The sequence below is a fragment of the Periophthalmus magnuspinnatus genome, chromosome 14 (assembly GCF_009829125.3).
Source record: "Periophthalmus magnuspinnatus isolate fPerMag1 chromosome 14, fPerMag1.2.pri, whole genome shotgun sequence".
Lineage (NCBI taxonomy): Eukaryota > Metazoa > Chordata > Actinopteri > Gobiiformes > Gobiidae > Periophthalmus > Periophthalmus magnuspinnatus.
This window is the reverse complement of record NC_047139.1, coordinates 32161570-32305748: the sequence shown is the minus strand read 5'-3', so window position 1 is coordinate 32305748 and position 144179 is coordinate 32161570. Positions and strand designations below refer to the sequence as shown.

The 144179-nt window shown below is 40.3% G+C and overlaps 5 protein-coding genes and 10 non-coding genes across 17 annotated transcripts; 3 read left to right on the top strand and 12 right to left on the bottom strand.

Annotated features, from left to right (window-relative positions):
* The first annotated feature begins 4754 nt into the window (after nucleotides 1-4754).
* On the top strand, nucleotides 4755-7433 carry nsrp1 (nuclear speckle splicing regulatory protein 1). 2 transcript variants are annotated; one of them, XM_033979011.2, is made up of 7 exons: nucleotides 4755-4801; nucleotides 5233-5323; nucleotides 5399-5455; nucleotides 5523-5651; nucleotides 5812-6019; nucleotides 6283-6385; nucleotides 6518-7433. In XM_033979011.2, exons 1-7 carry the CDS (start codon nucleotides 4782-4784, stop codon nucleotides 7431-7433), a joined length of 1524 nt encoding a protein of 507 aa, XP_033834902.1. In that variant the 5' UTR covers nucleotides 4755-4781. The 2 variants fall into 2 exon arrangements, with proteins under 2 accessions (XP_033834902.1, XP_055082719.1); XM_055226744.1 differs by lacking the exon at nucleotides 4755-4801 and adding an exon at nucleotides 4822-4868.
* Nucleotides 7434-11717: 4284 nt separating this feature from the next.
* Nucleotides 11718-11789, bottom strand: LOC117382042 (small nucleolar RNA SNORD49). Its single transcript, XR_004542276.1, has one exon. It is a non-coding gene; the product is annotated as a small nucleolar RNA SNORD49 (small nucleolar RNA).
* A 294-nt stretch (nucleotides 11790-12083) lies between these two features.
* On the bottom strand, nucleotides 12084-12157 carry LOC117382045 (small nucleolar RNA SNORD65). Its single transcript, XR_004542279.1, has one exon. It is a non-coding gene; the product is annotated as a small nucleolar RNA SNORD65 (small nucleolar RNA).
* Nucleotides 12158-12312: 155 nt separating this feature from the next.
* Nucleotides 12313-12384, bottom strand: LOC117382053 (small nucleolar RNA SNORD49). Its single transcript, XR_004542286.1, has one exon. It is a non-coding gene; the product is annotated as a small nucleolar RNA SNORD49 (small nucleolar RNA).
* A 1579-nt stretch (nucleotides 12385-13963) lies between these two features.
* LOC117382047 (small nucleolar RNA SNORD65) lies at nucleotides 13964-14037 on the bottom strand. Its single transcript, XR_004542281.1, has one exon. It is a non-coding gene; the product is annotated as a small nucleolar RNA SNORD65 (small nucleolar RNA).
* Nucleotides 14038-14192: 155 nt separating this feature from the next.
* Nucleotides 14193-14264, bottom strand: LOC117382052 (small nucleolar RNA SNORD49). The gene has a single exon (XR_004542285.1). It is a non-coding gene; the product is annotated as a small nucleolar RNA SNORD49 (small nucleolar RNA).
* A 286-nt stretch (nucleotides 14265-14550) lies between these two features.
* LOC117382048 (small nucleolar RNA SNORD65) lies at nucleotides 14551-14624 on the bottom strand. The gene has a single exon (XR_004542282.1). It is a non-coding gene; the product is annotated as a small nucleolar RNA SNORD65 (small nucleolar RNA).
* A 155-nt stretch (nucleotides 14625-14779) lies between these two features.
* LOC117382051 (small nucleolar RNA SNORD49) lies at nucleotides 14780-14851 on the bottom strand. Its single transcript, XR_004542284.1, has one exon. It is a non-coding gene; the product is annotated as a small nucleolar RNA SNORD49 (small nucleolar RNA).
* Nucleotides 14852-15137: 286 nt separating this feature from the next.
* LOC117382046 (small nucleolar RNA SNORD65) lies at nucleotides 15138-15211 on the bottom strand. The gene has a single exon (XR_004542280.1). It is a non-coding gene; the product is annotated as a small nucleolar RNA SNORD65 (small nucleolar RNA).
* Nucleotides 15212-15375: 164 nt separating this feature from the next.
* On the bottom strand, nucleotides 15376-15449 carry LOC117382049 (small nucleolar RNA SNORD65). The gene has a single exon (XR_004542283.1). It is a non-coding gene; the product is annotated as a small nucleolar RNA SNORD65 (small nucleolar RNA).
* Nucleotides 15450-15606: 157 nt separating this feature from the next.
* On the bottom strand, nucleotides 15607-15682 carry LOC117382043 (small nucleolar RNA SNORD49). Its single transcript, XR_004542277.1, has one exon. It is a non-coding gene; the product is annotated as a small nucleolar RNA SNORD49 (small nucleolar RNA).
* A 750-nt stretch (nucleotides 15683-16432) lies between these two features.
* Nucleotides 16433-22457, top strand: rab34b (RAB34, member RAS oncogene family b). 2 transcript variants are annotated; one of them, XM_055226493.1, is made up of 11 exons: nucleotides 16433-16504; nucleotides 16914-16999; nucleotides 17086-17177; nucleotides 17338-17403; nucleotides 17777-17878; nucleotides 18412-18476; nucleotides 18546-18597; nucleotides 18679-18760; nucleotides 21524-21614; nucleotides 21700-21807; nucleotides 22066-22457. In XM_055226493.1, exons 2-11 carry the CDS (start codon nucleotides 16952-16954, stop codon nucleotides 22113-22115), a joined length of 756 nt encoding a protein of 251 aa, XP_055082468.1. In that variant the 5' UTR covers nucleotides 16433-16504; nucleotides 16914-16951; the 3' UTR covers nucleotides 22116-22457. The 2 variants fall into 2 exon arrangements, with proteins under 2 accessions (XP_055082468.1, XP_033833744.1); XM_033977853.2 differs by having other exon boundaries at nucleotides 22057-22457.
* A 707-nt stretch (nucleotides 22458-23164) lies between these two features.
* supt6h (SPT6 homolog, histone chaperone and transcription elongation factor) lies at nucleotides 23165-56035 on the bottom strand. Its single transcript, XM_033979068.2, has 37 exons — nucleotides 55903-56035; nucleotides 55264-55364; nucleotides 55031-55195; nucleotides 54584-54657; nucleotides 54279-54459; nucleotides 53971-54052; nucleotides 53600-53855; nucleotides 53435-53536; nucleotides 53235-53348; nucleotides 52707-52796; nucleotides 52473-52615; nucleotides 52216-52361; nucleotides 52030-52137; nucleotides 47239-47519; nucleotides 46617-46771; nucleotides 43529-43724; nucleotides 42664-42803; nucleotides 40805-40922; nucleotides 40515-40591; nucleotides 40304-40439; nucleotides 40100-40237; nucleotides 36797-36964; nucleotides 34839-34966; nucleotides 34561-34768; nucleotides 33924-34071; nucleotides 33699-33841; nucleotides 33160-33300; nucleotides 31300-31495; nucleotides 28582-28727; nucleotides 28409-28501; nucleotides 28211-28324; nucleotides 25926-26050; nucleotides 25736-25848; nucleotides 25589-25666; nucleotides 25080-25255; nucleotides 24513-24766; nucleotides 23165-24359 (listed from the first exon to the last, which is right to left on the bottom strand). Exons 2-37 carry the CDS (start codon nucleotides 55358-55360, stop codon nucleotides 24170-24172), a joined length of 5220 nt encoding a protein of 1739 aa, XP_033834959.1. The 5' UTR covers nucleotides 55361-55364; nucleotides 55903-56035; the 3' UTR covers nucleotides 23165-24169.
* A 4627-nt stretch (nucleotides 56036-60662) lies between these two features.
* On the top strand, nucleotides 60663-68358 carry sdf2 (stromal cell-derived factor 2). Its single transcript, XM_033978370.2, has 3 exons — nucleotides 60663-60900; nucleotides 62035-62231; nucleotides 67113-68358. The coding sequence occupies exons 1-3, from the start codon at nucleotides 60717-60719 to the stop codon at nucleotides 67404-67406; spliced, it is 675 nt and encodes a 224-aa protein (XP_033834261.1). The 5' UTR covers nucleotides 60663-60716; the 3' UTR covers nucleotides 67407-68358.
* Nucleotides 68359-75103: 6745 nt separating this feature from the next.
* caln2 (calneuron 2) lies at nucleotides 75104-138754 on the bottom strand. Its single transcript, XM_033979008.2, has 6 exons — nucleotides 138703-138754; nucleotides 121930-122054; nucleotides 106543-106686; nucleotides 103777-103889; nucleotides 91515-91668; nucleotides 75104-75231 (listed from the first exon to the last, which is right to left on the bottom strand). Exons 2-6 carry the CDS (start codon nucleotides 122045-122047, stop codon nucleotides 75104-75106), a joined length of 657 nt encoding a protein of 218 aa, XP_033834899.1. The 5' UTR covers nucleotides 122048-122054; nucleotides 138703-138754.
* Nucleotides 138755-144179: the final 5425 nt, after the last annotated feature.

Here is a 144179-nt window from a genome sequence, read left to right as displayed (position 1 = left end):
CATTATTATTTCTTCTTCTTATTATTATTTTGCTCGCGACTTTGAATTCACTTTTGACCCCCTGAACGTTAACGTATGTCAATTTTATTGGACCCAAAATTCAAGAAAATTAATTATTTTGATGTTCAAAAAAATTTATGTTTCAAAATGACTCAATAGCGCCACCTCAAAATTTGAAATACATTGTGGCAATGAGAGACCTTTTTCATCGTAGACAAATGAAATTTGGTACAACCATAGAACATGTCAAGATAAGTAAAAAATTATATTATGACCCCACCCTAAACCCTACAGGAAGTCGGCCAATGTGGGCGGAACCCCATTTTTAAAATTTTTTTACCTCTCACATTTGAATTTTTTACGCCTCGGATTTTCATTCAAGAAACATGTAAATTTGTCAAAATGAACTAGACCCATGTGGGATTATAAGCAACTCTTTTGGAATTTTCTAAGTTATAAAATGTGGGTGTGGCCAGCCTGCAAAGAAAAAAGACTTTTTTTTAAGGTTTTAAATGCGTGTAACTCACACAGTTAGTGTCCTATGTCCCGGCAGGAATATACTTTTTTATTCAAATTGTTGATCTGAACACATAGATATACAATTTACACAGGTCAGACAATAAATTGCTCCACAGCGCCCCCTTGAACTTTTGAATTGGACCAAAAAAATTACTTTGACATAAACATTTGAAATTTGGCATGGATATCCCTATTGCTATACTGAACAAAAAAGTCAATCAAACCATACCTCTATTTTCAAAGGTGTTGCCATGGCAATGTCTGACATTTCTCATTGAAATACATGGGTTTTGGATAACTGGGATGAAAAATTATTACTTTGTCATAGACCATGGAAATTTGGTACACATATTCCTCTCATCATACTGAACAAAAAAGTCAATGAGAACATACCTCTATTTTCAACTATGTTGCCGTGGTAACATAATAAATGTGTCATTGAAATGAATGGGGTTCAGTGTACTGGACTTTGTTGTAGACTAAATAGATGCTCTACACTCACCAAACTATGGCCTAAAATTCAAGATTGGCAATAAAAAATGTGTATTTTGATGTTCAAAAAAATTAATGTTTCAAAATGACTCAATAGCGCCACCTCAAAATTTGAGGTGAATTACGGCAATGAGAGACCTTTTTCATCATAGACAAATGAAATTTGGTACAACCATAAAACATGTCAAGACAAGTAAAAAATTATATTATGACCCCACCCTAAACCCTACAAGAAGTCGGCCATTGTGGGCAGAACTCCATTTTTCCAAAATTTTACCTCTCACATTTGAATTTTTCGTGCCTTGGATTTTCTTTCAAGAAACTTACAAATTGGTAAAAATGAACTAGACCCATGAGGGATTATAGGGACCTCTCTTGGATTTTCCTAAATCATAAGATGTGGGTGTGGCCAGCCTGCAAAGAAAAAAGATGCAATTCACATATTTCAAATATTACATTGCTCCACAGCGCCCCCTTGAAGTTTTAAATGGCACGTAAAAAAATTACTTTGTCACAAACATTTGAAATTTGGCATGGACATTGCTATTGCCATATTGAACAAAAAAGTCAATCAAACCATATCTCTATTTTCAAAGGTGTTGCCATGGCAACGTCTGACATTTCTCATTGAATTACATGGGTTTTGGTCAACAAGGATGAAAAATTATTACCTTGTCATAGACCATTGAAATTTGGTACACATATTCCTCTCATCATACTGAACAAAAAAGCCAATGAGAACATACCTCTATTTTCAACTATGTTACCGTGGTAACATAATAAATGTGTCATTGAAATGAATGGGGTTCAGAGTACTGGACTTTGTTGTAGACTAAGTAGATGCCCTACACTCACCAAACTATGGCCTAAAATTCAAGATTGGCAAAACAAGTTGTATTTTCATGTGGAAAAAAATTAACGTATCAAAATGACTCAATAGCGCCACCTCAAAATTTGAAATACATTACGGCAATGAGAGACCTTTTTCATTGTAGACAAATGAAATTTGGTACAACCATAGAACATGTCAAGACAAGTAAAAAATTATATTATGACCCCACCCTAAACCCTACAGGAAGTCGGCCATTGTGGGCAGAACCCCATTTTTCCAAAATTTTACCTCTCACATTTGGATTTTTTTTGCGCCTTGGATTTTCATTCAAGAAACTTGCAAATTGGTCAAAATGAACTAGACACATGTGGGATTATAGGGAACTGTCTTGGATTTTTCTACATCATAAAATGTGGGTGTGGCCACCAATCAAAGAAAAAAGCAATATTTTGACGTGTTAAAGTGAGCATAACTCACAGATGCAGTATCCTATTTCCCGGCATTAATATACATTTTGTTCAAAATCTTGATCTGAGTGAATAGATATGCAATTTACACATATCAAATATTACATTGCTCCACAGCGCCCCCTTGAAAATTTTAAATGGCATGTAAAAAAATTACTTTGTCACAAACATTTGAAATTTGGCATGAACATCCCTATTCCTATACTGAACAAAAAAGTCAATAACACCATACCTCTATTTTGAAAGGTGTTGCCATGGCAACGTCTGACATTTCTCATTGAAATACATGGGCTGTGGTTAACTGGGATGAAAAATAATTACTTTGTCATAGACCATTGAAATTTGGTACACATATTCCGCTCATCATACTGAACAAAAAAGCCAATGAAGACATACCTCTATTTCCAACCGTTCAGGCGTGACAATGTCATAAATGGTCTCATTGGAATGAATGGAGTAGTATTACTCAGTCGCTGATTTTGGGGGGAGGGGCGATGTAAGCGGGAACGAAAGGCAGGATCTTCACTGTGGCATGTACCCCGCGGTCGCAAGGGGTGGCGAGGGCCTTTATCACTGCTTGCAGTTTTAATTATTATTATTATTATTATTTTATTTTTTTTTTTTCTTGCAAAATAAATAGTTTATTTGACAGTCTATTCACTTTTTGTTCAATTGATTTTCCTTGGATAAATATTTTTGGTCTACCTCCATGCTTGTCTAGGAGTCTCTCGTCTTCACCTGCACAGGTTTACCCTGCATCTGTCAGGAGTGAACAAACATGTTCAGGGACTCTCTGATATGTCTGAACCTCCAACTATTTCAGCTTCTTCACTTCACTCCTCCTATTCCTCAGGGTGACCTGTCAATCACATTTCTGCTACTCAGCCTCCTTTCATTAACATTGGTTTATTTGAATCAGGAAAGAGTGAATTCTCTCATTAACAAGCCATTTCTCAATTAATAGTCTTGGGCTATAAAACATCTGTGAAGGTTTGCTGTCATGAAAAATAACTGTATGAGTTCCTGAAGATGAGTTACTCCAAATGAAAATATTTTGTATATAATTAATTACATTTATTTACAATAATACATGATAAACACATATAAATACATTTGTGTTTGTTTTTTTATTTGCTGTTTCTGTTTGTTACCTAGGTCTGTAGTTCAATAGAACTGCAGTTTCCTAACAAAAGGATTTTGTGGACTGGTGTCAGCAGAACCACCTCATCATCAATGCAGAGAAGACCAAGGAGATGGTGGTGGACTTCCGCAGACGCCACTCTACTGCCCCCTCAGTGAACATCCAGGGAAGGGACATTGAGAGAGTGGACTCATACAAGTACCTGGGTCTTCATCTGAACAACAAACTGGACTGGACTCACAACACAGATGCACTGTACAGGAAGGGCCAGAGCAGGCTCTATCTCCTGAGGAGACTCAGGTTTTTGGAGTGAGAGGGCCACTCCTGAAGACCTTCTATGACTCTGTGGTGGCATCAGCCATCCTGTACGGTGTGGTCTGCTGGAACAGCAGCATCACAGAGAGGGAGAGGAAGAAGCTGGACAAGGTCATCAAGAAGTCCAGCTCCATCCTGGGCTGTCCTCTGGACTCAGTGCAGAAGGTGGGGGACAGGAGGGTCCTGGCTAAGGTCATTTCTATGCTGGGCTATGAGTCTCACCCCCTGCAGGACGCTCTGTCTGCCCTGGAGAGCAGCTTCAGTGACTGATTCACTCTCGCTGTGTGAAGGAGAGGTTTCGCAGGTCTTTCCTTCCTGCTGCTGTCAGACTGTACAATGAACACTGTTAACACTGAACATGTGCCATTCAACCATACCCATGTGGGCTTTACGGAGATGTTATATTAGAGTCTATTTTTAGTTTATTTTTAAGTCTATTTTTTTTTTTATTATTATTTTAAGCTATTTATCTATTATCTTGTTTTATTGCATGTACCATTTTCCTTCTGTTCTTTAACTGTGCAGTGCAATACTGGAATTTCCCCACTGTGGGACTAATAAAGGCATATCTTATCTTATCTTAAAAATGGTCACTTTAACTCAAACCATTTTTCTTTAGCTAAGATCTTTTCCTCGCTATCTTCAAAGTATGTAGTTAGTTTTTTTTAATAGCTTATATTCTAAAGTATACTTTGTTTCTGGCACACAAATGTGTCTGTGCTCTAAAATAAGGATTGACTGAAGCTAGACAACATCCATTACTGTGGAACCATGGACTGCACAATCTCTGTGGAACACAAATAGCGCCATCTATTGTCTGATATTATACCATGCATTATTATTTACTAGTTTAGAATTACCAAGTCCAAGTTAGTTTTCCGTTTTTATAAGCCTACTCAGTGGCGTTTCTTTAGTTGTGAACACTATCATATCCTAACCATATCCATCAATAAAATGAAAATTTTATGTGCCGAATCTGCTGTAGTAAGCGGTCTGAGCACATTGAAAAAGCAAGATGGCGGCTCCCTCAAAGCAGTAAGTGGCTACCTACTGGCGTGTTTTCACAAGGATAAGCTCATAAATCGATGCATTACTTATATATGTATGTGTATATATGGTGGTGCATGATGTGTAAAAGTTCTGATAGTTTAGTCAGCCACCAAAGTTCAATTCTTACGTAAAAACTACGCTGTAACGTTAGTTTGCATGTTAGCGATGTGCTGTCGCAACAAAACATCCACTTTTTTCGTTTTAATGTATTGATTCACAAGTCTCTGGGAAAGTGTGTAGTTTCCCTTAAATGTCCTGGAATAATGTGAAATCTTACGGATTTATGTCAAATGTCTATAAAAATAATAGCATACCCAATTAATTCATTCTTCGTTACCATTTTCGACAATGACGAAACGCAATAAAAACAGAGAAAACGAATCCAAAATAATATAAGGAATGTAATTGTGTCTCAGGTATGGGCTTATCCTGCCTCAAAAGAAAGGACTGACGAAAACAGCAACACTTCCCAGACCTTCAGTGTTTGGAGATGACTCTGATGATGAGGTAGGTGTCATGGGTAAAAAGCTAACTTCAGGGGTTTGAAAATGTTTTATTTACTCTTGTGTTGGTTATTTTCAGACATCAGTTGGTGAAACATTACAGAAAGAAGCAGTCAAGAAGAAAATTATGAAGCAGGTTGTTGAACTATGTGTATATTTAATTGAAATAGATTTGATTTAATGCTGTCTTTCTGGTTCTGAAGACGCGGTTGGAGATGCAGAAGGCCCTAGATCAGGACAGTACAGTATATGATTACGATGCAGTGTATGATGACCTTCAAAAACAAAGACAAGAAAATAACAAGAAAATACTCGGAGGAACAGATAAAAGAGTAAGACATTTTTGTTACAGCTTTTTCCACTATCACATCAACATGCTTTTCTCACACTATTGTTCCTTTAGCCCAGTAACCTAAAATCCTACACACTTGACACTTCATCTGACTTTTGACATTTAACATATTGTCTGTTTTTCTTTTGCCTCTGTTGCAGCCAAAATATATCCACCAGTTGATGAAAGCAGTGGAAGAACGAAAAAAAGAACAAGAACGGAGAGAAGAGAGGAAGATCCAGAAGGAACGTGAGGCAGAGGGGGAGCAGTTTGCTGATAAAGAAGCATATGTCACCTCAGCATACAAACAGAAACTTCAGGAGAGGAAAGAGGAGGAGGAGAGAGAGAAAAGAGAGGCAGCTCTAGAAGGTAGGAGTAAACTTAATTACTAATGTTTATTTTGTGTGTCAGTGTAATTGGTAGGGACATCAACCTTTAATTCCAATGTCGTGTATTGTATCACATGCGTTGTCTGTTTATTATTAAAGTTTGGAGTTTTCACCCAGTTATAGAAATACAAAATTTTGTATATTTGTAAAATATAAAAATATTGTAATTTCGCTAGTAGTTTTTAATTTTGTGAAAATGCTATTATGACACCTATCTCTCTCGTAATTCCCATGGTTATACAGCAGCATTAGATGTTAAGAAGCAGCAGGACCTCAGTGGTTTCTACAGACACCTTTTAAATCAAACTGTCGGAGAGGAGACTGTCTCGGATCATTCAACAGAAAAGTAAGCCTACATTTTTGTAACTTATCTAATCTTTACTCATTTTTATTACAGGAAAAACATAAAACTCACAATCTATACTCCCAGGGATCTGCTGGAAGTAAGCTTTATATAATGTCTTATTTTTGTTTACAGAAATGGAAGTTCTAAAACTGCAAAAGACACAAAATGGACATTGCCTGTCCGATCGCCTTCGCCCAAAGATAAAAACGATAGTGACAGCGAAGAGATTCAAGAGCAGAAATTTGGGTTTAACAAGCCACATTCAAAACGCCAGTACAGACAAAGGTCTCCTTCATCAGGCAGCGGAGACGACTGGAACCAAGACAAGGACGTCAGGCGAAAGAAGAGTTACCGAGATCAAGATAAAGGCAGAGAGAGGGATAGGCATCGGGAGAAGGAGAGGCAAGAGAGGCACAGAGACAGGGAACGAGACAGGCATGGAGGACGCGGTGATGAATTCGATAGACGAAAAGACAGAGAGAGGAGAAGAGAGAAGGACAGAGAGAGAGATTGGGAGCGAGAAAAAGAAAGTGAAAGGGATAAAGAAAGAGACAGAGGGCGAGAGAGAGAGCGTGATAGGGAGAGAGATAGGGAGAAAGAGAGAGACAGGGGGCGAGAGAGGGAAGATAAGCACACCAAAAGAGAAATAAGTCCAAAAACTCGAGAACACCATAAGAACGAAGAGAACGAAAAGAAATGGCATTTGGACAACAAGCAAAGAGACAAAGATCAGGACAATAAAAAGGACAAGAATGACTCAGAAAATGAAACGTCTGCTAAAACTGAACCAAAAAAGAGACGAGACATAGAACCAAAAATTCCCCAAAAGAGTCAACAAACAAAACCAAAAAGCCCATTAAGGAGTCAAGAAACAATGGAAAAGCGTAAAGAACGGGATGAAAGAAAAGAGGGTGATGAAGTGGAAAAGGAAAGTAAGTTTGCTAAACGCAGCACAGATCAGAGTGTGGGGTCAGCAAGAGAGCGGTATCTGGCGAGACAAATGGCACGGGCCAGTTGTAAGAGCTACATCGAAAATGAGGAAGACTAAAACAACCTTGTTTAACATCATACATGAGTAAACTGACCTTACATTACAAAATGACCCCTGACAGATTATCAGGGTATCTGGAAGTGGGATATTGTATTAGACAATAAGTAAATAGTTGGCTTTGAAGTAGAATGAGTGTTCTTAGGTCCACAGTGCTCCATATTTATCAAAAATGGTCCAAGGAGAAAAAAAATAATGAACTGATGACTGTAAAGACTAGTACAACTATACTGTAGTGCAAGTTAGGCGATTATATTTTCCAATACAGAACTGGGCTATGGACTGTAAAATGAAAACCTAAAATTACAGAAAAATAAAATTTCAAGTTTCGAACTTCTCCAAGAATCCGTTGGGGAAAAAATCTGTTTGGATGCAGTTGATTTGCAGTTAAATTTTGTAAATATGTATAAAATGTATTTTATGTATTAAAAAAAACATGTGGCAAATAAATCAAAACATAATATGGTATGTATTTTGTTACATTCCCAGAAATAAACAATTGGCAGCATCATCATCATTTAAACTATTTTTAAAGCATTCTTTTAAAGTTTGGTTGAAGTCAAACACACATCACAAATAGGGCATGAAGTTGGTCATGTGATGTATAATAACTATAAGATAATTTATGCAGAGTTTAGAGATTCTGAGCCTCACTAAACTTGGATTATTTTATACATTATAAGTTAGACATAAGGCTACCGTATAACCCATTTCTTTTTGTGTGGAGTTGCAACTGAAAAAGATTGAGAACACTGGTTGAGTTCCATAATCGGACAGTTATCATTTAGAGTACTGTAGAAACAATGACCAGTGTGAGGCAAAAAGTTTGTTTTTGTCAGATATGATTTTTGTTATGTGTTTTACCTTTCCCATGATTCAAAGATGGTGGTTTAAAAAGTGTTTTATTGATGTACGACAATTCATCTCACAACAATCCCAGAAGAATCAAAAACAGGTCTCGGCTATTTATGGAAGACAATACATTTTCAAATCTTCCCGGTGCCCTGGTGATTGATCATATTCAGAAAAATACAGCACTGTCAAACCACAAAAAAAACAAAACAAAAAAACCCCAAAACAAATGTAAGTGCATGAATGAGTGAGTTCTCAACACAGACTTTTCAAGTGCTTACTTCATCGATGGTCATTATGAGAGAGCCCTCTGAGGCACAGCTGGTGAAGAAACCTGAAACAAGACACTTTATCGCTATTCAGCAGTTTCTGAGTTAAGAATCTGGATTTTAGACTAATTGGGAATTTGGAACATCATACAATCTCCTGAACAAAGATCTCAATATGAATGTTAACTCAAATTTGTAACAAACTTATGATCGATGTGTATCATTAGTCAAAAAGCTGCAAATCTATTGAGGATCCACCAATGCTGAAACGAAATATCGCCATATGTCTCCATCCATCGCTGAAGTGCACACCTTGTTCACATAATCATTGACAAGTTATGACTTTTGTGGTAATAAATGTAACAAGCAGTTTTGATATGGTCACCTGCCGCTTGAGTCGCTTTGTCAACTTCAGCCTTGCTCAGAACTCCATTGTGATTAGTGTCAGCATCCAAAAAGATTTGCTGTCAAAAGTATTTCATCAGTGAATTTATTAAAGCTTATTTTTCAACAACAACCTCCCCCACTTGACTTTTATTTATTAGTGTATTGTCCAGAATTACCTTGCATTTTGTCAACTTTTCCCATTTTGAGAATTCTTCAAAGTTCATCATCCTCATTCTATGGTCAGTCTTTTCAAGAAATTGGGTTAAACTATAAAATGATAAATAAAACAGCAGACTATAAAGAGTATAAACGTAGTGTTGGATACACTCATAAGAATTACGACGTTCATGCAGGTGTCACGGCTGAAGCTTTCCCACATTCCTTAAAAAAGTTATTTTAAGTAGTCTTTTTTTTTTTCCATGTCTCTCTCTCATATTATAAACTTGCCTTTGGAAAAGTGGTCATTCAGGGGCCTCTGGAGTTTTCTGGCATTGAGCTCTCCTCTCTGTCCACAGCAAAACAAATACAACATTCTCAGAACTGTTACAGCCCAAAAGGATTTTATAATAAAAAGTGGACAAACCCAGTCAGCGTATTGGTAAAATATTTCACTCCCATCAGTGATTTTATCCACAATGGAAATCTGAGGAAATAATTAGATTTTTATTTTTCACACCACCTTTAATCTGTTCACAGCTATTCAGTCAAATTCTAGTCATCAGACGCCTCAGGAGGGGGAAGCAGTGCTTCACCAACACTGTTTACAGTGCGGGCGGAGAGCTGCTGACCTCGACTGGGGATGTTGTCGGGTGGTGGAAGGAATACTTTGAGGATCTCGCAATCCCCCCCGTCATGTTTTCTGAGGAGGAAGCAGAGACTGGGGACCCGGAGGCGGACTCGTCCATCACCCTGGCTGAAGTCACTGAGGTGGTTAGCAAGCTCCTCGGTGGACGAGATCTGTCCCGAGTACCTCAAGTCTCTGGATGTTGTGGGACTGTCTTGGCTGACACGTCTCTGCAACATCGTGTGGTGGTCGGGGACAGTACCTGTGGATTGGCAGACCGGGGTGGTGGTCCCTCTGTATAAGAAGGGGGACCGGAGGGTGTGTTCCAATTACAGGGGAATCACACTCCTCAGCCTTCCTGGTAAGGTCTATTCCAGGATACTGGAGAGGAGAATCCGACCGATAGTCGAACCTCGGATTCAGGAGCAGTGTGGTTTTCGTCCCGGTCGTGGAACACGGTACCAGCTCTATACTCTCCATCTGGTCCTTGAGGGTTCATGGGAGTTTGCCCAACCAGTCCACATGTGTTTTGTGGATCTGGAGAAGACCGTGTCCCTTGTGGTGTCCTTTAGGGGGTGCTCTGGGAGTATGGGGTCTGGGGCCCTTTGCTAAGGGGCTGTCCGGTCCCTGTATGACCGGAGCAGGAGCTGTGTTCGCATTGCCGGCAGTAAGTCAGACCTGCTCCCGGTGCATTTTGGACTCCGCCAGGGCTGCCCTTTGTCACCGGTTCTGTTCATTATATTTATGGACAGAATTTCTAGGCACAGCCAGGGGCTGGAGGGGGTCTGGTTCGGGAACCACAGGATTTCATCTCTGCTGTTTGCAGACGATGTTGTCCTGATGGCTTCTTTGAGCCAGGACCTGCAGCAGGCACTGGGGCGGTTTGCAGCCGAGTGTGAAGCGGCTGGGATGAGAATCGGCTCCTCCGAATCCGAGGCCATGTTTCTCGACCAGAAAAAGGTGGCTTGCCCTCTCCGGGTGAGTGATGTGTCTGCCTCAAGTGGAGGAGTTCAAGTATCTCGGGGTCTTGTTCACAAGTGAGGGATGAATGGACCATGAAATTAACGGGCGGATTGGAGCAGCGTCTGCGGTGATGCGGTCAAAGTATTGCACTGTTGTGAAGGAGCCGAGTTGAAAGGCAAAGCTCTAGATTTACCAGTCAATCTACATTCCTACCCTCATCTATGGTAATAAGCATTGGGTAATGACTGAAAGGACAAGATCACAGATACAAGCAGTCGAAATGGGCTTCCTCCGCAGGGTGAGGATCTCAGTCACATAGGAGGAGTAGAGCTGCTGCTCCTCCAAGTTGAGGATTCAGCTGAGGTGGCTCGGGCATCTGTTCAGGATGCCTAGGGTCTTCCGGGCATGTCCCACCGGGAGGCCCCAGGAAATGCTGGAGGGACCATGTCTCTCAGCTGGCCTGGGAAAGCCTTTGGGTCCCACCAGAGGAGCTGGAGGAAGGGTGAGGGAAGTCTGTGAGTCCCTGCTTAGATTATTGCCCCTGCAGCCCCAGATAAGCGAAAGAAAATGGATGGATGGGAGGGGTTTAATGTGCACTTAACCATTGCTCCTTTTATTCCATAGCAAATCTTTGAAATAAATTTTGCATTAAAAACTCAGACAAAAGCACAGATCACATTAAAGTTTTATTTAGTGTTATATTCACTCCAATTCTTACCTCATTTTACCAGCTGCACATTTCTCATGAAAACCTAGAGAACAGAAATCAAATTGACAAATCATTTCATTAAAACAAGATTGTGTGATAGCCAATGTTTCAGAAAACCGAGTATCACCACTGAACTATCAGCTTTCTCAGTTTAGGTCTCCTCAACATTTACAGATTTTACAGAGAAGTTACAATAGTCTATACCTGAAGCAAAGTAGTACTGTGAGCCAAATCCACACACATTGGACCTGTGGAACAGACTGCAGTTTAAAAGCATGAGAATAGATTTCTAAGTGTAAAGTTTAGATGAGAAAGGCTCAGAACAGCGGATTAGAAACCTCGTCAGTTATCGCATCAGACAGCACTTCCTATTCCTGAGTTTCATCATTGACAGACACTAAAACTGCTACATTTAATGGTCAAATATAATTTAGCAAAGCATTCAAGTGGTACAAAATGCAAGTTGGTATGCAATGTCGGGACAAAAGGCCAGAAGATTATAGATTTTAAAACAATTCTCAATCAGTAGTTGGCAATTCAAAATTATGGCCAATGGTGCACATCTTACCAGCTTATGGAACAGGCAAGTGTCACCTGTGCAACTTCAGCCTCAAGATCTGCAAAGAGAAAGGGGTTTCAGATTTATAGTGAAAAGCATTTATCAAGTGCATGTTGCAGTGTCTGGAGTTCAGGAAACCAAAAGTCAACACTGAACCATCTGACGGTAATTCCAGCTTTTTCAGTTTAGGTTTCATCACAACATTTACAGATTTTACAAAGAAGTTACAATAGTCTATACCTGAAGCAAAGTAGTACTCGGACCCAAATCCACACACATTGGACCTGTAGGACAGACTGCAGTTTAGAGGCATGAGAATAGATTTCCAAGTGTCAAGTTTAGATGAGAAAGGCTCAGAACAGCGGATTAGAAACCTCGTCAGTTATCGCATCAGACGGCACTTCCTATTCCTGAGTTTCATCATTGACAGACACTAAAACTGCTACATTTAATGGTCAAATATAATTTAGCAAAGCATTCAAGTGGTACAAAATGCAAGTTGGTATGCAATGTCGGGACAAAAGGCCAGAAAATTACACTGGGTTACAAAAAAAAAAAAAAAAAAAAAAAAAAAACATTTTTGAAAGTTCTGTTTTTTCAACTGAATTAGGACCATTTAGCACCGCTGAATCCAAAAATGATATCCATTTTTCTCAGTCAGGTCAGGTTTTTATGCTAATTTGATTTTGAAAAATCCAATCTTCTGACTAAATTGATTACAATTTTGTGGCATTATCAGTGGATTTTCTTTAATATTTCTCATCCAAAAAATGTTTTAGGAGATTAAAAAAAATAGTTTAACAGAATGTATTAATTAAATGTTACATTATGTTAATTGATAAAGGTAAGTACATGTAAATTGGAACGTTACGTTATCATTTTGCAAAATTCAGGACATGAACTTCTGTTTTTATGAACCCCTTGAATGCTCAGCAGCAGGGATGTCTCTTCAGAGTCCAACAGTAATCAGCCATCATGACTGCATCCCAGCGTCCCCGATACCTGGTCTCCATCTCTTTTATGTCCTGATGGAATCTCTCCACCTGCTCATCACTCAGTGATCCCAGATTCTCAGGAAACCTGAACATTTAGCTCCTTTTGGGAAAAAGGATGTGGAGCATCATCATTAAAACCACACTGGAGGAAATCTTTGTCACTGATGTCAGGAACTTCTACAAAAACAGGTACTGGAATTTCATCACAGTGAGCTACAGGACGACATGCTGATGCACGGTCAGGATACTTGAGGCTGCTTCGGTTCTTTCTGTTGATCCCAGTCACATCAATAGCCCAGAAGTAGCTATTGATGTCGGCTCCCTCCAAACTTCAGACAACTCTTCTTGCCTTTAGTCCACTGACGCAGATACTCGGTGCATGACTTGCATGCCATGTGTAGCGCCCAAGCTTCATCTTGGTCACCAAGTTTAATACCAAAATAAGCATGGTAAGCACGCTTTATTAAACTTGTGACTTGATTCCTGTTAGGAACATTGGTGTATTCACCGCAGATATAGCAGAATATGTCAGGCTTATTTTTGCAAGATCTTCTAGTCAAAGCCATTTCATTCACTTGTAATATAAAAAAAACAAAACAATTAGTCATAAGTTGGCACATGCAAAATCTTCAGAATTTGTTTAGAGCGAGAAATATAACAGAATCATATGATGTGAAAATACTCATACATGCAAACAAAATATGTAGCTTAGTTCAGAACGTTGACCTGATTGAGAAAAACCAATGTGATTTTTGGATTCAGCACATCAAAATTATCCTAAATCAGCTAAAAAAAATCTTAGACAATAAATTTTGTGTTGACCAGTGTTATAGATTTTAAAACAATTCTCATAATCAGTAGTTGGCAATTCAAAATTATGGCCAATGGTGCACATCTTACCAGCTGATTGAACAGGCAAGTGTCACCTGTGCAACCTCAAGATCTGCAAAGAGAAAGGGGTTTCAGATTTACAGTGAAAAGCATTTATCAAGTTCATGTTGCAGTGTCTGGAGTTCAGGAAACCAAAAGTCAACACTGAACCATCTGACGGTAATTCCAGCTTTTTCAGTTTAGGTCTCATCACAACATTTACAGATTTTACAGAGAAGTTACAAGAGTCTATACCTGAAGCAAAGTAGTACTCGGACCCAAATCCACACACATTGGACCTGTAAGACAGACTGCAGTTTAGAGGCATGAGAATAGATTTCCAAGTGTCAAGTTTAGATGAGAAAGGCTCAGAACAGCGGATTAGAAACCTCGTCAGTTATCGCATCAGACGGCACTTCCTATTCCTGAGTTTCATCATTGACAGACACAAACTGCTACATTTAATGGTCAAATATAATTTAGCAAAGGATTCAAGTGGTACAAAATGCAAGTTGGTATGCAATGTCAGGACAAAACGCCAGAAGATTATAGATTTTAAAACAATTCTCAATCAGTAGTTGGCAATTCAAAATTATGGCCAATGGTGCACATCTTACCAGCTGATTGAACAGGCAAGTGTCACCTGTGCAACCTCAAGATCTGCAAAGAGAAAGGGGTTTCAGATTTACAGTGAAAAGCATTTATCAAGTACATGTTGCAGTGTCTGGAGTTCAGGAAACCGAAAGTCAGCACTGAACCATCTGACGGTAATTCCAGCTTTTTCAGTTTAGGTCTCATCACAACATTTACAGATTTTACAGAGAAGTTACAAGAGTCTATACCTGAAGCAAAGTAGTACTCGGACCCAAATCCACACACATTGGACCTGTAAGACAGACTGCAGTTTAGAGGCATGAGAATAGATTTCCAAGTGTCAAGTTTAGATGAGAAAGGCTCAGAACAGCGGATTAGAAACCTCGTCAGTTATCGCATCAGACGGCACTTCCTATTCCTGAGTTTCATCATTGACAGACACAAACTGCTACATTTAATGGTCAAATATAATTTAGCAAAGCATTCAAGTGGTACAAAATGCAAGTTGGTATGCAATGTCAGGACAAAAGGCCAGAAGATTATAGATTTTAAAACAATTCTCAATCAGTAGTTGGCAATTCAAAATTATGGCCAATGGTGCACATCTTACCAGCTGATTGAACAGGCAAGTGTCACCTGTGCAACCTCAAGATCTGCAAAGAGAAAGGGGTTTCAGATTTACAGTGAAAAGCATTTATCAAGTACATGTTGCAGTGTCTGGAGTTCAGGAAACCGAAAGTCAGCACTGAACCATCTGACGGTAATTCCAGCTTTTTCAGTTTAGATCTCATCACAACATGCATGTTATGTTAACATACAGAAATACGACAGTGTATACCTGAATTAAAGTATTTGTAGTTGGCTTGGCTTTTACCATCATTCAGCTTCAAGAAGACCTGCAAAGATATATTTTCTTTCAGATAAACAGTACAATCCATTTGACAAAATATGTTTTACGGAGTTCAGAAAAACAAAAATCACCACTGAACCATCTAATGGTAATTCCATTTTATTCAGATTGGATTTCATCATTACTGCAAAACCCTACCACCCTAAACCCACGAACAGATTTCAAACCTTACCCCTTTTAACTTCACAATCTTTGGTCATCACTGTTATACCTGCGGAAAGCAGAAGCATACGTTGAGCAACTTAATCATTTATTCTGCCAACTTTGAGTTATCTTGAGCAGCTCAGAGCAGTGAGGAAAAACATCGTCACTTATCGCATAAGACGGCACTTCCTATTCACGGTTTTTATCATAGGCACTCATACTGACTGAAAACTGGTGTTAGGTATTGACCAGAAATAAGGTCTTGGGTAAATTTGAGCTTAGATTTATCCATGATTGTTAAAGTGAGAAAAAAAGAGAATTCTGTAGTTAGTAAAATAAAGAAAATACTTGATTAGCAGGAATTTATGTGTTGAATCCAATGTAAATAATGTAAACGCAAAGTTTTACAGCACTTACGCTACCACTCGTTCAACCAAAGGAGTCGGAAAGCGAAAAGAAAAACAACGTGGTCGGTGTAGTTTTTATACTGAAGTCGCGGACTGATGGCGTCACCATTCGGCGCCAGCAAGAAAATTTTATATATATATATATATATATATATATATATATATATATATATATATATATATATATATATATATATATATATATATATATATATATATATATATATATATATATATATAAGATCGATATTTGTTTGTAATATCATATGAATCTGAACGTTGTATATTTTAATTAAAAAAGCAAGATAAAGGCAAGAAAACAGAATATATTAAAATAACATCAAACAAGCTAACAGCAGAATAATTGCTTTACAAAAGTCGGAAATTGAACAACACGTTCGTACGTTCATTTTGATTTGTAATTAGTTGTAGGGATTAAAAGCGTCCAGCAGATAGCGCTGTTTAACTTCTACAAGAGGAATGTCAGAGGTGTGTCGTCTGGGCCATGGCTGGATCAGTGGTTTGAGCTCTGCTGGTCTCACAACTTTCTGGTTAAGGTTTATGCGCGGAGCCACAGAGATGACATCTGCAAAGCGCAACAATCTCTAGTTTTACCAACATTTACAAGGTAAACATAATTGTGAGTTGTCCTCTTGTTTTATTTATTCTCACATAATTTAATTTGACCTAGTTAGAATAATCAGTGTTATTAAGTGGTGCTTAACTGTTACTAATTTTGCGCTCACTCAGACTCTTTCTCGACATTAATGTCCATTATTGCAGTGGATATCAGCAAAGCAAAATATTAGTATTGTAAATTGTAACTTCTTTTGATCTTACCTATATTTGTGTTAATAGCCTGCTAACCAGACTACTACATACTATAGGGCATAGTTAATATTTTGCATAAATGTTTGTCATCATACAATCGCTACTCTTTATTTGCATTATTTATTTATTTCAATATAACAGCTGTGAAGTACACATTTTAAACACTCTTAAGTCCAAAGAATACTATTTTTGTTTTTCTCCTGCAGTCTATGTGTCCTAATTAGGAACTGTGTGCACCATCACCATGTTACCTCCAGTGAAGAAGAACCGTGTCATCACACAGCTCCCAAAGGTACAAGTATTATAATAATAATAATAATAGTAATTATTTATTGATTTATTTGAATTTTCTATGGTGAAACTTTCCCTCCCTCTCAGTGTTTCAGTCGTTCTGCGGCACTGCACACCAAAGACAGTTTCCATCCTCAGGTCAGAGCTGTGTGTCAGGTGCAGAAACCTGGCTCTATCAGGTGAGCATTGACTGAGTATTGACTGATCGATTGATTCATGGTGTGTTATTGTTATAAAGTCATAATCAGGCTCAGGAATCATAATAGTGTTTTTGCTAGCTCATCCATTGTACTGGTATATGTTGAGTTTAATTCCTACAAAAACACTTTACTTTTACAGTTTTAACATTGCCAAGGTCATAGTTGTGGGAGATGTAGCAGTCGGTAAAACATGCTTGATCAGCAGGTAAGAGGACATTCGTCTCAATTAACTCACCTGATTATGAAGATATATGTCTGCCCATGCTATTCTATTTTCAGTCGACTAATGGTCTTAAAATGGTCTCAACCTGACAGAAGTGAAAGTACAAATATTTACTACAGATGGGAAGAGAGTTATCAAAAACTGTACCCAAGCAATTGATTATAATCTCAAAAAATGAAAAAAAAAAAAAAAAAGAAAAGTCAGTCAACTAGACCCAAACTTTATAATAAATATGTTTTGTGTCTTCTAAGGAGGCTTCTTCAGTTCACTCCTCTTCAAAATGTTCTGCAAAGTTTGCAATAATATTGATACTGGTAGCATTGTTATATCAATATGTTTTTCTGTTTGCTTTGAGGTTTTGTAAAGGTGAGTTTGATAAAAACTACAAAGCGACCATTGGAGTGGATTTTGAGATGGAGAGATTTGAGGTGCTGGGAGTCCCCTTCAGTTTACAGCTGTGAGTAGCTGGATTGATTGGATTTTAATTTTAATCTGTTCTAAATGTGATTACAGACTCATAAATATAACCTTTTATCTCTTCTCTGGGTTTCTCTCATGCATTAGATCATTGCTGCATTAGTCATGCAGCAATGATCACATGCTGTTCTAAAATGTAGCTGGATAGCTGCTGTCTTCAAAATTAGCTTATTAAACTTCTGAAATATTCAGCTGAATTTTTATTAGACTTTTATTTTCTATACATTGTTTTTCAATCTTCCCATCTGTTAGATGTTAACTGTGGTTCCAGTATCTTTTTTATATTGTCATGTTGCATATTCAATCAGAGCTGGCATGGTTTAGTCATTGTTTTATGGCTTTTGACCAAACGTCTATAGTATGTTTTCGGTTGATGGAGGAAACTAGAGTACTTAAAGGAAATCCACCAGACATATGAAGAACATGCAAACTCCACATACGTATAACTGAATAAATACAGCCCAATACTGAGTTTTATTCTTACAATGGACTTTGATTTTAATGTGGCTGCAGATGGGACACAGCCGGGCAAGAGAGATTCAAGTGCATTGCTTCAACGTATTACAGAGGAGCGCAAGGTGAAACGCTTTCTATTAAATGTATTACAAATAAAATAGATGTAGCTTAACTAATGTGTGCTTTCACAGCCATTATAGTGGTTTTTGACTTGAGCAGCACTACCTCTTTAGCACATGCCAGGTAAGAAGGATAACTTCATTACATTATGGCAGGTACATTAAAAAGATATTAGGTTAAGATTAAAACTGAGTTTGTGAGCAGGCAGTGGCTGGAGGACTCCATGAGGGAAAATGACCCGTCTAGTGTTTTACTGTTCCTTGTTGGCACCAAGAAGGACCTCAGCGTAAGAGATACTTTACTGTACTATTTACAATTCAATTTATATTTTTACATTTCAGTATGGCTTCCACAATATTGTGACACATTATATTTAGGCCCGAGCCTGGGACAACGTCCCGGCAAGGGAGCATGGAAAATGGTAAACATGCCCCAACATGCCAGTGAAAAATTAAATCAGAACTCCATGAGCTCTAATTGTTACCAAAGAGAAAAAATAACGGAAGACGACTCGCTAGCGCACCCTCCAACTTTCATTTTCATAGGGCCAATGGGAGCCCAACAAGGAAAAAAGTCACCATAAAAATCTGAAACTTACATCATAAAATAGAACATGTCAGGAAATGACAAAAATGATATTATGGGCCCACCCTAAAACGTACAGGAAGTAAGCCATATTGGATCAAACATCTCCTCAAACTGTTTTCATCACAAACACTCCAAATTTGGTCAAATACCACTAAATAAATGTGTGATTAAAGATTATCAATTACATTTTGAATATGACTTTGGGTGTGGTCATAGTGAATTTTCAACAAAATTGCAATTTTTGGAATATTTCAAAAACATATTTCTCTTTCACAGATTTTTTGTTGGGAAAAAGCCAATACAGCGTTTATGCACATTTTATGCAAACTGAACGTGATGATAGCAAATCATATCACTATCTCACAAAATGGCTCTCTAGCTCCCTCTTTAAATTTCATTTCCAAAAATTCATAGAAGACAATCGATTTGTCGTGGACTTGTGAAAAAATTCACAGGGGCCTCACTTCTGATGGGGCACAATGTGAGAAAGTCACATGGCTGTAGCTGTTGTGATTTAGGAGCAAAATAATGGGTGGTAAAAAATGTTCCATTATTATTATTATTAGGCCTGAGCCTGGGACAACGTCCCGGCGAAGGACTGATTAAAACTGTGTCCGGAGCATGGGAAATGGCAAAAATCAAGTAGTAAACACGCCCCAACATGCCAGTGAGCGGTATCAAAAATTAGAACTCGACAAGAAAAAATAAGGTAAGACCACTCGGTAGCACCACCTCAAACTTTCATTTTCACTGGGCCAATGGGAGCTTGACCCGGCAAAGAGTCAACATAATAATCTGAAATTTGCATTAAAAAATAGAACATGTAAGGATATGACAAAAATGATATTATGGCCCCGCCCTAAAGTGTACAGGAAGTCGTCCATATTGGATCAAACCCGGAAATGACAAAAGCGTACACCCTTGCATTTACGACATCTCCTCACACAGTTTTCATCACAAACACTGCAAATTTGGCCAAAACCCACTAAACCCATGTGTAATTAAAGATTATCAATTACATTTTGAATGTATGAACAAAATGGCAATTTTTGGAATATTTAAAAAAATATTTCTCTTTCACACATTTTTTGTTGGGAAAACGCTAATACAGCGTTTATGCACATTTGTGAGCTGAACGCAATGATATGCAAATCAAGGCACTCTCTCACAAAATGGCTCTCTAGCGCCCTCCTCAAATTTCATTTTCAAAAATTCGTAGAAGACAATCTATTTGTCGTGGACTTATGAAAAAATTCACAGGGGCCTTATTTGTGATGGGGCACAATGTGAGAACATCACATGACTGTAGCTGTTTAGGAGAAAAATAAAATGAAATTAAATAAAATGCGTTTCCATTATTATTATTATTCTTTATTATTTTTGGTGGCTGCTTTGAAGCCATTTTTGACCTGAACGTTAACGAAAGGTCATTTTTATTGGACCCAAAATTCAAGGTTGGTGAAAAATGTATTATTTTGATGTTCAAAAAAATTAACATATCAAAATATCTCAATAGCGCCGCCTCAAAAATCAAAATACATTACGGCAATGAGAGACTTTTTTCATTGTAGACAAATGGAAATTAGTACAAACATAGAACATGTCAAGACAAGTAAAAAATTATATTATGACCCCACCCTAAACCCTACAGCAAGTTGGCCATTGTGGGCGGAACTCCATTTTTTTATATATATATTAAAAAAAAAAAAAATTTTCATGCAGTGGATTTTCATCCAACAAACTTGCAAATTGGTCCAAATGAACCACACCCATGTGGGATTTTAGGCTCCTCTTTTGAATTTTTCTAAATCATAAAATGTGGGTGAGGGCAACATACAAACAAAAATTACCTTTTTTGAAGTATTACATTGCGTGTAACTCAAACTTGCAGTGTCCTATTGCCCATTAATATACATTTTTCTCTCAATTATGATCTGAATGTAATGATATACAATTTACATAGCTGAGACATACCTCTATTTCCAACCGTGCAGGCGTGACAATGTCAGAAATAGTCTCATCGAATGAATGGAGTAGTATTACATAGACCCTGATTTTGGGGAGAGGGGCGATCTAAGTGGGAACGAAAGGCAGGATCTTCGTGGTGGCATGTTCCCCATGGTCACAAGGGGTGGCAAGGGCCTTTATCACTTCTTGCAGTCTTAATTATTCATTATATTTATTATAGTAGATTTATATTAATTTCATGGCTGGCATAGCATAGGCTGGAAAATCAATCAATCCATGTATTTAAAGAGCAGAGTGCTTTACAGGTGTTCGAACATATCACCTTATGTAAACCAAAACACAAAAAAATAAGGACCTCATATAGTGAAAATTGTGTTGTTTTAACCCTTTAAACCTTAGCTAGGTTAATGCATGTACTGCTAACCATCTATAAAAAAACAAAAAAAAAAAACAAGTCAGTGTTTTACCCTATTGTTTATTCTGTCTGTGCCAGTCTCCGGATCAGCTGGAAAAGATTGAGAGAGAAGCCATCAGACTCTCAGAGGAAATCAAGGCGGAGTACTGGGCCGTGTCTGCCAAGTCTGGTGAGACGTCAAATCACATTTACTTTTATGGCCTTCTATAGCCCTGTTCACTGTCCATGTGTTTGAATTCAAATGCCTTTTTCAGGAGACGGAGTGAGGGATTTGTTCTTCAGAGTGGCTTCTTTGACATTTGAGGCCAATGTTTTGTCCGAACTCGAGAAAAATGGGTCAAAGCCCTATGGAGATATTATCAGTAAGTATTTTACATTTTGAAACACTTCCATTATGACAAATAGCTGTCTTTGGGTTAAGAAATCTGTGTTAGGGGGTGGTTGGCTTCCATGTCCTGGTTCAGGAGAGTTGTAGCTTCAGAATTTGTGTGAAAGAGGCATGAATGAACAGTTCAGTTCTAAGTAAAAGCCACTTATAATACCAAAGTATTTTTTATTAGAATTATATAATTTTAAAATATGCACAGCTCATTTTGGCTATATTTTGACAGGAATCACAGACAACATAGACAACTCAGACAACCCCAAGAGGAAATCAAATTGTTGCTGATGAAGGGTTGTGGAGGTCTCTAAAATCTCATGAGAAAAGTACTACAGACTCACTATTCTGCGCTTGAGAGGAATGTAGTTTGTCCATGTCTGACATCAGCTCATAAACATGCAACAAAAACAAGATGCTCCACCAATGTGTCCTCTTTGGAATCTGTGTCAACTGACAAGGCCCTCAACAACCACTGCTCTGTGCTGCACTACAGCTGTGATTTTCAAACTTTCACGCCAAGTTTTATCCCAGTAATGCGAGCCTCAGTGTGCAGTCTTTAGTGGTACAAGCGCACTGTTAAGTATAGGAGAAATAAAGTGGGACAATTTTTTTTTTACTGTACATGGTTAACGCCACAATTAAACTAAATTAAATCATGGCTTGTCTATCTCCAAATTAAACTTAATTTTAGTATATAGCATGACTAAATCACTTAACCACCAGCACTAACTGAGTTGCAAACTGGATGTTATATGCATAAAATGAGAATAAAGTCAATGTATGACCCATATTTAAATAAGACAATCTCAATAGTATCTCAGCATAGCGCAAAGAAGAACATAGCAAAGCAGTTTGTTACCATGTAACATTGTGATATGGACCAGACTACACACAAGACTTCTTTTACCTCAAAAATCACATTAAAATTGTACATATTTGGTGCCTGTTAGTCTGTCATGGTTAGAACTTCCTACCCCATGCAAAATGTGTTATCTTTGCTTTTCTCGTATCTCCTCTGCTTTTCTGCTGCTGCTAATGTGACGCGTACGCCTGCTCTCATGACCAGTTATACCCACAATGCATTTCTCTCCTCAGACATAGCCCCTCGCATGATCCTGAGGAAGCGAGGGCTGTGTTTTTATATATATATATATATATATATATATATATATATATATATATATATATATATATATATATATATATATATATATATATATATATATATATATATATATATATATATATATATATATATATATATATATATATATATATATATATATATAATCAAATCAAATATAAATAATGAGATACATGATGACAAGAGTCAAGAATTTACTTAGGAACACTTTATTAAAGGATCACAGATAGTAATAGGTCGCCAATAGCACCACCACCAGGTCACTGGAGCTGCTGACAAACCAGTCACAGTCTGGATGAAAAAATTGCAACATCTTTATATGGCCAGAAATCAAAAAGGTTTATTCCAACACCTTCATTAAGACAGGAGGAATCATGATGAACTGAACACAGCTAAATGAGACACCTCTGCTGTACACCACAGCAAATAAAGGATGCATTTGTGAAACCACATCCAGCGACAGTGTTTAAAGAGCTGAAACACCTTAAGGTTTTTATTATCTGTCAGTAGTTTTTGAGACCAACACCTTTGTGTTTTAACCTGAAAAAAGGCAGGAACAACCTGTTACTGTTGAAATACTGGACTGTTATCATGTTGCTCAAACCCAGTTAACATGGATAAAATTAGATTAATATTTGATTTTCTCAGATTTTGTGAAATAAAATATTTAAAAACACAAATGCTTGTAAAACATACATTTATTTAAAACAATTTAGCTCTAGTGTGGAACACACTCATGTCCACAGATAAAGGATGCATTAGTCTATCTACAGGAGCCAGAGTTGACCTCTTCTAGTGCAGCTGTGTTAATTCAACGACCACTGGCTTATGGTCAGAGCTGAATTTACAGGTTCAGGCTGAATCTTTTTAAGTTTTGCAATCGACCCATGCATCTCCTCCATGTATGTGAATGTGGTGCAGTGTGTTAAACAGATGTGAGGAGCGCAGGCTCAAGTTCAATTGAAAAATACCGTGTTTATTCGTTCGGACGCAATCCATACAAAACTCAGTTTCCTGACCAGTTTGGCAAAGCACTGTGTTGGCATCTGCTCCCAAACTCACCAACTCCAAAATAAAATGGTAAGATGTAATGTGTCTCTGTCACAAACTCATTCTTGAATGAACTAAAACTAAATAAAGAGACTCAACAGCGGTCAGTGTCTGCAAGGTCCATTTCCTTAAAATAACCCCCGGTGTCCTATCGGTCCATCTCGTCCAGCAGAGGCGTGGCATCTCCGGCCAAAGACATTGGGGTGCTCTCAATCATGGGGCTGGGCGAGGGCCGCGGCGTCATCCTCTGCGCCTTCTTTCGACCCTCCGCTTCTTTCTCTTTGAGCCACTGCTCGGCCACTTTACCCCAGTCCACGGCTGCAGAATTGCTGCTTGACCTGCAGGGAGAACACATGACAAAACTTTTTTTTTATTCACACCACTAAAAATGTACCTAACCTATACCTTCTGTTATTAAAGAATCTATACATAGAAATGACAAATTATAGAAAGCTAGAGACTGTTGCTTTTACACTTAGATGTGAACATACTTTGGCTGCTGCTGTGGAGTACGCCCCCTGGAGGAGGTGGAAGAGGATGGTGTGCTGGAGGAGTGTCCATGATGACCGCTGTGGTGTCCGTGGTGACTGTGGTGCGTCATGTGACCTCCATGATGATGCGAGGACTGTGGGGTGGAGCTGGAGTACTGGGGCGTTCCCATGATCTGCTGCTGACTGGGTGTGGTGTACGAGTAACTGGGTGTCATCATCGGCGTCGCCATTGGCTGCTGCGGTGTGGCAAACACCTGCACCAAGGAGTTTGGATTACAGTTATTCTACAACTATTTTGATCAGAGAAGCCTCTTCAATTTTACCCTCTAAATAGATATAAAGATTTCTCAGAAGGAAAAACGAAGTGTAAGCACCTAAATGTATCCAATAGGCAATATCTGCATTTGTGACACAGTAAATAGTGGAAAGTATTTTTAATACCAAAAGAACAGAAATCAATTAAGAGTAGAGTAAATGTAGTTGCTTTCCAGAATACAGCACCTACTACACACAAGCTTGTTACTAGTAAAAGTGAAAGGCTGTATTTATAAATGTGTCTGTGCTCACATGGTACGCGGATGAGCTGCCCCCTCCTCCAGTGCTGCCTCCGTAGCCATACTGACTAGATCCCCACTGAGCAGGAGTGGAGTTTGGGTTTTGGGTTTGACCCGTTACAGCAGCGATAGCATTGAACATCTGGGATGTCATGTTGCGAGGCAGAGCATTGACTGCTCTTGTCAAGTCTACAGGGAGAAATGTTTTAATAGTATTAGTAAGTGTTACACAGGAAGACACAGTAATATAGAAATATTTCTTTTAAAAAAATTATATATATATATATATATATATATATATATATATATATATATATATATATATATTTTCTCAATTCAATACGAAGAAGAGCCTAATGTGAATGTGCATTCATTTGACAAGTGCATATTTTGAAAGGGTTATTTCTACCAAATACACAATAACAAGATATTTAAAGGCTTAATTTAGCATTTTAAGTTTACAAGAAATGTAAAATCTATAATATAATCAGTTTTAGCTGAACTTTTGTCAACGGGACAAACCTGCTATGTTGATATTAGCGGGGGTTGTGGTCAGAGAAGCAGGGGTCCTGGTTCGACTGCTGTTACTTGGCGTTATGCCTTAAAAATGACAGATGTTTAGTTTTTATGCTCAAACACAGTGTAGACAATTAACTTTTACAAAAATACCTGGCACAGGCTCCTGATAGTGGTCCTTAAACCATCGGAAAAGCCCATTCACAGAGGGGAATATCTGTGAACGGTAGCGGAAGCCATCTGGTGTGATGGTCACATACTCAATTCTGTTCAAACATTTAAACAATAGTTAATAATGTTAAACTTTGTACCAGGCCAAATAACATGGTTCTTGTTTTTGTACCTTGGTTTTCCTCGTGGCTGGTACCCCAATAAAAACTTTCCAGGCAAATCTTTACAAGCCGAAACAAAGTAAGGAATGAAAGTAGGCTTCTCCCTCTTTGACTTCACCAAAATTTCCTCCATTTTCTGTCAATAACAAAAAAAGGTATTGTGTAACCTGAGCACTATCCTCTGTTTCCTCCCATTTTCCCTCAACAGCATTGACTACTCAGTTCACCTAGAGTTCGTCCATTGCTATTCACATGTAGGGATGGGACGATATTAAATTTTTGACTCACGATTACTGTGGCCAAAATAATCGCAATTAATGATATTATCATGATAATTATTAACCTGTTAACGTTCCAACGGCCCGGGCCTACTTTACAACTTTACAGCAATGTACATACACTTCTGCGTCACCCACACAAACACATCAAATGAAAGCTGCGGCGCTCGTCTTTCTGGATATGCAAACCATTTTCACCTGCAATCACCACAGTGCTGACAGGAAAGACGTTTTTACAGAAAAGTCACAAAGTGTGAATTTGGACTTGACTTACCTTTGAGCGCTCTGGTTCTGTCAAACATCAACATATTCACACAAAGTTGGTCTCATTTGTTCCATAAAGGTCCAGAGAATATAATCCAGTCAAGAAATTATGTGCACAAAATAAGATTCTCCATGTCCAATCTGCTGCAGGAAAGTACTCCAAATATGAAATCTGCTCCGTCACTTCTTTGCATTTCTTTTGTCGATTTCAGGCATAATAAACTTCTGACAGCGCCAACTTTGTTCGGTGCTAAACACACGTGTTAGCTTGTGATTGACACTAGTATTGGCCAATAAGGTGGGGGTTGTGGGTTACTGAGGCCACAGACAGCGAATCAGTGCTACAGATGACTGAAAGTTTATGCCCCACTCCTCCCCTTGTAGAATCAACCAATTACATCACACATTTAGTGACGTTTTCCCCTTACAGCCAATGAACAGCGGGACAGAATGATGTACCACATGCCATGGTTTTCCGTAAACAGACGTACCTGAAAGAAAATGTGTACTCCTCAATGCCATGCTGCCGAAATGGACCAGTTCTTGTCACGCCGGAAGTGACGCAAGTGCCCGTCGACGAACACTTAGAACGATGCATTTAAGGCACTTTGACGAATTGGGAAACGGCCGAAGCCGAGTGGATGCAGAAATCTGTTCATAATGGTGCATTTTACACACTGTTGTTTTGTGTTTTAAACATGACGAAACGGACAAACCAAAGGGAGGACGTGATCGAGGACACTGTGGATGTTTGTACAAGTTAAACTAGAGGCATCTCGGACCCCGAGCGGTACATGGCAAAGAGTAAAGATCCCACAGTGGACTCAGGAGTAAAGGACCTTATGTTTTGATGGATTGGATGCTGTTCTCGATCGGTAAGCGTGGTTTATTCTGCTAATGACTTAATTGTAGGTAAAATATACCGTGTATAATTGTTAGCATTGCTTCTGTGCACATTGTGTGCATTCGGACCACGCACTCTGGCACATTTGTATTCAGCTGTATGAATTAGACTTAATTTGTCTATTGTTTAAAAGGTGTTGTTTTATTCTGCAGTTTGCATTATTGTAGGTAAAAATATAAGATGTACACACATTAGCATCTCATCTGTGCGCACGGGTGAGCCTCTGGCACGTTCCTGTGGAGAGTTACGGATCAGACTTTGTTTATTGTTGATATCTGGCAGAATATGGTTCAGACAGAGATAAGCACAGAAGCTAGTGTCATTGTTATGACAGAGTGGGCAAACACCAGAACTAACATCTAAACATTGTATTGGAACTGGAAATATGAGGCAGTGTGGTGCCATGAAGGCAATTATAATCGTGCGCGATGATCACGATTATTAAAAAATGCCACGAACGATTAATTGCAGACCTTTTTTATCGCGATTAACGATATTATCGTATATCGTCCCATTCCTATTCACATGTTGTTCCCTGTCTTAGATGCCTGGCCGCTGAAAGCCTGGTGATGGCTGGGCCCTAGATGCCTCTCCTGTACCCTGATTCTGTTCCGTGGACCTGAATTAAAGCTGTCAGTCTTTCATATTTTTAACTAATACATTTATTTGAAAGGAAACCTATTCAGTTCTGATTTCTAGGCAGGCAAAACATGAGGGCCAGAGAACAACTTGAATATATTTGTTAACCCTAACATGTATGACTGAAACAAAACAGCTCTAGGAATGTGTTGATAAAGTAATATGATTAAACGATAAAATAATATATTTTTTTAAACAGATTTTGATATACCTCTTTACTGCCGCCATTGCAGTCTTGAAAGTATTTATGCCCCAACAGATCCCGAGCGAAGGACGCCATTGGCTGAATGTAACGAGCTGTGATTTCATCCAGGTCTTCAAACTCCTATAAAAAAATACAATAACAAAAGTGGACATTTACTAATTTGTAGCACTTCTTATCGCTATATAATGACATGGGAAATCTTACTTCATTATTGATCCACAGTGTGTGCCCTAAACTGAATGCATTTTCTTTGCCCTCTTCTCTCACATCCACATGCTGGTAGATGTTGTCAGCCACCTGTACAATGCAAAATTTGTTGTAATATACATTTAAGTAGTATTTGTGCCCATTTTCTCTTGTTACTAATGTCCTCATACCTTCCAGGTGACCGTGAGGTGGTTTTCGCCTTTACTGCTTGGTCTAATGATCAGATCTCCCTGGTCCAAAGTCTCCATCATCTTCTCTGCCTGACTGAAGCTGATGTTGTGGAAGTTGGGGTGGGCAATCACACGCTTTATATAGGCTTTAGAAACAGAAATAACAAATATGCAATATATAAATATGTAAATTATATAAAACATTGTATTCAAATTGCAATGCTATGAATGTTACTTTTGATTTCATCAAATTAATGTAACCTGTAATTAATTTGGAGGAATACATCCAGGACATCACTGCATTATATAATTATGTATAATAAATTTGTTGTGTGAGGGAAAATGGTCTGGATATGACACCCATGCCTCATGGTTCTGCTCACCTGTCTTCTTCTGACAGGTGACAGAATCACTCTCTACCCTCTTGGACTGCCGCATCCCGCACTCCCCCTCAATCTGCCTACTAGGAGACACATCCCATGTTACCCTAGACCCAACTGAAACTAAACTGCTCCTAGTAGCACTAACCATAGCCAAGAAAACAATACTTATCAACTGGAAATCGAAAGACAAAATTACCCTCAACCAATGGAAAAATCTACTTCTAGAACACATCTCCATAGAACAATCATTTACAATTACTGACACAACAGATCCCCTCTAACTGGTATAACTGGTATACTGGTATACCCTCTTACACTTTTTACAAAACAACTAAACTCACTTAACTACAGATTCTTGTTCACCTCATTATAACTATTATTATGTATTTAGTTTCCCTTCTGTTATACATTTACTTTCTCTCATGTTTTCTGTGTTAAAAGTGGCTCCTAAATTATGATTGCTGTTATTATTATGAACACATATATTTATGTATTTTATATACGAGGGTCATTCAATAAATAAGGTGAATTTTTCGGTATAAGGACTTTTAATACAGTTAGAAGCTTACTTTTTTGTTCGTTTGTTTGTTTGACTTGTTTTTCACATGGATTTAATTTCTTTTGCAGATAAAAAAAAATAAATGAGAGTTTTGGCGATTAACAAAGAATGCCGACCAAGAAGCATGCTCCAGGATTGAACAGCGTTCAGTTATCAAGTTTTTGGTTGCTAAAGGGTGCAAACCCATATTCATAGGAGAATGTCAACTGTGTATAGTGCCACATGTTTCAGCCAAAAAAAATGTCTACAGGTGGACTAAATTGTTTAAAGGACGGAGCAGTGTTGAGGATGAAGGCAGGGAGGCTACAGAAGTGAGGTCTCCTGAGGTGATCGAACATTACACAGTTGACATTCTCCTATGAATTTCAAGGGGTTTGCACTTCAGCAACCAAAAACTTGATAACCAACCGCTGTTCCATCCTGGAGCATGCTTCTTGGTCGGCCATCTTTGTTAATTGCTAAAACTCTCAAAGTTTTTTTTTTTAATCTGCAAAAGAAATTAAATCCATGTGAAAAACAAGTAAAACAAACAAAAAAGTAAGCTTCTAACTGTATTAAAAGTCCTTATACCGAAAAATTCACCTTATTGAATGTCCCTCGTGTATGTATGTGTGTATATATATATATATATATATATATATATATATATATATATATAAAATTTTGTTATTTCTTTTGTCTGTTTGTTGTTTTGTATATTTTTATAACTCTGACTAGATGACTCTTCATTTATGCATAATTAACTATTAATAATATATTATGGTATACACTCTCGCCATAATTATTAGTATTTCAAGCAGTTTGAACCGCTGCTGTCATTATGATCAGCTGCTGTCATTATGATCAGTTTATCAAACACATACCAGGACACCCATACTATTTTTTCTACTTCTTTTACTTTTTCTTTTATTATAATTATTATTATTATTACTATCATACATTTTCACCATTAATATTGTTGTTGTTAATCTGATTTTCAAAAAATAATTAAATATGAAAAAAAAAAATACTATATTTATAACTAAACAACAAAATAACAATTCAGCAAAGTTAAATAGACGGGGAAGGCCACAAGCCAGATTTGAAATACATCCCCCAGCAGATAGCAGACCCGCTCCTGACCAGGTCAGAGGGTTGCTCCGAAGGGGCGGATGGTGCGCCTACTCGGCTAACAGCCTCCTCAGGGTCGGGCAACAGCTGAGCTGAACAACTTGCCTTCACCGACCACAACACCTAATTCACTTTTAGTATTATTATTACTATTAATGTTATGAAAGTTTGTTTTTTTTTTTCTTCCCATCTATATTCTTTATACCTTCCTTTCTCACGAATGACTAGTACTACCACTCTCCTATCCCATCTTACCCCCAAAGAAATCACAGACATGTCACACACACAGGCACACACAGGCGCACACACAGGCACACACACACACACACACCCCGACACACACGCACACTCAGACACACACACCACAGACTTGTCAAATTCAATTTTAAATAGCTGTTACGTTCACAAACCATGTTATGTCATGGTATGTCTCGGTATGTCTTATCCACTTGTCACTAATGTATATGTACGGTCACCATGTATGTATGTGTTGCATTAAATAAATTTAAAAAAAGTAAATGGTCTGGACATAATTGAAGACAGCTATTGCACCGCATAGAATTAAATAAAATTGTTATTATGTTTTTGTAATGCAACAGTACTCTTACTTGCAACACTCTCTCAAACGTAACTATATTTTCCTACATTCTGAGGCCCAGTGCTTACGTGTTCTCTGCTGCTTCTTTTTAAGCTCCTCCTCTTGTTTCTGGTCCTCCGTTTCTGTGTCGAAGTCGTAGTAGGTGTCTTTGGGAAGTTTCCACTCATTGGCCCGATCCATTAAGTCCGAGGTGCGGCACGTGAGGTCAACACTGAATTTTTCGATGTCAATTTTCATTATGCGACAGTGGACCGTCATGCCAACCTATGGGAAGAACATCACTATATCTTTAGTACAGGCTATAACACAATAAAATATGGGACAAACCAGTGAAAGGCACTGCAAACTTGTCTACCGTAAATTTCGGATTATAAGCCACTACTTTTTTTCCACGCTTTGAGCCCTGCGGCTTTTACAGCAGTGCGGCTTATATATGGAATTTTACTGGATAACGGCCCCGGGGGGGCGCTCTCTAGCTGTAAACGTAAAAGTGAGACAGACGTGGGGAAAGATTCTGCTCTGAAGAATTCACTAGTTTTGATTTTGAACGATCATTTTGCGCATCATGAAATGGATATGATGCCGTTTTTAAGATAAAGAAACAGAAAGGAAACAGAGCAGGGGTCGGCCTTTAACACGCAAAGAGCCATTTGGACCCACTTTCCACGTAAAATAAAACACTGGGAGCCGCAAATACTTTTTGACATCTAAAATGAAGATAACACTGTGTATAATAATAATAATGTAACAGAATAATGTAGGTTTTACTTTCACGGACAAGCCTTCTACACGTGGCAGATAAATATGGCAAAAACAACTTAAGTGCATTAAAAAATACAACTCACCAAACCGCTGCATCATGCATCGCACTGATTATGTGATTATGTCTACTCTGCTCCGCAGTTTCTTTAAAAAAACAACAACAAAAAAACTCGTAGCGTATCATTTTATCCCAGGTGCTTATTCTCCATGTGCCAAAGCAGTTTTGAAGGTTTCATTGCCTTATTTGCTTTTCCCGTATGTTACGTAGAGCGGACTGTGCGCGTGAGTCACCTGCAGCGACAAACCCAGATTTTAATTTCTGTTAAATTTATCTTTCTTTTTCTTGGAGGTCGTAGTCTCCTCTTCTGGCTCCTCAGTTGTCCATTTCCCCTTTGTTAAAAAGATCTCCAAAGACTTTTGTTTTGGCTCATTTTCACTCGCTTTTGGCTCTACTTTTGTGCGTCGTGTCTGATGTGTTATACGTGATACGTCACCGCGGAGACAAGAGCAGATAATAAACTTGCTACTACATCAAATAGATTTCTGTGGCGATTTCCAGCAGGATTTTCATGATACATCTACGGACGAGCTTATTAGTGTGTCATTAGGGACGGGCGAAAGTTGCTCCTGACCCCTGTGCGCACAGCGTCTGAAAATCAGGGCTCTTTACGCAGGACTGTGAGCTGTGTCTGTGTTAGTTCCCAAGCCACGCAGAGCCGCAGTATAAGGCTGAAAGAGGCGCATACGGCTCCGGAGCCGCGGGTTGCCGACCCCTGAAATAGAGCCACTGCACGTAAGCTCGACATCAATGAATCCAACTTGGTCAATGTAAACAGACGACAAAAGTTTTCAGAGGAAATAAAAGCAGATTTTCCGTGTTGGTGCAGCTTTATTTTCTAAACCTGCAGATGTGTTCATCCCGTGTTGATGTCGTGTTGGTGCCAATTTTCAGGCACAGTTTAAAAAAAAGCGTGTCGGTGCACCGTCTTTCTGTGTAAATGTCTCATGTTACAATATGAAAACCTGCGGCTTACATTCAGGTGCGGCTTATATATGTACAAAATTGATTTTCTCTTCAAATTTAGCTGGTGCGGCTTATATCAAGGTGCGCTCTGTAGTCCGAAATTTACGGTAATTTTAATAATGGATTTCAACAGTTTACCAACCTTGACTCTCTCCTCTGGATGCTTTACTACTTTATCACTGAGAAACTTGGTGGGTATAAATCCCTGGACGCCATTATCAAGCCTGGATCGAACTCCTATGGCTTGGCCTGGGCAGGAGCCACTGTCAAAGTGGTTCCAAACCTAGACCAAACAAGACAAGGGAAGTTATTAATAATAGAGCTGTAGTGACTTGCTTTTCCTGTTTGAGAAACTCAATCAGGAAAAAAGGAAGTAGGTAGTTTTAAGTATTACCCATGACTGTCATAAATCTCACAAACTTATTGGCACATAGCTAGAATTCATACTTATGACTTTTGTGTGAAGCCAACACAGCGGTGTACACAAACTTTCTTATGGGTTTTCCTTTGTTAAAATGCTTTGTAAATGAAAGCAGTGTGGTCTGGTTTAATTGTAGAATATTGCTTTTACAAATTAAACATAATTTACTGTTTTACAAGAAACATTAAACTAAAAGGTGGATGGAAGATGATAGCTTTCTGTGATGACTCCTGAGAGGAAAACAATCAGAACCATTTTACCTCGCTGAGCTCTGGGAAGTTGTCCTGTTGGCAGAAAGGACACTGCCACAGACTGGTTGCATCATTACGAATGGCCTGGTCATAGCTCTCACCCTGAGGTCGTCTATGAGCTATACCTGTCACTATACTGGTGATCAGTTTACCTGAAAGAACAATGTACAGAAAAGCCCACATTCATTTAAATACAATAGTTTTCGCATAGGCTGGTGGGGTTGTTTTTTTTACCTATGTAGAACGTTTCTGGGGTCTCTTTGGTGAGCATGTTGAAGACCTCTTCTGTGTTTGGGACCCTGTATGGGACTCGTAGGTCTTTGTAACGACAGCTCAGCTCAGCACGTATGTCATACAGTGTGATTCCCTTGTTTCCATAACCCTAAACAGAAAACAAGAGTATTATTTTACAACAAACAATTAGTAGGAAAAATTCAAATCTGACAACTGGACAAAAAGTTGTAGGAATAAAGACTTTTCACTGCTCATCTAAGCTGCTTCTTCAGTTCTGTCCAGATTACTGGTGGACACTACTTTATATCTATCTGGATGAGCAGTGAAATGTCTTTTGTCCAGTTGACAGATTTGAAGCTTCCTTTTACCATCTTGGTTGCTTGGCATTTTCGTGGGCAGTAACATCGTATTCAAGTCCCATTTTCAGACTTTTTCGGAAGAAGTAATTCATAACATTTTTATTTAGTTTTCTAAATTACATTTAAAATAACATATAAAATTATATAAACTATACATTAGCTTTTTTTGTTCTTGACAGCACCATATTGTGTGTCATATTCTGTATTCTCTATTATAGATCGCTACCACAAATTCCATCATAATTTTTTAAACACCAAAAAAAATAAAAAATACTGACCTGTCTCTCCAACTCTTCAGCAAAAGCATCCAGGTCCAGATCCTTGAGGCGCTCTGGGTTTTCCAGAATCTCCTCCAAAGCTCCAGCGGGATTAGCATCTTCAGCTGACTCATCATACTCCAGGGCATCAACCGCCATTTTACGAGCCCATTCATACGTCTCAGGGTGCACACGGGACCCATCCAGCACCTCTATGTAGGAGTCAGTGCTGTTGGGATTATGTAACAAGTTAAACATTGAGCTAACTGAGCGTGTAGCATATTTTTATCTTAACTTACCTGTCTCCCAATGATGCAGTGTCAATTTTTATAAAACCAGCACAATTGATAAATACTTTGGGTCCCATGTGACACATTGTAACAAGCTGAGTTCTGTTTTCAAGGCGAGTGTTGTTTTGCTTTAAAATCTAAGACGAAACATAAATATTGGGAGTCAATTGAATAAATCAGTTTTACACCATATTAAAAAAGTAAAAACAAATTTCTTCTGTTTCTAACACAACTGTGGTTTACATAAACCACAAATCGCTATGGCAACGGTCCTACTTCCCCCCTTTATGAAGTTAGAATATTTAGTTTCAAATTGTTAATCGCTATGGCAATGGACCTATTTCCCCCCCTTTAAGAAATTAGAATATTTAGTTTCAAATTGTTAATTGCTATGGCAACGGTCCTATTTTTCCCCTTTAAAATGTTAGAATATTTAGTTTCAAATTGTTAATCGCTATGGCAACGGACCTATTTTCCCCCTTTAAGAAGTTAGAATATTTAGTTTCAAATTGTTAATCGCTATGGCAACGGACCTATTTTCCCCCTTTAAGAAGTTAGAATATTTAGTTTCAAATTGTTAATCGCTATGGCAACGGTCCTATTTTTCCTCTTTAAAATTTTAGAATATTTAGTTTCAAATTGTTAATCGCTATGGCAATGGACCTATTTCCCCCCCTTTAAGAAATTAGAATATTTAGTTTCAAATTGTTAATCGCTATGGCAACGGTCCTATTTTCCCCCTTTAAGAAGTTAGAATATTTAGCTTCCTGTTATACGCAATTTTAGGGCTTTTCCCCTTTCAAAAGTTATAAAATGTTATTTCAAATTTTTAATCGCTATGGCAACGGTCCTATTTTCCCCCCTTTAAGAAGTTAGAATATTTAGTTTCAAATTGGTAATCGCTATGGCAACGGTCCTATTTTTCCCCTTTAAAATGTTAGAATATTTAGTTTCAAATTGTTAATCGCTATGGCAACGGTCCTATTTTTCCCCTTTAAAATGTTAGAATATTTAGTTTAAAATTGTTAATCGCGATGGCAACGGTCCTATTTTTCCCCTTTAAAATGTTAGAACATTTAGTTTCAAATTTTTAATCGCGATGGCAACGGTCCTATTTTTCCCCCTTTAAGACATTACGATATTTAGTTTCAAATTGTTAATCGCTATGGCAACGGTCCTATTTTCCCCCATTTAAGAAGTTAAAATATTTAGTTTCAAATTGTTAATCGCTATGGCAACGGTCCTATTTTTCCCCTTTAAAATGTTAGAATATTTAGTTTCAAATTGTTAATCGCTATGGCAACGGTCCTATTTTTCCCCTTTAAAATGTTAGAATATTTAGTTTAAAATTGTTAATCGCGATGGCAACGGTCCTATTTTTCCCCTTTAAAATGTTAGAACATTTAGTTTCAAATTTTTAATCGCGATGGCAACGGTCCTATTTTTCCCCCTTTAAGACATTACGATATTTAGTTTCAAATTGTTAATCGCTATGGCAACGGTCCTATTTTCCCCCATTTAAGAAGTTAAAATATTTAGTTTCAAATTGTTAATCGCTATGGCAACGGTCCTATTTTTCCCCTTTAAAATGTTAGAATATTTAGTTTCAAATTGTTAATCGCTATGGCAACGGTCCTATTTTCCCCCTTTAAAAAAATAGAATATTTAGTTTCAAATTGTTAATCGCTATGGCAACGGTCCTATTTTTTCCGATTTAAGAAGTTAGAATATTTAGTTTCAAATTGTTAATCGCTATGGCAACGGTCCTATTTTCCCCCTTTAAAAAAATAGAATATTTAGTTTCATAAACCAGTTTTTATTGTCTCTAAACCAAGACAAAACAGGTGTCTATGTTGAAGAAACAAGCCATTGGATTTGAAACTGAGACAAAAAAAATGCATCACTTTAAGAATTTTGTATTATCAGCACTACATATAAATAAATAGATTAGTGCTATCTTTATTTACCTTAAGTAGATGGGAGCCCTTCCGTGGCCCCAACCCACAGACATACTGCACCAGGCTCTGAGTGTGAGGGTGTGCAATGGCCCTGTTCACATCCACGCCCACCTCATTGGCTCGGTTTATGAACTCACAATAGAGCGCATTGAGCAAGTCCTCCTTCACCACATGCTCCTGAGAAAGATATTTCAAGGTATTTTAAATCACTGTAGCTTAACTTATATATATCGTATTGTGTGTATATATATATATATATATATATATATATATATATATATATATATATATATATGAATGAATGAGAAACTGCACCACTGCTAATGGATGGGACTCACCCTGAATGGCTAAGTGAAGGGTGTATGATCCAGAAGGATTCCTCAAAGGGTACAGTCATTACAGTCATTATCAGCCAATAACCTGTTTCTCTACAACATGGAACTCGTGTCAGGCATTATCGCGGCTAAGATCAGTGGGCACATCAATTCATGAGCAGAGCGCAGACGGCCATCGGCAAAGATGTCAGGGAAGCCAAACACCAGCTCCTGTAAGACCGAACAGTTGCCCGAGATTGCAGAACCCGCAAGACTTGTGGCCATCAAATGTGGCATATACCAAGGAGATGCACTGTACCTACTGCTGTTCTGCAGAGGTCTGAACCCTCTCAGCCAAATCATCAACAACACTGGCTATGGAAACTGACTCAGGAATGGGGCCACCATTAGCAACCTCCTCTACATTGATGACATGAAGCTGTACGCTAAGAATGAGAGAGACATCGACTCACTGATCCACACTGCCAGGATCTACAGCACAGACATTGGAATGTCATTCAGGCTTGAGAAGTGTAGCCGGAATGTGACAAAGAGAGGGAAGGTAGTCCACACAGAAGGGGTCTCCCTCCCAGAAGAAACAATAGCAGACATTGAGGACAGTTATAACTACCTTGGTATCCCACAAGCAAATGGCAACTTGAAGAGGAAATAAGGAAAGCACCCATGGCCAAATACCTCAGATGAGTAAGGCAAATCCTAAGGAGTCAGCTCAAGAACAAGATCCAGGCAATAAACAGCTATGCCCTGCCAGCAATCAGATACCCAGCAAGAATCATAAGCTGGCCAAAGGAGGAGCTACAGGCCACAGATGTTATAACCCGAAAGTTCCTGACCGTAGCTCCTGACCATGCATGGCAGGTTCCATCCGAAATCCAGCACCCTGAGACTGTACATGAGCCGTAAGGAAGGAGGCCAAGGACTAGTGAGTGTGAGAGCCACAGTCCAGGATGAATCATCCAAGATCCATAAGTGCATCAAGAACAAGGCCCCAACAGATGATGTGCTCATCAAATGTCTCAGACAGTGGAGTGCAGAGAAAGAGGTGCAGGAGGTACTAAGGAAAAGCCCATGCATGGGATGTACCACCAGAACATAACTGAAGTGGCTGATATCAAGAAATCCTACCAATAGCCTGAGAAACCTGGACTGAAAGACAGCACAGAGGCACTCAGCCTAGCTGCAGAGGAGCAGGCCTGAGCACCAGAGTGACAGAGGCCCAGATCTACCACACCAGACAAGACCCAAGGTGTAGGTTGTGCAAAGAGGCCTCTGAGACAACCCAGCACATAACTACAGGGTGTAAGATGCTTGCAGGGAAAGCATACATGGAGCGGCATAACCAAGTGGTGGGCATAGTGTACAGAAACAGCTGTGCAGAGTACGGCCTGGAAACCCCAAGATGAAGGTGGGAAACAGCTCCAAAGGTAGTGGAGAATGATCGAGCCAAGATCCTGTGGGACTTCCAGATACAGACTGACATAATGGTGACGGCGAACCAACCTGAGAGCAGACCAGACCAGAGCAAAGCCGTTATGGTGGACACTGCAGTACCAAGTGATGGAACATGGAACATCAGGAAAAAGGAACATGAGAAACTAGAGAAATACCAGGCCTGGAAGGTGAAAATGCCCGTGGTCATCGGAGCACTCTGGACAGTGATATATATATATATATATATATATATATACACACACACACATACATACACACATATACAGTGTTTCCCCACTATATCGCGGTTCACTCTTCGTGGTCTCGCTGATTTTTTTGTGTGCAATTTTGCATGCTTTTTTTTTTTTTTACAGTGTATGGAGGTGCATTGTGTTCTGCGTCCTGATTGGCTAAGGGACATGCCGTGTCTCCTGTACAGCTCAGAATGCGTTCAGCCAAATTTACATAAATTTACTAGCAGTGTGACTCTGAGGTGTCAAGAACGCATTGGAAGACTCTAGTTGGACACTTTTGCATGCCTCAATGGACACTCACATCTTGACGCGTGTCCAAAGCTCAGTTGCGGTCTGCAAGTGTGACTTTAATGTATTTATTACATAAAACCCATCAACGGAGGTGAACAGCTCTGAGGAGGCGTGTCTGGGTCTGTGACTAGCCTTTAAACTACCTGATGCGCCCAGCATAATTAAATTGTCTCTAGTTTATGGCTGATGTCTTTCTATTTGTTGTGGATAATGACGTCGCTTTGTCACTGGAGCATAGTCTCTGATTGGTTGACACTGCGCATTAAAAGGCAAAAAGTTCAGCTTTTTCAGCTTTTGGACGCGCAAACAAAAAGTCTGACGCCTGAACGCTCAAGACGCAGCGCAACCAAGACGCACGTCCATGAGAGACTTTGCATGTGAACTCAACATAAAGAAGGAGGAAAATAACAAGGAAAACAGCAGCAATAAGTTTTAACAAGGATGCATAAAAGGTTGTAATCATCGTGCAGATCGAGTCTGCTATAGCTTTGTGGATCAGTGATTGCAGGAAAAAGAACATTACGAGACAGCGGAGCGGAGCCACATAATAATTTCTTGTGTGTGCAACCTCGTAGGTTGATCATTAAAATTAAATTTGTTACAGTATTTCTAAAAGCTGTCATTTTTATTTACAGTACAGTATAGTACTGTATTCTATAATACTGGGCTTATTTTTAAAATCTACAAAGGTTTGAACTTTGAGAGTGTTTAAACAAGAGAGAAATGTGAGAAAATGTTAATGCATGTCTGAGAAACGTGTATGAAGTGTGTAGAGAGGGGTTTTACAGCCTTAAAAAATATATATATATATATATATATATATATATATATATATATATATATATATATATATATATATATATATATATATATATATATATATATATATATATATATATATATATATATAATGTAAAAAAAAAATAATTATATATATATATATATGAGATATAGCCTTAGGTCAATATTTTAAAAAATCTAAATACTTAGCCTGCTCCAACCTGATAGGGGTGCAGTTTAAGGCAGAGAATATCTTCATCAGTGCTGCAGACTTGAGCGTACTCCACCAGAGGATCCTGGATCTTTCTGGCGATGGACACAGCTTGACGCAGTAATGGAGGGTAATCTCTGAAGTCGGTCTATGATGAAGATAGTCAGACACATCCAGATTGAGAATAAGTTTGTATTTTTGTAGACTATTTTACCTCTGATTTCTTGCTGTTCATGTAAAGTGTGGCAAGCTCATTGTCCACCAGCTCCACTCCAACAGCAGGCAGAGACGACTCCTGCTCCAGCTCACTGATGGCTCTTTTAATGTCCTCCATAATCATTTGAGCATCTCTGCAAACAAATTACAGTTAAATATTCATAAAATAAATAATAATAAATAAAATGTAACTAAATGCAGAAATGCACCTGTTTTCTCCTGCTACAGCTACCACATGAGGCTTCTTGCTTGATAAAAATCTTTTTAAATTTTCCATGTCATTGGCCTAAAGTTAAAATTAAGAAGACAAGAGTAGGGAGTAATTAAGAAATACTAATCTTTACATTTTAGACCAAACCCATATTTCAATTCATCGCAAACTATCAAGTACAAATCGAGCCGAGCATTTTTTCAAGTGAACATTATGTTGTAAATACATGAAAACACAAAGACATAAAAGCTAAATATGAAGCTGAATTTATTAGCTCAGATTACGCACCTTCTTTTCTCTCTCATCATCTCTAAAGGCATTTCTCCTCTTCATGAAGTAGGGCAACCGCAGGAAGTCCACCACTTCTCCCTCACCGTTAACAAGTGCACAAAATACTGGTGTGTCTCTGCCATTGTACATAAAGAAATATGATCAATAAAAAATAAAGAAGTAAGCCAAAGTAAAGACCAACTAATATATCAGTTGACCGATACTGAGACATATCAGCTATTGGCCAAAATCAAGCAGACATGAACCGATACTCCATGTGGGCATATTCCCTTGTTATAAAGCAATATAATCCAATTTACAGACAGATGCATGTTGTGGCACCACATCAGTATTTATCTGCAGAGTAGTTTGTGTACGTGTGTGACACCGTATTGCGCCTGAATGCAGCCCCAGAGTCACATGATCCTGTTTACACCAGTTCTGTCCGACCATTTGCTCTGAGGCAGAATTTTGAGCGCTGGCTTTAAATGCTCTAATCTGAACTGAAAGTTAACTTCAGTGCATATGAGGCCAGCAACAAAAATATATATATTTTTTTTTAATCAAAGTACCAGTGTGGAGAAAAGACAAGACTGTCACCAAAGACAGAGGACACACTCATGGCTGCGGTCAACATGCTAGATTATATAATGCTGTTTTGAGCCATGATTAAAAGCAATCTTATTTGTTAAGACTTGGGATCTGACAGGTAGCCTAATGTGTCCATTCTGTAAGTACCATAATTTTTGTCCAGGCCTGCTTCATGAGTTAATTTTTTAAGTAATTCTGTTGAAGCATGGTTGAAAAGCAATGTCTGACTTTCACTGGTTAAATTTCATAGATTATTTATTATTACTTTTGTCAGATTCAGGTTATTTCTGTGACCATTGTGAGTTTTTCTTTTTCATTAACCGAAGGGTACCAACAATTTTGTGTGTATATTCTCCATATACTTACATATGTAGCCTAAACAGACCAGTACTGCAAACTGGGGCCCAGTGAAAAAGGTAACAGTCTAACCACCCATTTGTTTCATGTAATAAAAAGTTATGCTCAAAATTCTGTGGCTATAGAGGTTATGCACTGACATAATTGTATTTGAAAAATGTCCCTCAACATTCCAACTGAGAGGCACTGAGTGGCAGAACTATGAGTGCCCTTTATCTCTCCCTAACAATTGCTGTCGTCAACACACAAACCCATAAAAAACATGTTATTTAAGTAGAGAAAGGCGCAGTTCAAGTTCAGTCTATATCACTGATAAATGTGACTATCTGGCATCTACAGTGCCCCTGTTGTTTAAGTGTTAACTGGTTTTCTACTATTATTAGACCTGCCACGATAATTATTATATTGACTTATCGTTCAATATATGAAAACTGGAAAAATGTATGTTAAAACATCATTACTCACCACTGACACTCACAATGCTGCCATTGCGGTCATTAAAAACATTCAGAATGTTGTGATGTCATCTACATAACCTCTATTATTGAAACTGCAGTTACATTTGTTGCATGAAAAGTGTGAATTTGAACATTGAATTTCATAAAAAACACTCAAGTATGTGTCTTCAAAAATGTGGTCTGGGAGAATATTTTTCCGGGACATTTTGAACAAAATCTAATAGAGCCAGAGTTTTATGATCAGTATATTATTTATTATTTTTTTATTTATTATTACTTATTATAATATTTACAGTGAATTATGACACCATTACATATAACGGCTATTATATCGGCTATTGGCAACAGCAAAAGCTCCTTATAACGATTGTATCGTTCTTAAAAATAAATAAATAAATAAATAAATGTATTAAAATCCATATTGGTCAGGCCCTAAACCAAAATACTGCAGTAAAAAACAAATACACATACCTGCTTGGTGCATAGGCTACTCCCATCACCCTAATGCCTTTGCCCTGGCTCTCATCCATGAGATCATCATCTTCCTCAATTTGTTGATCTGGCCTGTAGGGGGCAACCTTCAGCCAGTTGTACAACCGTCTACAGCAAGACTGCAGATAAAACCTAATCAGTACTTGTTTGTCATAGTAGTAGTCTGAATACAAGTTTGAGTCAAGTTCTAGGCCTAGAAATGTGGAACACATTGTTTAATCCTATTCCTTATCCTGTTTATCCTGTTTTAGCATGAGGATACTATTAGCCTAATATTACTCAAAAGGCCTACCTAATTTTGCTGCAGTCTACTTAAAAAATAATAATTAAAAAATAAAGTTTAAAATGACAATTTAATACATGTTAATTTCAATTTTTAAATTAGATTAGAAAAAAATGGTAATCAGCTCATTTTAGATGTTGAGCGCTGTGTAGCTCCTTGAGTTGTTAAATGTATCCTACATAAATGGAAAATTTAACTGAATAAAGTATGATGGCCCTAGTCTAGTCCAAGTTCAAATCCAGTACGTACTATATTATATATTGTAACTGAAGGGAATGTTTGTTTTTGTTTTTTTTAATTAAAGTATTGAAAGTAATTGAGTGTTAAGCACAGCTAATGGGGATATGTATGTATGTACATATGTATGTATGTATGCATGAATGAATGAATGAATAAAGTCTAGACCAAGTCTCATATTTATCATGTACAATACATCACTTGATTGGCTTACTGGATATATTTTGGTTCATGTTTAGTTTAGCGAGCACAGTTCTAAAGTAATACTGGTTTCTTATGTCTACACAATAATAAACTCATTCATATTATGCAGAATATTCTTACCCTGATGATGCTTTCTTTGGCCTCAGCGATGAGCTTGGCCTTAAGCTCTTTGGACATCTGAGGATAGAGGAACTGGTTGAGTGCCCTCTCTATGGCCATGGTGCGCTGCCTGTTCCACTCCTGAACCTGGTGACTGAACTCGTCCCTGTAGTAAAACTGTTTGATCTCATCAAAGTATGTCTGGTCCCCGGCAAACCTGCGTCAAAGAAGAAACCAAAAGTATTCAGATGTCAACATCCATCCATTTTCTTCCGCTTATCCGGGGCCGGGTCGCGGGGGCAGCAGTCTAAGCAGGGACTCCCAGACTTCCCTCACCCCGGACACGTCCTCCAGCTCCTGGGACCCCAAGGTGTTCCCAGGCCAGCCAAGAGCCATAGTCCCTCCAGCGTGTCCTGGGTCTTCCCCGGGGCCTCCTCCCGGTGGGACATGCCCAGAACACCTCCCTAGGGAGGCGTCCAGGAGGCATCCTAAGCAGATGTCCGAGCCACCTCAACTGGTTCCTCTCAACGTGTAGGAGCAGCGGCTCTACTCCGAGCTCCTCCCATGACAGCCCCACAACATCCAGAGACTTGAGGTACTCAGGACGGATCTCGTCCACCCCCGGAGCCTTGCCACCGAGGAGCTTGCCAACCACCTCAGTGACTTCAGCCAGGGTGATGGACGAGTCCGCCTCCGGGTCCCCAGTTTCTGCTTCCTCCTCGGAAGACGTGACAGTGGGATTGAGGAGATCCTCAAAGTATTCCTTCCACCGCCCGACAACATCCCCAGTCGAGGTCAGCAGCTCTCCACCCACACTGTAAACAGTGTTGGTGAAGCACTCCTTCCCCCTCCTGAGGCGTCGGACAGTTTGCCAGAATCTCTTTGAGGCCGTCCAATAGTCGTCCTCCATGGCCTCCCCGAATTCCTCCCAACCCCGAGTTTTTGCCTCTGTGACTGCCCGAGCCGCGGCACGCTTGGCCCGCCGGTACTCATCAGCTGCCTCAGGAGTCCCACGAGCCAACAAGGCTCGATAGGACTCCTTCTTCAGCTTGACGGCATCCCTTACTTCCGGTCTCCACCATCGGGTTCGGGGATTGCCACCGTGACAAGCACCGCAGACCTTACGACCACAACTACGAGCAGCTGCATCGACAATAGAGGTGGAGAACATGGCCCACTCGGAGTCCATGTCTCCAGCCTCCCCCGGGATCAGGAAGAAGTTCTCCCGGAGGTGTGAGTTGAAGACCCGTCTGACAGAGGGCTCCGCCAGACGTTCCCAGCAGACCCTCACGATGCGCTTGGGCCTGCCAGGTCTGTCCGGCTTCCTCCTCCGCCAGCGGATCCAACTCACCACCAGGTGGTGATCCGTTGACAGCTCAGCCCCTCTCTTCACCCGAGTGTCCAAGACACGCGGTTGGAGGTCAGATGACACGACAACAAAGTCGATCATCGACCTCCGACCTAGAGTGTCCTGGTGCCCCGTGCACCGATGGACACCCTTGTGCTCGAACATGGTGTTTGTTATGGATACACTGTGACTAGCACAGAAGTCCAATAACAGAACACCACTCGGGTCCAGATCGGGGAGGCCATTCCTCCCAATCACGCCCCTCCAAGTGTCACTGTCATTACCCACATGGGCATTGAAGTCCCCCAGGAGAACAACTGAGTCTCTGGTTGGTGCACTGTCTAGTACCCCTCCCAGGGACTCCAAGAAGGCCGGGTACTCCGCACTACTGTTTGGCCCGTAGGCCAACACAACAGTGAGAGACCTGTCCCTGACCCGAAGGCGCAGGGACGCGACCCTCTCGTTCACCGGGGTGAACTCCAACACGTGGCGGCTGAGCTGTGGAACAATGAGCAAGCCCACACCAGCTCGCCGCCGCTCCCCGCGGGCAACGCCAGAGAAATGGAGAGTCCAACCCCTCTCAAGGAGTTGGATTCCAGAGCCCAAGCTGTGCGTGCAGGTGAGGCCGACTATATCTAGCCGGTAACGCTCAACCTCCCGCACAAGCTCAGGCTCCTTCCTCCCCAGCGAGGTGACATTCCATGTCCCCAGAGCTAGTCTCCATGTCCGGAGATCCGGTCGTCGAGGTCCCCGCCTTCGACTGACGCCCAGATCTCTCCGCACCCGCCCCTCATGGCTCCTCTTGCATGTGGTGGGTCCACGGGAGGAAGATGTCAACATGGTATATAAAAAATAAAAATTAAAAATATGAATAACCAATTAAATTATCACACCGGGGCTACCCTACTTACGGTATTTGTTGTAACATCAAAGCTTAGACAAGCAATAACATACCGCTGTACTTGCAAGCTATTGATGATCAAATCACTACAGCATATCAAGTGAAATTAGGGTAGTCACAGCGGGAAGCCTGAACTCAATTGAAATAAACCTCACAAAATAAAATACATGTATGTGTATTTTAGCCATCTATATATGCCCCATGTTCATACAGCCCGGATCTTCAGTGTTGTGTTTATCATTACTCAAGATCTAAAAAAAAAACAGGTCAAAGTGAAAGTTGTACCATGTCTGTGGTCCTTATAACGCCCTTTTAAAAATTGTGTGATAAACAACAACTTCCATATAAAATAGCATGGAGGCTAGGGGGGGCACCTCATGAAAAAAAATCTAATTATTCCATTTTCAATCCAAAAGTTTAGGTTGAGTTGATATTTCATGATATTCCATTATATCCTATTATATAATGTCTTTGTTACAATAGGCTGAGTTTATAAGGGAAGTCAATGGTGCACATCTGGCTCATAGCTTTAACTGCAACTTAACCTATTTTTAAAACTGTAAAAATAAAGTTTGCAAAAATGTACAAAAACAATCTCCAAAGGTTGAGAAACTCTGAGTTTAAACTATCATGTCTTTGTCCTTCGTCCTTGTCCATGTCTTTGATTTAGACTACACTGTTCTAGCATTGGGATGTTTGTCTTTAGCAGAAAGGAAGTTAACATTTAGCCTTTTTTCTTTTTCCATTTTAGTAGACAAGCAATATATTTTCTCTTAACTCTAGCAGTGTCTTACCCTTTTTTCTTTTTCCATTTTAGTAGACAAGCAATATATTTTCTCTTAACTCTAGCAGTGTCTTACCCTTTGACTCCAATGAGGTCAATGCAGATGTTGATGGTGAGCAGCCCCTCATCCTCTGCCAAACACATTTTCAGAAACTGATCTCCATTCAGCTCTTTCACTGGTTTGTTTTTCAGGTATTTGAAAGAGTATGCGAAATGGGCTTCATCTACTTCCTGCAAAAAGATGGTAAACATGAAAGACTAATCACTAAATTGTCACAAAATTAGGTAAATTGCCCTGTCAATATGAACTTGACCAATATAGTGTGTAATCATCTAAAAATATGAAATGAGCTGTTGCTTTAATAGTTTGTATCGAGAGTTTAAAAGACTATTGTGTGAGAAAAGAAAAAGTGGTTGTTGGAGGATCATAAAGAAAGACTGTTTCCCCAGAGATACTATCGTTGAGTGCCAAAAACTGGTAGAAATCTGATAGAAATAACATTTGACGGACTGAACTAAACCGTGGGCTAAATGTGTAAGTAAAATCTGAATTTATGATTACAATATCATGTGTATTTAAAAACTGATCCATGATTTTTCATGTGAGTACGAAATGCAGAGCAAAAGGTGGCAATGTAAGGGTGCATATAATGCTACATGTGTATTTACAGCAGTATTAATTTGGTTAGTGTCTTTACCTTTTTTCCTTTCTTGGTGGGTTTAATGTTGATCTTGGCTCTCTCTTGGAAGGTTTGTCGCAGCACGTGTCTCACCAAGGGCTCTCGGGCGATCTGCATAGCTACCATGTAGCGGGTCCCTTCTAGCACGGCCTCTGGGTTTGAAAACTGGCTGCACACATAGTCTTTGGCCAACTCCACCGGCTCCGCAGGAAACTGCTCCGTCTCATGGCGCTGGTAACTGTCACGGAGATTTTCACCAAACTGCTCGGGGGTAAGACCAAACTTCTTTGCCAACCCATCTAAAGGAAAAATAGCAAAGGCTTATTATGTATTTGCTTACAGGTAAAGCAAGAAATTTCAATTGTGCTGTGTTGTGTTTTATTGGATTTAAATGCCTCTAGAATGTAGTATAACAGGAAAATGAAACACAGATGTGATTGTTACACACTGTTTTTTACACCGTGAGGCCCTCGTAGTCAAGACTTTACCAGCAGACCTAGTTCCTGTGTTGGATGATGTTGTGCGCATCGTAAACTTTGTAAAGTCGCGACCCGTGAAAAGTCGCATATTTGCGTCTTTGTGTGAGGAAATGGGAGCGGAGCTTAAAGCCTTGCTGTTTCATACAGAGGTCCGGTGGTTGTCGCGTGGCAAGGTCTTGGCCCGTGTCTATGAGCTGTGGGAGGAACTTAAAGTGTTTCTGACAAATGAGAGGTCCAATTACACAAACCTGCTTGCAAGTGATGAGTGGTGTGCAAGACTGGCATACCTCGCAGATATTTTTCTTTATCTGAATGAACTGAATACACAAATGCAAGGCCGAAATGAAAACCTGCTTACAAGTACAGATGAAATAAATGGATTCCGTTCAAAGGTAAAACTCTGGCAAAAACATGTGGAAAGTGGTAATCTTGAAATGTTTACACTCACCAAGCAATGGCAAGATGTTAACACTGCTGTATTGTGTGAGAAAATAGTTAAACATTTAAAAACTTTTGAGGAGAAGATGTCATTTTTTTCTTCAGCCTCCACTGAATGCCTTGACTGGGTTAGGGGCCCATATAGCTTAGCATCAGTTAGTGGAAAGGACATGACTTTACAGGTGCAAGAGGAACAAACTGAACTGATACAAAACAGTGGTTTAAAGCTAAGCTTTGCTGATTTACCTTTCAACAGTTTTTGGTTAGCTACTGCCAAGGAGTTCCCCATTCTGGCAAACAAAGCTATTTTGACATTGCTTCCATTTTCCACAACATATCTGTGTGAGGTGAGATTTTCAAGCCTGACTGCTATAAAAACTAAAAACAGAGAGAGACTGAGAGCTGTTGAGCAAGAGCTTCATGTGTCTTTTTTCAATTCCTGCCAAGATATCAGCTCTGTGTTCATCCAAACAGGCCCAGGTTTCACACTGAGTGAGTAGAAATATTTTACTTTATTATAAAATGCTTTTTTCTTTGTGTTTATTTGATTCCTGTTCAAAACACTTTGATGAGAATGACTTTATATTGTAAATATAGGCTACAGAGTTTCATTTTTTAACATTTTCTGCTGATGGTGTGCCTCGTGATTTTTTCAATGAAAAAAATGTGCCTTGGCTCAAAAAAGGTTGAAATACACTGGGTTAGACTACTGTTACTGCCTGCTCATTGGCCTCAAAAAACAAGTGTTAAGACAGCTACAGTACATCCAGAACGCTGCTGCCCAGGTCTTTACTAGAACCTGGAAATATGAGCACATAAGTCCTGTGCTCAGGTCTCTACACTGGCTTCCTGTGGCTCAGAGAATAGACTTTATGGCAGCTCTGCTTGTGTACAAGTCTCTCCATAGTCTAGCACCAAAGTTCATCTCCCGCATGTTCGAGCCATATGAACCATCACACACGCTGAGGACTGGCCTCCTGCTGGTGCCCAGAGTCAGGCCTAAACATGAGGAATCAGTGTTTCATTTTTATGCAGCTAAAACCTGGAACTTTCTTCCTGAAGATGTGAGAGCGATCTCTACTTTGACCGTGTTTAAATCCAGGCTCAAAATGGTTCTGTTTAGCTGTGCATTAGGGATGGGATGATATACGATAATATCGGTAATTGCGATTAAAAAAGGTCTGCAATTAATCGTTCGTGGCATTTTTTAATTTTTAATTTTTTTTATTTATTTAACCATTATTTAACTAGGAAAGTCCTGCTGACATTAAAAATCTTTTTTTTCAAGGGAGTCCTGGCCAAGCGGCAGCAGCAAATAAAAAATACAGTTACATAATTAAAAATATACAAGATAAGAGCAAAAGACAAACAGATTATGAAAAACAAGTGCATGTTGTGGAGTCAGCCTCGAGACCTCTCAGTTTAGATTTTAAATCATTCAAGGAAATCAACTCTGTCAAGTTCCAGTCTTTCTGCAACATGTTCCATGCATAAGGTGCACAGTGGACAAAAGCCTTTTTGCCCAGTTCAGTGCGAGCAAATGGAACAGAGAGCAACACATGATCTTGTGAACGAAGAGAACAACAATTAGCAAGAAAGTGTACCAATGACGACTCCTTCGAATGGCCAGGGCAGGCCATCCCACTCGAGAATACAACTCACAGTGATGTGTCATTGCTTTACAGTTAGTAATGAACCTTAGAGAAACATGATAAACAGTGTCAACCATTCGAAGACATTGAGCTGAAAACAGATTTCCATAATCCAACACAGAAGAAAGTCACAGCGACAAGTTGCTTCTTTACTTCAAATGAAAAACACAGCTTGTTTCGAAAATAAAAACCCAATTTTAGTCAAGTCAAGAATCCACATGTGGTTTGAAAGTGAGGGAGTCATCAATCAATACACCAAGGTATTTATACTCATAAACCACCTCTATGTTGTTTCCTTCAAGAGTGGACACTGTGGGGATTGTATGAGGCATCTTCTTACAATTAGAAAACAACATAAGCTTGGTTTTATCAGCATTGAGAACTAATTTTAGTTGAAGTAAAATTGCTGAACAGCAACAAAGGCTTTCTGCAAGGATTCAATGGCCTGATCAAGAGTTGATCCACAGCAGTAAATAACTGTGTCATCAGCATAAAAATGTATATTAGCATCAGATACATTTAGTCCCAAATTACTGATATAAATAATGAATAGGAGGGGACGTAATATAGAACCCTGTGGCACCCCCTTGTGGACAGTAGCCAGTTCAGAACATAGACCTTCATATTTAATGCACTGGGTTCTATTACTCAGATAATTAGAGAACCAGTCAACTGCTTGCTCATCAAGCTCCGTCTGTTTAGAGAAAACCATGGCATGTCATACATCAATGTGTTCTGCTGCTCATTGGCTGTAAGGGGAAAACGTCACTAAACGTGTCTAAAGTAACTGGTGGATTCTACAAGAGGGAGAGTTGGGCGTAAACGTTCAGTCACCTGTAGCACTGATTGGCTGTCTGGGGCTCCACTAACCCACAACCTCCACCTTATTGGCCAACAATGGTGTCAATCACAAGCTAACACGGTTGTTTAGCACTGGGGAAGAAAGTTGAAATGTAAAAAAGTGACTGAGCAGATTTCATGTTTAGAATACTTTCCTGCAGCAGATTGGACATGGAGGATCTAGCTTATTTTGTGGACATAATTTCTTGACTGGATTATATTCTCTGGACCTGTACAGAACGAATGAGATCAACTTTGTGTGAATATGTTGATGTTTGACAGAACCAGAGCCCTCAAAGGTAAGTGAAGTCCGTATCCAAATTTTTGACTTTTCTTTAAAAACAGCTTTCCTGTCAGCACTGTGGTGATTGCAGGTGAAAATTGTTTGCATATTCGTAAAGACGAGCGCCGTAGCTTTCACTGGATGTGTAGATTGTTTGTCTGGGTGACGCAAAAGTATATGTATATTGCTGTAGAGTTGTAAAGTAGGGGAACGTCAACAAGTTAATAATTATCGTGATAATATCGTTAATCGGAATTATTTTGGCCACAATAATCGTGAGTCTAAATTTTAATATTGTCCCATCCCTACTGTGCATATGACTGAAATGTTTTTTCCCCCCCACTCTTCTCTTTGAATGTTCATTTTATGATTAATATTTGTGATTATTTATTTTTTGATTTTTTTGTATTGTGATTTTAATGTCTTTCTTATTTTGCAAAGCACTTTGAATTACTTTGTGTACAAATTGTACTATAGCAAACTATGAAGTTTAAATCTGTCAACTGGACAAATCATTGTAGAAGTGAAGACATTTTCACTCCTACAACGATTTGCCCAGTCGTTTGCTATGGATCAGACCTGGACGACTGAGGGTCTACACAGACGAATTGTACTATATAAATAAACTTGCCTTCCCCATGCCATTTACTCAACCGAAGTTTGGAGTGATTCGTGCATGTTTAATAGCTTACTGTCAAGATGCCATTTTGCCAATCAACCCCGGTTTTCACCGCCACCCACTGCTCTGTACTTACTTTGCTCCAATTGTGTTTTCTTTATTCTGTAATCATTTTGGTACAAATAAAAAAAACAACAACTGCATCTCGCTAGCATAATGTGCAGCTATCTACAGAAGGGGCCAACAACTTCATGGGTCTTTGTTGTAATGATGTCAGTTCCCATTGGGCGTCACAGTTTTCTACCACGGAAGTAAGCGGACGTGTTTCTTTTATCAAGTCATTTTAGATGAACGTTGCGACTTAAAATGTTCAATTTATAACATAATGACCCAAGTGTGTCAAAATATTATAACTGTGTAGCAGACACAAGCACAATAGGTCTGCTTTAAATAAAAATCTTTTCAACTTGTAGTGTTTTCCTTCAAATTTTTACTCACCCAGTCCTACACTCTGACAGATGCTGTACATGTCGCGACGAGAGGCCTGTTTCAGATCTGGGCCTTTCTGGTCCTCTTCCTCTTCGACCTCCAGCTCCTCTTCCTCACCTACAGCCCACAACAAATTCTTACCACTGAATTTACAAAATACTTAACACTATTGAAAGTGTACTGGGATTAGCTTACCATCCTCATTCACTTCTTTGATCTTTTTGAGTTTCTTCTTGTTGGCTTTGGCTGCGTTCTGCATTTTAGGGATGTCACGACCGTAATAAAGCAGAAAGTGGTTGTACACATCACCCAGCTCTTCAAGCATTTGGACATTTTTTAACCTGGAAATAATATTTTAATTTGTATAAGAAGTCAATAGTAATAGTGAAACTGTTAAAATATTGATTCTAAAGTAATAATCTTTATGGAAGTTTGATTTTGAGCTCAGTTACCTTTCCATGTCAGCTGTGTCCAGTGGTCGGATACCATCGGCCAAAGGTTTGTCAGGGTCAGCAGAGATCTGCTCAAACTGAAACGACTGCATCTTCTGAAACAGACGAGTCAAGTTCTGCTTCCGGGTCTTCAGCTGAGTCCACTGGAGGGTTCAGAAAGAGATTTTAGGTCATATACAAAGTAGTAAAAAAATTAATAAATTTAAAAGTAATGTTAAAACTAAACAGGTCAACCTTTTCATCCCATTGCCACACTTTCCAGAGGTCATTGATGTTCAACTCAGGCTCCACATACTCTTTTCTGTAAAATGCTATGAATGGAACCTGGGACAGTGGAGAGAGAGCTATAAGTGTTTCTATGTTAAAAAATAAATAAATAAATAAATTGTAGGCAAATAATAAATTACATTGTAGTGTCTCTGGATTATGTTCATGCTTAAAACTTTATATAAGATTTCAAACATCTTCTAAAACAGCATATATGTATATACACTTTACATGTTATGTTAGAGTCTATTTTTAGTTTATTTTGAAGTCTATTTTTTAAATTATTTTGAGCTATTTATCTATTATCTTGTTTTATTGCATGTACCATTTTCCTTCTGTTCTTTAACTGTGCGCTGCAATACTGGAATTTCCCCACTGTGGGACTAATAAAGGCATATCTTATCTTATGTATATTCCTTTGAAAAAAGAATATTGTGGTGCTTGTTATAGCATGAAGTAATCCAAGTGAATCTCAAACTGTATTTAATATATTACCTCAAATTGCTGATTCCTCATAAAGTTGAGGGCCTCTTTGATCTTAGCGATTGTGCTGGGGCCTTTTCTGCTGAAGTTTGTGGTGGTCCCTCTGTCAAGATAATCTGTGCTTTCCTATTTGGAAGACAAGAGATACATAAATTCAAGAGGCACACAGAGAGAAACATACTATTGTTATGCACATGTATCTAAGGCTGCACCTGCATAGAGATAGTGAGGGTTGAAAAGCCATGTCTGAATATCCACTCTGCCTCCTCTTCTAACTCTTCATCTTCAGCAGATTTAACAGGGATTGCCCTTAACTAAAGAGAAGTGAACATTTTTAATGCGAGAGCACATTTCCACCAAAAACAAGCTGTCCTTACCTGAAAGCGCTCAGGCATGTCTGTGGTCCGGATCTCATTGTCCTGGTCGGTCATGTGGCTACTCTCCAGTTCACTTGGCTCGTAGATTTCAAAGATGCTCTTTCGTCCTAATCTCCTCTTGGTCTGTTTCTTTGGACGGTCCCAGCTCTCTTCATCCTGATCCTCCTCCTCTTCCTCACCCTGATCGTAGGCATCAACGTCAAAATCAGCAAAATCAAAATCTCCGCCAAAAATCTCCTGAGCCTCCTGTAGAGCACTGTGGAAAGAGTTACAGTTATTATCTTACCATTTGTTTAAACAAATAATTATTTTTCAAAATAAGACCAACTCAGGTAATACTGCAAAAACATATATTGTGTGTGAACACTTACGCGTCTGTGTATCCAGAGAACTTCTTTCCCCTTTTCTTTGTGATGGGTTGGCCATCATCATCCACAATGAAGTCATCAATATCTAAATGACACACCAACCAAGTAAATTTTATCCAAGTTCACATTTAAATAATATTACCAAGAATATAAACAATCTTTTAAAATATGTATTCAAATGTAATATTTAAATATAGATACCTAAAAAACTGGTATGATTTAAGATGGTTAAACAAGTTAAAACCATTCTTTCATCAACAGTGATTTTGGTCAATGAATCCTTATTTATCCAAAAACAGCACAGCACTCACCTGACTCTTCATCCTCTGGGCCCTCTTCATCCTCAGCCTGTGGCAGTGGCTCCTCGATGGTGTCTCCCTCCTCGAGGTCAGCGTCTCCATCTCCATCACCGTGAAAGATCTCATCCGCAATCAGGTCCTTCTCATCTTCCTCATCATCATCCATCATTTTCACGCGGTCATATTTCTTCTTCTGTAACACGCAACATATATACAATTAACACAATACTTTACATTAATTCACTTGTATGTATTTATAGAGGATTCTAATACTAAGTAGCCTTTAACACATTTCTACAAAAGAGAGTCTTCTTTACCCTCCGTTTGACTTTAACTCCCAAGTTTTCCTCGATGAGGTCAAGGTCATCATCATCCAGGTAGTCATCATAAGCTGCCAAAAGGGGCAATTTTAAATCACTTATTTGCACTTATGTCTTACTTTTCCTTGGGATCATTCCAGGTCATTTACAAGTTATCACTTACAAGCCAATTTCCTAAATTTCATTCACTTCTATCATATCTTTTAGCAGTGAAATCATGAACTCATGTTTTAGTGTGTTAATTTAATTTTAATTTCTGCAAGGTACATTAGAATTAAATGTAATAATAAATCATTTAAAATATGGCTGAGCACTAATAGAAAAAAAAGCCACACCATACATTCAAAGCAGCCAAAAAAAACTAACTTTAAGAAAAATACTCAGACAAAATATAACCAAGAATAGTTGAAAATAGTTGTAAATAATTACAAAAAACTAACTCACCTCGCTTTTTCCGTCGATGCATGACCTCATCTTCAGAGTCACTGCCTCCTCCACTTGCACTGCGCTCAGCTTCTTCATCCTCCTCTTCATCTCCATCATCAATGAGTCCTCTAAGGTTCCCCTGTTCATCCTGGTCCTCAGTATTCTCCTCCTCCTCTTCATCGTCTGTTTAAACCGACTCATCATAAGTATGCTGCCAATGTATTGTCTATGAAAATACTTTGACGTCTTACCATCTTCAGCGAATCTTTGAGTTTTCTTTGGCTTCAAATCTTTCTCTTCAAACTCTTCCTCTGACTCCTCAGCCTCGCTTTCAATAAAGTCAGACATGTTTCTATAAAAGAAATAAGTCATTAGTAAACAAAATATTTTCATCGACTGCTTTTTTTGTTATTCCAAGGATGACTTTGAAAGTCATTTTCCTCTATTTTCAACAGTCATTAATATGAACGTTTGGGGCGTATAAATGCATAATACAGATCAATGAGACCCTTGGATGTAAAACCAAGTGGGAAGTTATACATTAATCTTAAATTGAACTGAGTCTTTTTGTGCTTCAGATCTGAAGCTGACTCACACGACTGTGTTCAAAGGGCTTTTGGAATTCAACAAAGCCAGTGTCTTAGCTATACTACAAGTAACGCGTTTGAACACGTATCTCTCTCATCATATCAAATATTAATCGTTTACGACGGTCAAATGACGACTGATGATCAGACAGTAGGCCTTCGCTCGCTGTAATTTTCATGCCCGTTAGCCGAACTAGCATAACCAGCAATGACAACAACGGAAAACATGAAGATTTACGTCGCTACTGGATCTTTGGTTGTTCTTCTAAAACACACAAAGGATCACAGATACATTAGACTTACACGTCTTACAGTGGTCGTATTTCCAGTTAATATTTACGATATTTAATGTGCCTCTGTGTTGTGTTTTGTGATTTCGAGGAGCTTTTCTGAAAAATGGCCGCGATGCGCAGCGTGAGGGCAATCCGGGATGCACATTTTGAGTTTCCTGTGGATGAGTTTTCAAAATAAAGGCAGCTAAATGCCGCGACAGCGCACAAATACAAACATTTAGGCATTATTAGTCAAAAGTTACTGATTTTATGTCACCAAGTTACATAAAAGGTTACAAGTTTTTAAGTTTGTTGCACCATTCCTCGTGCAGCCTAAATATGTATCACATACAGAAGCATACACATGAGAATGCATGTTGGCAATTCACAGCAGTGTGTTTTCTTTATTTTCATGATCTAATACTACAATCTAGGCCAGGGGCGTCAAACACATTTTCACCGGGGGCCACATTAGCAAAATAGCTGCCTTCAAAGGGCCGGATGTAAAATAACTGTAACTACTTTTTAACTTGTTAATTAACTGTTTCTGTATTTATTACTTGTTCAAGTTACAAATATTGCATATGCATTAGCCTAGATGTAAAAATGTGGTTGTGCAACTGCTTATCTCCTGATAAAATTACATTTTAAGACCATCATACCTTTTAATTTACCCTGTCGAGGGCCACATGAAATGATGTGGAGGGCCACATTTGGCCCCCGGGCCTTGAGTTTGACATATGTGATCTAGGCCATTCATTTGATTTAAGTAAAGTAACTCTTTTGAATACCACCAAATAAAATAGTAACTATACTGATATATAGTTACTCAACAATTAGTATTCTGAATATGTATTTTCTGTAGCCCTACATATATTACTTACATAGGTTTAATCAAACTGATAAACTGATAACTAACTGATAACTGTGTCTGCGTGCTCTTACACCCGTGAAGAGCTCCTAACCATCAGAACAACAACTCCTGTTGATCTACTGCCAGTCTTTTTAGTACCTGCAGTAGATTTTATTTACTCTTTGGCCAAAAGAGTGAGGCGTCGAAGACGAGGAAAGCGGGCAGGGGCCTTGGTGCGCCTCCGGAGACGCGGCGCTCGCACGCCCCTACCTGGAATTTTCCTGTCTAACGTTCGCTCACTCAGCAACAAGACGGACGAACTGGCGCTGCTGATGAGGAGAAACAAAGACTTCTCTTCCTCTTGCGTCTTATGCTTTACGGAGACATGGCTCAACGAGCGTATCCCGGACTGTGCGGTTCAACTGGAGGGATTCCAGCTCCTCCGCGCGGACAGACAACGGGGACTCTCCGGGGGAAAGACGAAAGGTGGAGGTGTCTGTTTCTACATCAACAACGCCTGGTGTACGGATGTGACTGTGATCTCCCAACACTGCTCTCCCGCCGTGGAATATCTTTTCATTAACTGTAGGCCTTTCTATTCTCCACGTGAGTTCACTTCATTCATTCTGGCCGCTGTTTACATCCCTCCGTGCGCGGACACGCACGAGGCCCAGCGCGTGCTCGCGGAGCAGATTCTGGATGTGGAGCGAACCTTCCCGGACTCTTTACTGATCATCCTGGGGGATTTTAATAAGGGAAATCTGAGCCAGGAACTGCCCAAATATAAACAGTTTATTAATTGCCCGACGAGAGAGCAGAAGACGCTAGATCACTGTTACACAACAGTCAGTGGAGCCTACAGAGCCGTGCCCCGCGCTGCTCTAGGGTTCTCTGATCACGTCATGGTTCACCTCATCCCTGCTTACAAACAACGGCTGAAACTCTCCAAACCTGCTGTGAGGACTTCTAAGAAGTGGACCAGTGAGGCTGTGGAGGAGCTTCGCACGTGTTTGGACACTACAGACTGGAATGTGTTCAAGGCTGCCACAGACAGTTTGGATGAGTACACAGACACTGTGACGTCATACATTCAGTTCTGTGAGGACAGCATCATTCCATCATGCACCAGGGTGACTTTTAACAACGACAAACCCTGGTTCACACCCAGACTTAGACATTTGAGGAGGGAAAAGGAGATGGCTTTCAGGGCAGAGGATCGTGAAGGCTACAGGCGTTGCAAGTATGCGTTTAGCAAAGAGGTGGAAAAGGCTACAGCGAAGTACAATACACGTCTGGAGCAGCAATTCTCCACCAACGACTCTGCTTCTGTCTGGAGAGGGCTTAGGCAAATCACCAACTACAGGCCCAAAGCCCCTCCCGCTGTGGACAACAAACAACTAGCAGAAAAGTTAAACGGCTTTTATGCGAGGTTTGAAGTTTCACACCCCTCCCCCTCCTCCCCCACCATCATGGACATTACCTCCAAACCCACCTCGGACCCCCCCTCCTCCCCCACTGCCCTCACAGTTGTGGAGCAGGACGTGACTAAGCTTTTCAGGAAGCAGAATCCCCGTAAGGCAGCGGGCCCAGACGGTGTCTCTCCTTCCACCCTTAGACACTGTGCTGAGGAACTGGCTCCTGTCTTCACGGACATTTTTAACACCTCCCTGGAGTCATGTCATGTCCCAGCCTGCTTCAAGCTGTCCACCATTGTCCCCGTCCCCAAGAAGCCCAGGATCACTGGACTTAATGACTACAGACCTGTGGCGCTGACGTCTGTAGTCATGAAGTCATTTGAGTGCCTGGTCCTGCACCACCTCAAGTCCCTCACCTCCCCCCTCCTGGACCCTCTGCAGTTTGCCTACAGAGCCAATCGGTCTGTGGACGACGCCATTAACCTGGCCCTTCACTTCATCCTCCAGCATCTGGACTCCCCGGGAACCTACGCCAGGATCCTGTTTGTGGACTTCAGCTCTGCATTCAACACCATCCTCCCTGCTCTGCTCCAGGACAAGCTCGCTCAGCTCAACGTGCCTGACTCCACCTGCAGGTGGATCACTGACTTCCTGACAGACAGGAGACAGCGCGTGCGGCTGGGGAAGAATGTCTCGGACACTCGGATTATCAGCACAGGATCTCCACAGGGCTGTGTACTTTCTCCCCTGCTCTTCTCCCTGTACACCAACTGCTGCACCTCCAGCCACGACTCCGTCAAACTGGTTAAGTTTGCAGATGACACCACCCTCATCGGACTCATCTCGGACAGCGATGAGTCTGCCTACAGGAGGGAGGTGGACCGGCTGGTGTCCTGGTGCATCAGCAACAACCTGGAGCTCAACGCCCAGAAGACAGTGGAGATGATTGTGGACTTCAGGAAAGTCACAGCCCCCCTGCCTCCCCTCACCCTGACGAACTCCCCCATCACCACTGCGGACTCTTTCCGCTTCCTGGGCACCTGCATTACCCAGGATCTCAAGTGGGAGCCGACCATCAGCTCCCTCATCAAGAAAGCCCAGCAGAGGATGCTCCACCTGCGGCAGCTGAGGAAACTCAAGCTGCCGGTCCAGATGATGGTGCAGTTTTACACTTCCATCATTGAGTCCATCCTCACCTCCTCGATCACTGTGTGGTTCGCTGGGGCCACTGCCAGGGACAGACAGAGACTGCAGCGCATTGTGCGCTCTGCTGAGAAGGTGATTGGCTGCAGCCTTCCATCTATACAGGACCTGTACGTCTCCAGGACTCGGGGGCGAGCAGGCCGTATAGCAGCTGACACTTCTCACCCTGGACATGGACTATTTGAGCCACTTCCCTCTGGCAGGAGGCTACGGTCCATTGGGACCAGAACCTCTCGCCATAAGAACAGTTTCTTCCCCTCTGCTGTTTGTCTCATGAACACTTTATAATATCTGCACTAAACTGGACACTTAATAACACCGGTCACTTTAATAAGCCACTTTGCACTGTTGTTCTGATGCTGCTGTTGTACATATTTTCTCCCTTTAAGTATTTCATTTGATTTTTTTAAGCATATCTTTTTAACTTTGTGCATGCCCTTATTTGTATTTGTATTTATTCAGTGTGTTTATGTTGCACTTTTTCACCGAATCAAGTTCCTAGTTTGTGAACTGTGTTCACAGACTATGGCAATAAAAGTCTTCTGATTCTGATTCTGATTCTGAACTATACACTTTGGCTTGATATAAATATTTTATACATAGAATAGTCAAACTTTAACAAAATGAAGCAAATCTTCAATAAAAATGAATTCACATTTAAAATAAACCACATTGCATCTAGCCATATTAGACGTATTCGAGCGGGATTCTTTTTGTTCTGGTTTTATCCCTGTTGAAGTACTTTTGGTCCAGAGATTTTTTTTCTTTAAATATTTAGCCAACATTTCTCCATTGTGCAGCGCAATGTGTTCACAGACAGTTGACATTTTTTGAGCCCAATATTGCCTGTTTTGACTGTTGTGAGGTTGTTGCAATTGTGGAATATAGGTTTGTTCAACAATTTTTAGTTAGTTATATTCAGTTATTATAGAGTAAAGGTTCTGATCTTTTGATTTTCTTTCTGTAAAGCCTTGTGGAAAGACAAGGATTTGAAAGCTCATTCTTACATTAACATTAACACTATTATCAACCAACCTTTTTTTCTATCACTAAAACAAACTGGATCGTGACGCTGAGACGCTTCCGGGATGCTCTTGATGGATCTTCAAAATAAAATAAATGAATTAATTAATGAATAAAACGTACTGCGCACAAAACACTCGTCGCACAGTTAGCAAATACATTTACTGTATGACTAGGTACCAGTGATACTAAAGTACTATGAAAGTAATGTATTATTATGCAAGTACTATTGCTGCAGTACACACTCCGGTTCTGTAGACGGAGCTGTTTTCTAATGAATCGCAGCGGCACGACATCTTTTCAGTGACGTAGAGTTATCGGGTAGATTGTGAAGGACTGAATAGCCAAAGAATGGGCGTTTTAAGCTGTAATTTTCTTCGTATCTCGCTGTCATTTTTTATATTCATCTTATCATGTCTGTTCGGTGTGTGTTTGGGTTCCGAGTTGAGCTTTGTCACATGTGGATCAGTTATTAAGCTGTTGAACATAAAGCATAACGTGAGGCTCCATTCACACGACGTACGCTACGGCTCCGGTGAGTTTCGGACCACGTTACATTGCTTACATTTTTACTCATATTTTTTTTAATGTATTTTTTTAAATAATGGTAGACTATAGCGTAGAATTGTAAAGGTCAGTGTTTGCTACACACGGAGTGAGTGGAACAACTGATGAAATCTGTCTCTTAATAACTATATAAAAACGATTTTAGTAACAAATGAGAATTAAAAATGCAAGCAGTAATAAAGGGCCCTCGCAACCCTTGCGACCACGGAAGAGCATCCCACAGTGGGAGGGCTGTATATCAACCTTAGCCTGATATGTGATTCAATATTTCCAGTGTCAGGTTGGGGATAAATGTTTACAGCCCATTGTAACTTTGCTGGGGGCGCTGGAGAGCCATATTTAAAGATAGATTTTTTATGCACACAGCATTTTATTCAGCTCATCAAAACACACATACACTACATTGGGTTTCTCTGAATCTGACGATGTTTGCAAAAGTTACGGGAATTTTTATGCTTTCAAATTGGCTGCGTCGTTAAGAGCTCATTATCACCGCACCCTGAGACGTATGTAAATTATTTTAACAATTTTTGACGTCAGATATGATTATGATGCTGCCTCAGTTTGGAGTCTACCAGATAAAAACCTCAGGTTTGTTAAAGTACGAGTGCTAGATTTTGGACATCTGTATAATTGGATTCAACATGGCCGCCACTCGCCCTCCTCGCACATTTGGCTCAGGTGCTAAATATGTTGGTTAACAATACTGAATTTAAATGCCATGTTTGAGTACTGCAGTGCCCTTGGTCAAAGTTCTCCAAACCTTTGAAGAGTTTGGTTATCCCGGTGACTATATTGGATGATATTATGGCAGTCGATTGATCTACAAGAGATCAAATGTGCCTTAATTAAATGTCTGGTTTCAAGATTATTATTATTATTATTATTCACTCAAACTGCAGTTAAAGGTAATCCTGACCAAACAACGCTCAAGATCTGGAGATGAGTCCCTGGGTATGGCTCTGCTTCTGACAGGTTGTCCCAGAAGCATTGATTGAAGGATGGGTCAAATGTAGAAAGTACATTTCCCTACAGGGACAGTTAAGTGTATCTTAGCTTTAAATCAATTTCTTCGTCTTTCTGTTTAAATGTTTGCGTGCAGGTAGCGGGCAGCAGTCTGTAACTGGGGTTACAGCAGTAGAGGACAGCAACAGTTACTGGAGCATTCGTGGGACAAGGGACACCGCATGCCATCGTGGGACTCCGGTCAAATGTGGCCAAACCATTCGACTCACTCACGTCAACACCAGACGCAACCTCCACAGCCACTACTTTGCCTCTCCTCTCTCCTCCAATCAGGTGAGGACTAAACAAACTTCCACAAGAATCATGAGAGAAACTGCAAGCAGTGATAAAGGGCCCTTGCAACCCTTGGGACCACAGAAGGGCACGTCACAGTGGGAGAGCTGCATATTAACCTTAGCATGACGTGATTCAATATTTCCAATGTCATGTTGGAGATAAATGTTTACGGCTCATTGTAACTTTGCAGGGGGCACTGAAAAGACATTTTTAAACATGGAATTTGAATCCACACTCATTTCATCCAGCTCATCAAAATACACAGACTCTACGTTGGGTTTGTCTGAATCTACAAAACTTACAGGAATTTTTATGTTTATTATTATTATGTTCTTTTGTTAACAACTCATCATGACCACACCCTGATACTTATGTAAATTATTTTAACCGCTTTTGACTCCAAATATGTCCTGATGATGCTGCCTCAGTTTGGAGTTTGTGGGATAAAAACTCTAGGACAAGTTTGTTAAAGTATGAGTGCTCAATTTTAGACATCTGTATTATCAAAATGGCCACCTTCACATCAGTGTTAGGGTGTGGTCCCCATAGACTTTTTTTGCTCACAATCACATAAAGGGTGTGCATACCAAATTTCATTTTTCTATGACAAACCAAAATTTTCTGCCCCGTTACAACTGAGAGGTTTTTTTTTGTTTTTTTTTTAAGATAGAGGTTTAAGTAGCATATCATAATGGCCAGGTCATTAAAATACACAAACACACTTTTGGTGACCCTTTTGTGACCCCAGCCTTTGAGACAATGGATGGAAATTAGCCTTTGGCTATAATACAGTGTGTCTGCATTCATGTTGAATCATGTCTGTTCATTAACAGCGTTGTCCCAATCAAATAAATAAAAACATTGGGCAGTTTGAATCTAAAAAACGGTCGCAAAGTTTAAAGGGATTTTTCACTTTGCTGCTTCGTTAAAAGCTCGCCATGACCATACCATGACCTCACCCTGAGACTTATACAGATTCTCTTAACAACTTTTGACCGAAGTTATGTCCTGATGTTGTAGCCTCAGTTTGGAGTTTGTTGGATAAAAACCCTAGAACAAGTTTGTTAAAGTACGAGGTCTAGATTGCAGCCATCTGCATATTTTGATTCGTTGGAGATAGGGTGTGGTCCCCATAGAACATTTTGCTCAGGATCACATAAGGAATGACTCTCCCAAGTTTCACCGGATTATGTAAAACTTTTTTTTTTTTTTCCCACTTCCCATTGACTTTTTTGAGGCGTGGCCCTACAAATGTGTATGTAGATAGGCCGTGGTCTTCATTGGTATTTTTGTTAAGAATGATATAAAGGGTTTGTATTGTATTTGTCTACAACAAACTAAATTCTTCGATCCCATTTTAACTTTGCAGGGGGTGCTGGAGAGCCACTTTTAAAGATACAAGTTTAATTCATATATCACTATGTCCAGATCACCAAAACACACAAGGTCTACATTGAGTCCATCCACATCTGACCATTTTTGCAAAAGTTACAGGGACCCAAAGGACAAAACAATGTGGTCTACTCCATTCAGTGTTGACAAGACTTTACATTGGTGAAACTAAAGACCCGCTCCAAGAGAATGTATCTACACTGTTGCGAGAGCTCCTTGGGACCCAAGTCCACCGTATATCTCCATTTCAAACCCACTAACCACTCTTTTGAAGATGGTGAGCTACAGATCTTGGCCAAAGAAAATAAATTGTTGTTAGGAAAGACAATTGTTCCTTGAACAGGAATGGGGAGCCTCAGACATCATCTACCCCTTATCTATAACGCCATGCAAACAATAGGGCTAGCGAGAATGCTAATAGGTGCAAAATTACTTACTTTTTTGCATGTGTGTCACACTTAACTGTTTCAGATCATCAAACAAATTTAAATATTAAACAAAGATAAACCAAGTGAACATAAAATGCAGTTTTTCTGTAATGATTTTATTTGTTACAAGAAAAATACTATCCAAACCTGCATGATCCTGTGTGACAAAGTAATTGCTTCCCTTGTTAAATGATGAGATAACTGTAATTAATCATGTTATTATGGAAAGTTGAGATCAATTTCATAACCACAGCCAAGCCTGATTGCTGCCAGACCTTTCACATCAAGAGATCACTTAAATATAACCTGTCTAACAGGTGAAGGAGGCCATATTGGACCCAAGACATCATGCTGCGATCCAAAGAAGTTCAGGACCAGATAAGAAGAAAAGTAATTGGCATGTCTCAGTCTGGAAAAGGTTACAAAGCCATTTCTAAATCTTTCCAAGGCGCAAGCCACTGCTGACAAAAAAGAGCATAAAGACTCATCTTTCAACTTTTTGGAAGTGCATCCCGTTACATCTGGCATAAAATGAACAAAGCATTTGATAAAAAGAATATCATGCCAACAGTGAAACATGGTGGTGGTAGTGTCATGGTTTGGAGCCGCTTTGCTGCTTCAGGACGACTCGCTGTGATTGAAGGAAACATGAGCTCTGCTCTCTACCAATAAATCCTGAAGGAAAATGTCTAGCTATCAGTTTGTGACCTCAAGCTGAAGCGCCCTTGGTTTCTGCAGCAGATCAATGATCAAAAGCACACCAGCAAGTCAATTTCTGAATACCAAAAATTAGGGTTGTGGAGGGGCCTAGTCAAAGTTAGGACCTGAACCCAATAGAGATGCTGTGGCATGACCTTAAAAAGGAGGTTTATGCTCAGAAACCCTTCAATCTGGCTGATTTAAAAGAATTCTGTAAAGAAGAGTGGGCCAAAATTCCTCCACAGGAATGTGAAGGACTCATTGCCAGTTATCGCAAACACTTGACTGCAGTTGTTGCTGCTAAGGGTGGTTCAACCAGTTATTAGGTTTAGGGGGCAATTACTTTTTTACATGGGCCATATAGGTTGAGATGCCTTTTTTCCTTTTAATAAATAAAATCGGCACTTAAAACTGCTTTTTATGTTTACTTGTGAGTTATCGTTGTCTAATATTTAAGTTTGCTTGATCTGAAATGGCTAAGAGTGTAGAAAAAGTAAGAGATCGGTAAAGGGGCAAGTACTTTTTCACAGCACTGGAGTTCCACAGGTGGTTCTCGAATTAACTCAAATGTTTTCAGTAAACCTATCAAAAGCTTCCAAAAACATGAGTTCATCATCATCTTCTGTGTTTTCCCAAATTGTTTAAATGCATAGTAGTCTTATTCTATGTAAACCTCTGACTTTGAAGAAAGTAATGAAACATTGTCTAAAAATCCTCTAATTATTCTGGCGGTTAGCAAATAAAAAAAAAAAAAAAAAGAACAAAATAATTAAATAATTTTGGTCATCCTAATTTACCTTAAAACAGAAAAAGTTTAGTCTGATTTTTATGTCAGACAGACTGAGGGAAAAAAAATTGTCTTTTTATATAGTGTATGTAAACGTCTGGTTTCAACTGTATGTACAAACCAGCAGTGGTAAATATGCATTCATTTAGTGGATCTCCCTGATCTGTTTCTGTGCCAGAGCCACAATAGAAATCCTTTAGTCATGTTTAGGGCAGATTCAACACAGAGATCCATTAAATTAACACAAGTGCTCAAGTTTCAAGAGAAAACTTAATGTTAAATGTATGCTTACAAGTAGTGTTGTCCTTGAATAAAATGTTACATATGTACAATCACAATACAGTGCCAAAGGTGACAACAAAATTAACTGTTAAAACTAGAACTATCATTTGTGTACCCCAGAGTGTACCCCAGAGTGTACCCCAGAGTGTACCCCAGAGTGTACCCCAGAGTGTACCCCAGAGTGTACCCCAGAGTGTACCCCAGAGTGTACCCCAGAGTGTACTCTGGGGTACACTCTGAGTAGACTGAGTAGTACACCCCAGAGTAGACTCCTCCGTGTCAGAATCTATCCTTATTTGTCATTTCATTGTGTTTTTGTGTCTCTTAAGTAATGTGCAGCAGTTTTGAATGGCAAACTGGTTAACGTTTTTCACATTTTATTTACAGTAGACCTGTGTTTGATAACAAAAGTGAAGAACACACTTAATTTTTTATTATTTTCAGAGATTTTGTGAACATGAAGCACTAGTCAACTAGTTAGAATCAGAATTACATTTATTCATTACATGCAGCTGACCAGCAGAAGAAAAGTTATAGGAAGGTTATGAATACTGAAATGAAATCATTGTCACACAAAAAAGTGCAGATTTATTGGATTTTTTTTTTTACTTCCTGGGGAAAATAAGCTTGCATTATTACTTCAATATCCCTGTCTTAAAACTGCACTGTGCTATAGGAGTAACCTATATTGTTTTAAAGATGTGCAATGGTTGTATTATCTTGTTGAAATTCATAGATGGAGAGAATTCACATTAAAAGTCCCTAGTATCCTGCCTCTCTCATCTTCTTTTCTTAAACCTCCCAGTTACATTTTAGTGATTGATATTCTCTCTAGCTTGATTCCTTGCTAGTGTGTGTCTGTCTGGAGAGCTTTTCTAAGTGGCTGGCACTATTTGGCACAGAATGCTTCTCATTGGCGATGGGTTTCTTTTCATTACACTTTAGAAATACTCAGAATGAATAATTTACAATACATGAATAATGACATTGGTAAGAGTACATGTTCAGTGCAAGTTGGATAACGTTTAAAATAGTTTGAAGGACATTGCTGGGTAGAATTGGAGAATTTTTATAATCACTACTCTGCAGTAATGTTAATTGTTTTAAACATTGATTTAATGTTAGTTTCATTTAACTTATTCAAGCAAGACATCTTATATACCCTGAGATGTTTCCAATTAACAGATGTTTTCCACATTTGTCAAGCCTTATTAGTATCTCCATATTGCCCAGCCCAAGAATAAAACACGCATACTTTTCCATGTGTAACATTGTGAACCTTCTATGCAGGAGGTGAGTGCATTTGGCGAGGAGGGTGAGGGCGACCACTTGGATGAGTGGACCGTGCAATGCAGCAGCAGCGTATGGGGGCGAGAGGAGGCAGTTCGCTTCAGGCACAGAGCCACAGATGCCCTGCTCTCTGTAACTGGCGAGCAGTATGGGCGACCCATCCAGGGACAGAGGGAGGTGCACGCTATGTCCAGCCCCAGTCAGCACAGTCTGTGGAAGGCCATGGAAGGTGTCTTCATGAAGCCCAGCGACAGTGCAGCATTCAGGGAGGAGCACATCCATACCGAGTTTTAGTGGACTGTCCCAGCTGATTACTGTCGGTATCTGCCCCTGACAGTCTGCTCTGTCCTGTTTTATTACGACTACACCAGCACCCTTCAAATGTGCCTCTCTGCCCTCATGCTCACCCTATAATTTTTTAAACTGTAAAAAAAAGTCTCTGCATTAAAGGGCCCATATTATGCTATTTTCTAACAAACATACTTGGAGTTTTGTTTCATTCACACTTGTTTAACACATAAATCCTGCATATTTAGGCTTTTTAGGCTTTTTCTGTCAAAGAGAAAACATTCTGTTCCACCTTGTGATGTCATGTAGTAATACATGTAGTAGTCCTCCACTGTGTTTTTAAACTTCCTTTCACTAGAATCATTTGAATAATTTCAGCCCTGGAATTGCCCATCTCTACTGAACTAAAGGCAAAAGGAGCTGTTAACTTAAACAGCTCCAGGAATCTGAAGACTATCACCACTGCACAGGGCTTTTGCTGTCACATCGGGGGGACTGGTTCAGAGCATTTTACGTCATGTTTTTGTTAATTGCTTCAGTATTCATGTGGAGAGAGGGTCGGCTCAAATGATTTCTACTCTGCCTCCTTTTGTTGTTTTCAGCCAGACAACAAATACGCTGCCTAGCAAATCAGTATTTTTCATAGGACACACCTCAACGATTGGGGTTGTCTCATTTACTAAGAACAAAACAAGAATTTTGTTCAGTACAGAACTTGTTTAAATCTTTAACATCATTGTTTTACATTGATGCTATTTGTGTTGCAAGTTTTATCTTAGCAACCAGCCTGTAAGAAATACCTCAAATTAAAGTGTTTTTTTTATGCATAAGAATAACGTTTTACTGCTGTCTGTATTTTAAGAGGTATTTTCACATGAGCAGCAAGAGTTCCCAGAACTATTCATGTTTACCTTATAAACTGGCCATTAAAAAGTTGTTTTAGTTGCTGCAGCAATCTTAATACACTTAATACACTTAATACCTCTTCTGTTTTGCAGATATATGCAATTTATGCTACTATGACCTTTTGTGTTTATTGACCATTAAATCCTAGAAAGATAATTTACCATAAAGTCTTATAGTGCTTTAAACTATCCTCCAGCATTTGTGTAAATTTGAAAACGTAAACAGTTACAGTAAACAGGTTACAGGTAAACCCACTTGTAAATGTCTCCTTGGATAATTACACTTTGCATAATGCCTTTTTGCTTCTTCAGTTCTGGTCTGATTGCTGGTGGACACTGCCTTATGTCTATCTGAAGGGACTGGCTAACCACACTGGAACTGTAAACATCTATCGTCTCCAGTTTCAGCTGAAACTACCATATTCAACCTTTAACGACCCTACTATTCTCATTGTTCTGGGTCTGAGGATGGACTTATAGATGGGGGAGAGGTTATGTCTCAGGCCCTCATTCTTGTTTAAGGAAGGATTGTCTTTCTTAACAATAATAGCTTCTTTAACTTCCCTCTAAAACCATTTCTTTTCTCTGGCTAAGATCTGAACTTCACTATGTTCAAGGGAGTGGTTGGTGGCTTTGAGATGGGGATGCACAGCAGACTGGGGCCCAGAGGAACTCTCACGCTGGTATTGGTACATTCTTTTATGGAGTAGCTGTTTGATTTCTCCAATGTAACGCTCACTGCATTCTTCACTACACTGAATGGAGTAGACCACATTACTTTGTTTACAGTTCCAGTGTGGTTAGCCCCTCCCTTTAGATAGATATAAGGCAGTGTCCACCAGCAATTTGAACAGAACTGAAGAAGCCACTCAGATGAGCAGCGAAATGTCTTCACCCAGTTGACAGATTTAAACTTCACCTTTTGCTATGGATCAGATCTGGACGACTGAGGGATTACATAGACACCATAAAAAACAACCTTGAAAAACATACATTCTGCAAGCTTGCCCATTCACAGATCTGATATGTAACTTGTCTGGTGGCATTACTTGCTAGTTTCCATGGAGATCGCTTAATGCCATGCTGTGGAACATTCTAGGCAAAGCAATAATATCTATTTTAAGAGAACAGTACAGGGATTTTCACATAAACAGAAGAGTCCCCAGAACTAGTCATGTGTACCTAATAATCTGGCCATTAAAAGTGGTTGAAACAGTCTTGGTACAGCTTCTTCTGTTTTGCAGAAAGATGCAAATAATGCTTCTATGACCTTTTGTGTTAGCCTAATTATGAATCTTTTACCAACATTTTATGGAATAAATGTTTATTGATCATTAAATCCTAGAAAGCTAATTTATCTTAAAGTCCCACAAGGATCCCTCTTATATTGTATTAAACTGTGGAACACTCTAGACAAAGCAATAACATCTTAAATAAGACAAGTAGGTGGCAGACCCTCCACCAGAAAAGGGCACCTGTAATAGTAAATACTTTTATTTGATAAAACTCTACAGGCCACATACTTTGAACTTAGAGTGTGTGTGCTTTTTCTTTCATCCACTGTTTCATGATGATCCTGTTGATGCAGATGCCAGATTTGTAAGGCATTCTGAACAGGCGGGACACGCAAAAGCCATCCCCCATCTTTGAAGCTGAATGTATTTGTCGTGTTTGTGTTGTAAGATCTTAAGTATTGTGAGACCTGGAAACTCTGCATCGTCCCCTCAATCTGTCTATTTATAGATTTGGTATTTATACAATCTCCAGTTCACTAATGAAAGCTGACAAGCAAAGCAATAACTCCTGCCTCATCCTAACTCAGACATGGGCAAACTATGGCCTGGGGGCCACACATGGTCCTTTGGGCTTATTAACCTGGCCAAGGGGTAAACCTTGTTGTTTTTCTGCTGTGTTTATTTAACCGAATTTAATAAATAAATAAATTATTAATTTCATTAATGCATTTGGAAAACAACTGATAAGGGGGGCTTGTGGCACGGAAAGCATTTGGGTTTTTTTTGTTTCTTTTTAATCAAAACAAGTCTTTATTGCATAAACATATATGAATATACTTTAGATTAAACAGATTCAATTTTGTTATTTGCATTTTTAAATATCCATTCAGTTATTAACTATTGCTCTTTTCATTCTCCTTTTCTAAGCAGCATGCCAAGGTTGTAGTACATATCTGTTTTTAATTAAAATGTATACAATCTACACGGTAAAAACATACTTGGATCATAAAAAGAAATAAAAATAAAATCAGATGTACATACAGTATTTGAATGTAAACTTCAAAAGGTCAAATGAGTTCCCGTATATGCACTCTGCAGGGATGTAATTATGGCACAATCAGTAGAGAGTAGTTAAGATGAAGCGGTCTCTGCTGGTTTTAAAAGGTTTTAGACTGAGGAGACATGGTTCAGTGGTGAGATGTCAGTGTGCAGTGAAACACAATGATGGAGATAGCATACATTATACAGCCTATACAGGACAGTGTGGACATTCATGTACATTGTAACACATAGAGCTTAGTGTTTTCATTGTCAGATAGGGTCAAAATCCAACCTGAAACATGATGACTGTGTGATTTGATATTTGCATATTTATGAAAATGCCCTCTCTTGCTTTTTTCTGATTTAATAATTACCTGGTCAAAACTAGAAAAAATGGCTATTAAAAGTGGAGGATACATACAAGGTCTGGGTACGCAAAAGAAAAAAAGTAGATGGATTTTCCTTGTCCGATTACAGACATGAAAATCGAAATGACAACATGCAACTTACAGTATATTACATCTCACTGTTGTATTTGATCTTATACAAAGATATGTTTTTGGTTAGTTTTGTTTTTATTTTTTAAAGAAAGCCCTCTGTGTTTTGTGCCTCTTCTTTCAGCTGTGGACACGGAAAAGCCTGCACACACACAATGATGGACACAGATTGAAATGTGCTGTAAATATTAATATTCAAAAGGAGCACCGTGCAATAAGGGAATTATATTGTACTGCAGGTAATGTCTCTGGTGCTTTTAACCAGAGCTGCACAATATTACAAACTTATTTACAAGCATTTTACAGTAACATTATTGAATATGGCAAATACATCTTTGATTTTTTGTCATTATGGAGATGGTACTGCACACTACAACCATTTTATCCTAGGAAAAGATACAGTATTGCTGGTTTAAATGATATTATTCTGCCCATTTACTTTTGCCTCTAAATGCTACGAAACTGCACTTTTGGTTAAGCGGGAATCCCATTCATTTCATTTTGCAATTTCAGAAAAGGTAAATATGCCAATATCACTGCCATCATCACTCAGGTTGTATTTTTTATTTTTTATTTTTTGCATGGTGCTGCCAATCTTGACGGCAAATAAGTTCTATACAGACTATAACGCTGTTTTAAAATCACCCAGAGAATTGATAAAGTGTTGACTTGTTGGAGCACATAATCTCAGGGACTTATGCTCATTTTTAAGCATGGTTTCCTGTATTTTAGCTAATTAAATGACGACAGATAACCTTTTTACTGCTGGCTGGTCATTGGACAAAAATAGAGACACCAGGGAGATTTCTTCTATAAAACTGGGACAAATCACTGATTTTGGATAAATATGCTGGGATATGAGACACAGAGCTCAAAACTGGGACTGTGTCGGATAAGTAGGAACATCTGATCACCCTACTATTACCCCTCAAAATTAGCATTAGTGTTAGCATTGAGGCACAAACATTCCCCTTTGTAAAAACATGTCCTCCGGTGAAATATTCATTGCATTTGTGTTGCATTTAATATAGCAGTGGAATCCACCCACAGCTCCCTGTCCACCGCCTACCCCTCTAACCTCTGACCCCTAACCCATCCGCAGCTACCTGTACAGTGCTTTATCTTTAAATATTTATTCATTTTAATGTGACGGACGTAGTGACGTTGGAACAATAGACTTTTTTTTTTTTTCAATAGGCCATGTCCACAGAGCCTATTGGAAAAAAAAAAAAAAAAAAAAAAAAACACCCTTGGGAGTATGACAAAACCACATATTAGAATCTGAAAACCAGCAATAATATAAAGTTGACAATATGAAGCTTTATTGTAAATAAATATGTACTTGGAAATATATGTTAGAAACAAGTCCTGAACTGAGTTTGTTAAATGTAAAAGTAAAAAAAAAAAGTGCTTTTCTCAAACTGTGCTCAATTTATATTCACAGGTAGCTTTTCCACAATTGTAACAGCCTATTTTTAACTTCACTTCACCTCAGATATGCAAATGTGAGGTATGTTTTCTGAAGTTTTCTTCAAGACAAACTATTATAATATTGTGCAGCTCTTCAGTCACTGTGTCCTATTTCTTTTGTTTATGTGAAAAACAGAGGAGTGCGTTAAACTCCTGCAGGTCTCGTTGTTCCTTGCCTGTCTCGCCTTGTTCAAGCCTGTAAAACGCTGCTGCTCCACACAAAAGGCTCCTCACACTCACCTTCAACTCACAAACAGTTAGAACTTTTCACTCAACAAACCACCATTTCACTTTTTGAGTATATTTTATGTAAGAGAGTTTTTGTAAAGTATGCTTTTTTATTCTTTTTTTTTCAGTTTTACTTTAATAACATTAAACTAAATAATAATACTGTTAAAGTAACTCTAATTGCTAGGTCCTGTTTAGTTAAAAAACAAACAAAAAAACTAAACAAAAAAACAACAAACCTTTTTTGCATTGTGTGAATTTGATTTTCTTTTTTTTCATATTTACTAAGTAATAGTTCAAAATACTATTCAATTATGTACATTGCAATTCTTGAATGCAAATTTTACTGTCACTGTATAATACTCACTTGGGCTGTTTTAATCAAATACTTTTTTTTAAATTTTTTATTTCATCTAAGTAATCTATTTTAAATAAGTGACAATAGTTCATTTTTTACCTCTCCAACCCTCTCTGATCAAAGCTAAATCTCCTGTCAATACTGTCATATAAATGGCAGTTCATTTGGTGACCACCGGATGGCACCCTTCACCATTCTCCAACACCAACAGTCACAGCTCTACTTTATATCGCTGAAATACTGTATCTCACTAGTTTCTACTCATTATACATTCGTCAGTAAAGAGGAGTAATACATTACATAGGCTATATTTACAATGGGTTCCAGAGGAATGGTGTCATTACTATGGTTTACTATGGCAGTGTGTTCTCTTGCATGCTTTTGTGTGCGTGTGGCCTATATTCACCACATAAGGGCAGTATTGCAATGGAGATATAAATAAAACATACCCCCCACACCATAGTTAAAATACAGTCATTTATCTCAGTTCATCGCCCCAAACCATTTCACATAATATAACCGCAGTATGTATTAAATTTGAGATGATAGATATTGACATGGCTGGGTGCAGTACTGTGCAAAAGTTTTCAGTGGGTTTTGGTGAGTGAAGAAATATGAAAACACAAAACATGAAGGACATGGAAAGGTCCTGCCAAGACACAGGCTCCATCTTGCAACAATGGTAAAGCAGCGATGAGATAAGACCAAAATTTGTTGTGTTATTGTTCAGGAATGCTCACAATATTTAAAAAAAGAATATGACATAAAATTAAAATTGTATAAGACCATTTTGCATGGAAACGGTTATTGGCTAGCTAAAGTGAAGTATATTGTATTCTATGTCACTATATTTTTCACTTCTCGCTGTAATTTTAGCACAGTACTGTACAGTATGTGTCCTGTCAATTAGTATCTGTGTATTTGTATTTAAGGGACATTTTGATTTTGATTCTCCAATGGTCCCTCTCTGAGTGTTAACTTGTGCTCCTTGTACATAAAAATTTCATACGGCCCGAGATTATTAGAGGGCAGATCCAAGGATGCACATTCAAAAGAATACGTGGTGCAATGGTTACAAACGCATTCAAAGCTCATATTGATTTTATGATTAGTTTTGGGTGAGTAATTGTGTACACGATTCATGGAAATTAGCTCAAAGCACCTGGTGTTAGACACGTTCTGGGCAAAAGTCAAGGTTAAAGGGTGGTCTCTGTCTTTGCAGCAAAAACAGTAAGTTATACCCCTTATATTTATACAAAATGTCGTTTTCTATTTTAGATAACAATATTCATCTTTCAAGGTCACATCAATGAATTATGCATAGTGGAAAAGTCTTTTGTTCAAGTCAAATGGTTAAATGACTACATTCAGTACATTCTACAGGCATCACAAAACAGATGGTTGGTGTCTGTGCCAAGCCTGAATAAAAAAGGATGTATGTCACAATGTATATAAGGTCAAATTACTCTGTTTGCAGATATTTTGCTGAGTAAGTAGAAATATCTCATCATATATTTTGACAAAATTGACCCAAACATGTAAAATGTTATCAATACAAAATCATTATTATCTATACACAACATATAACATTTGGGCACTTTCAAAATAGGCAGCTCCAACTAATTATATATCTGATATCTTTCAGTCAATCTATTCTGCTCATATCAACATTGCAGGATAATGCAGATAACATTTGCGACAATCACTTAGAGGTACTAAAAAAAAAACTAAAAAAAACTTTTCCGCCATGATCTAACTCATTGATGTTCTGCCTTGTACAGTGAGAACTTGAACACAAACAGACTGACTCCACATGCCGCTAAAGTTCAAATCAAAGTGTAGAGAAACAGTAGTGATGGTTGAACAAGTGCTCGGGCTTTGGCCTGTTTTAGAGTCAAGAGTGTGAGGTTCATGAGTCCTGCAGGTCCTGTCCCAGTTATGCTCACAGTGTAAGTCGTTACTACGGCGACTACTCCATGCCGTTTCGGAGCATCTGATTGGCCGCAATGAGCATAACACTGATGATGAACGCCATGGCGAAGGCGCAGATCAGGCTCTTCCGCACGCACGTCTGACGGTTCTTCTTCTTGGGATGTACTGCAAAATAAACAAGAACAAAATACAGTTTAGTTACATGTACCATTTTAATTTAGGACAAAATGCGAAATAGCTACTAAACTGAAAATTTAAATCACACTGTTTTTCATAAGCCCCCCCCCCCCCCCCCCCCGGACTCTGACCTTGGGTGGAGTTTGGGTGTTTTGATAGAGATGCACCAATTCCACTTTTTCAGTCCTGATATTTGGGTTTTCAGTGTCCCAGGTTAGAGACTTTCCTTAAAACAAAATGTATAGCTGATTTAAATAAGAAGCATAATTTTAGCCTTTTCCACAAACATTTAAGCACACATTTAGCTGTACTTCATTCTCAACAATGAGTCAGGAACATGTTTTAGTTTGAACTGTTAACCCAGCCCAATTAGTTTCTTTTCTGGCAATTTATTGCGCTATGACACATACTAACTATCTGAAGTAGTCTCAGGCAGTTGTTTCTGCATGGCAACTGTCAACTCTGCTTATTTTGTATAATGTTCCTGATTGGACAGAAAGTTGTGTCCCTGTAGCTTTTATATTACTTATTACTCCAAAAAATTCTTTGCAAATTCATAGATTATGACTTTCAATCATTTCTCTTGCCTGGGATCCAGAATACACACTTCTTCAATACTCTATGAAGATGTGAAACTCGTCATTGGTGAATCTCCCTATTTTCAAATAGGTGTGACTGACAGGTGTATTAGCCAATCGGGGACATGTGTGGTCCATATCGGAAATAATAATGAAAACAAAATCACAGTGGGCTGAAAAGAACTGCAGATTTCTGCACAAGCAATGAGTGAAGCCCTGGACTCTGTTAAGCTGAGGTGAGATAAATTAGATTTTATTTGTAAATCATAGTTGACCAATGAGCTCCTTCATTTCGCATATGTCACTGTAAAAAACAGATATGATTGTACAGATTTGTTTAATTGTTTGACCGGGCTTGAGACACAACAGAGGACGAGGGAACCAGACTGATATCAATGTGTTTAAAAATTACAGAGAGATATCATTCTGGATTTGCCAGGCATTGAGTTCTCTATTATCTGCATTTACAATACACTGCGCTATAAGGCATTTATCCTAACGAGAAGAAATCAAAATTAGGTACAGACTTTGTACAGACTTTGACTTTAAATAGCATGAAATTACAACTGAATTACAATCTGCCAGTTCACAGTTTTAGGGTGTGAGGTTTTGACCATGCTATAGTTTTAATTCAGGTTATAAACCAGAATATTCCACATGAGTAAGCACTTGGCGTGAATGGAAAGGAAAAACTGCTTTTTTAACAGCCAGACCCCAGCTCCAGGTGAGTCACCATCTGCCCTCAACAGTTCGGGCCAGAGGCACAAAAACCCATTCTTACATTTGGAAAGAAATGACAATTGATGGACAGGTGTCGCCAATACGGCCATATTACTGTATGGTCTACATACATTCTATTATGGGTTTGGCAAAGAGGTTTGTCTGAACATTAAAGGTGCGCTATGGTACTTTTCTGGTGGACTGTCTGCCACCGTCTCCATAACAATGTTACTGCTTTGGAATGTTTCCGGTATAGCCTTAAATATATACATCCCCATGGAGAGAAGGAGATCACCATTAGGCAAAGACAGTGCTATTATTGACTAGTATAAAAAATATATATATATTTTGATATTCATTCTTTTCAAAAGTAATGATTTGCCACAGACAAAAAATAATAAATAAATACATAAATAAAAGGAAAACCACCTGGTGGTTTGCCCTCTCCGGGTGGGTGGTGAGTCTCTGCCTCAAGTGGAGGAGTTCAAGTATCTCGGGGTCTTGTTCACGAGTGAGGGAAGGATGGAGCGTGAGATTGACAGTTGGATCGGTGCAGCGTCTGCAGTGATGCGGTCACTGTATCGGTCCGTAGTGGTAAAGAAGGAGCTGAGTCCAAAGGCAAAGCTCTCGATTTACCAGTCAATCTACGTTCCTACCCTCACCTATGGTCATGAGCACTGGGTAATGACCGAAAGGTCAAGATCGCGGATACAAGTGGCCGAAATGGGTTTCCTCCGCAGAGTGGCCGGGCGCACCCTTAGGGATAGGGTGAGGAGCTCAGTCACACGAGAGGAGCTCGGAGTAGAGCCGCGGCTCCTACACGTCGAGAGGAGCAGCTGAGGTGGCTCGGGCATCTGCTCAGGATGCCTCCTGGATGCCTCCCTAGGGAGGTGTTCTGGGCATGTCCCACCGGGAGGAGGCCCCGGGGAAGACCCAGGACACGCTGGAGGGACTATGTCTCTCGGCTGGCCTGGGAACGCCTTGGGGTCCCACCGGAGGAGCAGGAGGACATGTCCGGAGTGAGGGAAGTCTGGGAGTCCCTGCTTAGACTGCTGCCCCCGCGACCTGGCCACGGATAAGCAGAAGAAAATGGATGGATGGATGGATGGATGGATAAAAGGAAAACAAGTAAAACATATAGGCTGTTTATAATAGGAAATAAAGGATGGTAATGAGCCAAAATATGACATTTAAGGTGGATCTGAATTATTTTACTAACTGCAGCAGACAGGGGGCAGTACTGCATAATGGACTTGTGGTTCATTGAAGAAAGCATTTAATCTTGGTACGCCATTATAAAACATCAGTCCAAGTAAAAATCTATAAAACAATATTTTCAGAATAATAAAATAAAAATATAAATTTATTTATTTACAAATTTAAAAATAAATTTATATATATATATATATATATATATATATATATATATATATATATATATATATATATATATATATATATATATATATATATATATATATATATTTATTTATTTATTTTTTTCTCAAAATGTTACAGTGGATTGGAATTGAGCTAAATTTCAGAAAAGTGGATATGTGAGGTGAGCCAGATGTGTCCTTCAATAATCCTTGCAGTGAAGACAACAACACAGCCCTCTCCTTTGCTGTCAGCCCCTCTGCGTCTGCTAAAATCACACGATGCATCAATAAATCACATTTGAGCTGCCAGGATCTGAAGAGGAGAGGGGGAAGGAGCGCGGTGAAGAGAGAGGGAAAGAGAGGAAAGGAGAGAGGGAAAAAGAGAAGTAAGGAGAGAGAAAAGGAGAGATTGTCCCACTGGAAGAGGGAAGGAGGCATGAAGGATTGTGGAAAACTGCCAGCCGGGGTTAAGTGCAGAGAAAGGATCTGTACTTGTTTGCCTGCTCTGTTTTTCATTTAATGTCTCTGTATAGCGCATCCGTCAAAACCACAAACATTTGGAGGAAAGCAAAGAGATGTTTAGTCAAGTGTTTCTTCATCTTCTTGCTCTAGTTTTGCAAACAGTTGGGCCCACATCAGTGATAGAAAGAAACTATTTAGAAGCCATTTCACCCCTTTTTGGAATAATGCTCCCTTTTATCTTGTCTACATTTGATTTAGTTGGAACAAAGACTGCCAGCTTCAAAGTCAAAATGATATCTCGCTGTATTTTTTGTACAGAGGGACATCAGTCTGGTCAGCATGTCCTCTGTTGTGCCTCAAACCTGACTCAAACTCAAAGGTGTTGCACAAGTGAATCAAAGGGGCTTATTGATCACCCATTATTTAGAACAAAATCAAATTACTCTCAACTCAGATTAACTAATTAATTAGTGCTTCATTCATTTTTTCAAACATCTTGTGTAATATTTTTCAGTCCCCTGCAAACCATTTTCATACTTATATACTCTACTTCTTCCATATAGGCTATTGCATGTATTTTTTTTTTCTTTTCTTTATTTTACTTGCAGCAGACATATATAGAGTTTGATTAAAATTGGCATATTTTTTTCCACTTGTGATTTGTGTACATCCACATGAGTCTGAAAATATGATAAGCACTGTTATATCGAAAAGGTCAAATGAGTGCAGGAAAAGCAGCACAAAGATGCTTTATTCTGATGTGTCCCGTACCCCCCTGAAACTGTGGGTGCAGAGGGATGCCCCAAGAGAGCTCTGGGATGAACCACGGGGGCAAAGATTCAATGCATTTCCATGAATGAGGAAGTGTCTGAGGAGTAGAGAGTATGTAATCTGCTGCCTTCGCAACTGTCCAGATGAAGAAAATTGTATTTAATTATTTACTGGCAATAAAAATACAATTGTATTTGATTATGGACTTTTTTAGTTTTGGAAATGAACCTCTAACACCTGGGGAGAGGTGTCCAATATTTCTGTTTCTGCACCTTTAGATAAAACATTCGGTCTTATCGCTGTAGATATCATACGTACAGCATTTCAAAGCTGTTTTACAGCAACTGTGACAAATATTTGGTTGTCAAAGTGTTTATTGAAGAAATGAGATGAAGTACACACAAACTAGACTATCTCAACAATACTAGACTAGGATTTCAAAATACAATACATAAACCAGATTGAATCTAAATTGTACATGAACTACAACGGATTTGGCCAGAGATTTCAGGTCAAATTTAGAACTAGAAAATGGTAGAAAAGATTTCAAATCTAGACAATGTTTTCTTAAACAGGGGGTATTATGCAATTTGAAATATATTTTTTTTGGGCTTTCTACCATGTTATAACATTGTTTCCTCATCAAAAACATGCCTGAAGAGGTTTTAGATGTCATCCATGTTTCAGTATTTTCGCAGTCTCCCACGGGCCCTATTCAAACCCTCCTTACAGTTGACTATAACATTCTGTCCAATGCACCGCCCACAAGCCTAGATCACCCATGCTCCCACATGACAATTCTACATAAATATTAAAAAAACATGATACAAAACTGTACACAGCAACTTGACAAACCTGATTTGATGTGCAGTAGTTTCATTAGCATTAGCACACACTGAATATGTGATGTGTGAGGGAGTAAGCGGAGGTAGGACAAAAATGAAAGAGAAACTTATAAAACATGTTAATATGTTATTTTTAGCATTTTCAAAACAATAAAAGGTAACATGGTGATCTAAATATCTTATGTGTTAGCACTTACTGCTACTACTATATAAAATGCCCTCTCTTTGAAATGAGACATTTCAGCTAACCCTTTGGAAGCTGAAAAGAGCAAGAATTATATGGTTTCTTCACATAATTCCAAGAAATTTTTCAGTATAGCTCTTCAGATCAGTGTTTATATTTAATAATGGCTTCTGAATGGTTAGCTGAAATGTCTCAATTTCAAGAAAGCATTGTTCAGATGATTACATTTGAAACCTTTTCTTTCTTGGAACAATGAATGATACATCACCAGACTAAAATATGTATAAACCCAGACAAAAACAACACAATATATTACATTTTAAACAAAAATACTACAAGAACACCAGTCAAAATAGGAATGTAATATGATCCAGGATGACACCAAGACTAAATCCAATATCAACCAAAAACAGTAAACCAGGTCTACAGTTTGACAACTGTCATCTTCTGGTTGCTTATTCTCTGAACATAAGGCTACTGCAGGCTATAACCTACACAAAAACAAGAGACAAACAACAGTAATCTCAATTCACTAGAGCCAGTCTCCAAAACAGACCAGTAACTGACCAATGGAGCCTTCACATCAACTTGTTGGCATAGCAACCAAATGTCACATACAAAAGCAGTTACAATAACAACAAAAGATCTCAACTCTGAACTAAATCAGATCATTACAGCTACTCAACTGTGATAAATATTACATTGAAATTCAAAGCAATGTCCTTAGTCTTGCTTAATGGACTTTGATGTTGTCAGCTACAGATTTACTTTTGCATTTCCACTCTAATCGCACTACGTTCCAACCAGGACTACAAACATACCAGTTCCAAACCAAACCCAAGACAGGACAACACACAGGACCAAATATCAAGACAACACCTGGACTACTCAACAAAATTAAAGGTGCACTGTGTAACCTTTCTGGGAAAGGTTCCACTATCTGCTTGTCGTCATAGAAATGTTATTGCTAATCTTCCACAATAAGGCATTAAGTTTATCTATCTCCACAAATAAATGGTTTATAAGAAACAAGTACTGAACACGGACAATGGATGTATTTCATCTTTTCCAGTGCATCTTGTGGGATGATATTGTTTCTGCATTAGTCTGGGCAGTTCCTTATTCATTTTGCCCTTATTAACTCAGCTTATTTGATTCATTTTTCAGTTCTGCTGCGTTTCACTGCCTCTTTCTACAGACAATGCCCTATTCAAACTGTGCTCTGACTTGTCAACAGCTCGATGGTCACATCACAGTCTTAACAAAACATTTTAATTCTGCTAAACGAAGCTGAATAAATGACTAGTCAAATAAAGAAACATTTGAGTTTGAGGTAATTGCTTTTGTAACAGTCACTCAGCTGAAAGGGAAGGTTTGTGTTTCAGGGGATAGCCCTTTACATGAAAATACACATATACAGCTATATATCCAATGAAGTTGGGACGCTGTGTAAAACTTAAAAAAATATAGATATAATAAAAATACAGAATACAATGATCTGCAAATCCTCTTCAACCTACATTGAACTGAATAAACTAAAAAACATATTTAATGTTCAAATTGATAATTTTTTTTTTTTTTATGCAAATATTCCCTCATTTTCAATTTGATGCCTGCAACAGGTTCCAATAAAGCTGGGACAGGGGCAACAAAGAATGGAAAAGTTGAGGAATGCTTAAAATACACCTGTTTGGAACATTCCACGGGTGAGCAGATTAATTGGAAACAGGTGAGTGTCATGATTGGGTATAAAAGGAGCATCCCTGAAGGGCTCAGTCATTCACAAGCAAGGATGGGGCGAGATTCACCACTTTGTGAACAACTGCGTGAGCAAATAGTCCAACAATCTAAGAACAATGTTTCTCAATGTACAATTGCAAGGAATTTAGGGATTTCATCATCTACGGTCCATAACATTATCAGAAGACTCTCTCTGGAGAAATCTCTGCACCTAAGCGGCAAGGCCGAAAACCAACATTGAATGCCCATAACCTTCGATCCCTCAGGCGGTACTATATTAAAAACAGACATGAATGTGTAACGGATATTAGCACATAGGTTTAGGAACTCTTCAGGAAACCATTGTCAGTTAACTACATCTCCAAGTGCAAGTTAAAACTGTACCATGCCAAGCAAAAGCCATGTATCAACAACACCCGGTAACACCGCCGGCTTTTCTAGGCCCGAGCTCACCTGAGATGGACTGACGCAAAGTGGAAAGTGGTTTGTAGTGTATTATAGATGCTTTTAAAGGTACTGTATGAAAAAATCTTAAAGCGACAGTAGCTTGCAGTGTGTGCTGGATGATTTTAAAGGTGCTGTCTGATCCATATTCTTAAAGTTACATTAATTTGCAGTGTGTGCTAGATACCTTAATAGGTGCTGTGTGGTGTGTGTTTTATTTTGAACTAGTTTTGATTGTAGATTAAGTGCTGCGTGATACACACTCTTGAAGTGACAGTACAAATTTCAAATTTCAAAATTAATAATACGGTAAAAAAATTGTATTAATTCTAATAAACGATATTCTTATAAAAAACATTTTTTTATGTTTTAGATATTTTGGATTTTAATTTAAAAAACGCTGAAATTGATTATACAAAATGGCACAATTTATCAAAATGACTGAGCTCCTAGAGCATTTACAGAGCAAGATTCGTGAGGACGAACCAGATCCTAAACAAGCTAAAGCTAAAATCACACTGATTAAAACGCTGTTTAGTAAATATAGTGCAAAAAGGTTAGTTCATTGCGGTAAAGATGTGCTTGCCCCAACCAATGCCCAATGGGAAAAAATCATGAGCTACCACACGGCAAAGGTCATGCATCATCAGACACACCCAGTCTGGACTCATGGCAAGATGTTAAACGAAGACAAAATTAAACAACACCAAGACAAACTAGAGACTGCACAAAAAAATTGAAAAATGGGCAAAGCAACTCCAAATCCAGAAGCATGAACAGACACTGGCCTATGTACTGGTCTTAAAACCCAAACAAAAGGCAGGAAAAGTGGTGGCATTCAAGAAAATACCTGCCAAAGGAGAAGCTGAAACAGAAGAAGAAAAAACTACAAGCGCTGGTATTTACCCTGTACTTAATAAGTACACAAGAAATAATGGCAATGAGCAGAAACGTCATTCCTACAACACCAGAAGCAGCATTGGCTGGACCCAAAATTTGGAAAGTGCTGATGAAGGGGAGGAAAAGGAAGGTGCAAGACAACATGACAAAAGAAATTCTGTGAGACCTCATAGAAATTCATTTGACGATGGCATTTCTCACAGGGAGTGCACAAAAAGCCACTTAGGAGCTGAGTCTAAGCTAGAATTCCACCCAGACATACCTCGACTACAAACTGATTGGTTGATGGCTCCACAAGCACCCCCAACCCCCACCAGCTCCACACTATGCCACCCACCTTCATACCAACCATCAGAAGCCAACCTGTTTGCCCCCACCACAGCAGAAGAAATGATACAAGGAGCAACACACAAAGTGAAGGGAGGAGCTTTGTCTCTGGTCCCACTTGGATCCACTCCTATAGATGAAAAACTTCAAGATATCCAACTCCAGCTCAGTGCACTAACAAACATTTTGGAATCACAAGTGGCAACAACACAAAAACTGACTAACCTGACCAGACACTGTGTGCCAAAGGGAATCTCAAGACAAACCAGTGACAGAACAAGTGACCCTGGCAGCTCTACTGACCCAGATGAACCTAAGAAAACAGCCAAAATAATACTGAAGCCACTTGATAAAAGCATGCTACATGTCCTGGAAAAAAGAGCTACACCATCAACATTGCCACCATCAGACGTTAAACCAGAAGAACCACAGCCAATCACGGGCTCGTTCACCACCATAGTGGACATTCAGAGCGTACAAGACACATTCATAAATAGATCTATGACACCCCTCCATGGAAAACGACAAGAGCCACCAACTGACCTGCTCGATTGGGGCCCAGGAGAAACACCAGGAAAAGCCCACATTGCACCACTGAGAGTAATGCCCGGACATACGCCACTGTACCAACCATTGCAACTTAAAGATTTTAACTCCTTGATGATGAGCCTCCCACGCATCATCCAGAGTGGCCTGGCCTGGCTCCGTGCTCTGCTTAAGTACACAGCAGGATTAACCCTCTGCTGGGGAGACATACAAGCCGCCTTGGTGAGAGCCACTGATGAGACAACTGCAGAAAACATACGTTGAGCAATACAACAAAAGCTTCATGCACCAATTCAAAGTAACACAGGCCTGGTCACATTCAAGCTTCACCTGTCAGAAGAACTGAAAAACTGCTTCCCAACTATGCTCCATGATGGACTGCTGTCCCTGCAGATGAAGAGCGGTGAAGATAACCACACATACAAACAAAGAGCCAAGGCACTATTCTATGACACAACACGAGAACCCCTGGAGACAGGAACTGGATCCACAGTGATGTTTTTCTCAGCTCTGGTCAGAGCCAGTTCAAGAATGCTTGAGTGAAGTAGTGGGCCTCCACTCTAAGCCAGAAGAAGAATTTGACATGCAATGCAGCCGCTTTGTCTCTAAATGGCTCCAGTCTAAAAGTGAAAATGAAGAGCAGAAACTAAATATGGAAATGGCTACACTAAAATTACAAAAAAAAAAAAAAAAAAAAAACCAGGAAGAAGTCAAAGAGAAAGAAAACAAGAAGAAAACTACAAAGGTACTGACAGTCCAAGAAGATGATAAAGAAGAAACTGCCACAACCAGTCAACTTGCTGCTGCAATCAAGATGATCATTCAACAACAAGCTCCACCTGTCCAACAACCAGCAGTACAACAACAACCACCAGCTCCTGCTACAGCCCAAATGAACCCAGGAGTTATAATCTACACGGCTCCTGGAGGAAGAGGAGGACAAGGAAGAGGACGAGGAGGACAAGGAAGAGGACGAGGAAGGAGTGGACGAGGAGGAATAGGAAGAGGGAGAGGAGGAAACATGAATATGCAACCCAATCAATGTTATGCATGTGGTGGAATTGGACATTGGTTAAGACACTGCCCACTAAGGCAACAACAAATTCAGCCACAACATGGATACAATCAGGTGCCGCCACAACAGGGGTACAATCAAAATTTCATGCAAAATGCTCAGCCGCTGATGCCAACCACAACCAACAACCACAGATACAACCAGCTCCAACCATGATGACACAACAAAGTCAGGTCCAACCACAGATACAACCACCTCCAACCATGGTGACACAACAAAGTCCAGGACAATATGGACTACCCCAAGCCCCAAGAATGATGCCACTTCGCCGTTACAACTACGCTCAATATCCTGATGACCACGGGTGTTTTCATGAATATGACAAATGAAGGGGCCTACAGCCATACCAAGGCCAGTCACTGAAACTATGGAAAAGCGAGCCAATGGTGGTCTTGATGATAAATGGACAGAAAATATGTTTTTAATGGACTCAGGAGCCACAGTTTCCTGCATAAGACACCCATTTTTACTGACTACGAAGACTATGTCCATTTCCGGCTGTTTAGGAAAACCAGAAACAAAATATTTCACTGAACCATTGGCAGTAAGCATGGAGGATTTAACTACTGAACATGAATTTCTATACCTACCAGATTGTGAAATCTCGCTCTGCGGAAGAGATCTTATGTGCAAACTCTCATTGTCTCCAGTTTTCTGTCCAGAAGGACACAAACTACTCACAAAATCACAGACTATCAAATTGATAAGAAGCCTGGAACCAAAGAACCACACCAAGATTTTATACTTGTGATAGAAGATTTGAAAGCACTAACCACAGTCTACTGGACACAAGTCCTAACTGATCCGGAGGCAGTACAGCTACCAAGAAGAGTGGCCATAATGAAATGCAAAGCTCACACTAAAGGAAATCATGTAGCAGACACAGCCGCAAAACAAGCTGCCAACTACAATGGAAGAGCAATGGCTGCCCGAAGTTTCTCAACTACAAATGGAGAAACTGACACAGAAACACAAGACAAAATACCAGAAATGCTTGACACAGCACCAGAGATGACACCACAAGGAATCATCGAAAAAAAACATATGTAAGAGAAATCCAAGAAGCAGCTGGAGCATATGAACATTCTGTCTGGACACAGAGAGGAGCTAAAAAAGATGAAGATGGACTATGGAGAAACCATGAAGGAAAAGTTGTTGTACCAGTACCACTCTTACAGATGCTATTTGATGAATATCATGGACCAACACACAGAAGCTATGAAGCACTCCTGAAACACATTGACCTTTGGTGGCACCCACACATGAAATCGCTTTTGTGATATTGGATTGACACTTGTCACACCTGCCAAACTATGAACCCCAAGAAGACCTGTAAAACTCCACCTGGCACTTTTACACTTCCAAATAAACCATTTGAGAAGATTGTGATGGATTTTATGGATATGGGCCCTCGCGGTTTTCGTTATCTTTTAGTGATTGTGTGCGAGTACCCTAAATGGGTAGAAGCATTTCTGTGCAAAACAGAGTCAGCTAAATAAGTTGTTAAACATTTAGTGCAGGAGGTAATCCCTAGATTTGGTGTCCCTTATCAGATCAGGTCAGATAATGGAACTCATTTTACAGCTAAGGTAGTCCGCGACTCATTAAAGGCCTTAAACATTTCTCAGCATTTTGGTTGTATCTACCATCCTTCAAGCCAGGGTCAAGTTGAATGCATGAATGCTACTATTAAGAGAAAACTAGCTAAGGTTTGGCAAACTTGCAAAATAGATTGGGTCACAGCTCTTCCTGTTGTCTTGATGGACATCAGGAACAGTGTAAACAGAACCACATGTTTTACACCTCACATGCTTTTGACTGGACGAGAAATGCACAAACAAATTGGACCTTTCACCGAGGACTCTCCTTTCCTTGACTGGGGTAAACAACATCATGACTATGTCCAAATGCTGCAGAAAATAGTCTCTGAAATGCTCAAATGCAGAGAAAGGACTCACACTGTTTAAATGACTCCAGACGCTGACAATGACCTGGCCCCTGGTTCCTGGGTCTACATTAAAGTACACAAACGCAATAATTGGACTCAACCCTACCAAACTGGACCCTACAAATTCACTCAATCAATCGGGAGATCTGTGCAGGTCCAGCACGGCGATTCTAAGTTCTGGTACCATCTATCACATTGCATCAAGTGTCCAGTGGACCCCACTCAACGTACCCTTGCCGAAGTTTGCACTGACATCAACACAGCAGCTCCAGAACCAGATGGGGAGGGACCAGGCACACCCAACCCCGGGGCTCCGGGGGAGGAAGAAGAGAGAGAAAAAGGGGGAGTATAGACCATGCCCTCATTTTCCATGTACCTTACGTGAACTTCTTTATTTTTTCTTAATCATTTCTATTTTTCTTGTTTTAGCTTGGTGGTATCTACACAATAGTGAGAAAGAGGACCTTGGACAGCCAACAAGATCAACCACAAACGCAACAAATATAACAAGTGACATGCACCCTCCGGCTGGAGGGGATCGCAACAATACAGGTATGAAACGGAGAGCACTGAAAAGGGCACCAAGAGAAACAGGTTTAAAATCTAGAGGAAAAAGATTCATTATTAATTGTTTAGAAGGACAGGACTGTACAGTACAACTTGACATATGTGACTTTCTGATCTGCACGACTGACCCTTGTAAACTCTCAAATAGAAAAATCTCTATTGTATATTACAATTGCCTCAACTACTGACTGGACCCATAAACACAAGCCAGACTTTCCACAAAATCCTACTTTACCTAAACGTCTACGACTTATCACTACTGCTATAGCTAAACAACAACCACACACTCAGCTTTTGCATTTGTCTGCCTCTGAACCCCTATCCACGAATGATTCACCAGATGACTCTGACGTTGAAACTGACTCAGTTTAAATTTAATTTTATTGTTGGTGTTTCCTTCAGTAGCTGCTCTTTGTTTCATCCATGCTGTCCGAGTGTCATACACATTTTATAAATCTGAATGTCACATATTTTACACAATGTTTTATGATTTGAAGCTCTGCTAACATTTTATGAAATTATCCACTTGATATTGATAATTTTTATATATTTTTTATGTTTTAGCTAAGACTTATGATTTTCTGGGTGGTTTATTTTATTTTTGTTGAAAGGTAGCGACTGGCGCCTTTCTTTTTGTGATCACATGTGTATGTAATCAAAAGGGGGAATTGTGAACAATATACAAATATATTACAGTGCTTACAAAATGTCCTGTCTCCCACAAGACAGTGTCATTTCTTACTCTCAGACATAACGTTACATTTTGGCCAAGGTCACATTTGGCACTTCTTCACAATAGCTTCTTTGATACAGAACGAGTAACACCCACCCTGAGATGATTAAAAACACTGGTATAATCGCAAATTGTTAGACTCTGCATTTGATTCTACATGGACTTTGCATTTGATTCTGCTTTGAATTTTGCTATACGCTGCCTTTAACCCGACTGTAAAATAAAAATCTACAGAACGATTCCCGAGCCTCTGCGCCTGTTCTTCTGCAACAGAACTGAAACCGACAGACATCCCTGCTTATTTCAGGAAGACAATGCCAAGCCACATTCTGCACGTGTTACAACAGCATGGTGTCGTAGTAAAAGAGTGTGGGTACTAGACTGGCCTGCCTGCAGTCCAGACCTGTCTCCCATTGCTAATGTGTGGTGCATTATGAAGCGCAAAATACGACAATGGAGTCCCTGCGCTGCTGAGCAACTGAAGACATTCAGTTCAGCAAGAATGGGAAAGGATTCCTCCTGCAAAGCTTCAATAATTAGTGTCCTCAGTTCCCAAACGTTTAATGATTGTTGTTAAAAAGAAAGGTGATGTAACACAGTGGTAAACATGCCCCTGTCCCAGCTTTATTGGAACGTGTTGCAGACATCAAATTGAAAATTTGTGAATATTTGCAATAAAGTTTATCAGTTTGAACATTAAATATCATGTCTTTGTAGTTTATTCAGTTGAATATAGGTTAAAAAGGATTTGCAAATCATTGTATTCTGTATTTAAGTTTTACACAGCGTCCCAACATCATTGGAAATGGGGTTGTATTTATAAAGTAAAAAATGATATGTCTATGTAATAAAAAATTGTGCTGCCTACCATATTACTAAAACATGACAGTTGGTGCTGAAACTCCTCAGTGGTCCAACCAATGCATACTGTTGCTGTGCCACTGGACTTCAGTCCACTGCCACCATGGTTTAATATGCTGGGCGAGTATGGTGAATAAATAATGCATGGAATTGTAAAGAATTTGACCACCTGTAAAAGTGCTATGTAAACCAAATGCATTATCATTATTTTAACATTTTGTCAGCATATTTTCATTTCATAAAATAAGTCACAGTGGAAGCAGTTACAATAAAGAAACGGATTATTTTTGACTAATGTTATATTCCTGCAATATTCATACAGCGTAAATCTGATCAGAGCCCCAACTTTGTTCACATTTTTCTATTTTCTACTCTATAATGTAAGTTAAAAGAAATCATAATGCTGTTCTAACTGTTTTTGAGCATAAAACACCATTTACTTTTACATGTTTTGGACAATGCTGCTGACTATTGTATTACCTCTTTAAAAACGTTTGAAACTGAGCCTTGCAGAATCACTGTGCCCATTTAGATTAATAGCCATCAAATTATACTTTAATGTTCAGATTGGGATAAATAATTATATCTGTGGCAATGTTTGTGTGGCTATTTACGCTAACAGGTCCATTTACCAGTAATGTGCCTTTTGTCTTTGCCTAAAGTTGATATTATCCCCATGCTTTTATTTTTCTGGATATAAGTAAATGCAGGTATTAATTCAGACTTGATCTAAAATGACTTAGTAACAGAAACAAGTCTGCTGACTTCCACATTAGAAAACTGCTGTGCCCAATGGGAGCTGATGCCGCTGTAAACATCACAAGAAAGAATCTGCGCCTCTGATGGATAGCTGCAGATCATGCCAGTGAGTAGCGGATTTTTTCATTAGTACCAAAATGACTATGCAACACTACTGAATCCTATGTGTATCATCAATTAAGAAAATAAAATTGGATAATGCAGTAAGCAGAGAGCAGTGGGAGTATGCCGGTGATGGTGAAAACGGGAATTGATCAGCAATATTGTGTCTTGAAAATAAGCGATTAAAGATTGCTCAAACATGCACAAATCACTCCAAATACAACTTTGGTTGAGTAATTGGTGAGGGGAAACATTGTTGAAAGCTCTAAAATGTTGATTTTCCAGAATTGGCCTTTAATAGTGGTCCAAATTCTTCAGAGGCATCAGTTTTTAAGGCTGTTTCACAACTTAGCACAACCATGGAGAAAAACCTACTAACCATACACCAGTTCTACTTCCAGGTTTATGATCAAGGAAAAATATGTCTTATATTTAAATGCAGACACCAAATAAAGATCTGATTTTGTGCAATAACAGCTGCTTTTACAACAGAGTCAAATTGGATACAGGACCTTTAATTACCTCCTGAGTCATGACTGCATGGTTTTCAGTCAGTGTACGGGGAACAGTGCCTTGAGGGACTGCCAGGTGTGCCTTGACAAAATTTACAAATGCATTTTATAAAAAGTAAAAAGCAAATGAATCACCACCACCATGATAGCGGCATGGACAATACCTACATCATGAGCCTCTTTATTTTTATCAAACGTGATGTGGCAGTATTTTGAAGGGTCGTGTACAGTGGAATATTTTCAACCAAAAAAGTGTCCCATGACTCAAAAAACATAGGAAAAAACAAACAAAACACTGACTCTCTCATTTTATGGCTGACATTTGTACTTACCAGAATCCAATCAACAACGTTTACCCATTCAAAAAACAGTAGTAGAATTTAATGAAGTATTATACTTAAATACATAGGTATCTGTACATTACTTAAGTCAAATTTAAAGTGGATACTTTTTACTTTTACTTAACTAAATTTGAGAGAAGATATCTGTACTTTCTACTCCACTACATTTTTGAAAGTAAAAGTATTTTTCATTATTGTTTAAGACCTGCTGAAAAGGCTGAGGGGTTTATTGTTAACACATTCATAATTTGAGCAAACAAAAATACAAAAAACTAAAACAGCCAGAAAAAAATAAATAAAATAAAATAAAATAAATTCATATGATACTTTTACTTTTATTTGAGTAATTTTTTTGGTATCTGTACTTTTACTTAAGTAACAAAAACTGAGTACTTCTTTCGCCAATATCAAAAACTATTGATCCCACCTCACTCAAGCGCCTGCGTCTTGATTGTGAGTGTGATTGACGCCACGTACCTCCTTCGTACTCCGGGCAGTTCCCCGACGTTTCGTTGAGGCTCTCCTCCTCCGTGATGATGATGTTCTCGATGTCCTTCATAGTCAGGTGGTCTCTGAAGGCGTGGAAGAGAACCTGTTTCAGCTCGTCCAAAGACAGCTGCTGCATGTCAAACTGAGGAGGGACACAGACCGGACAACACATGGACACAGGAGACATCAATGCAATGTTAAATGTTACTAGTATAAAACAAGAAACATTGTCCAGATTATTGACAGGTTATTGATAATGCTACTACAATATTTTCCCAAAGATTATTATAGATTATTACCACCACACAATACCTGAGATAAGAGTACTCTGGGTCTATAACATTACTGTATGAAATAACTATAGCAATCTAGTAGTTAAATTTTAAAGACAAAACTCTGCATATTTAGGCTGAGTTTTTCTCCCAGACAGAAAATACCGTTCCACCTTGTGATGTCATGTGGTAATACAGGTAATAAAGGCTCCATTTTGTTTCTTTACTAGAATCGTTTAGATAATTTCAGCCATGAAACTACCCATCTCTACTGTGCAGAAAGTAAAATGTAGCTGTTAACTTGAATACTACAACTATGTGACAGCACAAGGTGGAACAGAATATTTTGAACTGTGGAGATGTAGACAGACTAATAATAAAGGATTACTCAGATGTGGGAATGAAACAAAACACCATTCCAGGTGTTTTTGATGATGTACCAACATTATAACATGACTTAAAGCTCAGAAGAATCTATTTTGTGTAATGTAGGACCTTTAAATTCCAGCCTGACCAGTCAACCCTTAAAATATCCTATATTACATTTCTCCTTTGTAGTAATTCACTTGGTTTAACACCAATTGAACAAGCATATATAAACTATTGCAAATAAATACAATTACAATTTGAGGGACAATGTGAAAGAAACCTGACATTACAATTACCTAAAAAAGTACTCCATTGACTAAACATGTTGCTCAAATAGGGGAGATATCAGTGTGTGTGTTTGCATAAGCATCAGCACAGCTATTTTTGGAGCTTGAATCAGTATGCCAGTCTGCTGTGTGCATGGATATAGGTCTTTAAATGTATGCATGCACAATGTGTTGAGAGCACAGGCCGTTAACATAGAAATAGCCTGAATACTCACTGTTCACTGTTGGCGATTGTATTAGGTTGTATGAGAATGTTTTTAATGATTTATGAACCTTAGACCAATCTGCTGCTCAGGTGCCAAGAGCTGTCCTCTATTGTGTGCCCTTCCCAAATAACATCATTGGCAAAATGGGACAACCCTCTGAGATGAAGGCACATCTCCCCCTGTGTCCACTTTGACATTGTTCTAGCACAGACCAGTCAATGAAGATGACCATATATGCTGATCCCATCCAATAACAAGGTAGAAGAGTATGACCACCCTTATGCGATTCACAACAATGAGATCCACTGACTGTGGAACATTCATGGCAAAGCAATAACATCTACATGGAGACAAGAAGATAGTCCCACCAAAATGTTACATAGTGCCATTTAAAAATACTATCTTAAAGAGTTTGAGGTTTCAATAGGTCAAATCCCCTTTCTTCCTTTGAGGAGAATGTTCCACTTGTCTGACACCACACATTACCAGTGGTGATAATTCACTCCTCCCTCTGTATGACATCATACAAAAGCGACTCTCTAAGCATCTCCTTCTTTAAAATGTCTCTGAAGCAACCTCAGGTACAATGTGATTATCATTTATAGCAGATGGACATGTTTTGAGCAAAACAGGGGCCAGGGGCTTGATGGAGAGCGAAAAATAAATTTAGATCAGGAAAAATCAGGAAGTAGCAGAAGACACAGATGGAGGACAGAGATGACAGCCGATTGTGCAGAAGATGTATGAGTTATTATGGACAGAAATGCTCATTTCAATAAAGGAGAATTATCCGGTTCATGATGGCACTTGCGCGTTCAGGTCTGACAGCACACTGCAAAAATGTCAAGTTCTGAATTATTTTGACTTTGTGGTCCTAAATTATTTGCCAACGGGGTAAGGAATTTACAATACTGATGATGATACATTTTTGTGTGTTCTACGGGATGAATACATGCATACATGTAATACATGTTATGATAACTATGTATTTGCCATATTGTAATCTTCTATTCTTCTATTAGATTTTTCATTTTTATTTTTGCATAGGAATAAACCTTACTAACTTTTCTGGTGGAGTCCACTTCCTGCATTTCTTTACGGAGAGAATCTCAAATACTTCCCACTAAAGCATAAACTATCTTGCAATATAAAATTTTGTTTTGATTTTTAGAAAAAAAATAGATAAAATAAAACCAACAAAGTAAAACTGGAAACATGAATCCTTATTCTAAGTGGGGTTGTCTCTCCACAGATTTGATGGTCAACTTTGACATCACCTACTGGCCTCTATGGACAATCAACATTCTGGCAAAACATCCACCAGAAAAGTTACAGAGTGCACCTTGAACTGTCGACAAAAAAGCATTGGCTCCACTTACACTCCATTCAATGTCAATAAAAAGTAGAGTTTCCTTTGTAGTGCCAGTGCTCTGTTGTGCCCTGAAGAATGCTGGGAAATAAGACTCTTTGGACTGTTGGACAGATGACATGACAGCGCAGGATGAGAGCACCCAAAACCTACAATGCTCCTGTCAGTTTGTGCAAAAAGTAAACGCATTAAAGGTACTGACCTCTTGGCAACCCAGTTTGATTTCTGAAAGGCACTGGAAGTGAAGGAAGGCGTGGTTTTGTGTATTTATTGAAATTTGAAATGCCATTGTTACTTAAGTGTAAATCAGATGGAATGTTAGAGGGTTAGTATTAAGGCCCTGCAAACAGGCAAACAGCCATAATATGGGCCAACTGACTTGTAAGAATCAGTCATAACGTCAGGACAATCAGATGTTTATTCTAACTGAAATACTCCATGTACAGGAACAAGCCATTTCAGAACATAATTTTATTGTTAATACAATTTTTACTATGAACTTTTAGTCAGGAAGAGGTGGTGTCACAAAAATGGTGGTCAAACATTTTTGGTTTGGGTGTGCACTATGTGACTTTTTTTGTTTTTTTCACTCACTCCCTATTACTTTCATTAAGATACATAACTGTAATGGCCTACTCACTGGCCTCTACAAACGAGCGTGAAGACAGCTGCAGTACATCCGAACACTGCTGCTCGGATCTTGACTAGAACCAGGAAGTACTTGTCCTGTGCTCAGGTCTCTGCACTGGCTCCTGTGGCTCAGAGAATAGACTTTAGAGTACAAGTCTCTCCAGGGCCTAGCACTAAAGTACATCTCCCATATGAACCATCTCACACTCTGAGGACTTCAGGGCCTCCTGCTGGTGCCCAGAGTCAGGACTAAACATGGGGAGTCTATACAGCTAAAACCTGGAATAGTCTTCCAAAAGAGGAGAGACAGACCTCTACTTTGACAAAGTTTAAGTCTAGATTCAAATGTTTCTATTCTTCTCCTTTTAATGTTTATTTTATGATGATTATTTTGGTTTGGATTTGTTTGTAATGTGATTTTAAAGTCTTTCATATTCTGTAAAGCACTTAGTGCATGAATTGTGCTATAAAAAATAAACTTGCCTTGTAGATAAGAAAACCTTTTATCAGTCAAATCGTTTTATATCAGTATACAAATGTTAAATAAATAATTACATTCCAAAAAATAAAAAATAAAACATAGAATGATCTGTGACAACAAGAGGGCTTTTAAATTTGACATTATAATATCTTCATTTACTTATAGACAGTGTACACTCACCTAAAGGATTATTAGGAACACCTGTTCAATTTCTCCTTAATGCAATTTTCTAATCAACCAATCACATGGCAGTTGCTTCAATGCATTTGGGGGTGTGGTCGTGTTCAAGACAATCTCCTGAACTCCAAACTGAATGTCAGAATGGGAAAGAAATATGATTTAAGCAATTCTGAGCGTGGCATGGTTGTTGGTGCCAGATAGGCCGGTCTGAGTATTTCACAATCTGCTCAGTTACTGGGATTTTCACGCACAACCATTTCTAGGGTTTACAAAGAATGGTGTGAAAAGGGAAAAACATCCAGTATGCGGCAGTCCTGTGGGCGAAAATGCCTTGTTGATGCTAGAGGTCAGAGGAGAATGGGCCGAGTGATTCAAGCTGATAGAAGAGCAACGGTATCTGAAATAACCACTCGTTGCAACCGAGGAATATAGCAAAGCATTTGTGAAGCCACAACATGCACAACCTTGAGGCGGATGGGCTACAACAGCAGAAGACCCCACCGGGTACCACTCATCTCCACTACAAATAGGAAAAAGAGGCTACAATTTGCACAAGCTCACCAAAATTGGACAGTTGGAAGACTGGAAAAATGTTGCCTGGTCTGATGAGTCTTGATTTCTGTTGAGACATTCAGAATGAGAACATGGATCCATCATGCCTTGTTACCACTGTGCAGGCTGGTGGTGGTGGTGTAATGGTGTGGGGGTGTCGTAACCAGCAACCACCAACAATGTCTTTATTCACAATAAGTGTTCATAGAAACCACAGTTCATTTATCCACAAGGCCGGGGAACGAGGCTGCTTCATAGCATAGTGTCCGAAATAACATAGTTCATAAATCCAGAGTAGTTGGGGAGCGTGGGTGCAGGTCCGTGAGCGCGGAGAGACACAAGTGCACGACAATGAAGACACAAGACCATACCAGGGCGGAGGTGCGGGTGCTGGGGGAGTCCGGAGCTGGTTCTGGGGCGGAGATCTGGAGCAGAGCAAAAAAGTTCCAATAAGACAAGAGTGTACCAGAAAGGATCAAAGTACTAAGCCATGAGCATAATCACGTGAAACATGCGGACGTTCTGGCGCCGAGTGACTCGTCCGGACCCCTCTTATCCGCGGCAGGTGGCGTTGATTGCGCTGATGGGGAGCAGGTGCGCGTGGGAGGAGTCCGGATTCCGCTCAGCTTCGGAGACAGACAGGTGAGGGAGGGGGGAAGACGAGGGCGCAGGGAGAGCAAAACAGGAACCGTGACAGTACCCCCCCTCCTAAGGGACACCTCCCGGTGGACCCCCAGGTTTATCCGGGTGAGCGCGGTGGAAGTCTCTCACCAGGTCCGGGTCCAAGATGCGGGCCCTGGGCACCCATGAACACTCCTCGGGTCCTTATCCCTCCCAGTCGACCGGGTACTGGAGCCCCCTACCCCTCCGGCGGACATCGATGAGCCGCCGGACAGAGAAGGCTGGGTGACCATCGACAAATCGGGCGGGAGGTGGGGGACCGGAAGGAGGGCAAAGGTCGCTGGTGCGGATCGGCTTGATCTGGGAGACATGGAACGTGGGATGAATGTGGAGCGAGGGGGGAAGCTGCAGCCGTACCACAGAGTCGTTAACAACCTTGTCGATCTTGAAGGGACCAAGGAATCGGGGGGAAAGCTTGCGTGAGTCAGTCTTGAGCGGGATATTTCTCGAGGACAACCAAACCGACTGCCCGGGCGCATAGTTGGGAGCTGGAACGCGCCGGCGGTCAGCCACCATCTTAATGCGAGCCCCCGCCTTAAGGAGCGCCGCCCAAGTCCTCCGCCAGGCCCGGCGACAGCGCTGAAGATGGTGCTGGACGGAAGGCACCGCCAGATCCCTCTCCTCGGAGGAGAAGAGTGGAGGCTGGTACCCCAACGAGGCCTGAAATGGGGAAACTCCCGTTGCTGAGCTCACCAGGGAGTTGTGGGAGTATTCTATCCACGGGAGATAGGTGCTCCAAGCGGCCGGGTTGGCGGAGACCATGCATCTAAGAGCCCTCTCCAGGTCCTGGTTGGTGCGTTCGGTCTGCCCATTAGACTCGGGATGGAACCCCGAGGTGAGGCTCACCGAGGCCCCCAACCCCTCGCAGAAGGCGCGCCAGACCTGGGAGGTGAACTGGGTCCCCTGGTCGGAAACAATGTCCAGCGGAATGCCGTGCAGGCGGAACACATGATTCGTAAGCTGGTCCGCTGTCTCCTTCGCAGTAGGAAGCTTGGGTAGGGCGACGAAACGGGCTGCCTTGGAAAAGCGGTCAACAATGGTTAGAATGACTGCGTTACCCTGGGAAGGAGGTAGGCCCATCACGAAATCCACCGCTACATGGGACCATGGTCGCCTCGGAACCGGGAGCGGGTGCAGCAGTCCTGACGGCGGTGAGTGAGACGACTTCCCCCGGGCACACACTTCGCATGCGGAGACATAGGCCCTAGTGTCTTTGTCCATGGTAGGCCACCAGAAGTGTCATCTGAGTGGCGGGAGGCTCCGGGGTGGCAAGCGAATCGGGATCCGTGAGTCCACTGCAGTACCTGGGAGCGAACAGTGTCAGGAACAAATAGTGTGACGGGGGGGGGGGGGGGGGGTTACCTGGAGCTGGCTCATTGCGCTGGGCCTCCCGTACCAAGTCCTCAATCTCCCAGCGGAGAGTGGCAACCACACGGGACGAGGGGAGGATAGTCTCCGGAGCAGTACTGGCCTCCTCCTGAGCAAACTGGCGGGAGAGGGCATCCGGCTTCACATTACGGGTCCCCGGCCGGTAAGTAAGAGCAAAGTTAAAGTGGCTAAAAAACAAGGACCAGCGAGCCTGGCGAGAGTTAAGGCGTTTGGCAGATTGAATGTACGAAAGGTTCTTGTGGTCTGTCCATACCAGAAACGGTAGTTCTGCCCCCTCCAGCCAGTGCCGCCACTCCTCCAGAGCCAGCTTAACGGCGAGCAGCTCGCGGTCCCCCACATCGTAGTTCACCTCCGCTGGGGACAGCCGCCGGGAGAAGAAGGCGCAGGGGAACAGTCGGTCGTGGGGGTCGAACCTCTGGGAGAGGACACCAGTGTCGGAGGCATCCACTTCCACAATAAATTGTCGAGAGGGGTCGGGCTGATGCAAGATAGGAGCAGAGGTAAACATAGTCTTAAGCCTATCAAAAGCGGCCTGGGCCTCTCGAGACCAGGTGACCGTCTGAGCAGGGGATGTGAGTCTCGTGAGGGGGGAAATAACTCTGCTAAAGTCTCTAATAAATCTCCTGTAAAAGTTGGCGAACCCAATAAACCTATGGAGCTGCTTCCGGTTGGTAGGAACTGGCCAGTCCCTCACGGCCTTGACCTTCTCTGGATCCGCCTTCACCTGGCCCCGCCCTATAATGAACCCCAGAAAGCTAACCTGGTCAGCATGAAACTCGCACTTCTCCGCTTTAACAAAAAGTCTATTCTCTAACAGGCGCTGTAGCACTTGGCGGACATGTTGCCTGTGCTCCTGCAGGGACCTGGAAAAAATCTGAATATCATCCAAGTAGACAAACACAAACTGATTCAGGAAATCACGGAGAACATCGTTGATAAGTGCCTGGAACACCGCTGGGGCATTAGTGAGTCCGAAGGGCATAACTAGATATTCAAAATGTCCAATAGGAGTCTTAAAGGCCGTTTTCCACTCATCCCCCTCCCTCACCCGCACCAAATGATAAGCGTTACGTAAATCCAACTTAGAAAATATAGTGGCGCCGTGGAGAGGGGTAAACGCAGAGTCAATGAGGGGCAGAGGGTATTTATTCTTAATAGTTATCTCATTAAGACCTCTATAGTCTATGCAGGGGCGAAGGGTCTTGTCCTTTTTGGCCACGAAAAAGAACCCCGCCCCCACGGGAGAGGAGGAAGGGCGGATAATACCTGTGGCCACGGAGTCCCGGATATACCGTTCCATAGTCTCTCTCTCAGGCTGGGACAGATTGTAGAGGCGGCTAGCAGGTAAGGGGGCCCCGGGCAACAGGTCAATGGCACAATCGTAGGGGCGGTGTGGAGGTAGGGAGAGGGCCCGGTCCTTGTTGAAGACGTCCCGCAGGTCATGGAACCAAGGACAGGTCCAGGGCCTTGGGAACGGGGTCGCTCAGCGGGGAGGCCCCCTCCGCAGGAGACCGGGCAGACCGCAGACACCCAGCATGCCAGTCAGAACTCCATCCCGCGATCTTGCCCCAGGCCCAGTCGATGACTGGGTTGTGGGCCCGAAGCCAGGGGTAGCCCAGCACCACCGGCGAAGAAGGGGTGGCGACGACGTAGAATCTGCGGGACTCGTGGTGGTTCCCGGATAACAGCAGAATGACGGGTTCAGTGACGTGAGTTACTCGTGCTAACAGCAAACCATTGAGGGCGCGAGCAGTGAGGGGGTGATTCAGAGGCTCCAGGCTGATGCCCCACTGCTCCGCCAAGTGGCGGTCAATAAAATCTTCCTCGGCCCCGGAGTCCACCAATGCCTGAACAGACAGAGTCCTAGAGCGGAGACAGAGAGTGGCCGGGAGCTGCAGTCTATTACAATTCGCTGGGATCTGCGGCTGACCCACCAGTACTCCCAGGGCTACTGGTGGGCCCTCTCTTTTGGCCGAGCTGGACAGGCGGCGACGAAATCCCCTCCGCCCGCAGTAGAAGCACTCCCCAGCCGCGCGGCGTCGTATGCGCTCCTCGGCCGTGAGACGCGCCCTCCCGATCTGCATGGGCTCCTCCGCAGTCGGTGACGGGGGACGGACCGTGGTCCGCACGGGGGAGTGTCGAGCCTGCCGCCGACGCTCCTGCAGACGGTTGTCGATACGGTTGGCTAGTGTGACCAAAGCCCTGAGGTCCGAGGGCTCGTCCCGTGAGGCCAACTCGTCCTTGAGTGTGTCGCTCAGCCCCTTAGCAAAAAACGCTTTAAGCGTGCTGTCGGACCAGTCCACCTCCGCGGCTAGTGTCCAAAACTCCACAGTGAACTCCGCCACAGTCCTGGAGCCCTGAGTAATGGCAAGTAGGCGGGAGGCGGCGTCCGCACGATAGTGAGGGTGACTAAAAACGAGCTTAAACTCATTAATAAAAGTCTCAAAGTCCGTACTGTCCAACGCGGAGTTAGCGAACCTAGCCTCCGCCCATTGGAGCGCCCTGCCCCGGAGCAGCCCACATACGTAGCGTGTTTTGGACGCATCGGTGGGGAAATGGGCTGGGCGCTGCTGGAACATGGAGCGGCATTGAAATAGAAAACCCCGGCAGAGGTCCGGCTGCCCCACAAACGGCTCCGGATTGGTGCTCCTGGATTCCGGAGGGTGGAGCGGCACAGCGGGTCCCGCAGCAACGGTAGCAGGAGAGAGGTGCGTAAGCAGTGTGGTAACCTGATTGCCGAGCTGGGACACCTGCTGCGCCAGGGACTGGTTCTGCTCCAGCAGGGTTCGGATGGTCCTCTCGTGCTGACCGAGCATGTCACCGTGGTGAGTAAACGCCTGCTGAAGCGTGGTGTCTGATCTTGAGTCCGCTTGGTCCATTTCTGGCCGGAACGTTCTGTCGTAACCAGCCGGGCGTAGGGACCAAAGCTGCGAGACTCACGAAACTTTAACAATGTCTTTATTCTCAATAAGTGTTCATAGAAACCACAGTTCATTTATCCACAAGGCCGGGGAACAAGGCTGCTTCATAGCATAGTGTCCGAAATAACATAGTTCATAAATCCAGAGTAGCTGGGGAGCGTGGGTGCAGGTCCGTGAGCGTGGAGAGACAAGTGCACGACAATGAAGACACAAGACCATACCAGGGCGGAGGTGCGGGTGCTGGGGGAGTCCGGAGCTGGTTCTGGGGCGGAGATCTGGAGCAGAGCAAAAAAGTTCCAATAAGACAAGAGTGTACCAGAAAGGATCAAAGTACTAAGCCATGAGCATAATCACGTGAAACACGCGGACGTTCCAGCGCCGAGTGACTCGTCCGGACCCCTCTTATCCGCGGCAGGTGGCGTTGATTGCGCTGATGGGGAGCAGGTGCGCGTGGGAGGAGTCCGGATTCCGCCCAGCTCCGGAGACAGACAGGTGAGGGAGGGGGGAAGACGAGGGCGCAGGGAGAGCAAAACAGGAACCGTGACAGGGGGATGTTTTCTTGGCACACTTTAGGTCCCTTAGTGCCAATTGGGCATCATTTAAATGCCACGGCCTACCTGAACATTGTTTCTGACCATGTCCATCCCTTCATGACCACCATGTACCCATCCTCTGATGGCTACTTCCAGCAGGATAATGCACCATGTCATAAAGCTCCAATCATTTCAAATTGGTTTCTTGAACATGACAGTGAGTTCACTGTACTACAATGACCCCACAGTCACCAGATCTCAACCCGATAGAGCATCTTTGGGATGTGGTGGAACGGGAGCTTCGTGCCCTGGATGTGCATCCCACAAATGTCCATCAACTGCAAGATGCTATCCTATCAATATGGGCCAACATTTCTAAAGAATGCTTTCAGCACCTTGTTGAATCAATGCCACGTAGATTTAAGGCAGTTCTGAAGGCGAAAGGGGGTCAAACACCGTATTAGTATGGTGTTCCTAATAATCCTTCAGGTGAGTGTATATTTGAATGCACCAGAGTAACTGTTTACAGAAACATTGCAAAGATCATATTTTACCATATAGACCAGAGACAGGACAGAGTGAGAGATATAAGTTGCAGGAGGAGAGAGTGTTGCAGTTTGTTTATGTTGCAAGAACGGTTTTGAGAAACCTGGAGTTACTGTTTTGAAAATCATGGGGGAACTGAGAACTAATAGCTTTGCTTACACTGAATACATAATCTTAATTATGAAATGCAGTTTGTTTTATTCAAATATCTGGGTAACATCAGTGTTTTCCTATTTCTGGGAGGAGAATACATAGAGAGATTCTGAGATCTGCAACTCCTGACTCCAGTCACCACATTTCTGCTGACATTCGTGAATTAGATTTGGAGATAAAGTTATTCTCTGCTGAAATAAAACAACTGTTTCGGCCAATCTCTTCTCTTTGATGAGGGACATAAATTGACACTTGGATAATTTACTGCAGATAATTTATCAAAACTTAAAATATAAACAAGTGTGTATTACATAAAAGTATATTTGTCATTGTATTCTCGCAATAAGGTGTGGGGCAAGGCTGGAAACATTTTTGCTACCTGAATATCGACTTAAAACCCTTTTCAGTTACAGATATTAACAAAAAAAAACTGAATTATTTATCAAATTATATAATTATTGTTCAATGTGGTAACTTATTTGAATTCTCACTGACCATGCTATAGCCCTTTTTACTGTAAATGTTTGTTTTTTCTGCGCACTTTGAATGGGAGAGGTCCACTTCAGCGTAATGTGAATAGGCCTGGCCACTATCACACCACAGCTTTTTCTATTGTCTCTCCATTGTCTGCGCAATTTTGAATTCACAGAATGAGTGCACAATACCATCCATATGCAAATACATTTTAACCTGCACACCTCCTCATATTCAGTGACTCATTGCAACATTTCTTTTCTCTCGCTTCCTCTTCATTTGTTCTTACTCCACCATGCAAAGTAAACCAAAACTGCACTTTTAAAAAATTATTGTCATATGTCTTACATCTGAGGCAAAAAACGTCCTATGTGGAGTGCACCCAACAACCAATTTTCAGACGTTAACTACTTTAAAAGTATACAAGCCTTAATCAACCGACTGGCCAAATGTGGACACTTGAAATAACCTAAATCATGTATATGCCCATTTTCATGCCACCCCTGAATTTTTATTATGGTAATACGGTCTATATTTGTGCCCATACTGAAGCACACTTAACAAGCCTCACATCCACTCCTTCTCTGAGCTAAAAGGAAAGAGTGGTTTTGTCGGAAGAAGCAGACGGGGGTCTGCAGAGGGGATTTTTGATATGTGTTCAAAAGTAGCCTGTGTTTGTGTGCGGTATTGGTGGGCTTATGCTTATATATACTCGAAATGTCCTTATTTAGTCTCTGCTGTGCCCAAAGAAAATGTCATTCTGGGTTAGTGACCTTAAACTATCGTATTCATTTTTGTATAAATGGAATCAATATTTGTAATGAGTTGTCATTGACAAGACACTTCACTCACATTGCCTAGTATGAATGTAGTGTGTGAGCTGTGGTAACAGTAGTAGCTCACCATCAAGTATGAAGTGAATGAATAATGCACTGTAAAGTGCATTGGATGTCTTGAAAGGCGGAATATAAATCCAATGAATAATTAGTTTTAAATATATTCTTTACTGTATTTGAGACAACTGTGGCTCAAATGTGGTGCACTACTGAGGAATGGATGGATATCTCTCTAAAAAAGAGACTTGAATACGGAATAAAGGTAATCTAAGACAGTTGCATTAATATTGTAATATATTGGTGGTTTCCACAATTAGACCAGGGGAGTGTAAAACCGAGCTAACTGGTATAATGAAAAAGATGCTTTTTACCTGCCAGAAGATGTTGTCGATGGTGTTTCCCAGGAAACCTTCTCTGTTGTCTGAGGAAAGGAGTTTGGGCCCGAGTATTGTCATGAACTCCTCAAAATCCACTTGGCCATCCCCTAAAATAAATATTAAATATATAAAATCCATTAGAACTTTTGCTTGGTCTTGTGTTCTTATTGTGGTCCATAGAAAGTGTTCCATAGATACAGACAAGAATAATAAACAAGAACCATATACAAAAATGGATAGTTTGCTGTGGATAATTTATCAAAATATCCATTAATCCCAAAAGCATGAATGATCAATCATTATGGCAGCTGACAATTACTCAGTTACAGAGGGTGAATCATTTAAGCTGTTTTATATTGAATAGTCATGTGTCGGTCCCTGTAACACTCAGATTACTTTCAAAACAGCATTTTACATCCCAAACTCTGTGCAGATTTGCTTTAAATCTCAAACACAAGGATGCAGTGAAAGCAGATTTTCTTAGCCAATTCATAGAAAAACTTGGACAGATGCAGGTGCTTTCAACCGTAGCAGGCACTTATGAGAAAGAATTCACCTTTGATCAAAGCCAGGGCCGTTTGTGTGTCTCATTGTGAAATAACTGCTCAATTCAAATTCAACAGGCACAAGTGGTGTTTGCATTATGTATTCAGGGCTTTCATGTTGTCGGAGATAGGAATCAGGAGTCGACATCCCGTGGAATTAGTGCTTGCTTAACATGCTCAAGATGCAGAGGACCATAAGCCAGTTACTGCACAACAATGTTTGCTATTATAGCCTGATATACTGTAAGTTTGCATGTTAGAATTGTCATATCTACAGATCATGTTACTTCAGTAGAGCGGGGAGGGGTGAAATCTATTCCACAACTATGGACAACTGAATCAGGATTAACACCAGAGGGAATATGATGTCAAACACAGAACTAAGCCAGGTTAAATTTAAAGGTGCTATATCTGACTTTTATTGTTTTTAGTCCAGATAAATTAATTGTACAATGTGAAGTGTAATGTAAAGCAGCTATTTGAGAGACAAAAAATATACTGAAGGATCCAGTGGCAGGGTTAGTTGGCCACGTGACAGTCACATGACAGAGACCATAAAGGACTGACTCACTTCCTCTTCCTAAGCAAGCCTGCACATGATGGTTTTCTGATGAGCCAAACAAACAGTTGAGATGTTGTAAATGGTAAATGGTCACATCTTTGTATAGAGCTTACCCACCTTCAAAACACACAAGGAATATTAAGGAACCACTTACCCATTCACACGCACACAGCCTTCTAAACTACTGTCGCTTTAACTTGACTTCTTAAATCCCAGACAGATACAGTAAGAAATATATAGAGAAAACTATAGCTGTAGCAATTCTAGACAGTTTGTTACGGTTCACCATGAAACAGAAAAAATGGGGCCAGAACACACACTTCTTCGATACTTTAAAACGATGAGAGTCTGGTCACCGGTGAATTTCCGTATTTCCACCTGTGTGATTGACACATGGATTAGCCAGTCAACTACACGCATGGTCCATCCATATTGGAAATAAAATAAAGGGAAAAAAATATGACAGAGGGCAGAAAAACATGGCGGATTTGTGCAGAATCAATGAATGAAGCATTGAAGAGATAAATGAAAAATGATTTTATTTGTAAATCATAGGTGACCAATGACCTCCTTCGTTTCACATGTGTCAATGAACAAAAAACAGATCTGATTTCATAATCACGTTTGACCAGGCTTGAGGCACTACGGGACCAGACTGATATCAATTTGTATAAAAAATACAGAGAGATATCTCTCTCAGAGTGCTCCAGTCGGTTTTGGAAATATGTGATACAGAACATTAAATGATTGTTGTTGTTTACGATATTGCAGGTTCTGTCTCATGATAGTGGCATCTTTATTAGAGCTATGGTTCACCTTTTTAGATTAATGTTATAATCATAAAACAATGCATGTTATTTTATATGATCAAATAAAATATATATATATAAAAAATACCCTTAATAATAAAAAAAATAAAAAATAAAAAATAAAAAAAAAATCTTTGAACCAACCTATTAAACAACAACAATTATACAAGTAATATTGTAAATGTTGGTTTTCTCTTTTTCAGAAAACCTAAAATATCACCAACAATAATCTGTAAATAAACAATAGTAGCCCTTAAGTGATATGAAAGTTTGACCTTTGTTTAGTAACTCCATGCAGCGCTGAGTGAGGGGGCAGATAAGCCACGTTTTTGATGCAGGAGCTGATTGTGTACTTGCTGCTCTCTGCAGAGTTATAAGTGTCGTTTGACAAAAAGGTTGTGCCTTACTATATCTGGGGAATTTATCTGAGACTGGGCACACCTGCTGCGTGAGTGAAGGATGCTCGTGCTGCTAGTTCACATGACTTAATGCTCCGTATTTCACATTAGCATTTGTGACATGGCCATTGTTTTGGTCTAATGTTTTAGATGAAGAACAACACATACATGCAACTCCTCCTCAGATCATTGCTCCATTGCTCGAGATCTATAAAGTAGTCCCTGTGGTTGAAGGTTGAATCAAATGCAGACACGTGGCAAAATGTAGTGTGGGAAACGTTTAACCAAAACAAACTAGTCTCACAAAAATGTGTGCAACCTTTTTATGTTTTTAATGAAAACATATAGGACAATTCTGGACACCTTCTTTAGAGATGTGGCCCATATCAATCCAGTGCACTAAACATATACTTGGGGTGAGGTACACAGAACAGGGTCTTTCTCACCGTCCATGTCCAGCCGTTGCATGATGATGGCCAGCTCCACCTCTGAGGGCATGTATCCTAATGAGCGCATGGCCATCCCTAGCTCCTGTTTGGAGATGAAACCGTTCCCATCTCGATCCAGGACCCTGAATGCTTCACGGATTTCTGCAACATACACAATAACACATGCATCACAGCACATGTCAGAACAAATACTCATATGAAATACCAATATATTTCTGCATTTGGATATGCTAATGTAATATATGTTGACTGCTCTTCTTTATGCTTGAAGAAATAATGGTCATGTGTGAGCTTCTTGTGTTGACTTCACAGGCACACTGTGGATGTGTAGTATATATTTTATGTTACTATAGCAGGAATCGCTCCAAACCCAGTAAAGTTCAAATTTATTCATTTTCTTCAGCTTTTGAAATTTCACTGCCATTCATTCATTGTGGGTTCATTTTTGATTCACCAAATGTCCATGTTTTTGGAAAGAAGGGGAAGCCAAAGCACACAAACTTGTTAACACATAAACCCAGCTTTTGTGGTAGCATAAGTATTGAGTTTTCAATTTCCCCACTGGGCGATAAGAGCATGCCCACACAATCAAATAAACAGATATAAGTTCTTGGTATCCAATATCTTGAATACAATTGAATGAGATTAAACCTATATGAACAGTAAATCTTGGCACATTTACAACATTTCCTGGTGCGGTTCCCTTTAGCCGTCCAGATATTCAAAGGAGTGATCTTGTAAGTGATTTACTGTCACTGCAGTATGGAAATGTGCAAATGCAATCCCTTATATGGTTTCTGTTACAACAGGGTGCAAATGGGGCAGAGTAATCAAAATAGAATAATAAAGTTGTAAACAGTAGAAAATTGTAAATGAGAAGATAGAGGCAGTTCACAGCCTCTTACTGTCTATAAAGACAGTAAGAGGCTGTGTGAGGTGTGAGCTTGCCCTAAACCTCAAGATAACATAACATATCGCCATGTGTTTATGTCAGTTGGCATGGAAAACCAGCATTCTGTATTTAAATGCTCTTTGTAAAGTGCAGTAAAACATGTAATCCTGAGTGGTCCAGCTTAACCATTTACTTTTTTGAGGGGGGGCATCATGACTGTAACAGTGCCAAAGGTTACTGCTGCAGTTAGGGGCCACGAGTGACAGTTATTTGTAATAAAAATGAGTTTGTTGTTCAAATCGTTTTTCTGGGTGATTCTGTTTCCCTACACACAGAGGCTCTTCACTCTCCATTTGTCCATGACTGTGTGCTCCCATCACCTGTTTGTTTTCTTAACATCCCCAGTATTACTGCATTTATCAAATGTGGTTTCATTTGTTCACATACTTGACCAAAATACCAGTTTATCTGTGATTTAACAGTGCTGCTAAAATACATGACAGGTGGATTTTTACATTCGCTTCTGTTGCTTCTTTATGAGAGCAGTCTTTTTGTAATGATGCTCATTGGCATGAAAAACTAGCAAGTAAAGTAAATAGCAGCATAAGCCCTGCATACACTCACTAAGCTAATGATGTAAGAAACTGTTGAAATAGCATTAATGCTTGGGGTTGAATGTTGAAATCAAACCTTATTGGCAATAATTGTAATCTTGCATGTAGCAGCTACCATGCAAAATGTCCATAGAGATGCATTAGCCAAAAAAAAAAAAAAAAGGCAAAAAGTCATGGAACAACAATAAGCTGTTGGGTCAAATTCATCACATTATAGTGTCAGATACCAAATAAACTGACTGACTGACAATTAATGTAGTGTAATGTATCACAAGCGCAATCCCTCAACAAAATTGCAACATTGTGGCACCAACTAGAACTAGCTCCTGAGCAAAGTTTGCTAAATGACTGTATGTAGCTGATTATTGCCCTAGAGTATAGAGCAAAAATCTATATGACATAATAATCTGAAGAACTTTGAAATGTTACACAAAACTTTCTGACGAAATGTCAGAGCATTCATTCAATAATTGTCTTCCTTCTTCCTTTGACAGTTTGTTATAGGGACTTACTTTGCAAGCAAATAGAATAGGGCTGCCCAAACTTGTTTCGTTAAGAGCAAAATATTGAACCATATTTGAAGTGGAGGATGACATACTGTTAGCCAGTACAGTGAGCTGATCAGATGGAGACATTTAACAAAGCTTTGAAAGAGCCACTGTAACTTTGTTAAGGTTTGGAACATACATTTTAGTTATCACAATGTAATGCAATGTTATTGGGGTTAAGATTGTAGAATTACTCAAATTTTCAGTAAAAAGTATTGTTTATGATTATTTGAATCAAATTCAGCAGGAGGCCTGAGGGCCAAAAAGATTGGCCTGAGGGCCACATTTAGCCATACATTAGACACCCCTGAAATAGAGCTTTGTCTTCAGATTACAGTTACAAAGAATCTGATTTACCTCAAATAATTGCAAAAATAATTATATATGTGTCTTCACCTCTGATACTATTCTCATTCCTAAAAGAACAGTCCAGATCTTTTTGGCTGTGGTCATTTGCTGCATAGTGAATCTCTCTCTCTCCCTCTCCCATGATTTTCCACTGAGTCTGCCCATTAACATGCGCAAAATAACACCACAGCCAGCTGGCTATAGTTTCAACTGGTTTTCAAATTGAACTTCACTACATCAAATTGGCCCGTTTAGAATTTGATATGGAAATCTTACGAGTTATGGGAATTCTAAAGATAGCAACAATGCACCTGAGGGTGTTTTCTTAAAGTGTAAAGCACTTTGAGTACCTTTACATCAAAATGCACTATATAAAAATGTGACCATTTATCAATTATGATCATTCGAGTACAAAGTTACAATATATATTCTTGTCTTTATGGCGTTGCATTTTGGCAGCTAGAGCATGAAGCTATTTGGATAATCATTTCCCATACATTTAATGCCTTTTCTCACTGTAAAGCAATTTAGTTTGTGGTGCTAGACATCCTTAATTAAATTCTTCAGTGTGGCAGAAATTGACATTGTTCAGTTTGTCATATATACTGAGCTTGTTTCCCCCTTCATAATTTCTATGCTTTACATTTCCCTTTAAGGCAATCTCTGCTCCACTAGTCCAGCACTTTAACCTTTGATTTCCATTGATTTCCTTACAGCTGCCAATGTATCACATCTGTAGACACTAATGGCTTTATGCTTCCATTGTAAAACAGGGAAAGCCGCTGCTAATAACTTGATTAATGCTTGTATCCGGCGTGTGATTACAAACAGCGCTTTCATCATTTTATTGTTGATTTTAATAAATGGGAACTATTAAAAGGGGCTCAGACACGATAACTGCCTTCAGCAAATACCAGATAACTCTAGAGCAGGGGTGGCGAACACGCGGCTCTCGAGCCGCATGCGGCTCTCTGCCTCTCATCATATTTTCTATATACTATGGCTCTTTGCATCGTTTCATGTTTCACTTATTGTTTTCTCTCTTAAAACACATTCAAATCCACCAGGGCTTATTAAAACAAACAATAAACAATATATAAAAACTGATTTATCAGCTTTTTTTACGCTGCGTCTGACACGTGACCGCTATTCATCTGCGCGGGTCACGTCTAATGCCGCGAAAACAAGTAAACATTTCATGCACGTGCAGACTGTTACCCACGAGTCAAAATGGCAAAATGCAAAACTAAACGAAAATATGAGGATGAACACGGGACATTTCTGGAAGAACGGGAAGATGCTTACTTTTTTATTGAACGGAATGGCAAATCACTCTGTTTAATCTGCAATACTACAATATCACATTTCAAGGCTTCAAATCTTCAGCCTCATTTTAGCTCTCTCCAGGCTCATATGGACAAGGAATTCAAAGGTTCTGAACTACGCAAGCACAAACTGAGCACCTTGAAAAAAACAGGTAAAAAGACAGTCTCAAATGTTTCAGCAATTGAACAAGCATGGAGAAACTGTGACACTTGCATCCTATAAAGTGGCCTGGAAGATTGCCCGTGCTAAAAAAACGTACAACGAGCTAAAAAAACGTACAACGAAGGAGAGTTTTTAAAACAGTGTTTTGTGGATGTAATTGAAACCTTGGCTCCAGATAATAAAAAAAATCCCACTGAGATTATCATCCCATCACTCCAACAAGGTAAGAAAATCTGTGATGTAGTTTGGAAATAACACCTGACTTATGCTTGTGTTAATATTTTAATAAGATAAGATAAGATATGCCTTTATTAGTCCCACAGTGTGGAAATTCCAGTATTTCACCGCACAGTTAAAGAACAGAAGGAAAATGGTACATGCAATAAAACAAAAATAATAGATAAATAGCTTAGAATAATAAAAAATAGACTTAAAAAAATAACTAAAAATATTCCATCAGTTTATATTATAGTGTGTGAGTGTGTTCAGTAGTTGTGTGTGTCAGAGAGAGACAGAGATGAAGATAAAGAGAAAATGTGTGTGTGTGTGTTTGATAGAGCGAGAGAAAGAGAGAGAGGAAGAGATGCCTGTGTGTGTGTGTTTATGTGTGTATGTGAGGGGGTATCTGACCTCTGGGGTAGGTGCTGTGTTAACTCTGGCTAAGCTGCATTTGATGTGTGTGTTGAGGGTGGACACTGAAATGAACAGAAGTACAATGCTTGCTGTTGTTTTGTAAGGAGAGGAGTGTTTTATGGGAAGTAATGTGTGTGTGTTTGTGTGTCTGTGTCTGTCTGTCTTGGCAGGTCAGTGCGTCGTGTGGCTCTTTGACTCTTACGGTTGAAAATTTTGGCTCTTTGTACCTAACTTGTTCGCTACCCCTGCTCTAGAGAATTATTTGGTGCATTGATGTGAGTGCTGTTATCAGGCAAATTAAAGTTATGGGTGATCCTTTTTCTTCATCCTATTTCTTGTCTCTATATATTCTCTCAAAAACATGAATTGCCGACTTGAAATAAATATATTAAAACATGTTTTTCCCCTATTCCATTTAAAGAGCTCACATTACAGTATTTCCTGATCTATATTATAATGTAGTTTCGTCATCTAAAACATACCCAGAGTTGTGTTTTTGCACATGTTTAACACACAAACCCTGCATGTTTTGAGTGAGTTCTTCTCTCAAACAAAAAACTCTCCACTTTGTGAGGTTGTGGTAATACAGGAAGTGTCCCACTGTGTTTTTGAACTCCATAGACCTTCACTAGAATCTTCTGGATCATTTCAGCCCTGGAATTTCCAACCTCTACTGAAAAGGTAAAAGGAACTGTTAACTTGAAAACTACAGCCTCATGACATCACAAGGTGGAACACAGTATTTTGAGCTTTGGAGATGTAGACAGACTAATAATAAAGTGTTACTCAAATATGTGTGACTGAAACAAAACACGACTCCAGGTCTTTTTTTGATGCACTAACAACATTAGAACATGGCTTGAAGCCCATAAGAATTCATTTAGCATAATACAGGCTCTTTAACTGAAACTATACATTAACACAACTATTAAAGCTTTAAATTCAAACATTAGTGTGGGGGGTCTGCCATCTGCTTGTTACATGGAGATGTTATTACTTCTGGAATGTTTCACAGTATGACATTGAACTTTGTGTGTTTTTTTTTTTTTTATAGTGAGCAGGCTCACCTCTCCACAGATCTGACCTGTAACTTGTGGTGTCACCTGCTTGTCTCCATGACGTAAATGTCTAATCCAAGCAAAGCAATAACTAAATAGAGACAAGCAGGTGGTGGACCCTCCACCTGAAACATTCTATAGTTAAAAAAAAAATCAACTCAATAACTTTCACATTTTTAAGAAAGAAACTGTGAATTTCAACAAGTGAATTGGATGATTGTCCCAAAAGAGTTTTACAAAACACCTAAGTCAGTGCTCACCTAAATTACCTGTCAGTCAGTCAGATAGAGAGTCTCTCTGCTGTGAGAGTAAAGGTGGGCTCATTGTTGTAAAACCAGTGATTCACATGCCTGTTCAGAAAATGTTTTAGTTTGCATGCAGTATCCCTCTCAAACAAATGACTCTAAAACAAGACTATCTTCACACAAAACAAACAAAAACATGGAATAAAACAGGCTAATAAAAAGCTGGGCTAAATACACCCATTACAAAGCAGAGACTAAATCAGGTCCTGGGGGTTTGGTGGCTTAGCAATTAGTACTCTGCTTCTAAGTACAACAATTGTGTGTTAGATTCTGCCTCTATAAACGGTGGTAGTGGGTTTGAGTTTCTCCAGATGAATAAAAGTAAAAGTCAGTGCCAATCTCTGTAGTGTCAGTTCGGCTAAATCAACAGAGGCTCGTAGTTACTGATAGCAGGACTAAATAGAACTATATCATTTATAATTTAAACTGTGATTAAATTATAAACCACTCTTAAATCAACAATTACTGAGTTTGGACAGTAATACTGTAAAAAAAAAAAAAAAAAAATATATATATATATATATATATATATATATATATATATATATATATATATATATATATATATATATATATATATATATATATATATATAGTATTCTCTAATTGATCATTATAGCTAAGACAAAATGTCCAAAACCAAAGATGACTGCATGGGGGACAGACTTGGAATTGTGAATCTGACCAAGTGTGATCAAGTCAAAACAAGTGTGACCAGATGAGGGGGATAGAGAGTTAACAAAAAGCTGGCACTTTTATAGCTCTTAACCAAAATGAGCCCATGAACCTGAGTTTGTGCTGTTTTGGATGGTGTAAATCAAACAGCAGGTACTGGTCAGTGTGTGTGGATTTCCTGAAGACTTCTACCTAGAGACGCCGGTGCTCTCCTATAGTTACTGCACAATCTAAGAAGGCCAGTTTGTTCTCCTTGGCCTCTTCCCATGTGAACTTGATGTTTGGATCCACAGCAGTAATATGTGTTATGGGTTACCGGGGCCCCACCCTGGAGCCAGGCCTGGGGTGGGTGCTCGGCAGCAAGCGCCTGGTGGCCGGCCTTTCCCCACGGGGCCCGGTCGGCCCAGCCCGAAGGAACGACGTGGGGCCGTCCTCCCGTGGACCCGCCACCTGCGAGAGGAGCCATGCGGGGCGGGTGCAGAGAGATCCGGGTGGCAGTCGAAGGCGGGGACCTCGACGACCGGATCTCCGGACATGGAGACTAGCTCTGGGGACGTGGAATGTCACCTCGCTAGGGGGTAGGAGCCTGAGCTTGTGCGGGAGGTTGAGCGTTACCGGCTAGATATAGTCGGCCTCACCTCCATGCACAGCTTGGGCTCTGGAACCCAACTTCGTGAGAGGGGTTGGACTCTCCATTTCTCTGGCGATGCCCGCGGGGAGCAGCGGCGAGCTGGTGTGGGCTTGCTCATTGCCCCACAGCTCAGCCGCTGCGTGTTGGGGTTCACTCCGGTGAACGAAAGGGTCGCGTCCCTGCGCCTTCGGGTCGGGGACAGGTATCTCACTGTTGTGTCAGCCTACGGGCCAAACAGCAGTGCAGAGTACCCGGCCTTCTTGGAGTCCCTGAGAGGGGTACTAGACAGTGCACCAACCGGGGACTCCGTTGTTCTCCTGGGGGACTTCAACGCCCATGTGGGTAACGACAGTGACACTTGGAGGGGCGTGATTGGGAGGAACGGCCTCCCCAATCTGATCCCGAGCGGTGTTTTGTTATTGGACTTCTGTGCTAGTCACAGTTTGTCCATAACAAACACCATGTTCGAGCACAAGGGTGTCCATCGGTGCACGTGGCACCAGGACACTCTAGGTCGGAGGTCGATGATTGACTTGGTTGTCGTGTCATCTGACCTCCGACCGCGTGTCTTGGACACTCGGGTGAAGAGAGGGGCTGAGCTGTCAATGGATCACCACCTGGTGGTGAGTTGGATCCGCTGGCGGAGGAGGAAGCCGGACAGACCTGGCAGGCCCAAGAGCATTGTGAGGGTCTGCTGGGAACATCTGGCGGAGCCCTCTGTCAGGGGGGTCTTCAACTCCCACCTCCGGGAGAGCTTCTCCCTGATCCCAGGGGAGGTTGGAGACATGGACTCCGAGTGGGCCATGTTCTCCACCTCTATTGTCGATGCGGCTGCTCGTAGCTGTGGTCGTAAGGTCTGTGGTGCTTGTCACGGCGGCAATCCCCGAACCCGGTGGTGGACACCGGAAGTAAGGGATGCCGTCAAGCTGAAGAAGAAGTCCTATCGAGCCTTGTTGGCTCGTGGGACTCCTGAGGCAGCTGATGAGTACCGGCGGGCCAAGCATGCCGCGGCTCGGGCAGTCACAGAGGCAAAAACTCGGGGTTGGGAGGAGTTCGGGGAGGCCATGGAGGAGGACTATCGGACGGCCTCAAAGAGATTCTGGCAAACCGTCCGACGCCTCAGGAGGGTGCTTCACCAACACTGTTTACAGTGCGGGTGGAGAGCTGCTGACCTCGACTGGGGATGTTGTCGGGCGGTGGAAGGAATACTTTGAGGATCTCCTCAATCCCACTGTCACGTCTTCCGAGGAGGAAGCAGAAACTGGGGACCCAGAGGCGGACTCGTCCATCACCCTGGCTGAAGTCACTGAGGTGGTTGGCAAGCTCCTCGGTGGCAAGGCTCCGGGGGTGGACTAGATCCGTCCTGAGTACCTCAAGTCTCTGGATGTTGTGGGGCTGTCTTGGCTGACACGTCTCTGCAATATCGCGTGGCGGTCGGGGACAGTACCTGTGGAATGGCAGACCGGGGTGGTGGTCCCTCTGTATAAGAAGAGGGACCGGAGGGTGTGTTCCAATTACAGGGGAATCACACTCCTCAGCCTTCCCGGTAAGGTCTATTCCAGGGTACTGGAGAGGAGAATCCGACCGATAGTCGAACCTCGGATTCAGGAGGAGCAGTGTGGTTTTCGTCCCGGTCGTGGAACACTGGACCAGCTCTATACTCTCCATCGGGTCCTCGAAGGCTCATGGGAGTATGCCCAACCAGTCCACATGTGTTTTGTGGATCTGGAGAAGGCATTCGACCGTGTCCATCGTGGTGTCCTTTGGGGGGGTGCTCTGGGAGTATGGGGTTCGGGGCTCTTTGCTAAGGGCTGTCTGGTCCCTGTATGACCGGAGCAGGAGCTGTGTTCGCATTGCCGGCAGTAAGTCAGACCTGTTCCCGGTGCATGTTGGACTCCGCCAGGGCTGCCCTTTGTCACCGGTTCTGTTCATTATATTTATGGACAGAATTTCTAGGCGCAGCTAGGGGCCGGAGGGGGCCTGGTTTGGGAACCACAGGATTTCATCTCTGCTGTTTGCAGATGATGTTGTCCTGATGGCTTCTTTGAGCCAGGACCTGCAGCAGGCACTGGGGCGGTTTGCAGCCGAGTGTGAAGCGGCTGGGATGAGAATCAGCTCCTCCAAATCCGAGGCCATGGTTCTCGACCGGAAAAAGGTGGTTTGCTCTCTCCGGGTGGGTGGTGAGTCTCTGCCCCAAGTGGAGGAGTTCAAGTATCTCGGGGTCTTGTTCACGAGTGAGGGAAGGATGGAGCGTGAGATTGACAGGCGGATTGGTCTGTGTGTCTGCAGTGATGCGGTCGCTGTATCGGTCCGTTGTGGTAAAGAAGGAGCTGAGCCAGAAGGCGAAGCTCTCGATTTACCGGTCAGTCTACGTTCCTACCCTCACCAATGGTCATGAGCTCTGGGTAATGACCGACAGGACAAGATCGCGGATACAAGCGGCTGAAATGGGCTTCCTCCGCAGAGTGGCCGAGTGCACCCTTAGGGATAGGGTGAGGAGCTCGGTCACACGGGAGGAGCTCGGAGTAGAGCCGCTACTGCTACACGTTGAGAGGAACCAGATGAGGGGGCTCAGGCATCTGCTCAGGATGCCTCCTGGACGCCTCCCTAGGGAGGTTCTGGGCATGTCCCACCGGGAGGAGGCCCCGGGGAAGACCCAGGACACGCTGGAGGGACTATGTCTCTCGGCTGGCCTGGGAATGCCTTGGGGTCCCACCGGAGGAGCTGGAGGACGTGTCCGGGGTGAGGGAAGTCTGGGAGTCCCTGCTTAGAGTGCTGCCCCCGCGACCCGGCCCCGGATAAGCGGAAGAAAATGGATGGATGGATGGATGGTTTCAGATCTTGAATTTTGATTTTAGTCCAGTTGTCATCCACGTATCAATATCAATGCGTGGGAGGAATGCCTGGAAATGAGGCTAATGCATTCTCATCAAATTGTTCCATGTATAAATTAGCCATAATAGGAGAGACTGGTGAGCCCATGGCACAGGATGGATTTGTCTATAGAAGTTCCCTCTAAACTGGAAATATGTGGTACTTAAACAAATTTCCAGCAGCTTGCAGATTTGGTCTGGTGTCAGTTTAGTTCTTTCTTTTAGCTTTAAGCTGAAACTGGAGACAATAGCTGTTTACAGTTTCAATGTAGTTAGCCCCTCCTTTCAGATAGATATAAGGCAGTGTCCACCAGTAATCTGACCAGAACTGAAGAAGCGGCTTGGATGAGCAGCAAAATGTCTTCACTCCTACAATGATTTCTTCAGTTGACAGATTAATTTTATTTTTTTTTTTTCTGCTATGGATCAGACCTGGACAAGTGAGAGATTACACAGACATAAACTAAAATAATAAAGTGAGTGTTACACTGAAATCCAAACAAACTGTGACAATAACTGTTTGAGCTCTAATGTAGACTTGGTTTGTCCCCATTCAAAGCCTTGTTTAGTGCTTATCTAGTCCAGGTTTAGTTACAGGTTCAATATCAGTTAAGTTCCAATTTTCATGCGGTGAATGTGCAAGTTTGAATGCATCCTTAAACCCCCAAAGTATTCCCAGAATAAGCTCTTCCTTCTGGTCCCTGCACCACTGTCTGAGAAGCAATAGTGAATAGTCAGATTTTATTACTCTTTTCACAGCTCGATTTTGCTCCCTGTGTGTTTCTGTTGGTGGGCGATGGTGTCAAGTCTCCTCTGCAGTCACATAATTGGGAGGAGACAGAGGGTGGACAAATCTTACTGTGCCTAAATCCTTTTTCTGAACTCAAAACAATGAATTTAACATGATGTTCATCTGCGCCTCTGCTTCATTATTATTCTTATCAGAGTTCTTACAGTGCAATAGGGCTATCTGGGCTCTGTGGGAGTCCTATGGAATGTTCATTCCTCTTTGTTCAGACCTCTAAATGTCCTCTGATCTTGAAAAGTAGAATTTCATCACAAATCACATCATAAACAATCATCACAATTAAAGGGGCTCTGGTTTTAACTCCTTTCTTCATGGAGATATTATTGTTTTGCCTGGATTTGAATGGCAGTGGTAACACCGTGTAAGGAAATAATTGAAAGATGGATATATTTATACTGTGGAACATTCCTGACAAAGCAATAAAACTTTCATGACACAAGCAAGTGATGGATCCTCCAACTTGAACATTGTATCTTTAACAAAATAAATCAACCATAACATTGTAACATGCAGGTGAGACAAAGAAAACATATTTTCATGGCAGCTGCGATATATTAAGCCACAAGTGTACATTTTGTCCTCAAACTCAATGTCTAAGAAGTAGAAAAAATTGACAAATACTGTATATGGATTTGAGTTTGACGGGGGCTTAATTGTGATGGCTTGTCAAGTGGGTCCGAACACCTCCAAAACTGGACCTCGGCTATTCCTGCAGTGGTCAGTCTGTAGCAAAATTGGTTCAGGCTTACTCATGCATTTGTGTCTAAATGAAAGCAATCAAAATGTACAGGAATCACTTTGTCTATGTAGTGGCACATAGGAGTATGGATATATGCTGTTATGCCTGTAATGTTTTTTTTTAACTGTGTTTTTAATCCTAGGTTGCTCTTTGCACCTATATTAAATTATATATATTATTTGTTATATATAAGCAATGTTATAGCTTTGCTTGAAATGTTCCGCAGTGGCATTTAAAAAAAAAAAAAATTGCATTTAATCAATTGGTGTCCCTCTCGTTGACCTTGAAAAACAATAGCTCCATCTGCTGCCTCCATTAAAAGCTCCATAGTGTGGACCATTCCAAACAAAGTGTCATATTGACAACCAGAAAAGTTACAAGTGTACAGGTGTTAGAAGGTTTGGGCAACAAGTTATAACAGGTTGTGATGCTTATGTTACATTCGGGTCGTGTAAAATCCTCAGAGAGACCGACAGACCCCATCTACCTACTTAAAGCATTAAACCACTCTCTTCTTTTCTTATCCAAAGCTGAATTTTTGTCTGAGGCTTATGATAACCAGGCTGGTGCCACTACAGTGCTCTCATTTTCTCCTGGCGCTAAATAAAGTGTGAATGAGCGGCTGTCGGGGAAGTGGCAATACCAAGCTCTCCATCTCTCTGAAACACAGTGAAAAATATTTGTATGCAGCACGTGACATGATTCGAATGCCCCTCTCTCTGATGAACGTGTCTCCTATGTTGGCCCACAGAGCCCCCCGAGACCCGACTAGCTCTTTCAGTGATGAATGAAATGCCTTAAAACTTCAGGAGAAAAGAACAGAGGAAGACCAGTCGCTGCAGTGATTAACTCACTTTCTGTCTTCTGTCTGTTGGAACAAATCATCCAGGACAGACTCAGGGTGTCTCTGTAAAGGGGATTAGGAGAGGCTCACATTTCCACCAATCCTCTGTCCATCTAGTACTCCCTGTGGGTACTAGAGGAAGTGAAAGGGATAATGTCTAATCATGGCTTTCATTAGGATGGCTACTATCACGACATCTACCACTTCTTTTGGAGATAATCATGGGCTTCCCTCTGGATGCACTAATTTTTCTCATCTGTTATTTCTATACATGCACCACACATGTATTAATCTTCCAGGTACTCAAGCAGAGTCATGGCATGAGATCTGGAAAAAAAAAAAAGTACCTGCAGGGATAATGAAGGACACCTATTAACAACTGGTTGTTGTTAATAGACTACCTTAGTAGACTATTAACCTTAACCAATGAATCACTGTTTACAACTAATATTACTTAAAACTTTGCCCTCCTATAAATACTTCTAATTAGCAGATTTTAAGCAGCTTGGACGACTTGCGACTTTATAATTGCTGGGGATAGTGTCTGGAAGGACATTTGGTTTTTAACGTTGCCAAATATGCAAACATTGTAATTTGAATAAACAAATGTTCAAATGACTGTGCACATAAAGCCAGAATATTTGACATGAACATTCCAGAAACATGAAAAAAACAAACATGTACTTCTACTGTAGTTCTGTTAGTTACTTCGGTGCAAATGTAATGCTTCAAAATTAAACCTTATGTAACTCTACCCTGACCACCTTCTCCGTGTCCTTCAAAACAACAACAGACTGAGCCTAAGCGACAGTTTCTCCCCTCTCTGCATGCACCAGGCTGAGGCGAGCTGCACATAAGGGACACTGGATTAAAAGATTTATGCAACAAAGTACTGCATACTAATGACAATGGGACGTGCGTTTGAACAGAAGACGAGCGACTCCAGTTAGAAACACAAAACAACACAGCCAAACACAGAGACTAGTTCAGCTCCTTCTACACTACCAAAACGAAAATGAACGAAGGTATACCTTTCTGGTGGAAGATGCACTGTTGCTTGTCTCCATAGTTACCTGGAATCTTCCACCATATGGCATTAAACTTATTATGTACATGGAGACAAGTAGGTGATGCCACCAGACCAAGTTACAGATCATTACAGTTCTTTGGGAGCTCAGCTGCTCATAGCAAGAATGCATGATTTTCAGGTCTTTTTAGCAAAAAAAAAAAAAAAAAAAAAAAAGAAACAAAAAAGAAAACATCTGTTAATGAATAAACACGATCATGATGATAGATACATCTAAAGAAGGTGTATTTTACTTTTAACTGGTAACACGTATATTTAGGTCACAATTTTATTGTTTTGAAAATGCTATATTCACCAGAAAGTTTCACAACCTCTGAGTCTCCCCTTGTTTTGGTCTCTATACTAAGTCACTCTCTCTTCAGAGCTTGGGTGACATAGGTTTGTGGGCGGAGCCTTGGACAGAATCTAATAGCTAACTGTAAGGAGGGTTCACATAGTGCCCAGAAGAGATCGAGCATGATTCAGGTATGTTTTTGATGAGCAAATATTATAACATGGTAAAATGCAAAAAAAAAACAAAAACAAAAAAAAACTAAACATAATACCCCCTCTTTAATGCAATATTTAAGACAAAGAAACAACATCTTCATGGAGACACCCTATCAGAAAAGTTGCATACCTTTAATATAGAAATCAAGTTAAATATATAGTAATTTGACAAGAACCATTCATTCCTGAACATGACAGCATTCAAACCATTATTATTTTATGGAGAGCAGTGATAAATGTTTAATATGTAGTGTTTGTAGCGGTTGGTCATAGTGAGAAAATGGACCTTGCATTGTGCATTTGTGAATAATCCTTATGAACTCTTGAATCCAATTAATTCAATACAAGATTACTCATTCCTTCCCCCATCTGAGAGTATGACATTTGTGCATCAAATCATCACAAATTATTTTGATCATACTGCACTCAAAATTCAGGCTATTTCTTTATCAACAGAAGAACAAGCCTTAAAGACACTGTACCTAATGTCTTAAAAAAGTGAAAAACTGTTCATTTGAAATGGCTTACAGTGGTCCAAAGTTACCCATCACTTAACTTGTACATTCCAAACCGCCTAACTATTCACAATGAGTTTATAAGTGCTTTTCACAACTCTCAGACACCAGAGTTTTGCCCTGAAAGTAAAAACTAATATGGAAACACGCAAATCCTATCATCAGATAATGTTTCGTGGGTGGTAATGTTTTGTAATTGGTACACAATGGACTTACTTTGACCTAAACAGCTGCTTATACAATATAGCTGTACTGGGGTAAGACAAGTATTTGCTCAAATACATGGGGAAAAATTGGGCACAGGGCCTTTAAGAAGAACGGAGCTCTCCTGAAAAATATGGTGTTTTGTTCTGAACAGAATATTACATTTGTAGCAGCATCTGGTGATAAACATGGCCTTAAAAGAGGGTAATCTTTTACAGTATAATATGTATTTAATTGGAAATCAAGACGTAGGTTGTTAAAAAAAAAAAATTGTCATAATGAAATAGTAATAAAATACAAACACAAATTTATGCAGCTACATGCTTAAACTGTAAATACACTGCTGTTCTACTCAAGCGTTGCCTAAGATATATTTTGCATCCATAAGTTGTTTTAAGTCACACTGCTGATTTGATTTACTCTGAAACATAATTGGAAAGCAATGCAGCCAGTCAAGCATTGAGTGATGAGCTAAATGGGAAAACCTCTCCCCACGAGAATTGGACTATTGTAACTGAATTGTTCTAGCAGCGTAACATTAATTGCCAGTACCTCCCTCCTTCTTCCCTCCTCTCTCACTTCTTCACACGGGACAGTATTCATGGGTCAGGGGGCAGAGGAGAGTGCACTCACCTTTCAGCTCCTCAGTGGAGATACTGGTGAGCTGGAAGGATTCATTGCCCTCGGCCAGGGAGTTGCTCAGGTAGTTGTCTGGATAGAGCAAGCCAGCCCGCACATGGTGGAACGGCATCTTCTCCCTGAAGACAAAATTAAAAAGTAAGAATGCATGCATTTGAAGTTTTGGTTTTTTTTGGCCATAAAAACAAATGCAAGGTGGACATATACTGTGGAACATTCCAGGCAACCTAATAATTTGTCCATGGAAATAGGTAGGTGGCAGACCCAGACAAGAAAATGTACACCTTTAAGAGAATAACTGCACAAAATAAACAATTGACTAACAATCCACATTTTTTTTGCAATGACTATGCCTCACTTTAAGATGGTTCGCCACCTGCTCCTGACAGGTTTGCATTTTAATGAAGGATGGGTCAAATGCAGAGTAGAGAAAGGGTTGACAATAATCATTCATGGGACTTTTTGTATAATCGTGATAATCGCCAACAAAGATAATGGCCATTATATCACTAGAATGTACAGAAAAAAACCTAAGGGCTTAGGGTTAGCAGCCCAGAATTGGACGCTCTTCCTGTTAATTTGTATTAGGGGGGCCCATGTGAGACTTCTTGTCCCGGACACCCAAATGTCAGTTGACGGCCCTGCTCATCCAGAATATTCTCTGCTACACTGTTGTTGTTTTCACTGATAACAAAGTACCATACTAAAAGAGTTCCTTAAACATGGAACTTATAAATCAGAAGATTTAAATGATAATTATCAAATTTGCTGATTTAAAGTAAAATTTCAATATCGTCACATGCCTAATGCAGAGGACACATTTCTGTATGAACACAATATGAAAGACAAGCTAAGTCAAGGATGGCATCCATTGCTAATAATTGCATGCCAAATCTTGTTAGTAGAGTCAAATGTTTTGCTATAGCCACAGTGGAACAGAATGAGGAGTAAGTTACATATAAGATGACATTTTATCATTGTATTATCTGCCATATATTCATAGCAGTCAAATAGTTAGGTTAATCCCCTGACAATATACCTAAACATCATTAAAACTGAATGTGCTTTATCCTGACAACATCCTCTCTCCAATGCAGCGTTAGTATGTCTACATTAACTCTGATGCTAAGTGAGGTTCCTGTCTGCCCATGTGCGTATGTTAAATCCCTAGTGCTGTCTGAAGCCCTATTTAGAAACCCGCACATTGTACTCCCATCTTTCTCCCTTTCATTTCTAGAGAATCTGCCTCTGTCTCCTCATGCCACACTGACAAATTATGTAATCTCTTCATAATTCAAGGCTGTCTCATAAAAATATATTCCACTGTTATTGTTCAGATAAATAGCAGGCTATTCAATCATGAGATTTTATCGAGCGATCTTTCTTGTGGTTTCTATCTTGATATCAGGCGGCTGTCATCACTTCATCGGGCTGTGTGTGCGGACATGTGTTATGTCAAGAAGAGCAAATATTAGCCATCAATAAAGCCTGTCCAACTGAGACCCATCCACCCAGGTTTATTCAAATATGTGGGTATTTTCCAATGTATTTTCATAAGGAAGCAAATAATAATAATAATAATAATAATAATAATAATAATAATAATAATAATAATAATAATAATAAAGCATAAACGTTTCTTTCTATGTTAAAAGGGTTTTAAGATCACCTAATACAATTAGGTTACTACATCATTTCTAAAGACTAAGGGTACATTCAGGTTCAGGGTACATTCTAGAATACACTTTTTTCCAACACTTTACAAAGATGTAAATCTGGTCACCGGTGAATCTGATTAGATGGGTGTGATTGATAGGTGGATCAGAAACATGCATGGGAAAAAAGAGAGGAAAAACATCACAGATTTCTGCAGAATTAATGAGCCAAGTACTAAACTCAATGTGTCACTCAAAGAAGAGGTAAGAGAAATGTAATTTTATCCACCAGAAAAGTTACATAATGCAACTTGACTTGACATGAAGAAAATAAATGAGTTTTTTTGTGCTCTTCTATCTGTATGAACATGAATGTCTTATATTATTACTGTTATACAATGTTACTATTCTTATATTGTATACATATTCTGTAACATAATTGAAAAAATAGACCCATTTGAATGTTTCATTTATGTTTTATAGCTCACATTGTTTGTATTGTCCACATTGATGCATCCTTCTTTATCATCACTAATTGAACAAAACAATAAAGATCTATAGTATCATCATATTTATAGATACAGATACATTGTCACATTTTAGTTCTCTCTGGTCAAAAGTCTTCAGTATTGACGCCTGTGGTGCAGAGCGAGCTGAGGTGAGCTGAGGTGAGGACATAGAGACAGTGCAGGAGATCCCTGGAGCATTGTGCCGAGCAAGTGAAAAGAAAAAGAAAATAATATATATGGATGTTTCTTGGAGCATTCACACTAAGAGGCAGAGTGTAAGATTTTATAGGACATGGTTAAAATGGACTACGAGAATGCTAATGTTGCTTCTGCACAATTTGGTTACTTATTGTCAATTTGAATTTGATTTTTAGAGGGAAAAGGAAACTCCACCAGTTTAACCAACACAAGTTACAACAAATGAAACACCTAAGCCAAAACAGCTTAATAAAAATCTCACATATGCTGTGTCTATATGAATATGTAACACATTATTTAATATCTTAAATTAAATGACAAAAATGAAAAAAACTTAATTTTTGCACTATGGCCCTTTTTGTTAGCATTGCCAGCATGATGAATTCTCACAATTTTTGTGAGGTCATAAACTCACCGGCTCGAGCAGCTCCATTTGAATTGTTTGCGTGTGATGGAAAGGACAGCACTGTGGTTTTGGGCAGAAATGATTTATGCATTTGTGGATGGGTAAGACACATGTGTTTTTCTCTCAACTGGATATAACTAAAATTAATTCTCACCCATTCCCACACCAGACACAAGGGGCAAGGTGAGCTAAGTGTCTTACCAAGGACACAACAGCATTCAACTGTGGGAGCTGGAATTGCACCACCAACCCGTGGGTCAGTGGATCCGATCGCTCAACCAACGATGTTCACGTGGACACTCTACTAACTGAGCTACTGTCGCCCAAGGGACTCTCAGATTTTCTTTTCTTTCTTTCTTTCTTTTTTTTTTTTTAATAAATGAAAAACTAGCCAAATAACCTCCATAGAGACACACAAGTGGAGGACTTGCACCTGATGACCACCACAACACAGTGATAGCGTGTTATTATTCCCCACCTGTAGGGCATATAAACACAGATGGGCTTTTGCAACAATGTCATACAGGTGCTACTGTTTACAGTCTCGTCTCCTTGCCTCCTTGTCTCCTTGTCTCCTTGACTTCTCAATTCCTCTGTAGTAAATCCTGCCCAGTGTAGAGAGAGGGTCATACAAAAGAGAGACATTTGTAATTGGTTCTCTACACTCAGTATACATGATTGACAATTCAGGACTCAAAGAATCAAGGAGTTGAGGAGATGAGAAAACTGAATTGGGATGAGGCTACTGTTATATGTATAAGTGAATTAGTGATTATGTATGTGCAGTCTGTGTATTAGCACTTTAGATGTTCCTCCTATTGGTCACACCATGATAATTACATGCAATGTGATTTCATAATGGTGCGACTAATGAAATAACTGACCATAATTGACATCTCTACATGCACCACTGGATTCTGATTACTCCTGTGACCTTCTTCAACGTTGTCCTCCTGTGCGAACTACTTTATATCACTTTGAATACCGGGAACTTGCAACCATAACTTAATATATCATTTTTTATTTTGCTGTGACCTAAAGGGACAGAAGTTTACACCTTTCTGTCAAGGTTGAGACCATCTGCTACTGGTCCTAAAGTTGTCCCAGATGCATATTCAAATCACCTAGGTCACCACAGCAAACAAATCAGATGACAGGTCTTACAATGCATCTACTGGAACTACAAGAGTCTCCTGGTTTAATCTATCTTTTGTTATGCATCCATGTAGTAACATAACACATCAAACAAGGACACAATGCGAATATGTAATGCTGTTGCTGGTAGTGGGAACTGTAAGGCTAACATTTAAGGGAGTTGGACCAGATGCCCTTCCTATCACAAATAGACAAATGACTGTGGCTGGCGAGAGTATCCAGAGACACAACTGGATCAGAATAACCTTCTACCTGCTGCGCTCAAGTTGAATGTTAACCAGTAGCACCTCTGTTGTATCTGACTATGACTGTGGTGAGGATTGCTGTCTTGTGCCATTTATGAAAAAAGTTGGGTCCCGCATTTCTGACAACATATCAGCCCATATATGTAAATGTAAAAATACATTATCAATACAAACCTTGAGGGCATTATTAAGAGAGCTCTTTACTCCTTAAATATTGCCAAAAATGTCACATTGTTGCAGGTGTAGGTATGTACTAACCTCTGGGCAAACTCAAAACTTATATTGATGTTACCATGGCAACGTTCAACTTCATTTCTACCAATACAGAAAGAAACGACATATAATTTTGGGCTGTGCAGAAGGAGACTGAATGACACTGGAAGGAAAACATTGAAAGATGGAAAGTAAATCATTAATCTTTTCACATTATTGAGCTGAGACTGTATGCAACACAGCTACTGAATGAGGGAATAAAAATAATAGTATTTAACAAATCATCAAAATTGTGTACATGGTAAATAAGGTTAAAAGGAAATCAATAGAATAAATCAAAAGGAAATGGACTAGGATTAGAACCAGGTTTAAAAAACTCCAACCATAAATGGAACTACTCCGACAATAGGGACTACACTGGGACTAAATACCAGGAATAATCAGGACTAGAACTACAGTAAATCAAGTCTTTATCAGGACCAAACCAGGATCCAGCCAGGATGAAACCAGGAACAAATAGGGAACCAAGCTGGGACCAAACTGGAACCAAACCAGGTCTGGGGAAGACCAAACCAGGACCAAACCAGGAGCAGCCCAGGACAAGCATTCAAATAAATCTTGATCTCTTCAAAATGTCATGTTATTTTAAAAAGCCTGTGTATGATTCACAACAAATCATTAAATTAATTGGCTTTGGTGAACATAATAATCAACAAAATTCCTCCTTTTGCGAGACCTGACTAGATTGTGCAACTAAAGCATGCTGTTAGTGAGATGTGAGGCTGGGCTCTACTAAATGAAAATTGCATGTCTTTCAACATCACAGGGTGCAGATTGCTGTGATTCTGCCTCACTGTTTTTACACATCAAGTCCTAATAATCTCGAAGAGTCTGATGGAAATAGCCAATTTGAAGCTAAACGAAACCTAAATGGCATTAATAAACTAGACCACTGGCTTCATCTTTGCTGTGTTAAAGTATGACTCACAAAATAAACAATGACATGTTGAGTAGTTTTCAAAGCTGGAAATGGGAGCTGGAATCACGCTGCCAACCTGCTCTACCAATGATGTTTATGTCAATGTCAAGAACCCAGTCTGTCCTGTCTTTCTTGTGTTGTTCTCCCCCTCCCTTCTGTGTTAGAGCCTGGAGCTGGGCAGAAATTCTGGCTCCTCCCATGTACACCTGCAACTCAATCCGTAATCAAGCTGCACCTGGGGAGAACAAAGGGACTGTGGACCTGACACTCGTCCACATATCAATAATGGTACAGCTCTGCTTGGCTCAGTCTCATGTTTCGCATTTTTAACTTTGCACTCAGTTGGATATTTCTTGTTCCTCACCAGATCCCGCTCTCTGGACCTGATCAGCTCCTCTGCCTCTGACCCAACTCTCCACAATCGCTACAAACCTCACATCTTCCAACCCAGTTCACCTTGACCAGTACAGGCTACCTCATCTCTGACTCCGCTGCCCACAACCCACTCAAAGACTGCTGCAAACAACCCTGCTCTCAACTGTCTGATCCATCTACCTCCATTTGCATTATATTTTCTGTAAATAAACCATGTTAAATTTTTCACCTTACTCTTTGCTCCCCCTGTCAGTCGTTACAACAGAACGATCTGGCCAACATGGACCAATCAGACTCGGGGCCGGATCAAACGCTACACTGGGCGTTTTCACATCACGGAGTCATCATTGGGCAACACGAACAAACTATCCGAACCTTGCTTGAATGTAACCACACCCTGAGCCAGCAAATTACCCAGCTCTCCAACCAGGTCTCCACTCTGCTCCCTTCCCTGCCTTCAGCTACCGCCACCACAGTCGTCGTCTCCAGGACAACCTGGAATTGAGAGTCACCGATCCAGACCCATAATCAGGTCAGCCCAGCCTCTGTTGGGGCTTTCTTTTTCAATCCTCTTCCATGTTTCAACAACCTCCAGCCTGTTTTACATCAGACGCTGCAAAGATACGGTACATGTGTGGATTACTGAGGGGGAGAGCACTCCAGTGGGCAGAGGCTGCGTTAGACCATGTGACTTTTGATGGGTTTGCGGGAGAGTTTAAACTAGTTTTCGATCACCCGCACTATCAAGCTGACACCTCTCTCCACCTATTAAGTCTAGTTCAGGGATTCAGGTCTATGGCAGATTACACCATCGAGTTTTGAACACTGGCAGTGGAGGTGGATTGGACGGACAGCGCACTTAAGGTTGTCTTCGTGAAAGGACTAAGTGACAAATTAAAGGGTGAACTGGTTTCTCAAGATGACCCACCTGACCTAAAATCTTTGCGAACCATATCGACAATCGGATGCAGAGCTGCCAGAGGGAGATATACTGCTCGCCGGCCTGGATCTTGAACCTCCCCACCCCTTCACCACGAGTCAACCTGCCCCCAGCGGCACCCCCAGAGGAGCCAATACAGCTGGGTCGAGCGCATCTGACTGCAGAGGAGCTTCTGCGACACTGCCAGGCTGGTGAGTGCCTGTATTATGGAAGGCAGGGTCACTTCCCCACAACTTGCCCGGTTCAGCCAAAAGGGGGCGCCCATCAGTAGGACTGGGAGTACTGGTGGATCAGCAACACATCCCAGAGAAGAAGCATAATAGACTACCTTGTCTCGTTAGAACTGTCACCCGGTCACCCTACCTGTAAGAGGACTTCCTAGACCAGCAGGTGGCCGAACAGTTGGGGGTAGGTTTGGAGCCTCTTAAACAACCACTCACAGCCCTGGCTCTTAATGGGAGGCTACTGGCCAGGGTTACGCATATTATTATTACATACATACCTTAGTCTTTTCCAGGAATCACCATAAAAACAGGCGCTTCTATGTAATTTCTGCTCCCACTACGCAGCTTATTCTGGGTGACCCCTAGCTCACAACCCCAAATTTGACTGGGCTAGGGGGAAAGTGTTGGAGTAGAGTCCTGTTTGCCATGCGAACTGCTTGCAATCTGCTCTGTCTCCAGTAGGGAGTGCCAACTCATACTCCAGTCGCCCTCCGAACAAACCTCTCCTCTGTGCTGAGTGAATACCGTGACTTAAGGGATGTTTTTAGTAAAAGTCGGGCGCCGGCTCTTCTTCCCCACAGACCATACAACTGTGTGTATCGACCTCCTGCCCAGTGCTCCCTTGCCTTCCAGTTGCCTCTATAATCTCTCCAAACCGGAAAGGGAGACTATCGAACAATATATTTGGGACTCCCTTGCCGCTGGTATTATCCGCCCTCTTCACCCTTGGGTGCTGGATTGTTCTTTGTGGCCCGCGAATGACAGAGATGCTAGGGTGTACATGTTGGCATGCCAGGTGTGTGCCAGGAGCAAAGCCTACCACTTGATGCCCTCCGGCCTGCTCTACCTGCTGCCTGTTCTGAAGCACCCTTGGTCTCACGTGGCAGTGGACTTCGTGACTGGTCTTCCATCTTCTCAAGGTAACACAGTCATTCTCACAATCGTTGACCGGTTCTCCAAAGCAGCCCATTTCGTCGCTGAAACTCCTGACTGCCAAGGACACCGCAAATCACATAATCAACCATCTATTCCGACTGCATGGAATTATGGTGGATATAGTGTCCGACCACGGGACTCAATTCACATCACAAGTTTGTCGCTCCTTTTGTGAGAGCCTGGGTGCATCAGTGAGTCTTACCTCCAGCTTTCACCCCCAGACCAACGGACAAACCGAGTGTGCGAACCAGGACCTAGAGACAGCCCTACATTGTGTGGTTTCCTCTAACCCCTGCCGTGGATCGAATACTCTCCTGGTGAGTAGCCTGCTAAGCCTGCTACCGGCTTATCCCCTTTTCAAGCCTCGCTATGGTACCAGCCTCCACTATTCCATCAAATAAAAAGGCCAGGATGAAGGCAGCTGCAGACAGACACCGTACTCCCGCTCCCCAACATCAGTCAGAGCAGTCAGTTTGGCTTTCATCAAAAAAAATATCCCGCTCAGAACAGACTCACGCAAAGTCTCTCCTTGCTTCTTGGGCCCCTTCAAAATCACCAAAATCATCAGTCCATCTGCAGTACGCCTTCAGCTGCCTCCTTCCCTCCGCATCCACCCTACGTTCCATGTCTCACAACTCAAACCCATTCTAGTGACCTATAAATCTTTGGTCCCACTGTCAGTTGTTACGAGAGCGAGATTCAAACCACCAACCTTTGGGTCAATGGACAAACCAGGTGAGCTACTGTCGCCTATAAATATGTATAAGGCCATTCTGTGGAACATTACAGGATTCTGAACCAAAACTACAGTAGTGACTGGATTTACTAATAGTAGCCTATACAGTGTGAAAACTGTGATGATGTATCATTGACATCATCCATAACAATGAAAATGCCGAAATTTTATAACGATAAAAATAAATCTCTTAAATAATTCTACAATTTTACCCAGCATGAGATTTGAAAGATGCCCCTGCTGTCCTTTTTAGCAAGATTCAAGGGCTAAAAATGTTGTCAAAAATGGCAAGGGGCTGATTTAAGAGACAGAAAGCAGCATGCCATTTTAATAATAGACTTAATGACTAGCTTCGACCGGGATTGAAGTTATAACTGTCATATAATGATAGTGTCACCGTTCACTGACAGGCTGTGTGATGTAATGAGATATTTCAGAGTACCTGTTACATTTAATTTATGCATATATTTCTATGGAGAGGTTATAGACAGCCAACTGGGTTTGATTTCCCCTATTTTACATTAGTTTACGGGCCTACAGGAATGCATGCATGTACAATCACTTGGGCAAACATGTTGGGAATATGCAAATATTTATGTGCTGGTCGCCGTGTGTGCAATTCCTTTCTAAATGATTATGAATACATTATAGATACACATTTCAGGACCGCATTGGTGATTAACATGTAATGAATAGGCTGCAGTGGGATGAAATGCATCAATTTCTCATACTCTGACAAATGTAACTAACAATTATTGAATCAGTACAGAAATTAATGAGACATATGATACAAAATTAACACGGGAACACATTTTAACAGTTCATCTGCTCACAAAATTGTTCCCATGAGATACACTTGCTGAAACAAATCAAATTCAAACACATATATCTAATCAAAGGTCATAAATGTTGTGTTTTTGCTTTACCTGGGGTTTATTATTGTTCATATGATACATTTACATTGTCACCTATTGTTCAGCTTGAAGCTTCCGGGGTTATTTTTATTCAGTTTACTTATTCTGCTGCAGTTCTTACTCTTACAACACTGCTATATTACCATAAATGGTAAATGGTTGCATTTTTATATAGCACTTTTCCACCTTTAAGGCACTCAAGGCTTTTTTACATCAATGAACCACTCACCCATTCACACACGCATACATACACCAGAGTACACAGACACTGGGGGCGAGGTGGATTAAATGTTTTGCCCAAGGGCACAATGACAATATCCGTTTGGGGGGCTAGAATTGCTGACTGCACTACTGATGGTGTTTATGTCAGTGGACAAACACTATACCAACTGAGCTTCTGTCACCGCCATAATGGACAAATCATTGTCGCTTACCTTACTTTTGTTAGTTGATACATATTTAATTAGTATCATTGTCAAGATGGGTTCAAGGAAGACAGAAGTGCGTCCACATAGTGTCAATAAATGTGATTACAAATAAATCACTGCATTACTGCTGACATGTTTTCCCAGCATTGCAGGATAGGTAAACAATCAAATGACCACTCATTTATGTCCTTGAATGAGTTCTATTGAGAGATAAAGTCAAATATATGAACTTCAGGCACAAGGTGTCAGTAAAGACTCCAACAAAGAGACTAGGTGGCAAAACCTATAGCGTATTCATCCCCAAACTAAAGAAAACAAAAAAAAAAAAAACCCTAAAAACCCCCGCAACATTCAAAATCCTCAATATACTGTCAATGTCTTATCCCATATTTGGAAAAACGTCTTCTTAATGGAGTGATATTGGTGCTGACAAGGACAGATTTTGAAGAAAAACTCTATGTGATAAAACCCAGAGCAGCAACTGCAGTAGATAGCTATAGCGTGATATACAGATAGACAGGGAGCGAGTAGGAGGAGAGGTGGAAGACAGACGGAGAGATGAAAGCAGTGAATGAGAGAGGTGCGTCTGTGGCTCTTTGAACCCAGAGGTCAGAGCAGCTCCAGGGAGTCCAGTTTTAAGTCCACACTACAGTGGTCACAGAAGACTAAATGCCTATATTATTATTATTAGGCCCGAGCCTGGGACAACGTCCCGGCGAGGGACTCATTAAAACCGTGTCCGGAGCATGGAAAATGGCAAAAATCAAATAGTAAACACGCCCCGATATGGCAGTGAGTGGTGTCAAAAATTAGAACTCGACAAGCTCTAATTGTCACAAAAGACCCCAAGAAAAAATAACGAAAGACGACTCAGTAGCGCCCCCTCAAACTTTAATTTTCATGGGGCCAAAGGGAGCCCGACTCGGAAAAACGTCAACGCAAAAATCCGAAACTCACATCAAAAAATAGGAAATCTCAGGACATGACAAAAATGATATTATGGCCCCACATAGCTGCTAAAATCAAAGGACTCCCCACACCCAATCTCACAGATCTAAATAATCAGGCTATTGGACGCTTCGCACTTGCCATAACACAAGACGCCACTCACCCTCTCCAGGACCATCTAATCCCTCTGCCCTCAAGACAGAGGTACAGGGCGATCAGGTGCAGGAGGACACGGTTTGGTACAAGCCTGATCCCGGCGGCCATTGCTTTCTTAAACAACAGGCCCCACTGAGGCATAATGTCTGTTTTTGTAATGTATGTTTATGTGAGTGTGATGTTTGGTGTTTATCTGTGTATATGTCAGACGTGCTCTGTGTATGTGGAAAGGAATCTCACCCCGGGGACAATAAAGTAAAGTCAAGTCAAGTCAAGCCCTAAATGTACAGGAAGTCGGCCATATTGGATCAAACCCGGAAATGACAAAAGTGCACACCCTCGCATTTAGGACAACTCCTCGCACAGTTTTCATCACAAAAGCTTCAAATTTGGTTAAATCCCACTAAACATATGTGTGATTAAAGATTATCAATTACATTTTGAATATGACTTTGGGTGTGGTCAAGGTGAATTTTCAACAAACTCGCAAATTTTTGAATATTTAAAAAAACATTTTACTTTCACACATTTTTTGTTGGGAAAACGCTAATACAGCGTTTATGCACATTTGTGAGCTGAACGCAATGATATGCAAATCAAGGCACTCGCTCACAAAATGGCTCTCTGGCGCCGTCTTCAAAAGACAATTGATTTGTCGTGGACCTGTGAAAAAATTCACAGGGGCCTTATTTGGGATGGGGCACAATGTGAGAAAGTCACATGACTCTAGCTGTTATGGTTTAGGAGAAAAAATAATGGGTGGAAAATGTGTTTCCATTATTATTATTCATCTTCTTCTTATTATTATTATTTTGGTGGCCAGATTGAAGCCACTTTTGACCCCCTGAACGTTAACGAAAAGTCAAGTTTATTGGACCCAAAATTCAAGGTTTGGTGAAAAATTTATTATTTTGATGTTCAAAAAAATTAATGTTTCAAAATGACTCAATAGCGCCACCTTAAAATTTGAAATACATTACAGCAATGAGAGACCTTTTTCATCATAGACAAATGAAATTTGGTACAAACATAGAACATGTCAAGACAAGTAAAAAATATATATTATGACCCCCACCCTAAACCCTACAGGAAGTCGACCATTGTGGGCGGAACCCCATTTTTTCAAAATTTTACCTCTCACATTTGGATTTTTTGCACCATGGATTTTGATTCAAGAAACTTGCAAATTGGTCAGAATGAAACAGCCCGATGTGGGAATATAGGGAACTGTCTTAGATTTTTCTACATCATAAAATATGGGAGCAATCAAAGAAAAAAAAACAATATTTTGAAGTGCTAAAGTGCGCATAATTCACGCATGCAGTGTCTTATTTCCCAGCATTAATATACATTTTGTTAAAAATCTTGATCTGCATGAAATGATATACAATTTACATATGGCAGAATTTTTTTTTGCTCCACAGCGCCCCCTTGAACTTTTGAATTGGACCAAAAAAATTACTTTGACGTAAACATTTGAAATTGGGCATGGACATTTGGCTTGGCAAACTGAACAAAAAAGCCAATGAGAACATACCTCTATCTGCAACTATGTTACCGTGGTAACATAATAAATGTGTCATTGAAATGAAATAGGTTCAGAGTACTGCACTTTGTTGTAGACTAAATAGATGCTCTACACTCATCCAACTATGGCCTAAAATTCAAGATTGACAAAAAATTTTGTATTTTTATGTGCAAAAAAATTTACGAATCAAAATGACTCAAAAATCAAAATACATTATGGCAATGAGAGACCTTTTTCATCATAGACAAATGAAATTTGGTACAAACATAGAACATGTCAAGCCAAGTAAAAAATTATATTATGACCCCACCCTAAACCCTACAGGAAGTCGGCTATTGTATATAACCTAATTTTTTCAAAATTTTACCTCTCACATTTGGATTTTTTACGCCATGGATTTTCATTCAAGAAACTTCCAAAATGGTCACAATTAACTAGACCCATGTGGGATTATAGGCTACTCTCTTGGAATTTTGTAAGTAATAAAATGTGGGTGTGGCTGGCCTGCAAAGAAAAAAGCTATTTTTAAAAGTTTTTAATTGCATGTAACTCACACTTTTAGTGTCCTATTTCCCGGCATGAATATACTTTTTTTTTTCAAAATGTTGATCTGAACACATAGATATACAATTTACACAGGTCAACAGGTAAACATTTGAAATTTGGCATGGACATCCCTATTCCTATACTGAACAAAAAAGTCAATGACACCATACCTCTATTTTCAAAGGTGTTGCCATGACAACGTCTGACATTTCTCTTTGAAATACATGGGTTTTGGTTAACAGGGATGAAAAATAATTACTTTGTCATAGACCACTGAAATTTGGTACACATATTCCTCTCATCATACTAAACAAAAAAGCCAATGAAGACATACCTTTATTTCCAACCGTTCAGGCGTGACAATGTCATAAATGGTCTCATTGGAATTAATGGAGTAGTATTACTCAGTCGCTGATTTTGGGGGGAGGGGCGATGTAAGCGGGAACGAAAGGCAGGATATTCACTGTGGCCTTTACCCCACTGTCGCAAGGGGTGGCGAGGGCCTTTATCACTGCTTGCAGTTATTATTATTATTATTATTATTATTATTATTATTATCTTTAATGTACATTAACACACGAATGAGGGCAAAACATCAAATATATGAGGTATATGTGTTTGTTTCCAAGATCATTTGCTTCTTTGTGTGTCCAACTATCTATTTATCTAGCCATGGGACTATTACAAAGAGCTGTCTCACTTGTGTACCCTTCTGTTTCAGTACAGAACTGACATTGTTATATACGTCTAAAGTGATATGTTGTCTTTAGATTCACTGGCGTGCATTTATTTGCTTTTGGACTACATTCTTTGATTAGTTTGCATTTTGTCCTTCTTTTGTCATTCTTTAATCGTTTTTGTAGTTCTGCTTGTGTCCCTGTCAGAGGATACTGAACTCACACCATACAAACTGTGAGAAAGAGAGGATGATGGTGTTGCTTCCTCACCTCCCTCTGTCCCCACAGACCCAAACGCATTAACAGCACAGCCCAGCCAACAGTCACAACTTTTTTTTTTTTTTTTATTCCCGAAAAACGCATATGAAGAAAACTGATTTCACAAAATGGCTGTATTAAAACAACAAAACCTAGATTCATACAAAACTTCTAAAAGGTATGGTATGCACACTGTTGCTTATCCAAATATGCAAATTGCAATGATTAAACTTCATCCAAGACTGCCTTCATATGATCTGGTTCTTGTAGATAAAACTACAAATTAGTTAATGCTTTTGTTTATGGAGGATCAAATCTGAGTTATTTGGCAGCACTGTCAAACAGACACACAATCACAACCAGCAATGTAACCACAATAGCAATTTGTCATACTTCAATTTAAAGACCTCAAGGCCAAATTATATAGACAAAAACAACACATTTCATCTCCACTTCTCGTTCAATACATCAATATGTACAAGCAAGAATATGACAGCACAGGTTGCAATATCAAAGTTAATGGCTAAACCAATAATACACGCTATTAGATTGATTGAAATCGCCCGCTGTCCTTTCATATTAGCTCAGACAGCATGACATTGCCTGAGTAACCTTGGACATACCTGCACCACGCATACAACCAGCCCCCACCGTCCGCTACCCCATCTCCCTTACCCCGCACATCTGGACTCCAAAAACAACTCCTCTAGGACATCCATAGACGTCGCTTCAGGTCGCAGCACCTTAAAATCTGAAATCAGTGAAGCGACGATGCTCCCAGGACGGTTCAAAAACTCCAAAAATGGTTTTAGCTGGAGCTCACGTTGCTTGTCAGAAAGTACTGGCCACCCATGAAGTCTATGTCTGCAGAGGAGAGGAGCGCACAGTTTCTCCCAAGCTCATAAACATATCCGAGACGTTAGCGCTGTCTAGTTGTACAAAGATGGACCACTGCCTCCCTCTCAAATAGTGTGTGGGACTCTTGGCAGTGTGTGTCACTGAGTCGGACATTGGTTTATAGTGGTGAAGTTTTGGAGCATCTGGCAATGAGAGTTAACACAATTGAGGCTTGATATTGTTCCAGATTCCATTTATCAACAGCAATATGCACCCTACTGCAGTGGACAGAAGGCGGAGGGAATGTTTTTTATGGATTATTGGGGATTTGTCTGAAGTTTAAATGTTACTGAGTGTACTGTGTCGTAAAACATCTTAAAATGTATATTTCTGAGTTATGTATAAGCAGTTTTCTTCTTTCCTTTCTGCTTTTCCCATCTGGTGCTGCAACATGACTCATCTGTCACCAAGCACCATATAATTTGGTATAGTATCTAGACCAGATGCCCTTCCTGAGACTGACACTAAAATACACTAATTTCACTGTAACAATGTAAATACAAGGTTTGTTTATAGAACTACTTGATGAATAAAAGACATGCAATGGACTTGACCTTTAAATTTAAAAAGCTTTTTGGAGACATAAAAGCTTTTTGGAGACTTATCAGTCAAATAATTTAATTAAAACATAAATAAATAAATAAATAAATAAATAAATAAATAAATAAATAAATAAATAAATACATAAATAAATAAATAAATAAATGTGATGGAAATACCACTAGAGGCCAGTGTTGGACATTATTCAGATACAATATATTTGATTTTCAAATCATTATATTGAGACTTTGCAAGGTGACTCTCAACCTGATAATCTTGCCTGCACAAATATCAGCTTTATTTGTGTGCAGTATTGAATTATTCTTATAGATTAAATGCAAACTTAATGTAAATGTATATAATCATTCACTTCAGTCTCAGCTAACATATATATCTGCATTTGTTAACAACAGATTTCAACGCAGTAACTTGTAAAGTATTTGTCCACGTATTGTGAAATAATCAAGATCAAGGTTGAAGTCTTCTGATGTGGGTTAAAATATGCACTAAGTACATAATCTAGTCTTCAAACAACGGCAGCTATATAAGGAGATGGACATTTATTTATACATAATTCCCAGGCCCAATACGCCTAAACAGCTGTTTTATGACTTATAAAGTCACATGTCACATATAGTCAGTACATTGCCTCTTGATGCAGGATCAGAGTGATGATGACGGAGATCCAGGCCTCCTGCTGCGTGTTGAGCCAATTACTGTGCCACTTACACTTATAGCAGTGAGATATGGACCTATAATCACCGATATCACACCTACTCACAACACACCTGTCATGCAACAGCAAGGCCCCTCTCAGATATCCCCGTATAGACTGGCGTGGTGTTCTGTTGCACTTTTTAAATAAATCCATGTCGTTAGTCCATAAAATGTATTTTCATTTCCCTCAAATGGATATTTTTTTCAGCTACAGTGATTGGGGGAGGTCTATCTGGTGCTTAAGCAGAATGGCAGCAGAAATTTGCACTTCATAAGCTCGTTTGCCACATTGTGTCCAGGCAACAGTAGTGCTCTTAACACATAGGATACTTTGAAGTGCCTCGCCAAACGCAGCTTATTCAAATGGACCAACAAGGGTTATGTTCTTACACCAAATGCGCACAAAACCCATAGTGACATTTCAGTGTTTTATGAATGCAAATGACCAAACGTATTGTCGTCAGCCATTACTGAAACACAGATCGAGTTCATGCTGTAGGAAGGCAAAAGGCATAACAATTACCACACGCACTCGCCTTCTCACACCTCCGCCGGTCACAACAGGTGCAGCAGCGGCAATGCGTTACCTGGCTGCGGTGAAAAGCCCTGCTCTTCGCCGCCCCTACCGCCTCCTCCTCCGCTGCTGCTCGGATGCTTCACACGGCGAGACGCACTGGCCGAGGCGCTGATCGGGCAGTCCGCGTCAACTGTGCAGGGCTGTGGGGCTTTTCGGGGGTGCGAGCCGCGGCTACAGATGGACTCATTCAGTCAGTGTGCGCCTCGAGGACTTCACCACTGTGTCATGCGCTTCTCACTTTTTACTGACTTGCCACCCCCCCAAAAATATCAACTGGTTAGACGAGGAGAGTGGTCCGAGAGGTAAAGGTGGAAGTGGTTCTGACTGCCCATGTATAAACGTCCATGCGTGTGGCTATACCTGACTTTCAAACGCCATGTCTTGGGATTTTATTTGGGCTTAAGTGATGAAAAATCTCCTCTTTTACCTCACTCAGACGGACGCCACCCAGCCGCCCACGGGTCTGGTTCCCCAAAATCCGCTTCTGTTGCTTCGCGTTATATAAAGCATAAATTTCCGTTTGAGTGGAGTTTTCTATGTCGAATCAACAGCACATAAGAATATGAGCAGTAGCCAACAAGAAGAAAAAGGCGGAGGAGGTGGTGATGTCCGGTTTGACTGAGAGCGCATTAGTCATTTGGAAAACACACGAAAGGAAAGGAAACTCCCAGCGTCTATTGAATACACTATCACGGCTTTTCCCGGAGTTAACCCATATATCGGTGCAGTCCCGGTAAGGGGGGCCACGAGCGGGGGCCACTGGCGGTAAATGTGGGATATGCGACGGTCAGACCACGGCGTTAATGGGAAACGCTCCTCTCTTCCCTGCATTCAGGTGCGCGAGAGAGAGTGGAGAGCGAGAGAGGAAAGAGGGAGGGAGGGAGGGAGAGAGAGAGAGAGAGAGAGAGAGAGAGAGAGAGAGAGAGAGAGAGAGAGAGAGAGAGAGAGAGAGAGAGAGAGGTGAGCAATTAGGGATGCAACATGTCTCCTGGGTAATGTGATCCTGGCATGCCAGATCTGGATGTATCAAGTCTGTACAAGCTTATTCAGAAAATCGTAAAAATATAAACGTTCCAGTGGCGTATGGAGCGTTAAACAATTCAGAGTGAATTCTGGTGATGGGAATATTTGGGTCACCACAAAATGCAGACATTTCATCATTAAAAAATACATTAAAGCAACAGTAGATGCGGCTTTTGAAGTATAAAAGCCACTGTCGGCATCGACTCCAGCTAAACTCCATAATTTGCAATGGTCGATCAGATGTGTAAAATAACTATTTTGGGGAAAAATACTTTGAGTTTTGAAAATAAGTGGTGTACCTTTTCAAACTTGCGTTGTTTTTTATCCACTTCCACGACGGTTTATGGGCAATACACATCTTAAGAGCGCTAAATGTTGCACTTCCAAATGCTCTCTATAAAGAGTAGTATCAGCACTGAAAGGTCACTATATAAATTTTGTTCATCATTAGTAACAACAATTATGATAACAGAATTGTTGAAGCTGTAGTAGTATGTTTACAATGAGCTGTCCATGGTGCTGGAATTCCATAGACAACGTTTTTGTGAATACAAAAAGATGAATGATGAAAGATGACCCTGTGTTACCGCTGAGCAATATTAAACCATTTCTTTGTAGCTGTAGAGTCTGATTCTGTATGACCTGTCCATGGTTCTGAAAAATGGATGTTCAAGTCAAATGCAAAAAACAAAAAATAAAATTAAATCCTCTTCGCAGACTTCAAGTCAAATGGTTCAAAACTGGAGTTTGGGAAACAGTTCTTAAAGGCTTTCTTTAGAGGACTGTACATTAAATGACTAATGAGAGTAAAACAGAAGGCCTAGAAGGAATGTGTAGTTCTATTTCCATTCAAGGTCCTAAAAATATCAAAAAGACAAAAAAAAACAAAAAACAAAAAAAAAAAAACTTGGTTCACTGGAACCAAGCTCATACATGACCATCCTCTTGGGACTATCTGCATGTTTTGTACACAACAGATGCACTCATCAAAAGAGTTTCAGTTGGATTTTCACACAACACTCTAAATTCTTAGAAAACCTTCTTTTCACTGCACATTTGATAATATTCTCCACATATAGATACCCCACATTTCAGCACTTAGTTAATGAATGTTTTCAATATTCAACAGAAAACCACATTTTTTTCTTAGAGACTAGCGTATGTGTGTATGTGCATATTCAGCCATTCTTCCACAAGGTATTTGAGGTTTGTTGATGACCAATTATGGGTGTAAGAAATGACATCAGCAGCTGAATTAAACAATGCATAATCCTCACCATTAGCGGCATCCTAAACTCTGGCTATAGCTCCATTCCTCATTTATGTGTCATCTTTCTCCTTGAGGACCCTGCTGTTATCATTAGCTGATCAAACTACCTTTCCCTTTCTCTGCCAGTGATTCCAGCAGCCTATGTACTTTCCCCATTTACAAATGCCCCTCATATACTAATTATACAGTATCTGTACTCTTCGCCTGTGGGACCTTATGAGGCAGGACGCACAAAGAAAATGATGAAACCCTTGTCTCTCAGAAAAAAGTGTCGTCTCTGCTGCAGAGACTTACAATTAGAAGTGTTTTTTTTTTGTTTTTTGTTTTTTTTTTGCTCTTTCTGCTAACTTTAAATGGTTAATGCATCAAAAATAAAGCTTGTGTTGGCCTATAAGGGCTACAGAGGGGGTGGATTTCTCACCAAAAGGCATTAGGGATAACACAAGTAGGACAGAAACATTTGACTTCATGAGCTAATGGAGCAGATAAAGGGATTTCAGAGCATGTGAAATACACAAATCCCAGATAAGACCTAGTTACATTTAAACGTCTTGTCACCAGTTTTAAATCTATTCCAAAAATGTCCATCTGGAATGCAATAAAGAGAAAATAGAGTCATATCCACCAATTTTTAGTTATGATGAATGTATATCTGATGAACTGATTTTCAAGTCTAGTTTCAATTTTGTTTCTATGATCCCTTCTTTTTATCCTTATTGATTTTATTCAGGAATACAACCATTAGATTGCTTGCATTCAGTAAGTGTAGTTAATTGAAAGCCTGATTTTTGTTTTATTTCTTTACTCTTAAACCTTGTGTTGACTACTGTGTGCTACAGACATTGAGGTAAACTTGTTTCTCAGTAAGAATGTGACACATACTTATTTTAAGATGTCTACACTAGAACCTGCTACTTCGGTTACACGACACAATTCTTCATCAGCTCGGTTGACAAGAGGCTTTGCAATACATCTTTTCAGTGAGAGCAAGCATCTTTTTAGTGATATATTCTACCTTCCTGTAAACAGTTAATGGTATATCCATTTATGACCATGTACGGACAGTGTGTAAAATTAGTTTCAGATCTTATAGGACCAGCTCCCTACAGATTTGAGGTACTGGGAAGGCTTCTTGCATGTGCCTGCTGTCTGTACCTACACTCTTAGGATATCAAATAAAACTTCTTTCAACTCTCTACTTGGTCAGCAATTGCTTGCTTCACAATTACATTAATACACTACACATTCTCCAATGAAGAACTATTACCCTGATGATTTATGTAGCAGCTGAGGACTTGCATGAGCTGTCTGTAGGGACCATCTAATATAAACCCACCATAAAATATAGTCAAATAACAAAGTAAGAACTATCTAAGGGTTGCTTGATTTCATTTAAGATTCAAATGGGGTTAATGTTGTTTGCTCCGTCAGTGGAAATGAAATGTTCTGTGGCAACAGAAACTTCTTGTTAAAATATTTAAACTTACATGTAATGTTAGCCGTGCCCGCTACTATGGTGTGGTTTGTGAAACTGGAATCCTCAACATATTTTACCTAAATACATAATATATTGTTTTTCTTCATCCTAGAATTGTACAATCCTACGTCACCAGAGATGCATTTATTGGGAACTGTCCATGGTGCTGAAAGGCCATTCATTTAGCCAGTTTTGCACTTCACTGTGTTTTTTGGTCCTCATACATGAATACATCAACACATCACCTCATATATTAATGGATGTCACATGACATATTCACTGCACTTTTACTCCACTGATGGTGAAAGCTAAAATAGTTTTTGGATTCATTGTCCACGGTACTGAAATATCTCCTAAGATCAGTATTAGCTATATAGGCTAATGACCTGTCTTCTTCTAACACGGTTAACACATATTGCCAAAACACTGTCAGTATTAAACTATGAGTGTAAAATATCTGGCCAAGAAGACATTAGTGCGCAGTCCATGCTGCTGAGGAGCCATGCATGCATGCAAAAAAATGACGAGGCCTATATGTAACACAATTTTTAAAAGATCCATATTACACAATTTTTTGATCTATGTTATAATGTTGTTTCCTCATCAAAAACATACCTAGTTGTTTAACACACAAACACTGCAGATTTAGTTATATTGAGTTCTTCTCTCAAATGCAAAAGACTCTGTTCCACCTTGTGATGTCATGTGGTGATTCAGGAAGTGCTCCACTGTGGTTTAAACCTCATACACCTTCACTAGAATCATTTGAATGATGTCAGCCCTGGTATTGCTACTCTCTTCTGAGCAATATGTAAAGGCAGCTGCTAACTTGAATACTATCGCTTCATGACATCACAAAGTGGAAGAGAGAATTTTCAGTTTTGGAGATGTAGACAGACTAATAATAAAGGATTACTCAAACATGTGTGAATGAAACAAAACACAACTCCAGTTCACAAGAGTCAATTTTGTGTCATATGGAACTTTTAATAATAATTTTTGTATCTGCCTAGTGTCGGTGTGTGGTAACTAAAGTAATTATTGTCACCTCACCTCACACATGCTTGGTTCCTCTTCTGGTCGTAGAGGTTGTAAAACACATTTTAAATTTGACCATTTACAATAACATATACACTTTAGAAATAATAACAACAAGCGATTTCGACATTTATCTATAAATAGTTACTAACTTTCCCTTGTGCCATCGAAGGGGTTGTGCCATCGAAGTGGTTGTGCTCTGTCCGTGGTGCTGAAGGACTTCCTATTTACTGCAGACTGGATGGGTGAAGGTGAAGCGCCGGTGCCACATATCAGCGAACAACTTAACCTCAGTGACTCCTCCACCATTTGATATTTACAAGTATTAGAGATATGAATGAGGTCAATGACTTCAGGACATTAGTTTGATTCCTCGAACAAGCAAGTGTCATGATGCCTGCAATTCCTGTCCTCCTGTGTTCTCTCTCCCTCCCCTACCTGTCTGCCCGGAGCTGGGTGGAGTTCCTGACTCCTCCCGCATGCACCTGGAGTGCATCAGCACAATTACCTGCACCTGCTGCCGAGTATATGAGGGCTCGGCAGAAGACACTCGGAGCCAGACCGTCCGCATGTCAACGTGAATGCTCCAGCTTAGTTTTTGTATTTTGTTGCCTGTCTGCCTGTTACACATGGGACCTTTTTGCCACCATCCAGATCCCTGCTTTCGCTCGTTCCTGCT

Excerpts from the sequence above, each read along its gene's own strand:
- nsrp1 (XM_033979011.2), top strand. The coding sequence starts at position 4,782 with ATGGCGGCTCCCTCAAAGCA. Across the intron at positions 5,456-5,522 it reads AGAAGAAAATTATGAAGCAG|ACGCGGTTGGAGATGCAGAA; the intron begins GTTGTTGAACTA and ends CTGGTTCTGAAG. Across the intron at positions 5,652-5,811 it reads TCGGAGGAACAGATAAAAGA|CCAAAATATATCCACCAGTT; the intron begins GTAAGACATTTT and ends CCTCTGTTGCAG.
- rab34b (XM_033977853.2), top strand. The coding sequence starts at position 16,952 with ATGTTACCTCCAGTGAAGAAGAACCGTGTCATCACACAGCTCCCAAAG. Across the intron at positions 17,404-17,776 it reads AAAACATGCTTGATCAGCAG|GTTTTGTAAAGGTGAGTTTG; the intron begins GTAAGAGGACAT and ends GTTTGCTTTGAG. Across the intron at positions 18,477-18,545 it reads GTATTACAGAGGAGCGCAAG|CCATTATAGTGGTTTTTGAC; the intron begins GTGAAACGCTTT and ends GTGCTTTCACAG.
- supt6h (XM_033979068.2), bottom strand. The coding sequence starts at position 55,360 with ATGTCTGACTTTATTGAAAGCGAGGCTGAGGAGTCAGAGGAAGAGTTT. Across the intron at positions 54,460-54,583 it reads GAGTTAAAGTCAAACGGAGG|AAGAAGAAATATGACCGCGT; the intron begins GTAAAGAAGACT and ends TGCGTGTTACAG. Across the intron at positions 40,592-40,804 it reads ATGATGAGAGAGAAAAGAAG|GCCAATGACATGGAAAATTT; the intron begins GTGCGTAATCTG and ends TTTTAACTTTAG.
- sdf2 (XM_033978370.2), top strand. The coding sequence starts at position 60,717 with ATGGGCGTTTTAAGCTGTAATTTTCTTCGTATCTCGCTGTCATTTTTT. Across the intron at positions 60,901-62,034 it reads CGACGTACGCTACGGCTCCG|GTAGCGGGCAGCAGTCTGTA; the intron begins GTGAGTTTCGGA and ends GTTTGCGTGCAG. Across the intron at positions 62,232-67,112 it reads CTCCTCTCTCCTCCAATCAG|GAGGTGAGTGCATTTGGCGA; the intron begins GTGAGGACTAAA and ends CCTTCTATGCAG.
- caln2 (XM_033979008.2), bottom strand. The coding sequence starts at position 122,047 with ATGCCGTTCCACCATGTGCGGGCTGGCTTGCTCTATCCAGACAACTAC. Across the intron at positions 91,669-103,776 it reads TCGACAACATCTTCTGGCAG|TTTGACATGCAGCAGCTGTC; the intron begins GTAAAAAGCATC and ends GTCCCTCCTCAG. Across the intron at positions 75,232-91,514 it reads CTGCCCGGAGTACGAAGGAG|TACATCCCAAGAAGAAGAAC; the intron begins GTACGTGGCGTC and ends TTTATTTTGCAG.